The following is a 144,179-nucleotide window of genomic DNA, read 5'->3' on the forward strand; positions in this document are numbered from 1 at the left end:
AGAAATGGGAACACACATATAAGGCTTACATGATCCACTCCCCCGGTTGATGTAGGATGTTACATTTCGGCTTAAATATTCTATTAAAACTAAATTTGTGGCTCAATAATTGGTAAAACTCTTTCCAAATGCTTTATAAATATATTGTCCTAATGCGAACGAAAAATATTTTGTGAAGACTAAGGATATGCATTTCTCACAAAAAATGTGGTTGTTCACTGTTTTTCTTCGGTTTTGCAAATTCGTACACAAATCATCATTAAATATATTAGTTTTCATCTTTGCCTTAGTGTGATGTTTCTAAGATTAATGTAAGAGTTTTTGTTGATATTCTTGAGTATATACCCCGTTTAGGCAATGTTGGACCTCACTATTGTTTTTTTAATTATTTTTTGGGTTTGGGTTAAAATATTCTATTAGAAATACATTTGTGGCTCAATAATTGGTAGAAACACTTTCAGATGCCCTATAAAGATTTTCTTAATGCTCTTGAAAAATAGAAAATTTGCATTTTTCACACAAAAAACATGGGCTAACACTTACGATTTTTAGGCGATTTTGCAAATTCGTAAAAAAATATTATCAAATCTTAAGCCTTTTATAATTCTTGTTCTAAATGGATTGTTTGTTAGTCGTACAAGATTATAATTACATGAGAAACACACTGATGGGTGTATTTCCTGCAATATCTTCAAAGTGCGATTAAAATGAGCGATTGTCGACTTTTATAAAATAGTATGGCTATAGGTCTTTTAATATTGCAAGCTTTTATAACTCTTATACTAAAAATGTGTACACGTTTATAAATGGATTAACAGACTAATAGTTTGGGTATAAATGAAGACTAAATGAGGGACTTGATTCTCAACTTGCACACTACATGTCACGCCCCGAACCTGACATACGTCCAGGATCGACACATGACGTCACCAAATACCCGTATCTCAACCTACCCCGCCTCCAAGATATGTACATAGCATAATTCAAGATCCAAATCTCATAGAAATTTTTGTATATTTTATGGCTGTATCTAACCTCCTCGTTAGATTGCCTACGTACCCTCAATAGGGATCAAGCCATTCATAGTTCATTATTCCACTTCAATCGAACATTCAACACATAGACCACTATGTCTCCACATAATACCACAATTCAATCATGTAGCACCTCAAGGAACATTTAACAAAGTACAATAATAATTTTTAGTCATCTCGCCATTCATCCACTCATAAGCGTTCAAACACCATCCAATTATCACATCAATCAATAGAACTTGACAAGCATAAAATTCCTAGACTCAAGGTAACATAACAAACCCACATGAAAAAAAATCAAGATTTCCCTTCCATCCTTCATACACTATGACTCAACATGATATCTCAATTCACAACATACATCATATTTAAGAACCGACAACGCACAAAACCATCTTCTAGCCACATTAAGTAACTAATATGGTCAAAATAATAACAATCACTCTCATATCTTCTAAATTAATAAACTATGAAATTATAATTGAATCGTAGAAAATCTCGAAGGAATCCCACGGACGTACAACTGCTTTTATACTTCAATTCATAATATTCTCAAACCCATTATTCACAATATACTCAAACGAAGGCTAAAGTGACACAGTTAAATCAAACCTACTTCTCCGAAGAAAGGGATTTTGGACCATCACTCAACGAAATCCGAGTGGATACGATTCCGGATCATCACTCAACGGAATCGTGTAGTACAATGTATAACAACAACTAAATGAAACCCAAATCAAATACAATTCCGGAACATCACTCAATGAAATCGCGGAGTATAAAGGATTCTGGACCATCACTCAACGGAATCCGAGTGGATACGATTCCGGACCATCACTCAACGGAATCGCAGAAGGCCAGCAACCATACATACAATGGCTCAAAGAAATGAGACAAGTACAAGTTACTTAATTTACAAAAGCTCAACGAAGGAAATAAGGAACAAATACTAAATTTAGAATGAATCAACGAAGCAACAAATCCCCATCACCACGGGTTAACGGTCTACCACTAGTTCTCACATTTCATCACAACATGCCAATCAAACCAATCAAACCATATTTCAATATACGCATGTCAAATCTCATTTCATAAACTTAAATCAATGGCTAAGCATTAAAAATAACAATTCAATAGAAAACATATTTATAAAACCAAGTCATATCCACATAGGATAACAATTACGAAAATAGGGTAATCACCAATATCACATATATTAAAGTCACTCACATTTCTATACATCACAGTAATCCCTATGAATTACAACGTAGTCTCCTACACCATCAACTTCTCATGGCCACCAACTAATATATCACACAAGTATATAAGTTCTACAGAATATTTCAAATAGGATTCTAAGATCGCATAGCCATAAATTTATCATACTTAACCTTCACATAACTAGAAATAATTAAACATCCATATATCACCATTATCATCAATACACAAGCCAAATCATGTTTAATAAACATAAGTCTATGGCTAAATATATGAAAAATCACATTACAATAGAAATCATATTTATAAGTCCAAAGCACGTTGACAAATGATATTAATATAAGAAATTAAGGTAATAACCATATCACAATATTCAAGTCACTCTCCAACCAATATAGGTCCACTAGACTTCACTTAAGTCTCTCGTAGTACTAATTTTATTATTGGGAACGTTTCGAGACATGTTGACCAAAAGTCAACTCTCGATCAAAGGTAGGGTCCACAATTCTACACAATTCAGTCCAGAAGATCCACACATTGGATTTCGGATCCGTAACTGCCCAAAGTCCACATTATGCTCATACTAAATTCTCATTGCGATCCGACGGTCAGATCTTCACCAATTACTAGAATTAAGTGGCGGTCAACAATTTATTTTACCAACTTAGAAATCCAATTAGGAAAGATCTGTACGTTGGATTCCCGATCCGTAAGTTTCTATGATGCACAAATATTATGTTTTATCACGAAGTAAGGTTTGGTGACGATGCAACGATCAGATCATTCCTTCATAATTAGACCAAGTAAGGTATCGTAATGAAAGTAAGTCCAAACAATCAAATTACGTCATACGAATATCAATTATGAAGTCAAGGCATTTATTTGAACTTAAAAGGACATCTTCAACCCACTTGCCAGGCCGCCGCCACACTCGTCGCCCCGACTTGCCGGAAAAATTCAACTATTTTTAAAAATTATCAAAATTTACAGGCAAGTATATCTCAGTAAAGGGAGCAACTTTCATACATGTGACTAAGGCCAATTGGCCGGGAAGAGATCCAATTCCATTAAAACCCGTCGAAAACCCTATAAAGGGTATTCTTCTAATCACCACCAAATTGAACCCCAACGTCTCAACAATTGACTGGGCATGGTTCCTGGGTTCAAGGGAAGTATTTTGGTGATAAAAATTGCACCAAATCGTTTCAGGAATAGCGGATTCACCGCAATGGTGCCCTTGGCCCGACATGAACTTTCATCGTGAAATCACGACCAATGACACCAAACTTAGGTGGGAATGGAAGCTGGGATGACACCATGTTGATGTCAAGTGAAAACTGGGCAAAAATCGCCTAAAAAATGGTGGAAGTTGGCCGGAAATCCCTCCAGGTCGAAACTGGGTACACGGGTCGCCGAGGATGGGTACCCTGCACCTCTCTCCTTTCTTTCCTTTCTTTGCTTTTTCATTGGTCACCCTCACCTCTCTCCTCTTCTGATTCGTCCCCTCCCTCCTTATTCCTCATGTTCCTCCTTCTTCCCCCTCTCCCCCTCTTTTCTCCTGTTTCTCCCGCAACTCCCCCCTTCTTTTTTTTCCCTCCTTTTCTTTTTCTTGATTGGTTTCCTTTTTTTTTATTTTTTTTGAAGTAACTTCTAAAACTTCCGCAAAGTTCCTTTCTCGATCCAATTCACATATGGTCTTCGCTTAAGCACTTGTGAGGTCAAGCCCCATTAAAAACATTAAGAGTGACCCTCGAACGTCTACGGATATAACAATTATTTTCCAAAATTCAAACTTTGTAATTAGGTAATTAAAATCTAGAATTAATTTAAATTCACGAAAATACTATAAATCCCGCCCATACGAAATACATAGATTACAATAGTGAAATTCAGGAACGGGATTTCACACTACATAGGTGTGAAGTCTTTTGGTATAATTATAGACTTAATGTCTCGTTCATTAAGGTATTGGTCTGTAAAAGAACTAGATTTAGAGAACAAAAGTGCAATTAAATGAGAAATATATTATTCTTTCACAAAGCACATGACTTAATGTCTCGTTCATTAAGGTATTGTGCCTAACTAATATGTTTTCAGTTAATTTTTAGGTTTCAGCTTAAATAATCTAGAGTGATGATAGACCCACCCCATTATCCTAATTTCACCCATCATAAAAATTAAAAAAATCAAAATATTATTTCTCCACCCACCATTATTCCTAAAATAACTAATTTCTAATTTTTTAAACAATAATATTAATATTTAAAAATTAAAAAAAAACATCATGCTTCCTTAATTGCCTCTACCCTAAACGCACAAGAACCTCCTCCCACCCCCATCAAAAAGAAAAACCTTTGACACCTGCTTGGTGGCATCTCCTTTGGAAAGAGAGAGAAACTAAAGGGAAAGGAAGAGAAAAACACCGGGGGAGTTTTCCAATACAGAGGTAGATTTCTCCAAAGCGATTTATTCCAACTAGAATTGGGTATTCTTTGATTTTAAAATTTGGGTTCTCGTCGTTGTTCGTTTATGAGGAAAAGGAGGAGATGATGGAGGTGTGGTAGTACCAAAATTGAAAGGGAGAGTGGGGTGCTATTTGTTGCTGGGGAGGGTAATGGATAATTGGGGATTTGATAGTCGTCAGTCCATCGTGGATGATTTGGGAGGATGATGGATTTATTTTTACTTTTTTTAGTTTTAGGTTTTCTTTATTCTCTTTTAGTTTATTTAATTAAAGTTATAACAAATTTATAAATGTGGATTTAAAAGTCTTTTGCTAAAAGGATAATTATGTGATTAAAATTTTGATTAAAAGGTGGGTTGGAAAATAACACAAGGGGGTGGTTTTAGTAGCACTCATAATCTATTAGAAATGCATTTGTGGCTCTGTAATTGGCAGAGCAACTTTCAAATGCCTTATAAATATTTAATTAATGTTCAGTAAAATATTTTTTAAAAATAAAGAATTGCATTTTAGACAAATATATATATATATATATGTCACGATTTTTAGACGGTTTTGAAAATTTGTAAAAAAAATATAATTTTTTTAATACATCGATGTTTTTACACTAAGGGGAGGAGGAGTTCGGCTATGCCACACAAAGGGCAGCCTAATTTGGTATCAAATTCGCCATCCACGAGATTCAAACCTAAGACCTCTCACTTCCAAGTTGAGAGGAATACCACCAAATCGTAGTACTGAGTGACAAAAAATCATCATTAAATCTACTTGTTTTCACCTTCGCCTTTCCATGATGTTTTAAAACTAATGTAAGGCTTTACATTAATATTCTTGAGTACAAGTCCCAATTTATGCAATGTTTTGGGCTTTACTTGACATGTCCCAACCCCGATATCCCCACATACCAGGGTAGGCATGTGCTGGCCGACATCCGAGGGTGACGAAGCCATTTTAAACATGCATGCAAAAAAAGAATATGCAATTAGAACGAAAAATGCCATTGCAAGAACGTGTTCAGAGCATACAACTGTGAACACGGAAAATTCCTGAAACGAATGAGACAAGAATAACGTGCACAAACAAATATTTGTATTTTTGATGATTTTGGGTTACAATCTCTCTTAAATTTGATCCTCGGATTCAATCTCCGTAAGGTCTGTATTTATGGATGTGCGATTGATCCAAAGGGCCGTTGGGCTTGATCTAAGGATGAACGTTCTTCAAGGGCCGTGGAATTGATCTTGAAGGTGGATTTGAGCGGATCTTCAAAGGGGCTTTTGGGCTTGATCTTTGAAGAACAGTGATGAACGGATCTCCAAGGGCTTTTAGGCTTGATCTTGAAGAACGGTTGGACGTGTGGATTTGTTGATGTTGTTGATCTAAGGGGCCGTCGGGGCTTGATCTTAGAAGAACGATGAACGAAGAACGAAGAACACTTTCTTCAAGGGCCGTCGGGGCTTGATCTTGAAGGTGGATGATTGTTGATCCAAGGGGCCGTCGGGGCTTGATCTTGGAAGAATGATGAATGAAGAACGAAGAACGAAGAACACTTTCTTCAAGGGCCGTCGGGGCTTGATCTTGAAGGTGGATTTGATGAAGAACGAAAAGGGCTTTCTGGATTTGACGAAGAACGAAGAGGGCTTTCTTGATCCTTCGGGATTTGCTTGAGAGCTTCGGAGTTTCAGAGCTTCAGAGCTTCAAGGTGTAATATGAATTCCTCCCCCTAAATGAGTGAATTAGCCTTCTATTTATAGAAATTTCCAAGGCCTAATTTTGAATATAATATTCCAGATGAAATAAGTCGTTTATGCCAGGTGTTGACACGTGTCCTGTTTGATGACTTTTCCAATTTATTTCGATTTTTTGTTTAGACACACGCTACGTGTAAAATTTATGTAATACATGAGCGTTGAAACTTTGATTTATCGGTCAACATTTATTTACCGAAATTTCGATGTCTACAAATGCCCCCACTTCAAGGCGCGTCGTATACATGTGCTTGTCACGTGTAGGAGATGCGTTTTGAAGTCCCTTAATGTAGATGTCGATCCAAGGGCCGTCGAGGCTTGATCTTGAATTGGGCTGGAGATTTCTTCAAGGGCCGTTGAGGCTTGATCTTGAATTGGGTTGGAGATTTCTTCAAGGGTCGTCGAGGCTTGATCTTGAAGGTTGAAATTGGACCACAAGGAGCTTCATGTGGTAGATGATCTTTGGCTTTGGTAGTGGATGAATCGGCACGTATTTTGTTGCGCTTGTTGACTTTCCACAGCTTTGATCTTGAACTAGGTTGGAGGATTTTCTGGATTCCTCCAATTGTTGATTTTCCACAGCTTATTCTTGAACTGAATTTGATTTAAATATGGTGGACGCTTGATCTTGAATCGGATTTGTGATTTCCTCAAGGGCCGTCGAGGCTTGATCTTGAATTTGGCCGGAAACTTCTTCAAGGGCCGTTGAGGCTTGATTCTTGAAGGTTGACTCGAACACATGGCAAGCATGCACGAGGTGAAGGTGACGGCTTGTTGCTTTGTTCAATCTTTTTAATTCACACCTGAGCAGTTTGGTCAACGGTATGATCTTCAAGATTGATGGGTTCTTCTTCCAATTGGTGACTTGATCTTTAAGGATTTGATCCAAGGGTGGTGAAACGGCACATGCAGCCCACAACGCCTAGCAAGTCGACCCAAGAATTTGAGGGTCAAAACGAGTCCTCCACCCAGAGTGATTACAAATCTGATGATATGAGATACTTTTGATTTTGAAGAAGTAGCGGATGAATCGACACGTGCTTTGTTGTGCTTGTCTCCACATGCTTCAATGTATCATTTTCCCTTGTCTTATCTATTCTTCTGGAAAAATGTAGCATCTTCTCGAGTTCTTCAGCTCAGACTCCTTCTGCTGAGCTGACTGTGCAGGCTGCATTCTTCTCTGCTTGTTTCTTCAGGCAGATGTGGCAGCTTCTTGAGTTCTTCAGCTCGGACTCCTTCTGCTGAGCTGACTGTGAAGACTGCATTCTTCTCTGCTTGTTTCTTCTGCACGTTGTCTCCACATGCTGCAAGGTATCATTTTCACTTGCCTTATCTGTTCTCCAGGCAAATGTGGCATCCGAGTTTGAGTGGAGGTTCCGGCATATTGTTTTCTTTATCCTTGTCTTTGTAGGTAAGAACAAGGACAAAGAAAAGGATAGGGAGAACACATGATATGAGATACTCTTGCTTTCTACCCTGGTGATATGAGATACTTTTGCTTTGGTGTCATTTGTTTGCAGAGGTACCCCAAGGAATAAGAAACACTGAGTAACTCGAGAGGCTTCGTTGGGAAGGCATTCTCGGAGATGAAGAAAGGTTCTCGGAGATGAAGAAAGGTTATGTATGTCTGCCTTGCTATGGAGGGTGAAGGTGGACAGTTATAGGAAATTCTTTAGTACCTGTAGAGGTACTATTCTTTTACTCGTGTCGGCAACCAATGCGTGATTGATCAGTATGGCTTCACGTGCTTTCTTCTTTATCAGAAATCTTCGACAAATTGTCCGTAATTTCCGTCAAGCTGAGTGTGCATGTGACAGGTGTTGACGAGGCTGAAAAAGACTGGCGCCTCTTCGATATCTGGGATCGGCGCTTCGACAAATTGCCCGTGATTTCCGCAAAGCTGAGTTTGCGCGTGACAGGTGCTGACGAGGCTGAAAAAGACTAGCGCCTCTTCGATATCTGGGATTGGAGCTTTAACAAATTGCCTGTGATTTCCGCAAAGCTGAGTTTGCGTGTGACGGGTGCTAACGCGTCTGGAAAAGCAAGATGCTTCTCCGATTTCTGAGCTTGCCTCTTCGATTTTTGAATTGGCCTTTTCGAATTCTGAGCTCGCTTCTTCAATCTCTGAACTCCCGTCGAGTATTGATTTTTATAGAGGCACGCAGTTCGTTTCAAAGCACACTTGAATTTTTTGCTTGTAGAAAACTCCCTTCTTGCACTTCTAAGATCTTGATTTGTCCGACCTCTTCTTTCTTCAACACCTTTGAAAATGTCTGGACCCTCCGACCGTCGTTTTGACTTAAATCTTGGTGAAGAGGCAGTCCCGCCTTCTCCAGACAACATATGGCGCCCATCCTTCATATCCCCTACTGGTCCTCTTACCGTTGGGGATTCGGTGGTGAAGAATGATATGACTGCTGCGGTGGTGGCCCGAAACCTTGTCACTCCCAGAGATAACAGACTACTTTCCAAACGGTCTGATGAGTTGGCTGTTAAGGATTCTCTGGCTCTCAGTGTGCAGTGTGCAGGTTCTGTGTCTAATATGGCCCAACGCCTATTTGCTCGAACCCGTCAAGTTGAATCATTGGCAGCTGAGGTGATAAGTCTCAAACAGGAGATTAGAGGGCTCAAGCAAGAGAATAAACAGTTGCATAAGCTCGCACATAGCTATGCGACAAACATGAAGAGGAAGATTGACCAGATGCAGGAATCTGATGGTCAGATTTTACTTGATCATCGGAGGTTTGTGGGTTTGTTCCAGCAGCATTTGCCTTCGTCTTCTGGGGCTGTACCGCGTAATGAAGCTTCAAATGATCAACCTTCGGTGCCTTCTCCTTCTAGGGTTCCACCGAGTGATGATGCTCTGAATAATAACCCTCTGATGCCTCTCCGATCTGGGGCTCCGCCGAGTACTGAGGCGCCACCTGATCAATGAAGGTTTTTGTTTGTTTGCACTTTTCTTTTTTTTTTTTTTTTTTGGTATGTAAATGTTCCGTCTGTAATTTTTCCAGAGAAATCAATGAAATGGACTTTATTTCTCTCAATGCATTTGTTTGTTTTTTTTTCTTCATGTGGTGCAATCAGCAACATCCTTTATTTATTTATTTTTAATTTATATATATATATTTTTTAATTTTTTATTATTATTATTTTTTTCTTTTCAGATGGTGCAATCCGCACCATCCCTCCTTTTTTTATATTATTTTTTTATTATTATAATTTTTTTCTTTTCAATGGTCCAATCCGCACCATCCCCTTTTTATTTCTTTATTATTTTTTTATTTTATTTTATTTTATATATATATTTTTTATATTTTTTTTTATTTTCAGATGGTGCAATCCGCACCATCTCCTTTTTTTTTTTTATATATTATTTTTTTTTTATTTTTTTTTCTTTTGAGATGGTGCAATCCGCACCATCCCTTTTTTTTATATTATTTTTTTTAATTTTTTTTTCTTTTGAGATGGTGCAATCCGCACCATCCTCCCCTTTTTTTTAAATTTATTTATTATTTATTTATTTAATTTTTTTATATTTTTTTTCCTTTTTAGATGGTGCAATCCGCACCATCTTTTTTTTTTTTTTTTTAATCATCACCCTCTCTTCTTTTTTTCCTATAAATACCCCCATAGGTTGCCTGGCAATGGGCAGAAGATTGAGCAGAGGGAGAATGCAGACGGGTGACATCGTGGTGCAGTAACAGCAAGCTTTTAGGTATTTTTTAAGCTTTTTTTTTTTTTTTTTTTTTTGACCTCATATATATATATATATATATATATAATCTGTTTATGATGCTAGAATATATATACATTCCTTCAATCGTCCCATCACCATCATTGTGTACACATTATATATATTTGTATATGGAACTTGGTTGCTGTGTCTTATATATATATATATATATATATATATATATATATATATATGTGCACACACACCCATATACGCACACACATATAATACCATATAATGTGTCTATTTTTATACACAGTGTGTTTGTGCCCTCACTGATGGATTTCTTTGCTACTGTAACGTGTTTTGAAGGACCGTCTTGTAGCTACCCATTTTTGCCGTGCCTATTCAAGCTTTGTGGCTGACTTTTCCGTTGCAGTCATGGTGTTTCTTAAGTGCTTTAAAAACAACACCATCACCATTCTTGCGAAGGAAGGCGATCCACAAGATAGTGGAACGACATTGAAGCTTTATGTGCCACTGACTGGCCCTAAGGCACTTGTTCTTCCCATAAAAGACAACTTCATGCATATTAAGTCGTGGTCTTCTGAGGTATTTTGGGAGCTGGTAGACTCCGTTCGACCAACTTCAAAGAGGAAGGTGTGCAGATCGAGGATTCTTATCTTGAACTCTTCGCACCATGATCGTGCCAACCCTTTGGTTAAGTCTAAGCTTCTTGGTGATCGTATCCGTAGCGGAGCTATAGCTTGGAATAGCACCCTGTCGACAACTGGAGGACCCGTCTTCGTTGAGTTTTATTGGGAATGGCTTGAAGATGTCTTGAGCCGCTCCAAAGATGTACTTACCAACACAGGCCTTTGTCATGCTGTATACGCATCTTTGTTTAGTTATGATCGTCATCCTTCCGTCATTCGTGCATTCTTTGAGCATTGGTGTTCAGCGACCAACACGCTTCACACGGCTCAAGGGGAGATGTCGATTTCACTTAGGGATCTCCACAAGCTAGGGGGTCTGCCCATCCAGGGAAAATTTTATGACGAGGTTGTTCCTAGTGTGGAGGAGTTTTCTTGTCGCAACAGTCGAGGATTGCATGCTAGCTGCCGCTATTTGTTCTGGGCATACCATAAGCTTTTCCAAGAGGCCCCCGGTAAGTCAGGCGTGAAGATTTCTTCGTGGATCCGGTTTTGGTATTGGGATGCCGTGAAGTACAAGAGGCCTTCGAAAAAAAATGGTCGTAACAAAACAACCAGGCCTAAGGGAGATTCTGATCCGTCAGGCGTCATTGGTCTAGCTGGGCGCCGTACCCCTAACGAGTTAAGGACATTTGAGGATCTTGGCGTGGCGTTAGAGCACTTGGAAGAATCTTACTTAGCTGCATTCTTAGTTTGTTGGCTTTGTAAGTTTGTCTTCCCTAAAGACGATGTCAACTTGATTCGTCCTGGAGTCTTCAAAGTTGCTAGCAAGATGGCTACGGGCGAATCTTTTAGCCTTGCTATACCGGTCTTAGCCAATATTTACGACGGCTTAAGAGTTGTTTCGGACTTGGCAAGCACTGAAGATCGTGATGCGGTACTTCCTTACCATTATGTGTACGGTTGGTTGGGTGAGTACTTTGGTACTCATTTTTCTTCGTCAACTTTAGACAAGTCTGGGCCTTCCGTAGTCAAGCTAGGACCTTTGATGACGAAGTATTCTGGCGTGTTTTCTGCGAAGAGTCTCGACGATCAGCAGGCGCAAGCATTATTTAGAAGTTGTGAAGGATTGAAGATGGATCGCCTGGCGAGGTTTGGCACGGTGCGGCGAGACATCATAGATGATTCACATATCCACTTTTCAGACTTGTCTTACCTTATAAGTCTCCGCTCAGGGTATGTTTCTTTGCGGCAAGAAGACCGATGTATTATTCAGCCGTACAGTCCTCATCGCTTTAGTAGGCAATTTGGTTTTGTCCAAAATATACCAGGCACGTTGAGGGATAAAGCTCGATCAGAATCCTTGCAAGCCGTGTATATGCATTGGGAGTCGTGTACCCGTGCATGTACAAATGCTTCTATCACCCTGCCGACCAAGGACGAGTTCAAGAGTAATCCAGTAACCCGTGTTTACGTACGTTGGTGGTCAAAGGTATATTATGAGAATTTAGGGACGGCAAGTGGTACCAATTCTTCCCATTCACATCATGATGCGTTAAAAGAGGGTTGTTCTGTGGTTCCTACACAGTTGGTACCTTTTGATTGTGCGAGTGTCACTCCTTTGCGAGATAGACCTGTAGCTTTAGCTCCTCAACGCCCATGCTTGTCTCCTCGACATTCGGATGCTTCTGAAGAGGCAGGAGATGAAGGTGACACGCACGAAGATGGATTTATTTTGCAGCAGCGTTAACAAGTTTCAAACAAGCGACCACTTGAGGATGCTCAGGCTGACAGTGATGTCAATTTTTGTCATAAGAAGAAAGAAGTGTTTAGACCTCCTCAATTCGATGACCGTAGGCCATTTGAGAGAGATGTATGTACTTTATTTTCTCTCATGATTTCTTCTGCTTTTATGATTTTGGCTTTTGTTTCTAACATCTTTCTTTGTTGTCTTTAGGTTGGGCCTTCCCGTCATTTTGATTTGGCAACTGCAAATGTTTATTCCTATACGGAGATGCTATTTATAGGCGGCCTACCTACAGATAGAGAGATCGGGGATCCGCCTGGTGTAGAGCTTGTTCCAAATCCGTCGAACTTCCCGAGTTTGCCATGTGTAGGTGGAGGTATGCAAGAACCTATCATGTGTCCAACACCTTTGCCAGCTAGCTTTGAGATCTCTTTAAAAGGGCCGAACCTTAGCGGTACTAAGTGACTCATCCGTCGTATCAGTCTTGGTGCGGCAATGGAGATCAAGGGCCATATTGAAGCGAGGATTTCTAAGTGTCCACTGGAAGACCTTACGTTGCTCAATGAGGATTTGTTGAAGTTTGTTTCTGCGATTGACAACCTTAACGTTGATTCCTCATCCTTGAAGATCAAGATTGCCGGACTTATGGCTGCCTCGACTGAGTATTCTTCCTTGCGTGCTATTTCTTTGGAGAAGTTGAGTCCAGATGATAGAGCTCATCAACTAGCAACGATAAACTCGTCACTGGCTCAAGTCCGGTCTTTTCAGGAAGCTGTTTCAGGAAATTATCAAGTCACGGAGACTTCTTTAACTTCTGTCCAGGGGCGTCTAGATGCATTGGTGCGAGAGCGGGAGCAGTTGGTAATCGAAGCATCGCAACTTGAAAGTGTTCTTGCGGAGCAGGGAACTGCACTTTCTCAGTACCAATAGGAGATTTCGTGCCTAGAACGAGAGAAAGGCATGGCTATGGAGTTGCCCATCTTGTCTCCCATCGAGGTAGAGACTTTGAAGACTTTGGAAGGCTCGCTTGAAGAGCGCATTCGTAGTTTTAAGGACATAGTTTTCAAGTAGTACCTTATGTTTTTTTTTTTATTATTATTTTTTTAATAATAAGGCTTTGGAGCCGACTCCTTCTTCTAGAGAAATAAAGCACTTATGTTCTTGAATTTGCTCTTCAATCTTCAAAGTTTTGTATATATATATATTTTTTAGATGGTGTGACTGTACTTGAAGTTTTGATGCTTCAAGTTGCCTACGTACCCTTTGTTGAGGAGGGATCAAGTCATAACGTAGTTCAAATGAGTGATGAATTGAACAGTGATTTTGATGATGATTTTACCGTACACAGTTTATGCTCTTGCGGGCCAGGAGCTTTGGTTCATGCAGTTTAGGCTCGTGCGAACAAAGAGCATGAGTTGTCACCTTTAAGGGGTAGTAGCGCTTCAAGAATCTTCCATTGATAGGGCCGATCTTTAAGCCGTCTTCCGCCATGATTAAGTAGGCGCCATTGGTGTAGACTTCTTGTATTACGTATGGTCCATCCCATTTTGACGTGAACTTGCTCTTTGTCTTGTGAGTTGTGATGATAGGCCTACGCAATGAAAGGACGAGATCTCCCATTTGAAAAGAACGAGGGAAAACTTTCTTGTTGAAGGCCTTGGAGAGTCGTGCTTGATAACACTCCAAGTGTTGTTGGGCTTTGAGTCTTTTCTCATCCAGGGCTTCCAGCTCTTGAAGGCGCAACTTTGCATTCTCTTCGTCAGTCAAGCCTTCTTGTAGAGCCATCCTTAGCGAGGGGATTTGACTTTCGAGGGGTAGAACAGATTCCACGCCATATACGAGAGAATAAGGTGTAGCTTGGGTAGGCGTTCTATATGTCGTCCTGTATGCCCAAAGTGCTTCGCCTATTCTTTCATGCCAGTCTTTCTTTGTTCTGCCGATTACCTTCTTCAGGAGGTTGCACAATGTCTTGTTAAATGCTTCTGCAAGACCGTTGGCCGGAGCATGATACATGGAGGATTTGTGCTGCTTGAACTTGTATTTCTCGCAGAGCTCGTCCACGAGTCGGTTGGAGAACTGTTTTCCGTTGTCAGTGACAATGTAGCGAGGCACGCCATATCGGTGGATGATATGTTCCTTGATGAAACGGACGACAGTTTCCTTCTTGACTTCCTTCAGGGGTTTGGCTTCAGCCCACTTGGAGAAGTAATCTGTTGCAGCCAGGATGTAAGCTTCTCCTGCAGATGACTTTGGCGCAATTGGTCCTACTACGTCTAATCCCCATGCATCAAATGGCCATGAAGTAGCTGTAGGGTGTAATGGTTCAGGCGGTTGATGTATGAAGTTGGCGTGAAATTGGCAGGCTTGGCACCTTTTGGTGTGTTCTAGGCAGTCCTTTACCATGCTTGGCCAGTAGTAACCCATTCTTTTGAGCTGGAAATGAAGCTTCGGTCCGGACTGATGCGCTCCACATATTCCTGAGTGTGCTTCTTCCATGGCTTGATTAGCTTCATCCTCGCCTAAGCATCTCAGAAGTAATCCTTCAAAAGATCGCCGGTAGAGTGTCCCTTTGTAATAAAGGAAGCGATGCGCTCGTCGACGTACTTCAGAACGGTATTTTGGATCATTTGGGAGTATTCCATGCTCCAAGTAGTTGATCAGCGGCTGTCTCCATTCTTCAACGTTGACCGGAAGTATAGAAATAACATTTGTATCACTTAGTACCATTTCAGTGACAGGCGGGATTACCCATCTTTGGCAAACTGGCACATTTGTGGCTTCGTCTTCTCCTAACGTTATGCTCGAGGCTAGGTTGGCGAGAGCATCTGCCATTTGATTCTCTTTTCTTGGCACGTGTTCTAGTGTTACGGCCTCAAATCTTTGTAGCAATTGAGTTGCCAGCCGGAAGTATGGGACGAGATCATCTTTCCTAACCTTATATTCAGTCAAGAGTTGATTGATTATGAGCTTGGAGTCGCCATATATCTCAAGGGCTATGATTTCCATGTTGATTGCCATTTGGAGCCCGATGATCAGTGCTTGGTACTCAGCGACGTTGTTGGAGCATAATTCGCTTAGTTGGAATGAATAAAGTAGTATTTGCCTTTGTGGCGACATGAATACTACTCCTGCCCCCGCTCCGTCTGCTCGTGCAGATCCGTCGAAGAACATCGTCCATGTCGGAAATATGTCGATGTAGAACACCTCTTCGTCAGGCAAGTCGTCTGAGATTTTCCAATCGGCTGGGATTGAATGGTCGGCAAGGAAGTCTGCTAGTGCTTGTCCCTTGATGGCTTTAGCTGGGACATAGATGATCTCGTATTGATTGAGAAGCAATGCCCATTTAGCTAGTCGTCCTGTCAAAACTGGCTTGGACATGACATATTTGACCGGGTCAGCTTTAGCAACCAAGTGGATGGTGTAAGCATGCATGTAATGTCTGAGCTTTTGGATGGCAAACATCAAGGCAAGGCACATTTTTTCTATTGGGGAGTAGTTCAACTCAGCGCCGGTGAGCGTTCGACTGAGGTAGTAGAGCACTCCTTCTTTCTGGGATTCGTTTTCCTATGCCAAGAGTGCTCCAACTGAACTTTCCTGAGCAGCGATGTACAATATGAGCGGTTTCCCTGGTACAGGTGCCCCCAAGACAGGTGGACTTGATAAATACTTCTTTATGCTTTCAAAAGCATTGTTGCATGCTTTGTCCCATACGAATGGAACATCTTTCTTCATGAGTCGACTGAACGGTTGACAACGCCCTGCAAGGTTGGAGATGAAGCGTCTGATGAAGGCTAGCCGTCCTTGTAGACTTTTCAACTCGTGCAGGTTTCTTGGCTCGGGCATGCTTTGAATGGCCTTGATCTTTGATTGGTCCACTTCAATGCCACGATGCTTGACAATGAAGCCGAGGAACTTTCCAGATGTGACGCCAAATGCACATTTTAACGGGTTCATCTTGAGGTTGTATTTTCGCAACCTTTCGAACATTACTCGCAAATCCTTCAAGTGATCTGGTCTTTTCTTTGTCTTGACCACCACATCGTCTACATAGCATTCTACATTCTTGTGTAGCATGTCATTGAAGATCTTCTACATTGCACGTTGATATGTAGCTCCAGCATTCTTCAGGCCAAAGGGCATCACCTTGTAGCAGTAGATACATTTTGGAGTGCGGAAGGCTGTTAGTTCCTCATCTTCAAGAGCCATACGAATTTGATTGTATCCAGAAGAGCAGTCCGTGAATGATAGTGCCTCATGGCCAGTGGTCACGTCCACCATGATTTCAATGATTGGCAATGGGAAGTCATCCTTTGGGCAAGCATCATTGAGGTCTCGGAAGTCTACGCAAACACGTATTTGTCCAGATTTCTTAAAAACTATGACGATGTTAGAGATCCACTTAGGGTATTGCACCTCTCGAATGAAGCCTGCTTCGATCAACTTGTCAATCTCAGCCTCGATTTGTGGGATGAGCTCGGATCGATAGCGTCTTTGAGTTTGCTTTATTGGTCGCGTTCCAGGCTTGACTGCAAGATGATGCACAGCAATGATAGGGTCGAGGCCGGGCATTTCCTTGTAGGTCCAAGCAAAGACGTCCTTGTACTCTAATAGCAGCTGGTAATACTTCTCTATCTCGTCTGCACTTAGTAATGCACTTACGAAGATAGGCTTTGGTTCCTCACTTGTGCCTAAGTTGAGTTCTTTGAGATCATCAACTGTGGCTTGCCCTCCATCTTCGAGTTGTGACGGTGCTGCAATGACATCTTCCTCGAGGATTTCATCTTCTTCACCTTCTTGGATTGTGATGTGGAAGACGTCTTGGGCCTCTTCTTCGGTGTTGACCTCTCGAGCTTGTTGTCATGAAGATTGTCCAGTGTGGATGATGGTGCGTCTTTTCACTTTCAGTGATCCAACTGTGTTAACCTCTAAAATTGCTTGGCGCTTCATTCTTGAAGGAATGGAACTTCGAACGTCATCCTTTTCTACCAGACGATCGATCTTTTCTACTTCTAGTGTTGTCTTTCTTCTTTTGGAAGGCTCTTTGGCTTCTCCAAGTCTTTCCATAACTGACTGTCGTGGAGGAAAGCTAGTCGTATCGCTTTGCTTCTTAGGTTTCGATAACCTTTTGAAAACAGAGCTTCGAGATACTGATGTGTTAAGCTTTTTGAATACGGAAGTTCTGTTTTGACCGCCAATGAGTTTAGGTGCCGAAACTCTGGTCCTTGAACGGTTCATTCTATCAAATACTGACGCCTGAGGGGCAGTACGAGGCTCCTCTTTATCTTGTATAATGCTCACGCTGATGTGTTGAGCGCTAGCATTTTTTGCCTTGCTGGAGATCTTCACCGGTGCATTTGGTGTGAAGCCAAGTCCAGCTTTGTTGTTGTTGACCCCGTAACCATGCTCCTCCAACTTCTTCTGAGTTTTAGTAAGATCACGTTCGTTGTCTTTGATGGTGTTCAAATCCTTCTTTCCCAAATTTGCAGAGGAGGTGAAGTTGTACCCAGCTTTCGACATGAGTTTGTAGGCGTTTGGATCAAAACCTTCTTCGGTCCTCTTAGTTGGGAGAAAGCTTGGTTCTACCCCCTTTGGCAGGCCTTTTATGAAGCCTTGTGATGGCCTTGCAACCTTAATGTCGCTTAGCTGTGTCAGAAGGCAAAACTGCATTTGTTTTGAGCCACTTTACATTATCCATGTGCCGCTATGTATCGGCTTTGCTTGCTGCAGTTTCTAACGGGGATTGACCATTCTTTCTTCTCGACGTTGGGATGTATCGGAAAACGGGTATGTTTGGTCCATTTGAAGGCGTCCTATTCCCTCTGGTTGTTGCAGGTTTAGCAAGCTCATCGTCGTTTTTGTTTGAAGATGGCATAGCTTCTTCTTCTTGCTTCTTGGGCACGGCTTGCCACTCCTGTTTTTTAGGTGTTGCTTTGCCCATGGATTTGATCTCTTTTGGAAGAGTTTCGGGCACCATGTCTTCATCCATGTAGAACTTGGCGTCTGCGAAATGTGATTCGGCTTCGGTGAATGGCTTGGTGTCGCCATAGATCACCTTTACTCCTTCTCGGTAAAATTTTAAGCATTGGTGAAGGGTGGACGGTACTACTCCATTTGCATGGATCCAAGGCCTTCCTAAGAGCAAACTGTAGGAAGTTCTTGCATCAATCACGTGGAATATTGTGCTTGACTTAAGTTCACCAATGGTCATCTCTACTCGGATCATGCCCATCGCTCTTTGTCCTCCTTGATTAAAACCTTGGATTAGTAGACGGCTTAGGGATAGTTCATCCACCTTGATGCCGATTATGGTCATTGTTGACTTTGGCATGATATTTATGGCTGATCCGCCATCCACAAGCATACGGCTGACTTTGTGCTCCCTTACGTAACCAGAGATGAAGAGAGGTCGGTTGTGAGGCTTGGATCCTAGCAGCAAGTTTTCGTCGGTGAAGTGGATTACGTCCTCGGCGGCACAGCATGTGGCACATTCATGTGGTTGAAGCTTCAAGCTTTCGTTCTTGCTTTCTTGTACTTCATGGTCGTCGGAACTTGCCAAGATCGCTGCCAGTTCTTTTCGCATCTTTTTTGGCAACCGGAGCGCTCCCTCGATGCTAAAGTGTGTTGGCAGACCTTTTTCAGTTGTAGGAGTCTTTTCCCCCTCATTGGTGATAGCTTTGCCTTTTGGGGGTTCTTCCATTTCTACTTCGACCATGTGACATGCAGTGATAGTGCATTGTTGGAAGAAGTCCTCCGGGAAGTATTCGTCCAAGGAGACAGGAATCGTGGCTCTTGTTCCATAGGTTCCCCAGCATATGTTGACTTAGCAGCTCTTATACTTCTTTTAGGCTTCCTATTGTTGCGACGACGATGCTTTCTCGCTTGCTCCCCTTTTGGCTTTATAGCTTGTGGTCTTGGCTTCCTCGTCTTCTTATAGGTCACCAATGTCCACCCTTCTTCATCATCGATAGGTGCATCCTGGTCGTTTGCCCCCAATGATGGTTGTGCAGAAGGTGCCGTGTAGATTGTGCATTGATAGGAATGGTCGGGTATTTCTTGAAGAGGCACAAGATCAAAGGACCCGAACACGATCGTAGTGGTATGCGTTGCGGCTGTGTCTTCTAGGTCGAGCTCAATCCACCCTTGCTGTGCCAACTTCATGATGAGTTCTTTTAGGATGAAACATTTGCCCACATGATGACCCACGATACGATGGTACTTGCAGTACTTGGGATCGTTGGTACGATTTATCTCTTCAGGGCGTTTGCATTCAGGCAACTCAATCACCTTCTTCTCCAGCAAGTCGTCCAGCATTGCATCCATGTCGGAGTCCGGAAAAGGGTATACCTTCTGCTCCAGTTCCCTTAAAGTGTTTTTGTACCTATCTTGGGTGTGAGAAGGCTCACTTCTTTTTATCTCCTTTGCTTTGTTATTGAAGGAGATTTTGACGGGTGCGGACGAGGTCTTGATAGGGATGGTTTTGGTGGTAAAAGCTTCCTTGGCGGGCTTTTTCCCATGATTGTCTGCTCTTGAAGTAAATACCTTATCCCTTTTGAAATCGGTGATTGGCTCCTTCTTTCCATGGTGGGCGATGCTCAGTTCCATGTCGTGAGCACGGGTGGCTAATTCTTCAAAAGTCCGTGGCTTGATACCTTGAAGGATGTATTGTAAACCCCATTGCATGCCCTGGATGCACATCTCGATTGAAGAAATCTCGGAGAGTCTGTCCTTACAGTCGAGGCTTAGATTATGCCATTGGCTGATGTAGTCCATGACTGGTTCTTCCCTCCATTGTTTCGTGCTCGTCAGCTCCAGCATGCTCACAGTGCGGCGGGTACTGTAGAAGCGGTTGAGGAATTCCCTTTCCAACTGTTCCCAGCTGTTGATGGACTCGGGCTCCAGGTCTGTGTACCACTCAAAGGCGTTTCCTTTTAATGAGCGCACAAACTGCTTGGCGAGGTAATCTCATTCCGTCCCTGCATTGTTGCAGGTTTCGATGAAATGTGCGACATGTTGCTTTGGGTTTCCATTTCCGTCAAATTGCATAAACTTCGGCGGTTGATAGCCCTTCGGCATCCTTAAGGCGTCGATCTTCCTGGAGTAAGGCTTCGAGTACAACGTGGAGGCATGAGAGCTTCCTTTATACTGTGCCTTAATGGTGTTAGTGATCATCTCTTGTAGCTGCTGGATAGAAAGAGATCCCATGAGTGCCGCTGCTTGGTCTGGCTCCGGCTTCACATCTATTTTCTTCACCGGGGGCTTGTCTTCTTCGTCGTCTTCCTTCTTCAGATGATCAATCTTCGGGTTGGGTTTCTCGCCATCCTGCGCTCGGTTGACGAGTGCTGCAATTTGTAAGTCTTTTTCTTCCACAGTTCGGGTGAACCTTGCAATTGCTTCATTCATCTGAGTCAGCTGCTCATCAATTGAAGTTACTCCGGCAGCCATAACTTGCATGGATGTGCTGTCGCTTGAGTCAGCATCGGAAAACAAAGACTCGGAGTACTTCTTCGGGCTTTCCTCCCTTGGTTCCCTTAGCGAGGCTAGGGTGATCACAGGTTCGTACCTCGGGTACTCTTGCTCCTTTGGCAAGATTGATGTAGGGGTGGAAGATGAGGCAACAAGAGCTCTTGCCTTGCTTCGAGTTACGATGCCTGAAATGGCACCGCCTGCGGCAATGATGCTCTTGTTCTTCGTGTTGGTTGTGGGAACAGCTTGAGCCTTCCTTGATGCCATTGATTTTGGAAGTGTGCTCGAATTTCTTGAACGGAAAAAGAGATGAGAGGTAGAGATGGTCCCACTGGGGGTGCCAATTTGTGAACACGGAAAATTCATGAAACGAAAGAGACAAGAACAACGTGCACAAACAAATATTTGTATTTTTGATGATTTTGGGTTACAATCTCTCTTAAATTTGATCCTCTGATTCAATCTCCGTAAGGTGTGTATTTGTGGATGTGCGATTGATCCAAATGGCCATTGGGCTTGATCTAAGGATGAACGTTCTTCAAGGGCCGTGGACTTGATCTTGAAGGTGGATTTGAGCGGATCTTCAAAGGGGCTTTTGGGCTTGATCTTTGAAGAACAGTGATGAACGGATCTCCAAGGGCTTTTGGACTTGATCTTGAAGAACGGTTGGACGTGTGGATTTGTTGATGTTGTTGATCCAAGGGGCCGTCGGGGCTTGATCTTAGAAGAACGATGAACGAAGAACGAAGAACAATTTCTTCAAGGGCCGTCGGGGCTTGATCTTGAAGGTGGATGATTGTTGATCCAAGGGCCGTCGGGGCTTGATCTTGGAAGAATGATGAACGAAGAACGAAGAACGAAGAACACTTTCTTCAAGGGCCGTCGGGGCTTGATCTTGAAGGTGGATTTGATGAAGAACGAAAAGGGCTTTCTGGATTTGACGAAAAACGAAGAGGGCTTTCTTGATCCTTCGGGATTTGCTTGAGAGCTTCGGAGTTTCAGAGCTTCAGAGCTTCAAGGTGTAATATGAATTCCTCCCCCCAAATGAGTGAATTAGCCTTCTATTTATAGAAATTTCCAAGGCCTAATTTTGAATATAATATTCCAGATGAAATAAGTCGTTTCTGCCAGGTGTTGACACGTGTCCTGTTGGATGACTTTTCCAATTTATTTCGATTTTTTGTTTAGACACACGCTACGTGTAAAATTTATGTAATACATGAGCGTTGAAACTTTGATTTATCGGTCAACATTTATTTACCGAAATTTCGATGTCTACAACAACTACTAAGAATAATATGGAAGAATTACTAAGAAAAGATATGAACAAGGAAATGATACCAATACCTAAAAGACTTGCGAATACATATGCCAAAATGCCCTGACACCGGGATCATGTGCCTCGATCCTAACTCTTGAGGGGGCGTAAAACAAAAAAGCTGAGTGGACCAAAGTTTATAATAATAATACTAATAGTAGGAAAAAAATTTATTTTTGAATATAATAACCCCCTGTTTTGAAAACACATATATAATACTACGTAGTAGGTTTTATAAAATCCCTAGCATGCCATGTAAAACATTCGTAAAACATGTATGTAAAACCAATGTTGTGAAATGGTAATAACACCCGAAGGAAAATCCGTAAATCTCATTAGTGAGGTACTCAACTAGGGATATCATACTCGCCCAAAGGCAATACTTATCCATCACCCAAAGGTGAAGCTAAATAACCTGTTCATCACCCGAAGGTGAAGTTGTATAACTTGTCCATCACCCGAAGGTGAAGTTGCATAAAATAGCAAACATCCACACCGACACTAGCCGTGGCTAGTGAAGTTGTTCGACACTGCTTTCGGTAGTGAAGCTAGGGGTATATAATATATCATATCAAACTCCTTCATCCTCTGTGTCCTATGGCCATAGACATCTATACTTGTGCTGTGCGAATGTACCGTATAATAACCACTAGGTAAATCGTGGTGTGCCAAAAACATATCTTCAAAACTCGTATCAAAATCCGAAGCTTGCTAGGTCAAACCTCATCTCATAAATCCAAGATAAATCGTATTCAAGAAATCCATAAAATAATTCATGCTCGTAAAACCGTAATATAAATCATGTTCGAAAATCATAGAAATCCATATATGCAAATCCAATAATTCAATACCTTTAATCAAACGTAATTTTGATAAATCAAACTATTTCGTAAACCATAATTATAAAAGTCTATAAAGCATATTATAAATCATATTCAAATCATGAAATATGGAATGCATGCTAGGCTAATATTTTATAAAATCAAGTAAGTTAAGATGGGGTCCACTCACTGATTTTTTTGCTCGAGAACCGCTCGAACTAGCAAGGATGACGTCGCTTCCTGCCAACGAGCCTAAACACAATTAGGGACCAATTAGTAAAACTATACTAAAACGTTAGAATTTAAAATGGACAGCGAATTTGGATCCGGCACGTCGAAAAACCTAAGGAGGGACCTCGGGTTTTCCCCACACATCGCCGTACTAGCGGCCATGAGGCGACGGCTCGGAAGGCCACGCGCTGCCGTATGAGCCACTACACGTGGCAGTCAGCCGCCTTGACTCGTCGAAAAATTCAACAATTCTAAAAAATCCCAAATTTTACAGGAATGAAGATCTCAATGAAAGGAACAACTTTCATACCTGAGTCGAGGTCCAATTCGATCAGGAAACACCTCAAATCGCCCTCGATCCTGCCAGAACCCTAGAAATGGGTTCAAGGTGAGTGGTTTGATGGTGGTGGTGGTCGACCTAGCTTTCACGATCGGTGGATCTCTACCGTGGCACCCCTGGAACCTATGGGTTCCATTCTTCAAGAATTGAAAGTTAAATCTAGTGAAATTTGGTTGGAAATGGAAGAAGAGAAGATGATGGTTAGTTTGCAGGTGGTGGCGAGGTTTGGGTAGCCGGAAACACGTCAGAAAGGTCACGCTACAGATCGGGTCCGTGGGAAGGAACCGACTAAAGGGTGATCCGGTGCTCCTCCACTCTCTCATTTCCCCTCATTTCTCTCCTCTCTGATTGGTCACTCTCTCTCTCTCTCTCTTTCTCTTCTTTCTCATTGGGCATCCACCCTTATTTCTCTTTTCTTTCCTCCGTCAATCTCTCTCTTTTATATTCTTTCTTTTCCATCACAACCATACACATGGCACAGATTGATGGCTCCAACAAAATCTAGAGCCTTCCAAATTTATGGCCAATTGACCATTTTGCCCTCGACTTGGTTCGTTAATAACTCTTTCGTTATAACTTCAATTTACGTTCCGTTTGCGCCCATGTGTTCGTAGCGATGAGTACTATGAGTATAAGCCAAGAAAACAGATCTTACATGACACAACAAAGCGGTCAACAAAAGTCAACGTATTTGTCTCGAAGGGTATTTTCATAATTTCACATTTTAAAATACTTCATTACGATCAGGTTTGCACCAAATATTCCGTTAGCTAAAAATACTTCATACCATTTCCTATAGTCTATTTCCAAGTCTTCCTAACTTTTCCTCCACCCATTTTGCCTTGAGCCTTCCTTTCATAGTCGTCTCTTCTACCATAGCATTTTCAGATATTCGACTCATGTACCCAAACCACCTTAACCTATTTTCTTTTATCTTATCTTCAATGGAGACCACTCTTACTTTACCTCGAATGTCTTCGTTGTTAATCCAATCGTTTTGACATCCAGACCCCAATAACACAAGGTACGAGGCCAAGATATCATGGCCGTCACTAAATTGACCATATGGCCCCATTCAGGGATGACTTGACAAGCCAACTTAATAACAAAGTCATAGTAAGATAATTACGATGTGAGTGAATTTGAATCAAAGCATTCATTAATAATAAATCAAAAGTTGCTACAAAGTTTCGTACTCATCCTCCCCACTTGGGAACATATATCCAGGGTTTAGATCCCATTATTATCACATCACATCAGAGCAGCTAGAAGTTTCATACAACAGTAAACACATAAAAGTGTAGTGCTATGCATAATCAAGAGTGCGATCATGCAAATATTACTGACAAAATAAATATGTAGTAGAGGAATCATCACCCAAAATCCAAGGGATGAAACCTCACTGCCAAGCCCACTTGCCACCATCGAGGTTCTCCTGATTCTCGCTATGTCCTGAGGGGTTGATAAACAAAGCATGAGTGGATCAAGTTTTATCTCGTAAAAAATCAATCAAATAACCTCCGTTTTGAAATCACCTATTGTAGAATTATCAAAGAGATGGGCTTAGGGCCCACATTCAACAATATCGATATAGCCCGAACTTGGTAATTACTACCCGCACAATCTGTCAGGTGTGAGGTTTTATCACAAAAGGTCTCGGTGTTAGATGAAGTGGGGATATGATATTTAAACTTTTCTGTACTTATAGATATCGCTGCTGTGGGATATTTCAACACCTATACATACATACATACATACATACATACATACATACATATATATATATATATATATATATTAAAAATTACATACAGAATAATAGTACCATAACAGTGGTCACAATCAATTCATCTCGCACATCATATCATGGAAAGTAAGTCATTCATAAAATCAAAGTAATAGAATATGATTTTATCAATATCGTAGATGGTTCTTATAATCATGTATACGCACGTCGGTGCAACTTCGATTCCAATTATCTATCTCTTTTAACAACTAAATATATTTATTTCATAAATGCTATAATTTGTATATATAAAAAAATGATTTGATCATATTAATTCTGCACAGTCCCCTCAAGTTGGACAGTAAATGCCATAAATCAGGCTTTTTAATCAAAATGGAGGAATTTTAACTAAAAATTTATTATTCCTAATTTCCTAAAGCCCTTGGGAAGATATCTGCCAATTGTACCCGAGAAGAAATGTAGGAAGGAGGAATTTATAAAGGCAAGGGATACCTGCTCTTCACTGCAAAAAAACGACACTTAAAGGACAATTTTCCCGAGTTTTTCACCGCCGTTTTTACCGTTTGCTGCATAAAAAAAAAAAATACTCTCCCCTTGCAAGCTCCGTCGTCAATTCCCTTTGCGAACTTTGAGTCCCTCTGAAAAAATGATTAACTTTGTGTTTGGTTATATCTAACGATCCCTAATTCCAAATTTATGGTTTAGATATATAAAAAAGATATCTCGGGTACTTCGTTGCTATCCATTAAGCTCCCCAATTTCAAGCAAAGCAAAAAATTCTAATTGAGTTGAGTTTTGAACATGCAGATTAGTTAGACAACTGAATTACCAATCTTTATTATTATTGCAACAAACACACGGATTACACTAAAAGCTAGTGAATCATACACTTGCAGATGACTTATCCAAACACAAAGATAAGACATGAGTTTATTATTATTGCTATAAACACACGGATTACAGCGAAATTCAAAAACTAAAAACAAGGAAAAAAGTAGTGATGAAAACCAATGCCACTTTCGCGGGGAACACGATTGCATTCGCACATGCAACAAGCCTTTTAAACCCATAGGTGACCCAAATGGGACGAGTGAAGTCTCGTGAGGGTTTCCAGAGACGTTTCCCACAAACATCATGCATACTGATCATCAACATCTGACTTGGGAGACTGAGTAGATATCCACCCCTCCAGCATCAGGTGTTTTTTGGTTGAGGCGTAATTCGAATCTGTTTTCAATGAATGGCCTGGTTAAGAGGTCGCTTTGCAAGTGACGTAATCGGCAACGCGTGATTAGGTTGTTGCTGTCAGGTGGTCCGACATGCTCGACCTTGAATAATGTGCAAGCCCAATTGTCTTTGGTTTCGTTTCGGTCAGCAGCTGCGGCCAGGACCAATAGCCTGTTTTGGTCCACCCTTCTCAAGTAGTTGCCGTTGTAGGAGCATTTGATATGCACGTAATTCTTGTCAGCATAGTCCTCATTATTTGGCTTCTCGGTGGTGAACTTTATGAACCTACTATTTTCATTGTCCTCAGAAAACTGGACAATCTCATGAAGGTCACTTTCTGAATCAAGTTGATAGCGCAAATACTTGTTGTTGATATCTGCTTTCAGCAGAAAAGGGCTTGGTAGTACAGGTGGAGCCATATCGTATAGTGTAGTTGGGATTGGGATGGTCTCTCTTTTTTGTTGTCTGTTGATGATCTAATTTGCTTGCTGTGAATGTGATGCTTAGTTCAAACCTGCTATCCTATTTATAAGAAAATAAGAACAAGCTAGTTCAAGTTATGGTCTTTAATTAATATTAATTCCGACAAATCAGTTTCCCATCTCTTTCATTGATATGAACATGGCTGATCTCATTGGTATGGCGCAATATTATTTGTTAAATTTGCTGTTCGGGTTGATTTCTTTGTGTAACTCTTCTGCCAATTCTGCAACTTGTAGACTTAATTCCCATTACAAAATTAAAAAAAAATAAAATCCAAAACTAATGTAAGATAAATAAAGACTTTTTATATCATAAAATAAGACTTTCTAACTTGTTTACAAGACTATAGTGACAAGATCAAACACATTGATGGGTGAGCATTTTCCATCAACATCTGTTCTGTGCGTTTAAACTGAGCGTGGAGTCTTTTTTAGCAATTAAAAGTTTTATATCATGTAATTGACTTGGTTTGATAAGACCTACATCTAGATGACTTGGTTCTGAAGACTAATGTAAAACCTTATGTTGATATTTCTTGAGGGTGAAACATCATTTGAGAATCGTTTTGGGTCTCATTACAATTTTTTTCATTTATTTTTTAAGTTTCGGCTTAAATATTCTACAAAATACATTTGTGGATTTAATAACAGGTAAAACCACTTTCAAATACTTGTGAAGTTTTTCTTGACGTCACGGAAATTTTTTTACGAAATTGAAACACATTTGCATTTTTCACAAAAAATGGGGTTTGTCAGTTTTGTAAATTTGTATAAAAATCTTCATTAAGTCCATTTGTTTTCACATTCACCTTACCATGAGGCACTTAAATTAAATTTATAACTTTCCATCGATACTTGAGTATAGACCCTTGTTAAGGCAAAGAATTGGACTTCACAACAATTGTTTTATTTTTTTTATTTTTTAGGTTTTGGCTGAAATATTCTATTAAAACTAAATTTGTGGCTCAATAATTGGTCAAACTCCTTCCAAATGCTTTATAAATATATTGACCTAATGCTAACGAAAAATATTTTGTGAAGATTAAGGATTTGGATTTCTCACAAAAAATGTGGTTGCTCGCTATTTTTCCTTAGTTTTGCAAATTTGTACACAAATCATCATTCAATCTATTAGTTTTCATCTTTGCCTCAGTGTGATAGTGTGATGTTTCTAAAATTAATGTAAGAGTTTTTGTTCATAGTCTTGAGTATATACTCCGTTTAGGCAATGTTGGACCTCACCACTGTTTTTTTTTATATTATTTTTTGGGTTTGGATTAAAGTATTCTATTAGAAATACATTTATGGCTCAATAATTGGTAGACCACTTTCAGATGCCCTATAAAGATTTTCTTAATGCTCTTGAAAAATAGAAAATTTGTATTTTTCACACACAAAAACATGGGCTAACACTAACGATTTTTAGGTGATTTTGCAAATTCGTACAAAAATATTTGATACGACCAATATTGCATACATTTTAACGCCCTTTAGTTTCGATTCTTGTTATGTTTTTGGGTGAATTTAGTTTGTTTCACTTAGTTTTATGTTTTTCTTAGATTTGAAGAGTGAAGATGAAGAAAGAAGAAAAATGAGTACTTTTGCGATTAAAATGAGTTGGCATGCTGGAAGCAGAAGCTATTTGTGCAGATCAGTCAACTTTACGGATTAAACTGTACTTCCTCAGAAGGAACCAGCTGTTGAGCCTTATACCATTGGAAAGATATGGATGTTAGCTTTCAGAGGAATTCTACGGACTGTGATTTCGAGTTTTCTAGACGATGTTATGAAGGTTTTCATACAAGACGTCGGTCAGCCGAGTCCATGCGGAAATTGCAAAGTCTGTTGGGTTTTTCGAGTCATAATTCAGTCGAAGTCCAAAGCCCAAGATAGAACGTGCTGAGCTGACTTTAATCCTATTTCGAATGGGTTTGAAGTAATTATTTGGGAAGTTTACTTGCCACATCATTCAGTTATGCAATACAAAGGATATCACAAGACCTAATTATGTTAGGACTTGTCTACCATATAAAGGGGGTTTTTGGGAACGTGCTTTAGGGGGGTCGCAAGAAGGAGCAAAAAGAAGAGCAGCAGCCGCTTTCCATCTTTCCTAAGTTTTTCATGTTCTTAATATTTTTAATTATGTTTTCTTATTTTATGAGTAACTAAACTCTTTTTCTAGGGTTAGGATGATGCCCTAGCATGGATGCATATGGTTTTTAATGTTATTCATTGGATTTCTAGATTCTTTCAGATGAATGTTTAATCACTGTTTGAATTGTTACTCTTTGTATGAGTTCTTTGATTGATCACCTTAGGACTTTGCATCTAGTAAGATTGGAAGATGAATTTGAGGCTGAACTAGCAATATAATTCAATTAGCTTCTTGTGGTTAACTGTGGTAAATTACATTATTGCTTGACAAAGAATAATGGTTTGCTTGGTTCCCTTCTTTTCTAGACTGTAAAGAGTCCTACTTGTTAAATTTATACCTTAACCAGGATCGACTGCATGTTAGGATATACGACCTCTACCTGAACTAGGAGAGAATCATTCACTTAAGGAAAACTATGGTCTAATGTGCCTGACAAGGACTTAGATATGGGAATTATCATCTAAACAATCGAAAGATCCATTGAATGCATTGCAACCTAAACTAGATTGCTTGTGGTTGATTCCGAATCCCTAGATTTTCATCACTTGCCTTACAACACAACGTTTTTTTTTCTTTAATTTCAGTTTTTACTTAAGGTTCTGTTTTTGTTCGTTTATAAAATCATCACAACAAATTCTTCACATCCTTGATTGATTTATTAATTAAGATCGAGTCTAGTTCGTTGTTTGGGGTTGTGTGTCATTAATATTATTAGATTTGGTTTGGTTTATCAAATTGGAGATTTAATTAGAATCCTCGTGAGAACGATACTTGGACTTGCAACACGCTATATTACGACTATCTTGTGCGCTTGCAAGTTTTACACCAATAGTATCAAATCTTAAGCCTTTATAATTCTTGTTCTAAATGGACTGTCTGTCAATCGTACAAGATTATAATCACATGATAAACACACTGATGAGTGTGTAATTTCCTGCAATATCTTCAAAGTGCGATTAAAATGAGCGACTGTCGACTTTCATAAAGTAGTGTGGGTATCGGTCTTTTAATATTGCAAGCTTTTATAACTCTTGTGCTCACAATTTGTACAAGTATATAAATGGATTAACAGACTAACAGTTTGGGTATAAATGAAGACTAAATGAGGGACTTGATTGTCAACTTGCACAGTACATAGGTGTGAAGTCTTTAGTTATAATTATAGACTTAATGTCTAGTTCATTAAGGTATTGGTCTCTAAAAGAACTGGATGTAGAGAACGAAAGTGCAATCAAATGAGAAATATATTAGTCTTTCAAAAGCACATGGCTGCAGATGTGGAGTCGTCTTTTATTTATTTATTTATTTGAACAAACAATTGTATCTACACTAAGGGGTAGAAGAGTGGGCTAAATCTTAGAATGGGCTTACAACAATAATGTGGTTCAACTCCACCTTTGACGATAATTGAATCTAAAACTTTTCACTTACAAATGAAGAGATATACCACCAGACCGTAGTACTAAGTAACATGACAGCATACGGCTAGAGGCGTGGAGTCTTTGTTAGCAATTAAAAGTTTTGTAACAAGTAATTGACTTGGTGTCATAAGGCCTACATCTAGATGACTCGGTTTTTAAAACTAATGTAAGAGTTTCTGTTGATATTTCTTGAGGGTGAAACACCGTTTGAGAAACGTTTTGGGCCTCATTACATTTTTTCACTTATTTTTTAGGTTTCGGCTTAAATATTCTACTATAAATACATATGTGGCTCAACTATTGGTAAAACCACTTCCAAATGTCTTGTAAAGATTTTCTTAATGTCACGAAAATATTTTACGAGAGTTAACACTCATTGTATTTTATTGGTTTTGCAAATTCTTATGAAATCATCATTTAGTCCATTTGTTTTCACATTCGCCTTATTGTGAGGTACTTAAAATTAATGAATAACTTTCCCACATTAAGGCAAGGATTTGGGCCTCACTACAATGTTTTTTTTTTCATTTACAATTTTTAGGTTTCGAGTTAAATATACCATTAAAACTAAATCTGTGGCTCAATAAATTGTAGAAACTTTTCCAAATGCATTACAAATATTCTCTTAATGCTAACAGAAAATATTTTGGGAAGATAAAAGATCTGCATTTCTCACAAAAACGTGATTGCTCACTGTTTTTAGTCGGTTTTGCAAATTCATATAAAAATCTTCATTAAATCTATTAGTTTTCACCTTTGCCTCACAATGATGTTTCTAAAATTAGTGTAAGACTTTTTTATGATACTCTTGAATATAGACCCCGTTTAGGCAATGTTCGGCCTCACTGCTATTTTTTTACTTATTTTTTGGGTTTTGGTTTTAATATTCTATTAGAAATAATTTGTGACTCAAAAATTAGTAGAACCAGTTTGAGATGCCCTATAAAGATTTTTTTAATGCGCACAAAAAAATAGAAAATTTGCAAACATAAAAAACATTGGTCATGATTTTAGGCGATTTTGCAAATTCGTACAAGAATCATTATTAAATATATTTTTTTCAACCTTATCCTCACCAGGATGCTTTTAAAATTAGTGTAATAATTTCGGTTAATATTTCTTGAGATGAAACCCCATTTTAGCAATTTTTTATGCCCAACTAATATGTTTTCAGTTAATTTTAGGTTTCAACTTAAATAATTTATTAGAAATGCATTTGTGGCTCTATAATTGGTAGAACAACTTTAAAATGTCTTATAAATATTTAATTAATGTTCAGTAAAATATTTTGGGAAAATATAAAATTGCATTTTAGACAAAAAAAAAAAAGCCACGATTTTTATACGGTTTTGAAAATTTGAACATCGATATTTTTACATTAAGGGGAGGGTGAGTTTGGCTAAGCCACACAAATGGCAACCCAATTTGGTATCAAATTCGCCATCCACGAGATTCGAACCTAAGACCTCCCACTTTCAAGTGGAGAGGAATACCACCAAACCGTAGTACTGAGTGGCAAAAAATCATCATTAAATCCACTTGTTTTCACCTTCACCTTTCCATGATGTTTTAAAACTAATGTAAGGCTTTACGTTAATATTCTTGAGTACAAGCCCCAATTTATGCAATGTTTTGGGCCTTACTACAACAGCAACACACAACAACAACCAAGCCTTATGCCATTAAGTGGGGTCTAATGTACACCACAATGATCGTGTTTGCACCAAATCTTTCGCCAGCTAGAAATACTTCATATAATTTCCTAGTCTTTTTCCAAGTCTTCCTAACTTTTCCTCCACCCCTTTTGCCGTGAGCCTCTATCTCATAGTCGCCTATTCTACCATAGCATTTGTAGATATTCGGTTCATGTACCCAAACCATCTCAACCAATTTTCTTTCATCTTATCTTCAATGGAGACCCCTCCCACTTTACCTGTCAAGCCCCGATCCCGAAATTCGTCCAGGATTGACGTGTGACGTCACCCATTACATGTATTTATAACATACCCCGCCTCCGAGATATGTACAAGGCACAACTCACAGTCCAACTGCGTAATAATTTTTCGTACACTTTATGGCTGCATCTAACCTCCACGTTAGACTGCCTACATACCTTAAACAAGGATCAAGCCATTCATAGTTCGTCTTTCACTACACTTAAACAATCATCACGTAAATCACTATGTCTCAACATAATACCACAATTCAGATATGCAACATCTCAAGGAACATTCGACAAAGCACAATAATATTCTCTAGTCATCTTGCCATTCACACACACATATGCTTCCAAACACCATTCAATAATCACAACAATCAACAACACATACAATACATCGAAATGCAGGGTTAGAGCCATATAGTTTGGCTGAAGCCTACATCTCTGAAGCTGAAATCAAATCCAAGTAACAAACAAGTCAAATGATGCAATTTCGGACCACTTAACGAAATCCATCAACATCGGGTTCAGAACCACTCTACGAAATCGCATAGTAGAAGGGATTTTGAAACTCTCAACGAAATAATAGTGGATACGATCCCGGACCATCATTTAATGGAATCATGGATTATAAGGGATTTCAGACCATCACTTAATGGAATTGAAGTGGATATGATTCTGAGCCATCATACAATGGAATTGCGGATTAGAAGGGATTTCGAACCATCACTCAACGGAATCCAAGTGGATACGATTCCAGACCATCACTCAAAGGAATCACGGGTTAGAAGGGATTCTGGACCATCACTCAATGGAACCCCAGTGGAAACCCAGTTCCGGATTACTTAATGGAACCGAGTGGAAGTCCAAGGAATATAGCAATGGCTTGAAGAAACAGTACAAGAACCAAGTACTCAATTTGGAAGGGCTGAACAAAACAAAGGTGAAATAAGGAAACAAGATGGGAAACAAGTTCGGTGTCGATCCAACGGTCGGATCGTCAATTCATATAATAACCAAGTGGCGGCCGACTAGGCGGTCAACTATGACACTATATTAAAATATCGAGATTTCACTAAAGGATGTCATCTACGGAATCTTCACTAACGGATGTCATCTACGGAATCAGTGTATCAAATTTAGCCTAGGATGGTCAGGTGGGGTCTCGGCCCATGCGTCGATGCACGTGGTGGCTAGCCGCGCCCGACCCGTCGAAAAATTCAACTATTTCAAAAAAAATACCAAATATTATAGGCAGGTAGATCTCAATGAGGGGAGTAATTTTCATAACTGAGCTGAAGTCCAATTCGGATGGAAAGTGCTCGGAATTTCCCTTGATCCACCGAAACACTAGAATTTAGGTGTCCTCGATTCCTCCTCCACTGCTTAGGATTTTTTCCTAAGGTTGTGGGGAGCCTTATGGTGGTGGTGGTTGACGGAGTTACCTTTAGATTTGATAGATCGCCACCACGAACCTTGTCACACCCATTGTGCGGGTTTAACAATTTTAAGGCCAAATTCCATTTATTTTAGGGTGGAATGGGTAGAGGGGAGGCCATGGAGTGTTTCCCCAGGAGGTTGTTTGACGTGGTTCGCCCAAAAAACTGACGAAAAATTGTTAGAAATGGCTACCCGAACTGGGTTGGGTCACGCAGGAAAATGGGTCAAAGAGGGGATCCGATTCCCCCATTCTCTCCTCCCTCCTTTCCCCTTCTTGCTCTCTTCCCCCATTGGTCACTCCCCCTCCTTTTCTCTCCTGCAACCTTAACTTCCTCTCGCTCTTGCTGTCATTTGGCAGCTTCTAATTTTTTTTATTTTTTTCAGAAACTTCTAACGTCTCCTTTCTCGTCCCGATTGACGAACAGCCTTCGCCTATGCGCTCGTGGGGTCGAGCTCAATTAGAAAACATTAAGTGTGACCTCCAAAGGTCTACGGATTTTAAATGATTATTTTCAAAAATTCAAACTTTGTAATTAAGTAATTAAAATATAAAATTAATTTAAATTCACGAAAATACTATAAAATCCTGCGAATACGAAATACGTAAATTACAATAGTGAAATCCAGGAGGGGAATTTCACATTACCTCGGATGCCCTCGTTGTTAATCCAATTATTATCACATCACATTAGAGCTATCATGCCCCAATCCCGACATACGTCCAAGATCGATACGTGACGTCCCTAAATGCCCGTAACTCAACATACCCCGCCTTTTGGATATGTACAAAATATAATTCAAGATCCAAATGCATAATAATTTTGCGTATACTTTATGGCTGCATCTAACATCTTCGTTAGACTGCCTACGTACCCTCAATAGGAATCAAGCCATTCGTAGTTCCACAATCGTCAACTCTAATCTTTTCATAAAATACTTCTAACATAAAATTATAAGGCACCATATTACACATCAACCTTACGTCAACAACAATTATCATCTTTCATACACGCATGTAATGTAACCCATTCTCACACAGATACTTTCCAATTCATCCATCATATAGATCACTCTGTTTCACATAATACCGCAAATCATAGTATGTAACATATCAAAGAACCAACAAAGCACAATGTTATTCTCAAGTCACATTAATCAATTACTCTAATCATAATAATCTCAATCATACCCAACATTATTCCACAATCACATCAATTAATTAATCATGAATCAAAGATACATGATCTTATCATTTAATTGTTTAATCAATGAATGCAGTAACATATCATTTCACAAATTTAACCAAGGAACTCTATCAACTCCGAATGAGTCACCCATACATCCAACGGTTCGTCTGGAACAAATCACAACAACTCATAATCATAATCTCATACAACACCATGAAAAGTAAGGCTAGAGCGACACAGTTCAGCCGAAGCCTACATCTCTAAAGCTATCTCGATCCAAACTCAATAAAACCCAAGGTGAACATGATCCCAGACCATCCCTCAACAGAATCACAAAGTAGGAGGGATTCCGAACCAGCTCTTAACGGAATCCAAGTGGATATGATTCCGGACTATCACTCAACGAAATCGCGGAGCACACTGCATAACCACCACTAAGTGAAACCCAAGTTAGATATGATTCTGGAACATCACTCAACGGAATCGTGGAGTAGAAGGGATTCCAGACCATCACTCAATGGAATTGGGGAGTAGAAGGGATTCCAGACCATCACTCAACGGAATCCAAACCAGGATACAATTCAGGATCATCACTCAACGGAATCGCGAAGTAGAATGTGTAACACCAATCAATAAAACAAGACATGGATCAAGTTACTCAAGGTACAAAGACTGAACTGAATAAGGATGAATAATGACATGTGGGTTGAAACATGTTTCGAAGGCAACCAACCCCATAACAATGGTTAATGGTCCACTACTAGCCCTCGCATTTCATCACCTCAATCCAATCATACAATACAAACCATATTTCCAATGCACAAGTCAAATCATACTTAATGAAAATAGATCAATGACCAAAAATAAAATAACACTTCAATAGAATTCACATTTAATTAACATGGGTCTATGGCATATATATATAACATGAGCCAAAGAAATCAATTTTCTCCAGCTTATGTAACAGCCCATTTCCAATTCATATAACAAATCCCAAAATACTTCCAGGTAGTCTAAAAGTCATGTATACAATATCCAAAACTAGCATGACTCAAAATTAACAAGAATTGACCTTTTAAACCAAACCCCTGATCAAGAAATTTGATCTACACACCCAATCCGAAATACCCAACTCTAATTCATGTTTAGACTAGTTCATTGAATGATAGAAACCCTAAATAGAATTAAGAACTCCAATATATCATGGCAGTTTCAATTCAACTTAAGAAAGTTAAATTCGAAAATCAAGATAATGAAGTAACAAGGAATTTACCCTTTAAATCTCTGAATCCTTCCTTCACAATCACGTTCTCTATCTCCCCTCTCTCCGATTTTTGCCTGAAGAAAGAAGGATTTTCTTCCAACAGCTATGGAAGAGCCACCTCCTCTCTGTTTCTTTTTCTTTCCTCTCACAGCCAGGAAGAATGTGGAAGAACGTTCTTTTCCCCCTTCTCTTTCGCAACTCCCTTTTTCCTTCTCTCCTCCCTGTTTCTTTTCCTTCTTCCCCCCGTTGGTCCCTCATTTTCCTCCTCTGTTTCTTTTTTTTGTTTTTTTCTTTTCCCTCTTTTTCTTGCCACTCTCGTGGCTTTCCTTTTTCTTGTCTCCTTCAGCCACTGCCGTGGCTTTTTCTTCTCATTTTTTTTTTGCAACAACTTCAAACGTCCGTAACTATACCGTTATAATCCGAACTCGCAAACGGCTTTCGCCTATGCGTTCGTGATCTCGATATCTATTCAACAATATAAATTGTGACCTCGAATGGTCTACGGATTTTAAATAATTAATTTCCCGAAAAATAATATAAAATCTCTATAATACCAATACGTAGATTATAATAATGAAATCTAGGAACGGGATTTCACAAGAGCAGCTAGAAGTTTCATACAACATAAAACACATAAAAGTGTAGTGCTATGCATAATCAAGAGTGCGATCATGCAAATATTATTGACAAAATAAATATGCAGTAGAGGAATCATCACCCAAAATCCAAAAGATGGAACTCATGCCTATTTCATTCAAAGCATGCTATTGATTTGCATAACACATATTCAAGATGAAGTTGTGTAGTGACCACCACCAAAGCTAAATTGCCGTGTATCCTACTTCATTATATGTTTAAGTTTAACCCCGTTGAGCCTTGTGTAGCCTATGTTCTTTGTTAACCCACACTGTCCTCACCTAGCCTAGATTTGAACCATCCATACCCTTGTTCTTGAAGCATAGTAAAGCATGACTCAAAATGAATTCCTTTTTATTAATGTTTTGCAGAAAACAAGTGTGGGGGAAGTGATTCTTGTTGTGTGTGTGTGCCAAAATCCTTAATAAGGCACAGGTAGGAAAGAAAAAGAAAAAGAAAAATTTGTGGAAAATAGAATGAAAAGAAGAAAAGTTGTGAAAAAGAGCTTTAAAGTGTTGTTTGTTGAAGAAATGGTCCAAAAACATTGAATTCGACCCTAAGTGTTGCATGAATCTTCCCTTTGTATTTAAAAGTTGATTCTGCATTCTAAAGTGAATTCCAAGTGTCGATTTCATTACTTTGCTTACTATCGCTTTAAGAACGTTTGTTACCCCTATCCTTTCTTTGTTAGCCATTACCCCCAAACCCTGTTACAACCCTTGACTTCAATCTTGAGTGCTGTGCGTTTCAATTTGTGGAGTTTGAAATTGGTATGAGCATATGGTGTCACTGGTTCTCGCATCTAAGTAGTAGCATCTCATTCATGAGATCATATTTAAACATGCTTATTAACTCCAGAAAATTGCTTTCTTGTTGTAACATACGTGAGTACTAGTCTTTCATGTTTACATCAATCTTCTCACATATAACTAGTGTAGGGTGTGAAGTCAGAAAATGTGTGTGAAAATAGAGAGTATCTTGCAAGGAATTGAGCAAATTCTCTAAGGCATGTTACTACATTCAAAACATTGTTTTAAGTGGTTAATTGTGAACTAGTAAGTAGTGACTGTGATTAAGTATGTGCTCAAGTGTGAAGATAACTAAAATCTGTGGGAATAATGATTTTTAACATGTCATGTGCGTTGGAAATCCCTGAGGCAAACATTGGAAGGTTTAGGTTGTGTTTTGTTTTCTTTATTTTGCTCGAGGACTAGCAAAAGCTAAGTGTGGGGGAATTTGATAGGAGCATATTTATGCGACTTAGTTAACATGTTTCTTGCACTTACTTAGTTAGTTATTGCTTATAAGAGTGTTTTACACCATTTTCGTATGTTTGTAGGTCCTAATAACAAAGTTGGCAAGAAAAGTGCATTTTGGTGCATTTTGGAGCAATTTTGGGCTGAAATGGATTGCATGCACTTGGAGACATGAGGATGGACGTTTTGGGAAGATTAGAATTCAGCATATGTGTGTGCAAGTGTGTGACCTACAACTAATAAACATCATAGTTGCCATGTGATGGAGACAACATCATACAAGGCACATGCAAAGAAACACACACGACATGGAGAGAAAGTGTAGTGGTTTGTGGCTGAATTGTTGAAGCAAGTGTGTGCAAATGTAAAGGGGATCTAAACATGGACAGCACACGGCATGTGCAAAGGAGAAACAAAGATGACAACACACACATGCAAAGAAGGAAGAATGCACGGCAAGAGAGGGATAGATCACATGGAAAGACATGGCACATGTAAGAAAGGAGATACTTTCAGCCATAAGAACAAGGAAACACACACACATAGGCAAAGGAAAGGCACGACATGGGCAGAAAATACACCACTACATTCACTCATTACCACAACACTCACCCTTGTCCCCTTCATTATTTCTGTTTTTATGCACCATTACATTTAATCATTGCACTCAAGTGGTGCACATCCCTTGTCCCCTTCACCCATCAAATTTCATTCACTTTCACCTCCATTACATGCACTCATTGATGCACCACTCCTCCACTTTCCTTGCCCATGCCGTGCATCATGAATTCACCTGCACCTATGACTCATTTTTGCACCATTCCACCTCCCTTTCCTTTATCTACCATGTGCACAATCATTCATGTTCCCCACTTGCATTCATAGCTACAACACCACTCCATTTCACCCCCCATGCTTTGCATCATTACTTCACTTTCACCTTTGAATCATTGCTCACACCACCATCCATCCCTCCATGCCGTGCACTTCCTTTATAAAAGGAAGTGTGTGTGGCAGCCATTACATTCAATTTTTGCTTGATAATTCATCCCCAATCCAATACAACTTTCATCCAAACACATCTATTCATCTTCACATCCATTCCTCCATACAACCAAATCTTCAAACACTCACCAACACCTTGTGCCGTAGCAAAAGAAGGGAAAGAAAGTGCTTGGACGTGCATGCTGTCCAACTTGGATCATTGGAGCGTTTAGGTGTTTTCTTTCTTTTGTTTTCAATGTCTAAATTGTTTTATCTTTGCTTTGTAAGTATGAGGAACTAAACCCCCCTTAGCAAGGGGGGGGGGGATTCGAAACCATGTTCATACTTGCAATATGATTTGATTACCTTCAGTTGTGATTTCATAAGTTGTGAATTCAATTTGTTTAACTGCTTGATTGATAACTTATTCGTGTATGTTTATTAAGAGTGCACACTTAGTTTGCATACATGAATATGATGCTAGAGTATAAAGGAGTTTCATCTAATAGTTACAAATTTATATTCACAAGTAGTGGAGGTCGCTTATAAACGATCGTGTTAAATGAATTATTGGCAGGAGTTTCATGCTCATCATAGCAACGAATGCCTCGTCAATACTTATAGTTTTCATGATGCTTAATGATCTTTGATTGTATTTTTATTGTGTTGTTCACGTAAAGGACTTTTGAAGAGTGCTTGAATTGTTGTATGCGTTTTCCCTTCCAATTCAATAACTTAAGGAGAACTTGAAGGTTAATTTAAGCGGACTTAATTAACATGGGGTGTTCAGTTTCATGATTGAACGAAAGAACAACTGAAAAATTGGTTTATGTGCAAGTATGTCATGTGTGGAGAAGTACCCTCTAGCTAGCCCATCATCCATAGTTTAACCCATCACCCATCAATTCACCTAAATTTGTCTAAGAATCTGTTTAAATTGTTCTTGCTTTGTTTTCCTTATTTTCGTCCAAAACCAAAATCCCCTTTATTTTATTAAGTCATATTAGTTAGTACTTGTTTTAGATTGTGTTTTTAAGTGTTTTAAGTCAAGATAAAATCAATTTTCGTCCAAACTTTGTGTTAGTGGCAGAAACTGCCTTAGAGTTGTTTTTAGGCAGTTTTGAGTCTCTATAATCTATTTTGAGTCTTGTGACTTTGTTTTGAGTCTTGTAAGTTTAATTTCATGCTTTTAAGTTTGTTTTCACATATTTAAGTTAGTTTCAAGTGTTTTAGCAATCCCTCCTAATCCCCGGCCTAGAACGATCCCTACTTACATTCTTTACTACAATTGACAACAAGAGGGTTTAATTTGTGTGTTAAGTTATTTTCGCATCACGTATCCAACGCACTCTTGTTTTATACCACGAATGCATAAAACAGTGCAAATACCCTCCAAATGGTGTAATTTTAATGCCAAATGACCTTTTGAGAACTCATTCTTAATGTCTTCTTAACGTATTATATGTGTTTATTTGCTAAAGTTCCAAAGCGTATCCAACGTACGCTCATTTTATACCACGAATGCTTAAAACAGTCCAAATACACTCCACATAGTGTACTTTTGACACCAAAGAAGCATTTTATCTTTTGAGAACTCATTCTTAACGTCTTCTTAACGAATTTTATGTGTTTATTTTCTTAAGTTCCAAAGCGTATCCGACGTACACTTGTTTTATACCAAGATTGCTTAAAACAGTGCAAATACGCTCCAAATAGTGTACTTTTAACACCAAATAAGCATTTGATCTTATGAGAACACATTCATAACGTCTTATTAGCATATTATATGCGTTTATTTGCTTAAATTCCAAAGAGTATCCAACGCACGATTGTTTTATACCACGAATGCTTAAAACAGTGTAAATACACTCCAAATAGTGTACTTTTGACGCCAAATAAGCATTTGATCTTCTGAGTACACATTCGTAACGTCTTATTAACATATTATATGTGTTTATTTGCTTAAGTTCCAAAGCGTATCCAACGCACGCTTGTTTTAAACCACGAATGCTTAAAACAGTGCAAATACACTCCAAATTGAGTAATTTAACACCAAATAAGCATTTGACCTTTTGACATCTCATTTTTAATGTCTTATTAACGTATTATATGTGTTTATTTGCTTAAGTTCCAAAGCGTATCCAACGTACGCCCGTTTTTCCACTACAACTGATTCGTGCACTTGCGAGTAAATTTGGTTTGAATTAATCTATTTATTAGGTTAGTTTAAATTCACATCAAGTTTTTGGTGTTGTTGCCGGGGATTGTTTTTTCCAATTTAAACTTTAATTGTTGCTTATCATAGTTTGTTTATAATTTTATTTGTTAATAATTTTTTTTTCTATCCTTTCTTCCATGTGTTCTTCCTTCTTAAGTTTTGTTTGGTTTTTTTAGGTACTGCTTAGTTTTGTTCTATTATGGTAGATGCAAGGAGATCGATCACTCAATCTAGCACTTATTCTTATTGATCACGAACTTGAGCAGACGCTACAAAACCAGCAACGGAAACATTTATCTCAAGGAGAGGTGCTCAAACACCAATTTCTGAAAAAGAATCAGAGATGGCTGAGCAAGATTAGGAAACTGTGCTCGTTAGAAGGCCGATGAAGGATTCTTTTGACCCTCAGGATTTGGATCAGCCCTCGTGCATTGCATTCCAACTAAATATTGATGGAACTTGTATGTTATCTCCTTAGTTGCTCAATATGCTTCCTCACTTCAATGGAGAATCTCTAAAAGAAGATCCTTATGCACACATTTAAGAGTTCTTCGACATATGTAAAATGCAGCACATTAGGGGACTTAGTGCCGATGAGATTAAATTGCTTTTATTCCCTTTTTCTTTAAAAAGAGATGCCAAAAAGTGGTTGCATTCATTACCTGCCAATTCCATCACTGCTTGGGGACAATTGGCTAAAAAGCTCATGAAAAAGGTCCACATCAATATTCCACTACTTGAGGCTATCAGGCAAATCCCTTCCTATGCCAAATTTCTCACGGGTCTTTTTTCACATAAGCGCAAGTTGAATGGCAAAGAAAAGGTTTTTCTTACCAAAAAGTTGAGTGATATCTATCTATGGAAAAATCCATCAAAGCTTTAGGACTCTGGAATTCCTACACTATCTTGTGTCATTGGGAGTCATAAATTCGAAGAAGTATTGGTTGATCATGGAGCAAGCGTGAATTTAATGCCATATTCAGTTTATGTGGAATTGGGTCTTGGGGAACTGAAACGAAGCCCAATTACATTGGAATTTGCCGATGGATCTGTAAAGAAGTCATGTGGTGCTAGTGAAGATATGTTGATGCAAATTGACAAATTTTATTATTTGATGGACTTTATTGTTCTTGATACAAGGCCTGTGCGTTATTCATCTACTGAAATTCTGATTATTCTTGGACGTCCCATTCTAGCTACTGCAAAGGCTAATATTCAAAGTGACACTGGAGTTTTAACTTTGTATTTTGGGGATATGAAGGCTAAATTCAACTTGTATCCTGCTCATGGCCTTCAATCTGGTGCCGATCACGTTGAAAGTATTCATCCTGCAGTTCGTGCGTACAAGAACGACTAGAACAAAGCAGTGTCTGGCTGAAGACAGTAAACTTAGCGCTATTGGGAGGCAACCCAATTTCTTTTCCTTAGTTTTCTTTCTTTAAGTTTTATTTTTTGTTAGTTTTTCCATTAGATTGCTTCGCTGCTGCTGCTTATTTGCTCGTTGGTGTTTGTTCTGTTTGCAGGTTTGGCTCTCTATTCCAATTTGAGAAAGGAAATTCGAACAAAGTGGTGTACTGCAGCATGTTTGCTTGCAGTTTGGATGAGATTAAGATGGTTATTGTTGCCATCCCCAAATTTTTCCACAACAGCAAGCATGCTCTGAGACCATATCATTTGTGCACCATTCATATCCACTGGATGATTTGCTAAAAAGAGCTACATTTACAAACAAGGAAGTTCCCTGACTTTTTTCTTTTTCTTTTGTTTTCTTTGTTTTATACTCCTATTCCATACCGCTTTATGTCCTAATTACATGTTCGATTCCATATTTTTTAACATTGAGGACAATTTTGGGTTCAAGTTTAGGGGTAGGATATTTTAGTTTGGTGTTTTTAAAAGTTGAAAAGAAAAAACAAATAACAAAAAAAAAATTAAAAAAAAAAACCTAAAAATATTTCTTTGTATGTTTCTTTCTCTTTTCCCTTTTCCTTTGAGTCGCTTTCCAAATTTCCATGACGAAATTGAGTTAATAACTTGTATAACTTGAATCAGAAAAGTGTGGTAACATATGGGGTTTTAGCTTTATTCACTTTATAACATGATTCTAGCATGATGTGTTTGATGCACAATAACCTTTGGTAGATATTATGTAAATTTTACTAAGTTGAGCATGCTTAACTTGAATAAAACCCGCACCCATGTGAGCTTTTGTGCCTAAATGTAGTGTATGCATTTTTCATACACTTTTGTTCTTTTCATGTGTGCAATCTTATATGTGATGCATCTCTAGAACTTGCTTTGAGACCTTTTGGAGACTTCGTGTCATGTATTGCTTCAACTTGGAGATGATAGTAGGCATTAGGTTGAAGACCAATAGGCGGTGGAGATATCTTCGGAAAGAATTTCAAATTGACTGGAATTCCTATTTTTTGGAAGACTTGGGCGCAGATAAAAGCAGAGAGGGTAGCAGCGGAAGAGGGGGATTTTTCTGCTGGCGTGAAGTAGAGAGGGCAGCAGCGGCAGGGAGGATTTGATTTGGTTCTTCTTCTTTAGTTTTATTTTATGCAAAATTTCCTTCTTAGAATTACTATGAATTCTTCGTTCATGGGGTTCTAAAGGGCTTGGTAGTACAGGTGGAGCCATATCGTAGTGTAGTTGGGATTGGGATGCTCTCTCTTTTTTATTCTCTCTTGATGATCTAATTTGTTTGCTGTGAATGTGATGCTTAGTTCAAACCTGCTATCCTATTTGTAAGAAATTAAGCACAAGCTAGCTCAAGTTATGGTCTTTAATTAATATTAACTTCGACAAATGAGTTTCCCATCTCTTTCATTGATATGAACACGGCTGATCTCATTGGTGTGGCGCAATATTTGTTAAATTAGCTGATCGGTTTGATTTCTTTGTATAACTCTTCTGCCAATTCTGCAACTTGTAGATGTAATTCACATTACAAAATAAAAAAAATAAAATCCAAAGCTCATATAAGATAAATAAGGACTTTTTATATCATAAAATAAGACTTTCTAACTTGTACATGACTATAATTACAAAATCGAACACATTGATGGGTGCGCATTTTCCATCAACGTCTCTTCTGTGCGTGTAAGCTGAGCGTGGAGTCTTTTTTTAGCAATTAAAAGTTTTGTATCATTTGATTGACTTGGTTTGATAAGACCTATATCTAGATGACTCGGTTCTGAAGACTAACGTAAAACTTTATGTTGATATTTCTTGAGGGTGAAACATAGGGCTGGTTCGGTATGGGATACCGAACCAAAAATGGCATATCAAATCCCGAACCGAAAATTTTCGGGACGTAAATCTCATGACCGATCCCGAACCGAAATTTCGGGATTCCCAAATTTCGGGATTCCCGAAATATTTTCGGTATTTCGGAATTTCCCGAAACCGAACATCATCAGAATCCAAATCGTCTTAGATTAATATTGAAATCATCCGAACCTGCATTAAAAATCCAAATTGAAATCAGAGACATAGTGATAGTGAATCAGTGAAAGATTTATGGTCGAGAAAGAGGCAGAGTGAAGAGAGGGACCTCCTCCTGACCCGAGCCCCCAATTCGAAACCCTAAGCCCCAATTCAAAACCCTAACCTCAATTCGAAATCCCACACACACAGAGAATCACTGGAGAGAACCGGAGGTGGGGATGAAGCCATGAGGTGTGGTGGTGGCCGGAGTGGAGATAGTTCGTCGGAGTCAGATTGCTAGACGGTGGGTGGCTGCTAAGCTTCAAATCCGAGAAAGAGAGGGAGAGTCTGAGACTGAGTGAAGTGAAGGCAGATGAGAGGCGAAATGAAATGAGAGAGAATGAGTAGGGATGTTTGGCTTGGTTTTGGATTGGGTGGAAGGAAAGGTTAGGTGATTTCTGGGTTGTATAGAGAGAGAGAGAGAGAGAGAGAGAGAGAGAGAGAGAGAGAGAGAATACGAGAGAGATGAGACAGAAAAAATGAGAGGGATAAAGGATTAGGTAGAGAGATAACTGATGAGACAGAAAATAGGGAAGAGAGAGAGACGGCTCTGTCTTCAGAAAGCAAAGCCTTGCGTGACCCATCCCTTCCCATGTGCTTGAAGCAACATTTGTCAGCACCACACCACACACACACTGACACATATACATATACACACACACCGACACATATACATATATACACACACACACACTGACGCATATACATACACACACACATTCCAACACACACACACTGACGCACACAGACACATATATATATATAATATACCTAATATAATATTGCCAACACACACACAGACACATATATATAATATACCTATAATATACCTAATATAATATTGCCAACACACACACACAGACACATGCACACACACATATATATATATAATATACCTAATATAATATTAATAAAGTTCGGTTCGGGATCGGGAATACCGAAAATTTCAAATTGTAATACCGATCCCATACCGAACAATTCGGGATCGGTTCGGTTTCGGTACTAAAATTTTCGGGATTTTTGGTTCGGTATTTTTTCGGTTTGGTTTCGGTATGGTTTCGGTATGGTTCGGGATTTTTGGTATTTTTTTCCAGCCCTAGTGAAACATTGTTTGAGAAACGTTTTGGGCCTCATTACAATTTTTTTCACATATTTTTTAAGTTTCGGTTTAAATATTCTACTATAAATACATTTGTGGCTTTAATAACTGGTAAAACCACTTTCAAATATCTTGTTAAGTTTTTCTTAACGTCATGGATTTTTTTTTACGAAAATGAAACATTTGCATTTTTCACAAAAAAAAATGTGGTTTGTCAATTTTGTAAATTTGTATAAAAATCTTCATTAAGTCCATTTGTTTTCACATTCACCTTACAATGAGGCACTTAAAATTAATTTATAACTTTCCATCGATACTTGAGTATAGACCCTTGTTAAGGCAAAGAGTTGGGCTTCACTACAATTTTTTTTCATTTATTTTTTAGGTTTCGTGTCACATCTTGCCCTGGCCCCCACCACATCCCAAGCACGACTCTACCGTAGCACGATATTGGTCGTTTTGGGTCCCGACCATGCCCTCATGGTTTGTTTCTAGGAACTCACACGAGAACTTCCCATGGGTCACCCATCATGGGATTGCTCTCGCGCGAACTCGCTTAACTTCGGAGTTCCAATGGAACCCGAAGCTAGTGAGCTCTCAAAAGGCTTCGTACTAGGTAGAGTTGGGAATATACATATAAGGCTTACATGATCCACTCCCCCGGACACTGGCGAAGCTACGTGAGGGCGAGGAGTGGCGCCCGCCCCTCCCCTCGCCGGAAAAAGGCCTAGGAGCGCTGGTTCGGCCCCTCTGCTTTCGTCAGAATTTATGGTGGAGGAGATTAACAGAGGTCCGGAAGAAAGTCGAAGAAGGGATTACGGTGGGGACGACGAAGGAGAGGGTGGGAGTGGGATCGACGGGGAAGGAGATGCGGTTGCGATGGACGGAGGAGAGGTTGATGGAGGAGGTGTGGGGGTGAGATTGACGACAAGCAGTTGGGGGTGTCGGGTCTGGGAGAAAAGCAAGGAAGAAGATGGGTGTTTGGATGTGGGTTGAAGATAAAGTTGGGTGTTTGGTGAACAAGATAACAAGTGTTTGGGAAGAGTTTTAAAGGACAGGTGTTTTAAAGGTGGGTGCTTGGTTAACAAGATAACAAGTATTTGTGGTTTTATTTTTGGGAGTTTTAACAAAAAAAAAAACTCCTGTTACTGTTTACTTTTAACTAAAAATCACATTTATACATTTCCCTGGTATTATTCACTATATCTTTAAAAATGGCTTTTCATTAAAAATGAAGTTTTTTTGGACATTTCTTTAGTTTTCCTTTTATTTTTTAGTCTTGTATGTATTTTTATTTTGTCTTTTAAGAATCCCATCACATTTATCTTAAACTCTCACATTCTTTATAAATATTGTATTACTTTTAAAAACAATGTAAATATTGTTTAATGCTTATTTTACGATAATTTAAATCTATCTAGGCTCCCGCCTAGATATCGTCTAGGCACCTAGCTGCTAGGTCTCAGTCCGCTGTTTGATTAGGACCTAACATTTTTTAGGATCTAATCCTAGCCAATTTAAGTTTCTTACATTGGCTTAGATATTATTGCTTACAACCGCTTGGGTGGATAAACTATTTTCTGCTATGAATATTGAGTCAAAACTTTGTACTATCTAATGTGAAAGTAACTGCTTCGATTGAACCTTACACTCTTTTGAATTTCGCCCCTTCCCTCTGAAAATCCTGGCTTCGCCACTGCCCCCGGACGATGTGGAATGTTACATTTCGGCTTAAATATTCTATTAAAACTAAATTTGTGGCTCAATAATTGGTAAAACTCTTTCCAAATGCTTTATAAATATATTGTCCTAATGCTAACGAAAAATATTTTGTGAAGACTAAGGATTTGCATTTCTCACAAAAAATGTGGTTGCTCACTGTTTTTCTTCGGTTTTGCAAATTCGTACGCAAATCATCATTAAATCTATTAGTTTTCATCTTTGCCTCAGTGTGATGTTTCTAAGATTAATATAAGAGTTTTGGTTGATATTCTTGAGTATATACCCCGTTTAGGCAATGTTGGACCTCAATACTGTCTTTTTAATTATTTTTTGGGTTTGGGTTAAAATATTCTATTAGAAATACATTTGTAGCTCAATAATTGGTAGAAACACTTTCAGATGCCCTATAAAGATTTTCTTAATGCCCTTGAAAAATTCAAAATTTGCATTTGTCACACAAAAAAACGTGGGCTAACACTCACGATTTTTAGACGATTTTGCAAATTCGTAAAAAAATATTATCAAATCTTAAACCTTTTATAATTCTTGTTCTAAATGGATTGTCTGTCAGTCGTACAAGATTATAATTACATGATAAACACACTAATGGGTGTGTAATTTCCTGCAATATCTTCAAAGTGCGATTAAAATGAGCGATTGTCGACTTTCATAAAATAGTAAGGCTATAGGTCTTTTAATATTGCAAGCTTTTATAACTCTTATACTAAAAATGTGTACAAGTTTATAAGTGGATTAACAGACTAATAGTTTGGTATAAATGAAGACTAAATGAGGGACTTGATTCTCAACTTGCACACTACATGTCACGCCCCGATCCCGACATACGTCCAGGATCGACACATGACGTTACCAAATACCCATATCTCAACCTACCCCGCCTCCTAGATATGTATATAGCATAATTCAAGATCCAAATCTCATAGAAATTTTTGTATATTTTATGGCTACATCTAACCTCCTCGTTAGACTGCCTACGTACCCTCAATAGGGATCAAGTCATTCGTAGTTCATTATTCCACTTCAATCGAACATTCAACACATAGACCACTATGTCTCAACATAATACTACAATTCAATCATTTAGCACGTCAAGGAACATTTAACAAAGTACAATAATAATTTTTAGTCATCTCGTCATTCATCCACTCATAAGCGTTCAAACACCATCCAATTATCACATCAATCAATAGAACTTGACAAGCATAAAATTCCTGGACTCAAGGTAACATAACAAACCCACATGAAAAAATCAAGATTTCCCTTCCATCCTTCATATAAATCACTATGACTCAACATGATATCTCAATTCACAACATAAATCATATTTAAGAACCGACAACGCACAAAACCATCCTCTAGCCACATTAATTAACTAATATGGTCAAAATAATAACATTCATTCTCATATCTTCTAAATTCATAAACTATGAAATTATAATTGAATCGTAGAAAATCTCGATGGAATCCCACAGACGTACAACCGCTTTTATACTTCAATTCATAATATTCTCAAACCCATTATTCGGAATAAACTCAAATGAAGGCTAAAGTGACACAATTAAATCAAACCTACTTCTCCGAAGAAAGGGATTCCGGACCATCACTCAACAGAATCCAAGTGGATACGATTCTGGACCATCACTCAACGGAATTGTGTAGTACAATGTATAACAACAACTAAATGAAACCCAAATCAAATACGATTCCGGAACATCACTCAACGAAATCGCGGCGTATAAAGGATTCCGGACCATCATGTAGACATCGAAATTTCGGTAAATAAATATTGACCGATAAATCAAAGTTTCAACGCTCATGTATTACATAAATTTTACACGTAGCGTGTGTCTAAACAAAAAATCGAGAATCATCGGAAAAGTCATCAAACAGGACACGTGTCAACACCTGGCAGAAACGACTTATTTCATCTGGAATATTATATTCAAAATTAGGCCTTGGAAAATTATATAAATAGAAGCCAATTTCATTCATTTCATTGGACCAATTGATATTACACCTTGAAGCTCTGAAGCTTTGAAGCTCCAAAGCTCTCAAGCTTTGAAGCTCCAAAGCTCTCAAGCATCCAGGTTCCCGAAGAATCAAGAAAGCCTTCTTCGTTCATCGTTCTTCCAAGATCAAGCCCCGACGGCCCTTGGATCAACAATCATCCACCTTCAAGATCAAGCCCCGACTGCCCCTTTGAAGAACTTCCACCTTCAAGATCAAGCCCCAAAGGCCCTTGAAGAACTTCCACCAATTCAAGATCAAGCCCCGACGGCCCTTGAAGAAAGTGTTCATCGTTCATCATCCGTTCATCCCAAAAAATAAAGAAAGCCTTCTTCGTTCTTCGTTCTTCGTTCATCGTTCTTCCAAGATCAAGCCCCGACGACCCTTGGATCAACAATCATCCACCTTCAAGATCAACCCCAACGGCCCCTTTGAAGAACTTCCACCAATTTAAGATCAAGCCCCAAAGGCCCTTGAAGAACTTCCACCAATTCAAGATCAAACCCCAAAAGCCCTTGAAGATCCGTTCATCACTGTTCTTCAAAGATCAAGCCCAAAAGCCCCTTAAAGATCCGTTCATCACCGTTATTCAAGATCAAGCCTCAACGGCCCTTGAAGAAACACTCATCCTCAAGATCAAGCCCCAACGGCTCCTTGAAGATCCGCTCAAATCCACCTTCAAGATCAAGCCCACGGCCCTTGAAGAACGTTCATCCTTAGATCGAATCAGATGATCAAATTTAAGAGAGATTGTAACCCAAAATCATCAAATACAAATATTATTTTGTGCACATTGTTCTTGTTTCTTTCCTTTCAAGAAATTTTCATGTTCACACATCACTCAACGGAATCCGACTGGATACGATTCCGAACCATCACTCAACGGAATTGCGGAAGGCCAACAACCATATATACAATGGCTCAAAGAAATGAGACAAGTACAAATTACTTAATTTACAAAAGCTCAACCAAGGAAATAAGGCACAAATACTAAATTTAGAACGAATCAACGAAGCAGAAGATGAAATCATAACGAAGCAACAAATCCCCATCACCACGGGTTAACAGTCTACCACTAGTTCTCACATTTCATCACAACATGCCAATCAAACCAATCAAACCATATTTCAATATACGCATGTCAAATCTCATTTCATAAACTTAAATCAATGGCTAAGCATTAAAAATAACAATTCAATAGAAAACATATTTATAAAACCAAGTCATATCCACATAGGATAACAATTAGGAAAATAGGGTAATCACCAATATCACATATATTAAAGTCCCTCACATTTCTATACATCACACTAATCCCTATGAATTACAACGTAGTCTCCTATACCATCAACTTATCATGGCCACCAACTAATATATCACACAAGCATATAAGTTCTACAGAATATTTCAAATAGGATTCTAAGATCGCATAGCCATAAATTTATCATACTTAACCTTCACATTACTAGAAATAATTAAACATCCATATATCACCATTATCATCAATACACAAGCCAAATCATGTTTAATAAACATAAGTCTATGGCTAAATATATGAAAAATCACATTACAATAGAAATCATATTTATAAGTCCAACGCACGTTTACAAATGATATTGATATAAGAAATTAAGGTAATAACCATATCACAATATTCAAGTCACTCTCCAACCAATATAGGTCCACTAGACTTCACTTAAGTCTCCCGTAGTACTAATTTCAGTATTGGGAACGTTTCGAGACATGTTGACCAAAAGTCAACTCTCGGTCAAAGGTAGGGTCCACAATTCTACACAATTCAGTCCGGAAGATCCACACAATGGATTTCGGATCCGTAACTTCCCAAAGTCCACATTATGCTTCTAGAATAACATACTAAATTCCCATCGCAATCCGACGGTCAGATCTTCACCAATTACTAGAATTAAGTGGCGGTCAACAATTTATTTTACCAACTTAGAAATCCAATTAGGGAAGATCCGTATGTCGGATTCCCGATCCGTAAGTTTCTATGATGCACAAATAGACCAAGTAAGGTATCGTAATGAAACTAAGTCCAAACAATCAAATTACGTCATACGGATATCAATTATGAAATCAAGGAATTTATTTGAACTTAAAAGGACGTCTTCAACCCACTTGCCAGGCCGCCGCCCCGACTTGCCGGAAAAATTCAACTATTTTTAAAAATTACCAAAATTTACAGGCAAGTATATCTCAGTGAGGGGAGCAACTTTCATACCTGTGAATAAGGCCAATTTGTCCAAGAAGAGCTCCAATTTCGTTAAAACCCGTCGGAAACCCTATAAAGGGTGTTCTTCAAATCACCACCAAATCGAACCCAAGGTCTCAACAATTGACTGGGCATGGTTCCTAGGTTCAAGGGAAGTATTTTGGTGATAAAAATTGCACCAAATTGTTTCAGGAATAGCGGATTCACCACAGTGGTCCCCATGGCCCGACATGAACTTTCATCATGAAATCACGACCAATGACCACCAAACTTAGGTGGGAATGGAAGCTAGGATGACACCATGTTGATGTCAAGTGAAAACTGTGCAAAAATCGCCTGAAAAATGGTGGAAGTTGGCCGGAAATCCCTACGGGTCGCCGAGGATGGGTGCCCTGCACCTCTCTCATTTCTTTCCTTTCTTTGCTTTTTCATTGGTCACCCTCACCTCTCTCCTCTTCTGATTCGTCCCCCTCCCTCCTTGTTCCTCCTGTTCCTCCTTCTTCCCCCTCTCCCCCTCTTTTCTCCTGTCGCTCTTGCAACTCCCCTTTCTTTTTTTTCCCTCATTTTCTTTTTCCTGATTGGTTTCCTTTTTTTTTTTGAAGAAACTTCTAAAACTTCCGTAAAGTTCCTTTCTCAATCCGATTCACATATGGCCTTCGCTTAAGCGCTTGTGAGGTCAAGCCCAATTAAAAACATTAAGGGTGACCCTCGAAGGTCTACAGATATAACAATTATTTTCCAAAAATTCAAACTTTGTAATTAGGTAATTAAAATCTAGAATTAATTTAAATTCATGAAAATACTAAATCCCGCCCATACGAAATACGTGGATTACAATAGTGAAATGCAGGAACGGGATTTCACACTGCATAGGTGTGAAATCTTTTGGTATAATTATAGACTTAATGTCTCGTTCATTAAGGTATTGATCTGTAAAAGAACTAGATTTAGAGAACGAAAGTGCAATTAAATGAGAAATATATTATTCTATCACAAAGCACATGACTTAATGTCTCGTTCACTAAGGTATTGTGCCTAACTAATGTGTTTGCAGTTAATTTTTAAGATTCAGCTTAAATAATCTAGAGTGATGATAGACCCACCCCATTATCCTAATTTCACCCATCATAAAAATTAAAAAAATTAAAATATTATTTCTCCGCCCACCATTATTCCTAAAATAACTAATGTCTAATTTTTTAAACAATAATATTAATATTTAAAAATAAAAAAAAACAAAAAAAAACTTCATGCTTCCTTAATTGCCACTACCCTGAACGCACCAGAACCTCCTCCCACTCCCATCAAAAACAAAAACCTTTGACACCTTCTTGCCGGCATCTCCTTTGGAAAGAGAGAGAAACTAAAGGGAAAGGAAGAGAGAAACACTGGGGGAGTTTTCCAATACAGAGGCAGATTGCTCCAAAGCGATTTATTCCAACTAGAATTGGGTATTCTATGATTTTAAAATCTGGGTTCTCGTCGTTGTTCTTTTATGAGGAAAAGGAGGAGATGATGGAGGTGTGGTAGTACCATAATTGAAAGGGAGAGTGGGGTGCTATTTGTTCCTGGGGAGGGTAATGGATGATTGGGGATTTGATGGTCGTCGGTACATCGTGGATGATTTAGGAGGATGATGTAGGAGGATGATGGATTTATTTTTACTTTTTTTAGTTTTAGGTTTTCTTTATTCTCTTTTAGTTTATTTAATTAAAGTTATAAAAAAATTTAAATGTGGATTTAAAAGTCTTTTGCTAAAAGGATAATTATGTGATTAACATTTTGATTACAAGGTGGGTGGGAAAATAAGACAAGGGGGTGGTTTTAGTAGCACTCATAATCTATTAGAAATGCATTTGTGGCTCTGTAATTGGTAGAGCAACTTTCAAATGCCTTATAAATATTTAATTAATGTTCAATAAAATATTTTGTGAAAATAAAGAATTGCATTTTAGACACATATATATATGTCATGATTTTTAAACGGTTTTGAAAATTTGTAAAAAAAATATCATTTTTTTAAATACATCGATGTTTTTACACTAAGGGGAGGACGAGTTCGGCTATGCCACACAAAGGGCAGCCTAATTTGGTATCAAATTCGCCATCCACGAGATTCAAACCTAAGACCTCTCACTTCCCAGTTGAGAGGAATACCACCAAACCGTAGTACTGAGTGGCAAAAAATCATCATTAAATCCACTTGTTTTCACCTTCGCCTTTCCATGATGTTTTAAAACTAATGTAAGGCTTTACATTAATATTCTTGAGTAAAAGCCCCAATTTATGCAATGTTTTGGGCTTTACTTGACACGTCCCAACCCCGATATCCCCACATACCAGGGTAGGCATGTGCTGGCCGACATCCGAGGGTGACGAAGCCATTTTAAACATGCATGCAAAAACAAGAATATGCAATTAGAACGAAAAATGTCATTGCAAGAACGTGTTCAGAGCATACAACTACTAAGAATAATATGGAAGAATTACTAAGAAAAGATATGAACAAGGAAATGAGACCTATACTGAGAAGACTTGAGGATACCTATGCCAAAATGCCCTGACGCCGAGATCATGTGCCTCGATCCTAACTCCTGAGGGGGGCGCAAACAAAAAAGGTGAGTGGACCAAAGTTTATAATAATAATACTAATAGTAGGAAAACATTTTATTTTTGAATATAATAACCCTCTATTTTGAAAACATATATATAATACCACGTAGTAGGTTTTATAAAAACCCTAGCATGCCATGTAAAACATTCGTAAAACATGTATGTTAAACCAGTGCTGTGAAATGGTAATAACACCCGAAGGCAAATCTGTAAATCTCATTAGTGAGGTACGCAACTAGGGATATCATACTCGCCCGAAGGCAATACTTGTCTATCACCCAAAGGTGAAGCTAAATAACTTGTCCATCATCCAAAGGGATTTCAGACCATCATTTAATGGAATCCAAGTGGATACGATTCCAGACCATCACTCGTCAGAATTGCAGATTAAAAGGAATTTTGAACCATCACTCAACGGAATCCAAGTGGATATGATTCTAGACCATCGCTCAATGGAATCGCGGGTTAGAAAGGATTTCGGGCCATCACTCAATGGAACCCTAATGGAAACCCAGTTTCGGATTATTCAACGGAATCGAGCGGAAGTCCAAGGAATATAGCAACGACTTGAAGAGACAATACAAGAACTAAGTACTTAATTTAGAAGGGCTAAACAAAATGAAAGTGAAATAAGGAAACAAGATGGGAAACAAGTTCTGTGTCGATTCAATGGTCGGATCGTCAATTCATATAATAACCAAGTGGCGGTCGACTAGACGGTCAACTATGAAACTATATTAAAATATTGGGATTTCATTAAATGGATGTCATAGATGGAATCGGGTATCAAAATTAGCCTAGAATGGTCAGGTGGGGTCTCGATCCATGCGCCGATGCACGTGGTGGCTGATCGCGCTAGACATGCCGAAAAATTCAGCTATTTCAAAAAAATTAGAAAATTTTACAGGCATGTAGATCTCAATAAGCAGAGTAATTTTCATACATGAGTTGAAGTCCAATTCAGATGGAAAGTGCTCTGAATTTCCCTCGATCAACCGAAACCCTAGAATTTGGGTGTCCTCGATTCGACCTCCATAGTAGCTCCAACGCCTCCTCCACGGCTTGGGATTTGTTCCTAAGGTTGAGGGGAGCCTTATGGTGGTGGTGGTTAATGGAGTTACCTTCGAATTTGATAGATCGCCACCGTGAACCCCGTTGCACCCACCGTGAGGGTTTCACAATTTGAAGGCGAAAATCCATTTATTTTTGGGTGGAATGGGTAGAGGGGGGCCAACGAGTGTTTCCCCAGGAGGTTGTTTGATGTGGTTCGCCGAAAAAACCGACGGAAAACCATAAGAAATGGCTACCTGAACTGGGTCGGGTCACTCACGAAAATGGGTCAAAGGGGGGATCTGATTCCCTCATTCTCTCCTCACTCCTTTCCCCTTCTTGCTCTCCTCCCCCTCATTTTCTGAAACTTCTAACATCCATAACGTCTCCTTTCTCGTCCCAATTCATGAACGGCCTTCACCTATCCGCTCGTGGGGTTGACCTCAATTAGAAAACTTTAAGAGTGATCCAAAAGTCTATGGATTTTAAATGATTATTTTCAAAAATTAAAACTTTGTAATTAAGTAATTAAAATATAAAATTAATTTAAATTCGCGAAAATACTATAAAATCCTGCGAATACAAAATATCTAAATTACAATAGTGAAATTCAGGAACGGAATTTCACATTACCTCGGATGTTCTCGTTGTTAATCCAATCATTTTGACACCCCAACCCCAATAACACAAGTTACGAGGTCGAGATATCTTGGCCGTCACTAAATTGACCATATGGCCCCTTTCAGGGATGACTTCAGAAGCCAACTTAATAACGAAGCCATAGTAAGATAATTACGATGTGCGTGAATTTGAATCAAAACATTCATTAATAATAAATCAAAAGTTGCTACAAATTTTCCTAATCAACCTTCCCTCTTGGGAACATATATTTAGGGTTTAGATCCCATTATTACATCATATCAGAGCAGCTAGAAGTTTCATACAACAATAAACACATAAAAGTGTAGTGCTATGCATAATCAAGAGTGTGATCATGCAAATATTACTGACAAAATAAATATGCAGTAGAGGAATCATCACCCAAAATCCAAAGGATGATACCTCACTGCCAAGCCCACTTACCACCACTGAGGTTCTCATGATTCTTGCTATGTCCTAAGGGGTCAATGAACAAAGTATGAGTGGATCAAGTTCTATCTCATCAAAATCAATCGAATAACCTCCATTTTAAAATCACCTGTTGTAGAATTATCAAAAAGACGGACTTAGGGCCCATATCCAACAATATTGATATAGTCCCAACTTGGTAATTACTACCCGCACAATCCGTCAAGTGTGAGGTTTTATTACAAAAGGCCTCGGTGTTAGATAGAGTGAAGATAGGATATTTAAACTCTTCTCTACTTAGAGATATGGTTGATGTGGGATATTTCAATACCTATATATATATATATAGTAAAAACTACATACATAATAATACTACCATAATAGTTGTCACAATCAATTCATCTCGCACGTCATATCAAAGAAAGTAAGTCATTCATAAAATCAAAGTAATAGAATATGATTTTATCAATATCGTAGATGATTCTTATAATCATGTATATGCACGTTGGTGCGACTTCGATTCCAATGATCTCTTTGTTTAACAACTAAATATATTTATTTCATAAACGCTATAATTTGTATATATAAAAAAATGATTTGATCATATTAATTCTGCATAGTCCCCTCAAGTTGGATAGTAAATGTCATAATTAAGGCTTTTTAGTCAAAATGGAGTCATTGAGATTTGCCTAACTCATCACCTTGGTCATTGAGATTCAAAATCAATAGAAGTGGTCCATGAGATAATCCACCATCAATAATTTTGGTCATTCGGTGAAAAATTGTGTTAAATAAGAATTAAAATGATAAAATTACCCTCAACGTAATAAACAATAGGCCAACATGATTTGAGAAAAATTGAGGGTATTTTTAAAATTTTATCCTTATTTTATGGAGATTTTTCACAGAATGACGAAAATGATTGATTATGGACAAACTCAGGGACCAATTCTATCAATTTCAAATCTCAAGGACCAAAGCAAGGAGTTATGTAAATCTCAATAACCATTTTAACTAAAAAATTATTATTCCTAAATTCCTAAAGCCCTTGGGAAGATATCTGCCAATTGTACCCGAGAAGAAATGCAGGAAGGAGAAATTTATAAAGAAAATGGATACCTGCTCTTCGCTGCAAAAAACGACACTTAAAGGACAGTTTTCCCGAGTTTTTAACCGCCGTTTTTACCGTTTGCTGCAAAAACCAAATACTCTCCCCTTGCGAGCTCCGTCGTCAATTCCCTTCGCAAACTTTGAGTCCCTCTGAAAAAATGATTAGCTGAAATTTGAATTTTTCAAACTTTGTGTTTGGTTATATCTAACGATCCCTAATTCCAAATTTATGGTTTAGATATATAAAAAAGATATCTCGGGTACTTCATTGCTATCCATTAAGCTCCCCACTTTCAAGCAAAGCAAAAAATTCTAATTGAGTTGAGTTTTGAACATGCAGATTAGTTAGACAACTGAATTACTAATCTTTATTATTACTGCAACAAACACACAGATTACACTAAAAGCTAGTGAATCATACACTTGCAGATGACTTATCCAAACACAAAGATAAGACATGAGTTTATTATTATTGCTACAAACACACGGATTACAGCGAAATTCAAAAACTAAAAACAAGGAAAAAAGTAGTGATGAAAACCAATGCCACTTTCGCGGGGAACACGATTGCATTCGCACATGCAACAAGCCTTTTAAACCCATAGGTGACCCAAATGGGACGAGTGAAGTCTCGTGAGGGTTTCCAGAGACGTTACCCACAAACATCATGCATACTGATAATCAACATCTGACTTGAAAGACTGAGTAGATATCCACCCCTCCAGCATCAGGTGTTTTTTGGTTGAGGCGTAATTCGAATCTGTTTTCAATGAACGGCCTGGTTAAGAGGTCGCTTTGCAAGTGACGTAATCGGCAGCGTGTGATTAGGTTGTTGCTGTCAGGTGGTCCGACAGGCTCGACCTTGAACAATGTGCAAGCCCAATTGTCTTTGGTTTCATTTCGGTCAGCAGCTGCGGCCAGGACCAATAGCCTGTTTTGGTCCACCCTTCTCAAGTAGTTGCCGTTGTAGGAGCATTTGATATGCACATAATTCTTGTCGGCGTAGTCCTCATTGTTTGGCTTCTCGGTGGTGAACTTTATGAACCTGCTGTTTTCATTGTCCTCGGAAAACTGGACAATCTCATTAAGGTCGCTTTCTGCATCAAGTTGATAGCGCAAATACTTGTTGTTGATATCTGCTTTCAGCAGAAAAGGGCTTGGTAGTACAGGTGGAGCCATATCGTATAGTGTAGTTGGGATTGGGATGGTCTCTCTCTCTGTTGATGATCTAATTTGCTTGCTGTGAATGTGATACTTAGTTCAAACCTGCTATCCTATTTATAAGAAATTAAGCACAAGCTAGCTCAAGTTATGGTCTTTAATTAATATTAATTTCGACAAATCAGTTTCCCATCTCTTTCATTGATATCAACATGGCTGATCTCATTGGTGTGGCGCAATATTTGTTAAATTAGCCTTTCGGGTTGATTTCTTTGTATAACTCTTCTGCCAATTCTGCAACTTGTAGACTTAATTCCCATTACAAAATTAAAAAAAAAAAAATCCAAAACTAATGTAAGATAAATAAAGACTTTTTACATCATAAAATAAGACTTTCTAACTTGTATACAAGACTATAGTGACAAGATCAAACACATTGATGGGTGCGCATTTTCCATCAACATCTGTTCTGTGCGTTTAAACTGAGCGTGGAGTCTTTTTTAGCAATTAAAAGTTGGGAACTTTAACGAAAAGCACCTGATACTGTTCACTTTAACCAAAAACCACATTTTTACACTAAAAAGTCAATCCTGGTACTATTCACTTTACCCTTTATTTTGTCCTTATCATTAAAACTCAAAGTTTTCAAGCCCTTTTCATTAGTTTTCCTTTAAAAGTTTTGTATCATGTAATTGTCTTGGTTTGATAAGACCTACATCTAGATGAGTTGCTTCTGAAGACTAATGTAAAACTTTATGTTGATATTTCTTGAGGGTGAAACATCATTTGAGAAACGTTTTGGGCCTCATTACAGACCTACTATTTTTTTTTCCTTTAATTTTCTTGCTTTGAATGTGATGCTCAGTTCAGACCTACTATCCTATTTCTAAGAAATTAAGCACAAGCTATCTCAAGTTATGGTCTTTAATTAATATTAATTTCCTCAATCAGTTTCCCATATCTTTCATTGATAGGAACATGGCTGATGTCATTGGTGTGACGCAAGATTTGTTAAAATAGCTGATCGGATTGATTTTTTCTTTGTATACCATTCAAACTAAATGTGTGGCTCAATAATTGGTAGAAACATTTCCAAATGCTTTATAAATGTTCTCTTAATGCTAACGGAGAATATTTTGGGAAGACAAAATATTTGCATTTCTCACGAAAATGTGGGTGCTCATTAATTTTAGTGGGTTTTGCAATTTTGTATAAAATCATCATTAAATATAGTAGTTTTCACCTTTGCCTCATCGCTATATTTCTAAAAGTAATGTAAGACTTTCAGCCTTTGTTCATTAGTGAGGATCTTATCAAGATAGAGCAGCCATAAGAAGAAACTCTTAACTTTGGAGGAATATGAAGTTTCCAAATGAGATTCCATCGCCAATTAGAAAAAGCACTAGGCCTAATGGCCCAAAAATAAGCAGATTTAACTGAAAAATTACCATCACTTATTCCACTTCAGATACACTTGGCAGTCAAAGCATCAAAACTAATTGGAATGCTAAGAATTTGTTCAACCACCTCTTTAGTTTAACAAGTAATAGTGGATCCAAACCATTATTGTAACAATAATTAGCTACAGTAGCCTTAAGCATATTGTCGGTGTCACACCCCGATCCCGACATACGTCCAGGATCGACACATGATGTCACCTCCAGGATCGACACATGATGTCACCAAATACCCATATCTCTAACTTACCCCGCCTCCGGGATATGACAAAGTGATGAGTCAATATTTTACCATATATTTAACCCTAATCTTAGTATTAATTTGTTGGTTATTTTGGATGAATTTTGATACTTTGTTATATATTTCTAATGTAGGATATTCGACTTTCTCTGGAGAAAAAAGTAACCAAACAGATGAATTTTGGAGTGATTCCAATTGGAGGATGTTCGTGAGTCTTTCAAGATGATTGTATCAAAATTTCAGATTTTGCTACCAAGTTGTTTGACCATGGCGATGAAATTAAGGCCCAGCGCGCAGCTTTCCCAGATTGACGTTTCTGGACGTTTTGGGTACTTTGAAGGTTGCGATGTCATATTTTGAGGAAGATTCCTTCTAAGGATTTGTATGGGACCTCTCCAGCTTTCAAAAGAGACATTTTGGGACCAAATCGGAGTTGATTTGATTGGTCAAAAGTCTGATTTGTTGAGAACTCTGAATTCTAGTTCAAATAGGACACCTTTTATTTTTTTGTTTTATTATTTTATTATGTTTCCTAGTTTTATTCTAAGACCTTTTAGGGTTTTATTTTGTATTAGTATAAATAAGATATTTAGCCATTAGGGCAAAAGTGGAAGAGAGAATAGGAGGAGCACGCACACAGTACTTTGGAGGATTCAAGTTTATTTTCAAGGTGTTTTCTATCCATGTTCTTAATAATATTTTGTTTTATGGTTGTTAGTAACTAGTTTCGTTTGCTAGGGTGAGGCCACAAGCCTTAGTAAGAATATGTAGTTTCTTTTCAATTTGCTTATGATATATATTATGCATGCAAGTTTTGAATTATTAATTACTGTAATTTAAACTATCTAATTGTCTTCATGATTGGCCACCATTTGGATATTTAGAAAAGTAATTTGATGCAATTTTGGTGAAGGGCTGTCCCTGGAATTGGTGCTGGCTTCTTGTGGTTAATATGTGTAACTTCTTAGGATAGACGACACGTCTTAAGGGTTATATGGTTTTTCAAAAGGATTTCACAAAACTTAATGAGTCTTGCATGTTCACATTCGATCTGGACACCACATATGGGTTGTATATTAGATATATGTTCTATGTTCGAGGTTCCTAGTAGGGCATACTTTAGGAAAACCAAACCTTCAAAATATGCATGTGTAATTCATAAGTAATTGGAAGAACTACGTAGGATTGTTAAGGTGACGGCGAAACCTTAGTGCTTAAATTTATTTTCAAAAACTATTTTCTTTGGTTTTCTTTACTTTGCCAATTTATATAATTGTTTTCAGTTAAATTCGTTTTTAATATTTTAGGTCATAAAATCAACCTCTTCTAAACTTTATTTTCAAATAATTAACTAAGATTTGGTTTTAACATAAATTATTCATTCAATCCCTGTGGAAAACGACCTTACTTGAGCTGCTATACTACGACAACCTTGTACTCTTGCAAGTATTTTTAAGTGTTTTTATCCCTACTTTTGCAAGTGGTAAAATCCCTATCACAAGGCACAACTCGAGAATTGAATCGCACAGTAATTTTTCGTATAATTTATGACTGCATCTAACCTCCTCGTTAAACTGCCTACGTACCCTAAACAGAGATCAAGCTATTCGTAGTTCACCTCACTCAAACATTCACCGCATATCTCACTACGTCTCATCATAATACCACAATTCAAGCATGTATCACCTCAAGGAACATTCTACGAAGCACAATAATATTCTCTAGTCATCTTGCCATTCACCCACACATATGCATTCCAACACTATCCAATAATCACACCATTCAATAACACATACAATACACCAAAATGCAGGGCTAGAGTGACACAGTTCGACCGAAGCCTACATCTCTGAAGCTGAAATCGAAGCCAAGGAACCAACATGTCAAATGATGCAATTTCAGACCACTCAACGAAATCCATTAACATCAGGTCCCGGACCACTCAACGGAACCAAAACACCAAGTGGGATTCCGGACCACTTAGCAGAATCTATACCAAGATATGATTCCGAACCACTCAACGGAATCGCAGAGTAGAAGGGATTCTGGACCTCTCAACGGAATCCGAGTGGATATGATTCCGGACCACTCAACAGAATCGCGAAGTACAATGCATATCCAACCACTCAATGAAATCTAAGCTGGATACGATTACAGTCATACCTTCCGTCAATTGTTGGTCAATTTGTTGCAATGACATTGAAACTTTTTAAAGACGAGGTATTGTTAATGACCTAATAATTGAGGTAGTTTTAGGTAATTTACCCTATTTGTTTACTTATTTTTTGGGTTTTTCTATTAGAAATACATTTGTGGGTCAATAATTGGTAAAAACACTTTGAGATGCCCTATAAAGATTTGCTTAATGCTCACGAAAAAAATTTCATTTTCACACAAAAAACGTGGGTTAACACTCAATATTTTTAGGCCATTTTGCAATTTCGTACAGAAATCATTATTAAGTCTGTTTGTTTTAACTTTCGCCTCACCACAATGTTTTTAAAATTAATGTAATGCTTTTCGTTGATATTTCTTGAGAGTGAAACCCCATTTTAGCAACATTTTATGCCTCACATATATGTTTTCAGTTGGTAGAACTACTTCCAGATTCCTTATAAATATTCCATTAATGTTAAAATTTTGTATTTTACCCTAAAAAGGTGTCACGATTTTAAAACTTATTTGTTTTCAACTTCGCCTCTCTATGATGTTTCAAAACTAAGTTACTTAATTATAATTATCTAGTTGTGAAATTGATATTTTGGCAAAAAATTAGGGGAAAGATTTTAGGTTTGCCCAACGAATATAGAAGTGATGGCTGACGAATCGTTATATGTGGGTCTGACAACTTGCACCTAATTCGTCAAGCAAAGCTGAAAAAATTATTTTTTTCCCTTATGTTTTTAATTTAATTTCAAATGGTAAATCATCGAATTTGATGATCAGGACAATTAAGTGTGTGGTTTTACTCTAAATTACTGTTTTTCAAAACAATTATGAAAACCAAAGGTCCTATATATAGCCTTTAAATCTTGATTTTTCATTTCTAACATGCGAAGGATTTCTCATTACCAAATCTTGAAATGTTTGTTTTGGATGATTTTTGGTATATGTGGTCTGGAGTATATACAAACAAGTTTGATAGTTGGATCGTGGAAACTAGTTTCGTAGATTGCAAATGCCGTCAAAACAATAGATTCAACAAACATTTAGAGTTTATTTTGTACTTGCATTAAGTAGAACGTAAGCTTTTGAGGTATCCAGTAGTGTAAATATTTCGAAGTTGATGATCGGGTTTGTTCCTTATATTCTTCTAGGATTGAGGAATTTAGTTTAAAAAATTCATCAAAATCGGAGCTAAATGAATGTTAAATTGTGATTTCCATTTCTAACCGTCGATGATTTCGTTTCATTACCTAATCTTCGAACGTTTACTTTTGATGAATTTTGGCATCTCTATGTCATGTCACATCAGAACTTATTTTTTGGTTTAAAAATATTGTTGCTATTTGATAGACACATATTTATTACAATTGTTACCCTATTATTTATATTTGTTAGTGCCTCATTGAAACTATTTTTATTAAATTACTTTAGTTTTTGTAATTTATAAGGATTAAGATGCTTATTGATAAAAGTGGAATTCAACAAGTTTTTGACACATCTTATATGTTTTAGTCTTCCTAATTACATTGGCTTCATCCATTTAATTAAAAGCAGATAGGGTAGTAGTGGCAGGGAGGATTTGATTTGGTTATTCTTCTCTAGTTTTATTTTATGCAAAATTTCCTTCTTAGAATTACTATGAATTCTTCGTTCATGGGGTTCAAAATTCTTAGCTAAGGCTAAGAGGAAGCCATAATTATGATTATTCTAGTTATTTGATTGTTCAATTTGTGAATTCCATATTGATGATTAGTTTTCATTCACTAGTTGGCTTGCAATTTTGATATTGGGTTCTTTGTGCTTTTGACCATAGCCTAGGATTTTGATATTGAAATTATTTGCATATGAATTTATTTATGACCATTAATTGGATTCTATTGATGCTTCATGAATGAGAATCATGAACTTATATTTTGATCCGACCGTAGACGAATATTGGTTTGTGTGGCTTCCTAGAAAATTAGCTATTTGTTTGACGTGACCAAGTTGATAAGTGGTTAATTTATTTCTCACCATACTTAATTGGATTTCTACATGTTTGTGTATACCGGACCAAGGATATATGTAGACTACAGAAATAGTTGAGTTTAAGCCGGACCACAGTAAAATTCACATCTCTTTGGGAAATTATTGGCATGTGTACCTGACCACAGACATATGCACAGAAGTTGTTTTCATTAATTTGATAATTCAGGAGTTGACAATTTGATACTAGGGTATGACAGTTAGTGGTAGAATCAAAGCCTTAGTGTTTTCTTACATTTGTTCTCAATCATATTTCTATTTAAGCATTGTTAATTTTAACTATTCTTTGATAAAAATCCAATCTTTATTTCAATTTGTTAAGTAATAGTTATAGGATTAAATTGTAAAATCAACTCCGGTGGATTTGATCTCGTATTTACATATTTCCACTACAACTGATTCAAGCACTTAGGTGTAAATTTGGTTTGAATTAATCTATTTATTAGGTTAGTTTAAATTCACATCAAGTTTTTGGCGCCGTTGCTGGGGATTGTTTTTTCCAATTTAAACTTTAATTGTTGCTTATCATAGTTCGTTTAAAATTTTATTTGTTAGTAATTTTTTTTTCTATCCTTTTTTCCTTGTGTTCTTCTTTCTTATGTTTTGTTTGGTTTTTTTAGGTACTGCTTAGTTTTGTTCTATTACGGTAGATGCAAAGACATTGATCACTCAATCTAGCACTTATTCCTATTGATCACGAACTTGAGCAGACTTTACAAAACCAGCAACGGAAACATTTATCTCAATGAGAGGTGCTCAAAACTCCACAAATTTTTGAAAAAGAATCAGAGATGGCTGAGCAAGATCAAGAAATTGTGCTGGTTTGAAGGTCGATGAAGGATTCTTTTGATCCTTAGGATTTGGATCAGCCCTCGTGCATTGCATTCCAACCTAATATTGACAGAACTTGTATGTTATCTCCTCAGTTGCTCAATATGCTTCCCCACTTCAATGGAGAATCTCTAAAAGAAGATCCTTATGCACACATTCAAGAGTTCTTCAACATATGTAAAACGCAGCACATTAAGGGACTTAGTGCCGATGAGATTAAATTGCTTTTATTCCCTTTTTCTTTAAAATGAGATGCCAAAAAGTGATTGCGTTCATTACCTGCAAATTCCATCACTGCTTGGGGACAATTGGCTAAAAAGCTCATAAAGAAGGTTTTCCCTGCACACAAGAAAAAACAATTGAAAAGAGAGATTCAATCCTTCGTTCAAAGAGATGGCGACTCATTCCATGTGGTGTGGGATCAATTTAATAAGTTGCTTGTCAATTGTCCTAATCATAATCTGCCCGGATGAACAGGTACAAGCATTTTATGAGGGATTAAATGATTCGAATAAAGCCATTGTGGATTCCGCTTGTAATGGTATGTTAATGAAGATGAGTGACGAGGAAACGATAGAAATGTGTGAGGAACTTGTAGAGAACTCGCAACAATTTAATACAAAGGGACGTCAGGCTAAAAGAGGTGCATATGCAGTAAATGCTAATGATGGTATGCAAGTTGAGATGGCTGCCATGAACAGAAATATTGCAGCACTAATCAAGACCTTATCGCCTCAAAGTTCTCAACAAGCTCTCAAGTTTGATGTATGTGCAATCTGTTCAGAAAATGATCATGCTACAAATACTTGTCCGATAACTTCTTTTTCAATAAAGAGCAAGTCAATTTTGTTGGACAAGGAGGATATTCTTCGAAGCACAATCCATACTCAAATACATATAATTCGGGATGGCAGGGTCACCCTAATTTCAGTTATGCAAATCAGCGAAATGTATTGAATCCTTCACAAGGGAACACACAACTTCAAGGGATTGCTCCAGGATTCTCTGAACTTAAGAAAACGTCTTTGGAGGATAGCATAGCTGTACTTGCACAAAGTCAGCTTGCGTTTCAATAAAGTACCCAAGCTTTCCAGCAACAAACACAAGCTGCTATTCAAACTACTCAAGCTTCGCTTTAGAAATTGGAAATTCAAGTGGGACAGCTTGCTAGTGCAGTAAATGAAAGACAGAAACGCGAATTTCCAAGTCAACCCATAGCTAATCCGAAAGGTGCATATGAGATTAGCTCTAGTTACCCGTCGCATGAGCAAGTCAAGTCTATCACCATACTCAAGAGTGGCACACAAGTAGATAATAAAGTTCAAATGGCGAATGGGGACCGAGAGACCAACCTGAAAAAGAATGAAGCGGGTGCATGTAAAGGGTAAAAATGCTCAAGTAAACAGTTCAAAGTCCCTTAATTTATCAAAGTTTGATCCCTTTGCAGCTTATAAGGACAAGCCTCCTTTTCCTCAAGCTTTGATCAGGCCAAAGAAGGATAATCATTTCAGTGAGATCATGGAATTGTTCAAAAAGGTCCATATCAATATTCCACTACTTGAGGCTATCAGGCAAATCCCTTCTGTTGGTATATGGTCCAGCCCATGATCAATGTTCTAGATTATTCTAGTAAGCAAGAGAGATGGCTGGAGCATGCTAGACAATTCTAGCATGTTATTAAGTTGATGGAAGAAGCTAGAGAGTACTAGCTTCCTTGGTTGCAAATGGAAAGATCTAGAAGCCACACTTTTGTGGCTAGTCTAGATCTTTCTATGCTAGAGGTTTGAAGAATACACTAGAAACTAGTAGAATGCCAAACCCTCACCTATAAATATGGGTGTGATGTTGTAGTGAACCAACAAATCAAGAGAAAGAGTGAGTAGCAAAGGATCAAGTCCAAAGCTAGAGTTCCACTCCAAGAGTGAGAGTGAGAGTGTTCCACTACACATTGTGTGAGTGAAGTTTAGAGTGATAGAAAGTGTGTGTTATACTTTCTTGTATCCATCAAGCCTTGTCTTTGGCTTGGTAAGACTACTCTTGTTGTATTCATCTTTTTTCATATAGTGAAGATTCCTTGTTTGGTGGACGTAGGCATAAATTGCCGAACCACATAAATTCTTGGCGTCCATTTTCTACTTTACCTTGTGCATTCTCTATCTTGTAGTACCGACATTCCTAATAAGTGGTATCAGAGCCCGGTTGGCTCGTACTACGAGATGGAAGGAAGTGGCACTATGATCAAACTCACCAACTCCAATTGGGTAACATGGAAGCCAAGGATGGAGGACATTCTCTATTGCAAGGATTTGCATGAGCCAATTGAAGGAGATGCCGCTAAGCCCGAGAGCATGTCCGATGCCGAGTGGAAGAAGATGAATCGCAAGGCTATTGGCACAATTAGACAATGGGTGGATGATAGTGTTTTTCACCATGTGTCTAATGAAACCAATGCTCGCGAGTTTTGGACGAAGCTTGAGTCCTTGTTCAAGAAGAAGACCCCAGCCAAGAAAGCCTTCTTGATCAAAGAGCTCATCAATGTGAAGTACAAGGATGGTTTAAGTGTAGCAGAACACTTGAACAATTTCCAGAATATCATCAACCAGTTGGCTACTATGAAAATGACGATCGAGGACGAGCTACAAGCGCTCTTGTTACTTGGATCCTTGCCAGACAGTTGGGAGACCTTTGTGGTGAGTATAAGTAACTCTGCTTCTAATGGTGTTCTTACTCTTGATAATGTTAAAAATAGCATGCTCAATGAAGAAACAAGGAGAAAGACTTCTGGCACAGATAGCAGCCAAGTATTTGTCACAGAGAACCGCGGAAGAAGCAAGAGTAGAGGGCCTAGAGGTCATGGCAGGAGTCCTAGCCGATCCAAGTCAAGGTTCAGGGGTGCATGCCACCATTGTGGCAAAGAAGGCCATATGAAGAAAAATTGTCGAGTTTGGAAGAGAGAGCAAAGGGAAGGAAACAATCAGAAGAAAGATGATACTGGCAATACCACTGCTGTCATATGTGGTGATGTACCAGAAATATTGTCTGTTAGTGAATGTCTGCATATGGGCAACTCTGACAGAGACATTGAATGGATCTTTGACAATGGAGCTTCCTTCCATGCTACGTCCAAACGGGAGTTCTTCAGTACATACAAAGAAGGTGACTTTGGCATAGTGAAGATGGGGAATGAAAGCTATTCCAAAATTCTTGGAATTGGTGATATCTGCTTAAGAACTAATCTCGGCTGCCAATTGATGTTGAAAGATGTGAGACATATTCCTGATATACGTCTCAATCTGATATCCATCGGTACCCTTGATCGACAAGGATATTATCACCATATTGGCGAAGGAAAATTGAAGCTTACTAAAGGCTTAATGGTGGTAGCAAGAGCACGACTTTGTTGTACGTTGTACCGGTCAAATGCCAAGGTTTTGAAAGGTGAGTTGAATGCTGTGGAAGACTCATCTCTAGACTTGTGGCATAAGAGGCTAGGCCACATGAGCGAGAAAGGCCTACAAGTTTTGGCAAAGAAGTCTCATATTCCCTTTGCCAAAGGTACGTCGTTAAACTCTTGTGAGCATTGTTTATTCGGAAAACAAAGAAGAGTTAGTTTTTCTGTTCCATCTACAAAGAAAGGAAACTTGTTAGATCTTGTTTATTCAGATGTGTGTGGTCCCATGGAAGTCGAGTCACTTGGAAGAAATAAATATTTTGTTACTTATATTGATGATGCTTCACGAAGGGTGTGGGTGTATTTGTTGAAATCCAAAGACCAGGTGTTTCAGACATTCCAGGAGTTCCATGCCATGGTGGAGAGGGAAACTGGGAAACCTCTCAAGTGCCTTCGTAGCGACAACGGCGGCGAGTACACATCTCACCAGTTTAGAGAGTATTGTGTAAAACATGGCATACGTCATGAGAAGACAGTTCCTGGAACTCCACAACATAACGGTGTTGCTGAAAGAATGAACCGAACCATCATGGAGAAAGTCAGGTGTATGTTGAGGACTGCAAAGTTATCTAAGCAGTTCTGGGGTGAAGCTGTAAGGACAGCCTGCTATTTGATCAACCGATCTCCATCAGTACCATTAGGTCTTGATGTTCCAGAGAGAGTATGGACTGGTAATGATGTGTCTTACTCTCATCTGAAGGTGTTTGGTTGCAAAGCTTTTGTGCATGTGCCCAAAGAGCAGAGATCGAAGTTAGACTACAAAGCTACACCGTGCATCTTTCTTGGTTATGGCGGTGAAGATTTTGGTTACAGATTATGGGACCCATACCAGAAGAAGTTTATCCGAAGTAGAGACGTGGTCTTTTATGAAGATCAAACAATTGGGGATTCGGATAAAGAGGCACAACCAGATGGCGCAGTCAGAGGAGTTGATCCATTAGCTTCAGATGAAGAAAGTCACGATGACATCCCTGAAGCAACTGCCAATGAAGTGCCTGCAGAATCAGATAATGCTGATCAAGAGGAGCCTGATCAAGATGTGCCAGACCATGAGATTGCTGATCAGGGGGAGCCTAGTCAAGAAGAGCAGATTCAAGGAGAATCCAATCAGGGGGAGCCTCTAGCCCCGCAAGAGAATGAATATCAGGTCAGAAGATCCAGCAGAAGTCGAAGACCGTCTACCAAGTATTCTTCATCAGAGTATATCATGTTGACTAATTATGGAGAGCCCGAAACTTATGAGGAGGCCAGAGCTCATAACGACAGTGATAAATGGATGAAGGCAATGGAGTCAGAGATGGATTCCTTATTAAAGAATAATACCTATGAGCTGGTGGAGCTTCCAAAGGGCAGGAAAGCATTGAAAAACAAGTGGGTGTTCAAATTGAAAAGAGACGACAACATGACAAGGTACAAGGCTCGTTTGGTTGTCAAAGGTTTTGGTCAAAAGAAAGGAGTTGACTTTGATGAGATTTTCTCACCGGTGGTGAAGATGACTTCCATTCGAGTTATCCTTGGTATGGCAGCAAGCATGGATCTTGAGCTCGAGCAGTTAGATGTTAAAACTGCATTTCTCCACGGCAATTTAGAAGAGGAGATATACATGGAGCAACCCAAAGGCTTTGAAGTCAAAGGTAAAGAAAATTTGGTGTGCAAGCTCAAGAAAAGTTTATATGGTCTTAAGCAGGCTCCGAGACAGTGGAATAAGAAGTTCAACTCATTCATGGTGAGTAATGGGTACAAGAGAACTCATGCTGACTCTTGTGTCTATATCAAACAATTTTCTGGAGGTACATTCATCATCTTATTGCTTTATGTTGATGACATGTTGATTGTCGGACAAGATGCTTCTATGATTAAAAAGCTCAAAGAAGAGTTATCTAAGTCCTTTGACATGAAGGACTTAGGGCCAGCCAAGCAGATTTTGGGCATGGAGATAATTCGTGACAGAAAATCCAAGAAGTTGTGGCTGTCACAAGAAAAATATGTTGAACGGGTGCTTGAAAGGTTCAACATGAAAGCAGCCAAATCGGTAAGCTCACCTTTAGCCAATCATATCAAGTTGAGCAAAGAGTCGTGTCCAAAAACATATGAAGAAAAGGAGAAAATGGCAGTTGTTCCCTACTCTTCAGCAGTAGGAAGTATCATGTATGCAATGGTGTGCACACGGCCAGATATTGCTCATGCAGTAGGTGTGGTGAGCAGGTTTCTCTCTAATCCAGGGAAAGACCATTGGGAAGCTGTTAAGTGGATTCTCAGATATTTGAAGGGGACTTCTAAGATGTGCTTGTGCTTTGGCGGTTCCAAACCAATCTTGGAAGGATTTACAGATGCTGACATGGGAGGTGACCTGGATGGCAGAAAATCTACGTCTGGGTACTTGTTTACTTTTGCAGGGGGAGCCGTGTCTTGGCAATCCAAGTTGCAAAAGTGTGTTGCTTTGTCTACAACCGAGGCTGAATACATAGCCGCTACAGAAGCATGCAAGGAGTTGTTGTGGCTGAAGCGGTTTCTCCAAGAGTTGGGTTTTAAGCAAAGTGATTATGGCGTTTATTGTGATAGTCAGAGTGCTCTGGATTTGAGCAAGAACACTGCATACCATTCACGCACCAAGCACATTGATATTCGTTATCACTGGATTAGAGATGCTATTGAGAACAAGATGCTACAGCTGAAGAAGATTCATACCGATAATAATTCTTCAGACATGTTGACAAAGGTGGTCACAAAATCAAAGTTGGAATTCTGCATTAAGGCTGCTGGGATGGACTCCAGGTAACTTGGAGTCATGATCGGAATTCCTCCCTCATGGACTGGAGGGGGAGATTGTTGGTATATGGTCCAGCCCATGATCAATGTTCTAGATTATTCTAGTAAGCAAGAGAGATGGCTGGAGCATGCTAGACAATTCTAGCATGTTATTAAGTTGATGGAAGAAGCTAGAGAGTACTAGCTTCCTTGGTTGCAAATGGAAAGATCTAGAAGCCACACTTTTGTGGCTAGTCTAGATCTTTCTATGCTAGAGGTTTGAAGAATACACTAGAAACTAGTAGAATGCCAAACCCTCACCTATAAATATGGGTGTGATGTTGTAGTGAACCAACAAATCAAGAGAAAGAGTGAGTAGCAAAGGATCAAGTCCAAAGCTAGAGTTCCACTCCAAGAGTGAGAGTGAGAGTGTTCCACTACACATTGTGTGAGTGAAGTTTAGAGTGATAGAAAGTGTGTGTTATACTTTCTTGTATCCATCAAGCCTTGTCTTTGGCTTGGTAAGACTACTCTTGTTGTATTCATCTTTTTTCATATAGTGAAGATTCCTTGTTTGGTGGACGTAGGCATAAATTGCCGAACCACATAAATTCTTGGCGTCCATTTTCTACTTTACCTTGTGCATTCTCTATCTTGTAGTACCGACATTCCTAACACCTTCCTATGCCAAATTTCTCATGGGTCTTTGTTCACATAAGCACAAGTTGAATGGCAAAGAAAAGGTTTTTCTTACCAAGAAGTTGAGTGATATCTATCTATGGAAAAATCCATCAAAGCTTTAGGACCCTGGAATTCTTACACTAGCTTGTGTCATTGGGAGTCATAAATTCGAAGAAGTATTGGTTGATCATGGAGCAAGCGTGAATTTAATGCCATATTCAGTTTATGTGGAATTGGGTCTTGGGGAACTGAAACGAAGCCCAATTACATTGGAATTTGCCGATGGATCTGTAAAGAAGTCATGTGGTGCTAGTGAAGATATGTTGATGCAAATTGACAAATTTTATTATCTGATGGACCTTATTGTTCTTGATACAAGGCCTATGCGTTATTCATCTACTGAAATTCTGATTATTCTTGGATGTCCCTTTCTAGCTACTGCAAAGGCTAATATTCAATGTGACACTGGAGTTTTAACTTTGTGTTTTGGGGATATGAAGGCTAAATTCGACCTGTATCCTGCTCATGGCCTTCAATCTGGTGTTGATCATGTTGAAAGTATTCATCCTGTAGTTCGTGCGTACAAGAACAACTAGAGCAAAGTAGTGTCTGGCTGAAGACAGTAAACTTAGTGCTATTGGGAGGCAACCCAATTTCTTTTTCTTCGTTTTCTTTCTTTAAGTTTTACTTTTTGTTAGTTTTTCCATTAGATTGCTTCGCTGCTGCTGCTTATTTGCTCGTTGATGTTTGTTCTGTTTGTAGGTCTGGCTCTCTATTCCAATTTGACAAAGGAAATTCGAACAAAGTGGTGTACTGCAGCATGTTTGCTTGCGATTTGGATGAGATTAAGTTGGTCATTGTTGTCATCCCCAAATTTTTCCACAACAGCAAGCATGCTCTGAGACCATATCATTCATGCACCATTCACATCCATTTGATGATTTGCTAAAAAGAGCTGCATTTACAAACAGGGAATTTCCCTGACTTTTCTCTTTTTCTTTTGTTTTCTTTGTTTTATACTCTTATTCCATATCGCTTTGTGTCCTAATTACATGTTCAATTCCATATTTTTTAACATTGAGGACAATGTTGGATTCAAGTTTGAGGGTAGGATATTTTAGTTTGGTGTTTTTAAAAGTTGAAAAGAAAAAAAAATAACAAAAAAAAAATTAAAAAAAAACCTAAAAATATGTCTTTGTATGTTTCTTTCTCCTTTCCTTTGAGTCGCTTTCCAAATTTCCATGACGAAATTGAGTTGATAACTTGTATAACTTGAATGAGAAAAGTGTGGTAACATATGGGGTTTTAGCTTTATTCGCTTTATAACATGATTCTAGCATGATATGTTTGATGCACAATAACCTTTGGTTGATATTATGTAAATTTTATTAAGTTGAGCATGCTTAACTTGAATAAAACCCGCATCCATGTGAGCTTTTGTGCCTAAATGTAGTGTGTGCATTTTTCATACACTTTTGTTCTTTTCATGTGTGCAATCTTATATGTTATGCATCTCCAGAACTTGCTTTGAGACCTTTTCGAGACTTCGTGTCATGTATTGCTTCAACTTGGAGAAGATAGTAGGCATTAGGACTTTAACATCATTGCCATATATGCCAGTGTCCTATACGTTACTCCTAGTTAGCCCCCTTGAGCCTTTAATGGAGCCTTTTCTTTGTGAGCCAAACTCCCTACCATTCCTAACCCCTATTTATATATCCTACCCTTAATTGTTCTGAGAAAATGATAGAGTGATTGTTTCGCTGGAGCTTAATTTGTTTGCATAAAAGGGATGTATGGACGAAGGTGGTTGATTATCAAGGCTAGAAATTTGCGCTTTAATGTTATTCACTAAGAGTTGAAAGCTGGAAGTGGTGTCATTAAAAAAAAAAAAACAAAAAAAGAGGAATCAATGAAGAGGATGTGAGATTTTGTCCTGTACTTGCATAAGGGTAATGAAAGCAGCTCAAATGTGTTGGTGATGTCAAGTGCTTATTTTCATATGAATATGGGGTATGAGAGAACAACATGTGATGTTGTCTTTGCTCTGGTGATTTACAGAATTTGTATTGTGCATGAGAGAATATCTTATACAAAAGAAGGAAAAGTAGACTGAAGATGCTACGCTTGTTGATGCTATTTTTTAGAGTGATTAGTGTTTTGTGCTTATGGTAATAAAAAACACTCTAATATTTTCTCATAATGTTTGTATTCCCAATCCTTTCATTTGTTTAGCCATTCACCGTAAGCCTCCATTACAACCTTCGATAAAGACCTACTTGATCCAAGGAGAGTAATTTTTGAATTGTGGAGATCAGATTGATCTGCAAGCTTATGGTAGAGCATTCATGTAATGATCTTTTGAGTGTATACACTTAACCTTAAACACCTTGAGTTGAGTGCTAATTGAGCGTATATCTTGTGAGTTTAGGGTTGAAGTTGTGCGAATTGAGCGTATACTTGCATTTGTGTTGTATCAACTTTTGGCTATTTTTACTCGAGCATGTTATGTCTCTAGAATGTGTTATTTTGTGACTATGGTTTGAGCCTTATGTGTTGTTATACTTTATTATTATTGGTATGCCTGTGTGTAGACTCCCTAAGTTGTTTGGAAAGATCAATTTTTTTAATTGTGTCTTTTTGTTTTGCTGGAGGACTAGCAAAAGATAAGGTTGGGGGTATTTGATAGACACGTATTTATTACAATTGTTACCCTATTATATTTATATTTGTTAGTGCCTCATTCAAACTATTTTTATTAAATTACTTTAATTTTTGTAATTTATAAGGATTAAGATGCTTATTGATAAAAGTGGAATTTTACAAGTTTTTGATACATCTTATATGTTTTAGTCTTCCTAATTACATTGGCTTCATCCATTTAATTAAATGTTATTTTATTCTTATGTTGAAGACCAATAGGCGGTGGAGATATCTTAGGAAAGAACTTCAAATTGACTGGAATTCCTATTTTTAGGAAGACTTGGTCGCAGATAAAAGCAGAGCGGGTAGCAGCGGAAGAGGGGGATTTTTCTGCTGGCGTGAAGTAGAGAGGGCAGCAGCGGCAGGGAGGATTTGATTTGGTTCTTCTTCTCTAGTTTTATTTTATGCAAAATTTCCTTCTTAGAATTACTATGAATTCTTCGTTCATGGGGTTCTAAAGGGCTTGGTAGTACAGGTGGAGTTGGGATTGGGATGCTCTTTCTTTTTTATTCTCTCTTGATGATCTAATTTGCTTGCTGTGAATGTGATGCTTAGTTCAAACCTGCTATCCTATTTGTAAGAAATTAAGCACAAGCTAGCTCAAGTTATGGTCTTTAATTAATGTTAAGTTCGACAAATCAGTTTCCCATCTCTTTCATTGATATGAACACGGCTGATCTCATTGCTGTGACGCAATATTTGTTAAATTAGCTGATCGGTTTGATTTCTTTGTATAACTCTTCTGCCAATTCTGCAACTTGTAGATGTAATTCCCATTACAAAATAAAAAAAATAAAATCCAAAACTCATATAAGATAAATAAAGACTTTTTATATCATAAAATAAGACTTTCTAACTTGTACATGACTATAGTTACAAAATCGAACACATTGATGGGTGCGCATTTTCCATCAACATCTCTTCTATGCGTGTAAACTGAGCGTGAAGTCTTTTTTTAGCAATTAAAAGTTTTGTATCATTTGATTGATTTGGTTTGATAAGACCTACATCTAGATGACTTGGTTCTGAAGACTAATGTAAAACTTTATGTTGATATTTCTTGAGGGTGAAACATTGTTTGAGAAACATTTTGGGCCTCATTACAATTTTTTTCATTTATTTTTTAAGTTTCGGTTTAAATATTCTACAATAAATACATTTGTGGCTTTAATAACTGGTAAAACCACTTTCAAATATCTTGTTAAGTTTTTCTTAACGTCATGGAATTTTTTTTTACGAAAATGAAACATTTGCATTTTTCACAAAAAAAATGTGGTTTGTCAATTTTGTAAATTTGTATAAAAATCTTCATTAAGTCCATTTGTTTTCACATTCACCTTACCATGAGGCACTTAGAATTAATTTATAACTTTCCATCGATACTTGAGTATAGACCCTGGTTAAGGCAAAGAGTTGGGCTTCACTACAATTTTTTTTCATTTATTTTTTAGGTTTTGTGTCACATTTTGGCCTGGGCCCCCACCACATCCCAAGCACGACTCAACCGTAACACGATATTGTCCGCTTTGGGTCCCGACCATGCCCTCGCGGTTTTGTCTTTGCCGCAGTGTGATGTTTCTAAGATTAATGTAAGAGTTTTTGTTGATATTCTTGAGTATATACCCCGTTTAGGCAATGTTGGACCTCACTATTGTTTTTTTAATTATTTTTTGGGTTTGGGTTAAAATATTCTATTAGAAATACATTTGTGGCTCAATAATTGGTAGAAACACTTTCAGATGCCCTATAATGATTTTCTTAATGCTCTTGAAAAATAGAAAATTTGCATTTTTCACACAAAAAACGTGGGCTAACACTCATTATTTTTAGGCGATTTTGCAAATTCGTAAAAAAATATTATCAAATCTTAAGCCTTTTATAATTCTTGTTCTAAATGGATTGTTAGTCGTATAAGATTATAATTACATGATAAACACACTGATGGGTGTGTAATTTCCTGCAATATCTTCAAAGTGCGATTAAAATGAGCGATTGTCGACTTTCATAAAATAGTATGGCTATAGGTCTTTTAATATTGCAAGCTTTTATAACTCTTATACTAAAAATGTATACAAGTTTATAAATGGATTAACAGACTAATAGTTTGGGTATAAATGAAGACTAAATGAGGGACTTGATTCTCAACTTGCACACTACATGTCACGCCCCAAACCCGACATACGTCCAGGATCGACACATGACGTCATCAAATACCCGTATCTCAACCTACCCCGCCTCCGAGATATGTGCATAGCATAATTCAAGATCCAAATCTCATAGAAATTTTTGTATATTTTATGGCTGTATCTAACCTCCTCGTTAGATTGCCTACGTACCCTCAATAGGGATCAAGCCATTCATAGTTCATTATTCCACTTCAATCGAACATTCAACACATAGACCCCTAGGTCTCAACATAATACCACAATTCAATCTTGTAGCACCTCAAGGAACATTTAACAAAGTACAATAATAATTTTTAGTCATCTCGTCATTCATCCACTCATAAGCGTTCAAACACCATCCAATTATCACATCAATCAATTGAACTTGACAAGCATAAAATTCCTAGACTCAAGGTAACATAACAAACCCACATGAAAAAAATCAAGATTTCCCTTCCATCCTTCATATAAATCACTATGACTCAACATGATATCTCAATTCACAACATACATCATATTTCAGAACCGACAACGCACAAAACCATCTTCTAGCCACATTAATTAACTAATATGGTCAAAATAATAACAATCATTCTCATATCTTCTAAATTCATAAACTATGAAATTATAATTGAATCGTAGAAAATCTCGAAGGAATCCCACGGACGTACAACCGCTTTTATACTTCAATTCATAATATTCTCAAACCCATTATTCACAATATGCTCAAACGAAGGCTAAAGTGACACAGTTAAATCAAACCTACTTCTCCGAAGAAAGGGATTTTGGACCATCACTCAACGGAATCCGAGTGGATACGATTCCGGATCATCACTCAACGGAATCGTGTAGTACAATGTATAACAACAACTAAATGAAACCCAAATCAGATACAATTCCGGAACATCACTCAACGAAATCACGGAGTATAAAGGATTCCAGACCATCACTCAACGGAATCCGAGTGGATACGATTCCGGACCATCACTCAACAGAATCGCAGAAGGCCAGCAACCATATATACAATGGCTCAAAGAAATGAGACAAGTACAAGTTACTTAATTTACAAAAGCTCAACCAAGGAAATAAGGCACAAATACTAAATTTAGAACGAATCAACGAAGCAGAAGATGAAATCATAACGAAGCAACAAATCCCCATCACCACGGGTTAACAATCTACCATTAGTTCTCACATTTCATCACAACATGCCAATCAAATCAATCAAACCATATTTCAATATACGCATGTCAAATCTCATTTCATAAACTTAAATCAATGGCTAAGCATTAAAAATAACAATTCAATGGAAAACATATTTATAAAACCAAGTCATATCGACATAGGATAACAATTACGAAAATAGGGTAATCACCAATATCACATATTTTAAAGTCACTCATATTTCTATACATCACACTAATCCCTATGAATTACAACGTAGTCTCCTACACCATCAACTTCTCATGGCCACCAACTAATATATCACACAAGCATATAAGTTCTACAGAATATTTCAAATAGGATTCTAAGATCGCATAGCCATAAATTTATCATACTTAACCTTCACATTACTAGAAATAATTAAACATCCATATATCACCATTATCATCAATACACAAGCCAAATCATGTTTAATAAACATAAGTCTATGGCTAAATATATGAAAAATCACATTACAATAGAAATCATATTTATAAGTCCAAAGCACGTTTACAAATGATATTAATATAAGAAATTAAGGTAATAACCATATCACAATATTCAAGTCACTCTCCAACCAATATAGGTCCACTAGACTTCACTTAAGTCTCCCGTAGTACTAATTTTATTATTGGGAACGTTTCGAGACATGTTGACCAAAAGTCAACTCTCGGTCAAAGGTAGGGTCCACAATTCTACACAATTCAGTCTAGAAGATCCACTCATTGGATTTCGGATCCGTAACTTCCCAAAGCCCACATTATGCTCATACTAAATTCCCATCGCGATCCGGTGGTCAGATCTTCAAACAATTACTAGAATTAAGTGGCGGTCAACAATTTATTTTACCAACATAGAAATCCAATTAGGGAAGATCTATACGTCGAATTCCCGATCCGCAAGTTTCTATGATGCACAAATATTATGTTCTATCACGAAGTAAGGTTTGGTGACGATCCAACGGTTAGATCATTCATTCATAATTAGACCAAGTAAGGTATCGTAATGAAACTAAGTCCAAACAATCAAATTACGTCATACGGATATCAATTATGAAGTCAAGGCATTTATTTTAACTTAAAAGGACATCTTCAACCCACTTGCCAGGCTGCCGCCACACCTGCCGCCCCGACTTACCAGAAAAATTCAACTATTTTTAAAAATTATCAAAATTTACAGGCAGGTATATCTCAGTGAGGGGAGCAACTTTCATACCTGTGACTAAGGCCAATTTGGCCAGGAAGAGATCCAATTCCATTAAAACCCGTCGGAAACCCTATAAAGGGTGTTCTTCTAATCACCACCAAATCGAACCCCAACGTCTCAACAATTGACTGGGCATGGTTCTTGGGTTCAAGGGAAGTATTTTGGTGATAAAAATTGCACCAAATCGTTTCAGGAATAGTGGATTCACCGTAGTGGTGCCTTCGGCTCAACATGAACTTTCATCGTGAAATCACGACCAATGACCACCAAACTTAGGTGGGAATGGAAGCTGGGATGACATCATGTTGATGTCAAGTGAAAACTGGGCAAAAATCGCCTGAAAAATGGTGGAACTTGGCCAGAAATCCCTCCAGGTCGAAACTGGGTACACAGGTCACGGGGGATGGGTGCCCTGCACCTCTCTCCTTTCTTTCTTTTCTTTGCTTTTTCATTGGTCACCCTCACCTCTCTCCTCTTCTGATTCGTCTCCTCCCTCCTTGTTCCTCATGTTCCTCCTTCTTCCCCCTCTCCCCCTCTTTTCTCCTGTCTCTCCCGCAACTCCCCCTTCTTTTTTTCCCTCCTTTTCTTTTTCCTGATTGGTTTCCTTTTTTTTTTTTGAAGTAACTTCTAAAACTTCCGTGAAGTTCCTTTCTCGATCCGATTCACGTATGGCCTTCGCTTAAGCGCTTGTGAGGTCAAGCCCCATTAAAAACATTAAGAGTGACCCTCGAAGTTCTACGGATATAACAATTATTTTCCAAAATTCAAACTTTGTAATTAGGTAATTAAAATCTAGAATTAATTTAAATTCATGAAAATACTATAAATCCCGCCCATACGAAATACGTAGATTACAATAGTGAAATTCAGGAACGGTATTTCACACTACATAGGTGTGAAGTCTTTTGGTATAATTATAGACTTAATGTCTCGTTCATTAAAGTATTGGTCTGTAAAAGAACTGGATTTAGAGAACAAAAGTGCAATTAAATGAGAAATATATTATTCTTTCACAAAGCACATGACTTAATGTCTCGTTCATTAAGGTATTGTGCCTAACTAATATGTTTTCAGTTAATTTTTAGGTTTCAGCTTAAATAATCTAGAGTGATGATAGACCCACCCCATTATTCTATTTTTACCCATCATAAAAATTAAAAAAATTAAAATATTATTTCTCCACCCACCATTATTCCTAAAATAACTAATTTCTAATTTTTTAAACAATAATATTAATATTTAAAAATAAAAAAATAAAAAAAAAACTTCATGCTTCCTTAATTGCCACCACCCTAAACACACCAGAACCTCCTCCCACCCCCATCAAAAAGAAAAACCTTTGACACTTGCTTGGCGGCATCTCCTTTGGAAAGAGAGAGAAACTAAAGGGAAAGGAAGAGAGAAACACAGGGGGAGTTTTCCAATACAGAGGTAGATTGCTCCAAAGCGATTTATTCCAACTAGAATTGGGTATTCTTTGATTTTAAAATCTGGGTTCTCGTCGTTGTTCATTTATGAGGAAAAGGAGGAGATGATGGAGGTGTGGTAGTACCATAATTGAAAGGGAGAGTGGGGTGCTATTTGTTGCTAGGGAGGGTAATGGATGATTGGGGATTTGATAGTCGTCAGTCCATCGTGGATGATTTGGGAGGATGATGGATTTATTTTTACTTTTTTTAGTTTTAGGTTTTCTTTATTCTCTTTTAGTTTATTTAATTAAAGTTATAACAAATTTATAAATGTGGATCTAAAAGTCTTTTGCTAAAAGGATAATTGTGTGATTAAAATTTTGATTAAAAGGTGGGTTGGAAAATAACACAAGGGGGTGGTTTTAGTAGCACTCATAATCTATTAGAAATGCATTTGTGGCTCTGTAATTGGTAGAGTAACTTTCAAATGCCTTATAAATATTTAATTAATGTTCAGTAAAATATTTTTTGAAAATAATGAATTGCATTTTAGACATATATATATATATATATATGTCACGATTTTTAGATGGTTTTGAAAATTTGTAAAAAAAATATCATTTTTTTAATACATCGATGTTTTTACACTAAGGGGAGGAGGAGTTCAGCTATGCCACACAAAGGGCAGCCTAATTTGGTATCAAATTCCCCATCCACGAGATTCAAACCTAAGACCTCTCACTTCCAAGTCGAGAGGAATACCACCAAACCGTAGTACTGAGTGGCAAAAAATCATCATTAAATCTACTTGTTTTCACCTTCACCTTTCCCTGATGTTTTAAAACTAATGTAAGGCTTTACATTAATATTCTTGAGTACAAGCCCCAATTTATGCAATGTTTTGGGCTTTACTTGACACGTCCCAACCCCGATATCCCCACATACCAAGGTAGGCATGTGTTGGCCGACATCCGAGGGTGACGAAGCCATTTTAAACATGCATGCAAAAAAAAGAATATGCAATTAGAATGAAAAATGCCATTGCAAGAACGTGTTCAGAGCATACAACTACTAAGAATAATATGGAAGAATTACTAAGAAAAGATATGAACAAGGAAATGATACCAATACTGAGAAGACTTGCGGATACCTATGCCAAAATGCCCTAACGCCGGGATCATGTGCCTCGATCCTAAATAATAATACTAATAGTAGGAAAAAAATTTATTTTTGAATATAATAACCCCCTGTTTTGAAAACACATATATAATACTACGTAGTAGGTTTTATAAAATCCCTAGCATGCCATGTAAAACATTCGTAAAACATGTATGTAAAACCAATGCTGTGAAATGGTAATAACACCCGAAGGCAAATTCGTAAATCTCATTAGTGAGGTACTCAACTAGGGATATCATACTCGCCCGAAGGCAATACTTGTCCATCACCCAAAGGTGAAGCTAAATAACCTGTCCATCACCTGAAGGTGAAGTTGTACAACCTGTCTATCACCCGAAGGTGAAGTTGCATAAAATAGCAAACATCCACACTGACACTAGCCGTGGCTAGTGAAGTTGTTCAACACTGCTTTCAGCAGTGAAGCTAGGGGTATATAATATATCATATCTCACTCCTTCATCCTCTGTGTCCTATGGCCATAGACATCTATACTCGTGCTGTGCGAATGTGTCGTATAATAACCACTAGGTAAATCTTGGTGTGCCAAAAACATATCTCCAAAACTCGTATCAAAATTCGAAGCTTGCTAGGTCAAACCTTATCTTATAAATCCAAGATAAATCGTACTCATGAAATCCATAAAATAATTCATGCTCGTAAAACCGTAATATAAATCATGTTCGAAAATCATAGAAATCCATATATGCAAATCCAATAATTCAATACCTTTAATCAAACGTAATTTCGATAAATCAACTATTTCGTAAACCATAATTATAAAAGTCTATAAAGCATATTATAAATCATATTCAAATCATGAAATATGGAATGCATGCTAGGCTAATATTTTATAAAAACAAGTAAGTTAAGAAGGGGTCCACTCACTGATTTTATTGCCCAAGAACCGCTTGAACTAGCAAGGATGACGTCGCTTCCCGCCAACAAGCCTAAACACAATTAGGGACCAATTAGTAAAACTATACTAAAACGTTAGAATTTAAAATGGACGGCGAATTTGGATCCGGCACGTTGAAAAACCTAAGGAGGGACCTCTGGTTTTCCCCACACATCGCCGTACGAGCGGCCATGAGGCGCCGGCCCGGAAGGCCACGCACCGCCGCATGAGCCATCACACATGGCAGTTGGCCGCCTTGACTCGCCGAAAAATTCAACAATTCTAAAAATTTCCAAATTTTATACCTGAGTCGAGGTCCAATTCGACCAGGAAACACCTCAAATCGCCCTCGATCCCGCCGGAACCCTAGAAATGGATGCTTTCCAATTTGTCCTGAAATCAAACCCGACACCCCCAAACTTGTTTAGGCTTTGTGCCTGGGTTCAAGGTGAGTGGTTTGATGGTGGTGGTGGCGAGGTTTGTGTAACCAGAAAACTAGTGGAAACACGTCAGAAAGGTCACGCTACGGGTCGGGTCGGCGGGAATGAACCGACTGAGGGGTGATCCGGTGCTCCTCCACTCTCTCATTTCCCCTCCTTTCTCTCCTCTCTGATTGGTCACTCTCTCTCTCTCTCGTTTTCTCTTCTTTCTCATTGGGCATCTACCCTCATTTCTCTCATTTCTCTTTTCTCTCCTCCGTGAATCTCTCTCTTTCATATTCTTTCTTTTCCATCACAACCACACACATGGCACAGATTGATGGCTCCAACAAAATCTGGAGCCTTCCAAATTTATGGTCAATTGACCATTTTGCCCTCGACTTGGTTCGTTAATAACTCCTTCGTTATAACTTCAATTTACGTTCCGTTTGCGCCCATGTGTTCGTAGCGATGAGTACTACGAGCATAAGCCAAGAAAATAGATCTTACATGACACGAAAAAGCGGTCAACAAAAGTCAACGTATTTGCCTTGAAGGGTATTTTCGTAATTTCACATTTTAAAATACTTCATTACGATCAGGTTTGCACCAAATATTCCGTTAGCTAAAAATACTTCATATCATTTCCTATAGTCTATTTCCAAGTCTTCCTAACTTTTCCTCAACCCCTTTTGACCTGAGTCTCCCTTTCACAGTCGTCTCTTCTACCATAGCATTTTTAGATATTCGGTTCATGTACCCAAACCACCTTAACCTATTTTCTTTTATCTTATCTTCAATGGAGACCACTCTTACTTTACCTCGGATGTCCTCGTTGTTAATCCAATCGCTTTGACACCCAGACCCCAATAACACAAGTTACGAGGCCGAGATATCATGGCCGTCACTAAATTGACCATATGGCCCCATTCAGGGATGACTTGACAAGCCAACTTAATAACGAAGTCATAGTAAGATAATTACGATGTGAGTGAATTTGAATCAAAACATTCATAAATAATAAATCAAAAGTTGCTACAAAGTTTTGTAATCATCCTCCCTACTTAGGAACATATATTTAGGGTTTAGATCCCATTATTATCACAACACATCAGAGCAGCTAGAAGTTTCATACAACAGTAAACACATAAAAGTGTAGTGCTATGCATAATCAAGAGTGTGATCATGCAAATATTACTGACAAAATAAATATGCAGTAGAGGAATCATCACCCAAAATCCAAGGGATGAAACCTCATTGCCAAGCCCACTTGCCACCATCGAAGTTCTCCTGATTCTCGCTATGTCCTGAGGGGTTGATAAACAAAGTATGAGTGGATCAAGTTTTATCTCATCAAAAATCAATCAAAGAGATGGGCCCACATTCAACAATATCGATATAGCCCCAACTTGGTAATTACTACCCACACAGTCTGTCAGGTGTGAGGTTTTATCACAAAGGGTCTCGGTGTTAGATGGAGTGGGGATATGATATTTAAACTTTTCTGTACTTATAGATATAGCTGATGTGGGATATTTCAATACCTATATATACATATACATATATATATATATATATATATATATATATATATATATATATATATATATATATATATATATTAAAAACTACATATATAATAATAGTACCATAATAGTGGTCACAATCAATTCATCTCGCACATCATATCATGGAAAGTAAGTCATTCATAAAATCAAAGTAATAGAATATGACTTTATCAATATCGTAGATGGTTCGTATAATCATGTATACGCACGTCGGTGCAACTTCGATTCCAATTATCTATCTCTTTTAACAACTAAATATATTTATTTCATAAATGCTATAATTTGTATATATAAAAAAATGATTTGATCATATTAATTCTGCACAGTCCCCTCAAGTTGGACAGTAAATGCCATAAATCAGGCTTTTTAGTCAAAATGGAGGAATTTTAACTAAAAAATTATTATTCCTAATTTCCTAAAGCCCTTGGGAAGATATCTGCCAATTGTACCCGAGAAGAAATGCAGGAAGGAGAAATTTATAAAGACAAGGGATACCTGCTCTTCGCTGCAAAAAAACGACACTTAAAAGGACAATTTTCCCGAGTTTTTCACCGCCGTTTTTACCGTTTAAAAGGTCGTACCCAATGCACAAGGCTCCAGCTTTACGCAGGGTCTGGGAGAGGTGAATGTCGGCTAGCCTTACCCCTATTTATGGAGAGGCTGCTCCCAAGTATCGAACCCGAGACCTACCGCTCATGGCCGTTTTTACCGTTTGTTGCGAAAAAAAAAACTCTCCCCTTGCGAGCTCCGTTGTCAATTCCCCTCGCGAACTTTGAGTCCCTCTGAAAAAATGATTAACTGAAATTTGAATATTTCAAACTTTGTGTTTGGTTATATCTAACGATCCCTAATTCCAAATTTATGGTTTAGATATATAAAAAAGATATCTCAGGTACTTCGTTGCTATCCATTAAGCTCCCCAATTTCAAGTAAAGCAAAAAATTCTAATTGAGTTGAGTTTTGAACATGCAGATTAGTTAGACAACTGAATTACCAATCTTTATTATTATTGCAACAAACACACAGATTACACTAAAAGCTAGTGAATCATACACTTGCAGATGACTTATCCAAACACAAAGATAAGACATGAGTTTATTATTATTGCTATAAACACACAGATTACAGTGAAATTCAAAAACTAAAAACAAGGAAAAAAGTAGTGATGAAAACCAATGCCACTTTCGCGGGGAACACGATTGCATTCGCACATGCAACAAGCCTTTTAAACCCATAGGTGACCCAAATGGGACGAGTGAAGTCTCGTGAGGGTTTCCAGAGACGTTACCCACAAACATCATGCATACTGATCATCAACATCTGACTTGGGAGACTGAGTAGATATCCACCCCTCCAGCATCAGGTGTTTTTTGGTTGAGGCGTAATTCGAATCTGTTTTCAATGAACGGCCTGGTTAAGAGGTCGCTTTGTAAGTGACGTAATCGGCAGCGCGTGATTAGGTTGTTGCTGTCAGGTGGTCCGACATGCTCGACCTTGAATAATGTGCAAGCCCAATTGTCTTTGGTTTCGTTTCGGTCAGCAGCTGCGGCAAGGACCAATAGCCTGTTTTGGTCCACCCTTCTCAAGTAGTTGCCGTTGTAGGAGCATTTGATATGCACGTAATTCTTGTCGGCGTAGTCCTCATTGTTTGGCTTCTCGGTGGTGAACTTTATGAACCTGCTATTTTCATTGTCCTCAGAAAACTGGACAATCTCATGAAGGTCACTTTCTGAATCAAGTTGATAGCGCAAATACTTGTTGTTGATATCTGCTTTCAGCAGAAAAGGGCTTGGTAGTACTGGTGGAGCCATATCGTATAGTGTAGTTGGGATTGGGATGGCCTCTCTTTTTTGTTCTCTGTTGATGATCTAATTTGCTTGCTGTGAATGTGATGCTTAGTTCAAACCTGCTATCCTATTTATAAGAAAATAAGAACAAGCTAGCTCAAGTTATGGTCTTTTATTAATATTAATTACGACAAATCAGTTTCCCATCTCTTTCATTGATATGAACATGGCTGATCTCATTGGTATGGCGCAATATTATTTGTTAAATTTGCTGTGCGGGTTGATTTCTTTGTGTAACTCTTCTGCCAATTCTGCAACTTGTAGACGTAATTCCCATTACAAAATAAAAAATAAAAAATAAATCCAGAACTCATGTAAGATAAATAAAGACTTCTTATATCATAAAATAAGACTTTCTAACTTGTTTACAAGACTATAGTGACAAGATCAAACACATTGATGGGTGAGCATTTTCCTTCAACATCTGTTCTGTGCGTTTAAATTGAGCGTGGAGTCTTTTTTAGCAATTAAAAGTTTTGTATCATGTAATTGACTTGGTTTGATAAGACCTACATCTAGATGACTTGGTTCTGAAGACTAATGTAAAACCTTATGTTGATATTTTTTGAGGGTGAAACATCATTTGAGAAACGTTTTGGGCCTCATTACAATTTTTTTCATTTATTTTTTAAGTTTCGGCTTAAATATTCTACAAAATACATTTTTGGATTTAATAACAGGTAAAACCACTTTCAAATATCTTGTTAAGTTTTTCTTAACGTCACAGAATTTTTTTTACGAAATTGAAACATTTGCATTTTTCACAAAAAATGTGTTTTCTCAGTTTTGTAAATTTGTATAAAAATCTTCATTAAGTCCATTTCTTTTCACATTCACCTTACCATGAGGCACTTAAAATTAATTTATAACTTTCCATCGATACTTGAGTATAGACCCTTGTTAAGGCAAAGAATTGGACTTCACTACAATTTTTTTATTTTTTATTTTTTTTAGGTTTTGGCTGAAATATTCTATTAAAACTAAATTTGTGGCTCAATAATTGGTCAAACTCCTTCCAAACGCTTTATAACTTTATAAATATATTGACCTAATGCTAACGAAAAATATTTTGTGAAGATTAAGGATTGGGATTTCTCACAAAAAATGTGGTTGCTCACTATTTTTCCTTAGTTTTGCAAATTTGTGCACAAATCATCAGTCAATCTATTAGTTTTCATCTTTGCCTCAGTGTGATGTTTCTAAAATTAATGTAAGAGTTTTTGTTCATAGTCTTGAGTATATACCCCGTTTAGGCAATGTTGGATCGCACCACTGTTTTTTTTATATTATTTTTTGGGTTTGGATTAACGTATTCTATTAGAAATACATTTATGGCTCAATAATTTGTAGACCACTTTCAGATGCCCTATAAAGATTTTCTTAATGCTCTTGAAAAATAGAAAATTTGTATTTTTCACACACAAAAACATGGGCTAACACTAACGATTTTTAGGTGATTTTGCAAATTCGTACAAAAATATTATCAAATCTTAAGCCTTTATAATTCTTGTTCTAAATGGACTGTCTGTCAATCGTACAAGATTATAATCACATGATAAACACACTGATGGGTGTGTAATTTCCTACAATATCTTCAAAGTGCGATTAAAATGAGCGATTGTCGACTTTCATAAAGTAGTATGGGTATCGGTCTTTTGTTATTGCAAACTTTTATAACTCTTGTACTAACAATTTGTACAAGTATATAAATGGATTAACAGACTAACAGTTTGGATATAAATGAAGACTAAATGAGGGACTTGATTCTCAACTTGCACAGTACACAGGTATGAAGTCTTTTGTTATAATTATAGACTTAATGTCTAGTTCATTAAGGTATTGGTCTCTAAAAGAACTGGATTTAGAGAACGAAAGTGCAATCAAATGAGAAATATATTAGTCTTTCAAAAACACATGGCTGCAGATGTGTAGTCGTCTTTTATTTATTTATTTATTTGAACAAACAATTGTATCTACACTAAGGGATAGAAGAGTGGGCTAAACCTTAGAATGGGCTTACAACAATAATGTGGTTCAACTTCACCTTTGACGATAATTGAATCTAAAACCATTCACTTAGAAATAAAGAGGTATACCACCACACCGTAGTATTAAGTAACATGACAGCATACAGCTATAGGTGTGGAGTCTTTGTTAGCAATTAAAAGTTTTGTAACAAGTAATTGACTTGGTGTCATAAGGCCTACATCTAGATGACTCGGTTTTAAAAACTAATGTAAGAGTTTCTGTTGATATTTCTTGAGGGTGAAACACCGTTTGAGAAACGTTTTGGGCCTCATTACATTTTTTCACTTATTTTTTAGGTTTCGGCTTAAATATTCTACTATAAATACATATGTGGCTCAACTATTGGTAAACCCACTTCCAAATGTCTTGTAAAGATTTTCTTAATGTCACGATAAATATTTTACGAGAGTTAACACTCATTGTATTTTATTGGTTTTGCAAATTCTTATGAAAATCATCATTTAGTCCATTTGTTTTCACATTCGCCTTACTGTGAGGTACTTAAAATTAATGAATAACTTTCCCACATTAAGGCAAGGATTTGGGCCTCACTACAATATTTTTTTTTTTTCATTTAGAATTTTTAGGTTTCGAGTTAAATATACCATTAAAACTAAATCTGTGGCTCAATAAATTGTAGAAACTTGTCCAAATGCATTACAAATATAAAACTTTCGAAATGCATTACAAATATTCTCTTAATGCTAACAGAAAATATTTTGGGAAGATAAAAGATCTGCATTTCTCAATAAAATGTGGTTGCTCACTGTTTTTAGTCGGTTTTGCAAATTCATATAAAATCTTTATTAAATCTATTTGCTTTCACCTTCGCCTCACAATGATGTTTCTAAAATTAATGTAAGACTTTTTTATGATACTCTTGAATATAGACCCCGTTTAGGCAATGTTCGGCCTCACTGCTATTTTTTTACTTATTTTTTGGGTTTTGGTTTAAATATTCTATTATAAATACATTTGTGACTCAAAAATTAGTAGAACCACTTTGAGATGCCCTATAAAGATTTTCTTAATTCGCACAAAAAAAATAGAAAATTTGCAAACATAAAAGACGTTGGTCATGATTTTAGGCGATTTTGCAAATTCGTACAAGAATCATTATTAAATATATTTTTTTCAACCTTATCCTCACCAGAAGGCTTTTAAAATTACTGTAATAATTTCGGTTAATATTTCTTGAGATGAAACCCCATTTTAGCAATGTTTTATGCCCAACTAATATGTTTTCAGTTAATTTTAGGTTTCAACTTAAATAATCTATTAGAAATGCATTTGTGGCTCTATAATTGGTAGAACAACTTTAAAATGTCTTATAAATATTTAATTAATGTTCAGTAAAATATTTTGGGAAAATATAAAATTGCATTTTAGACAAAAAAAAAAAAGCCACGATTTTTATACGGTTTTGAAAATTTGAACATTGATATTTTTACATTAAGGGGAGGGTGAGTTTGGCTAAGCCACACAAATGGCAACCTAATTTGGTATCAAATTCGCCATCCACGAGATTCAAACCTAAGACCTCCTATTTCCAAGTGGAGAGGAATACCACCAGATCGTAGTACTGAGTGGCAAAAAATCATCAATAAATCTACTTGTTTCACCTTCACCTTTCCTTGATGTTTTAAAACTAATGTAAGGCTTTACGTTAATATTCTTGAGTTCAAGGCCGAATTTATGCAATGTTTTGGGCCTTACTACAACAGCAACACACAACAACAACCAAGCCTTGTGCCATTAAGTGGGGTCTACTGTACACCACAATGATCGTGTTTGCACCAAATCTTTCGCTAGCTAGAAATACTGCATATAATTTGCTAGTCTGTTTCCAAGTCTTCCTAACTTTTCCTCCACCCCTTTTGCCTTGAGCCTCTATCTCATAGTCGCCTATTCTACCATAGCATTTGTAGATATTTGGTTCATGTACCCAAACCATCTCAACCAATTTTCTTTCATCTTATCTTCAATGGAGACCCCTCCCACTTTACCTGTCATGCTCCGATCCCGACATTCTTCCAGGATTGACATGTGACGTCACCCATAACATGTATATATAACATACCCCGCCTCCCAGATATGTACAAGGCACAACTCATAGTCCAACTGCGTAGTAGTTTTTCGTACACTTTATGGCTGCATCTAACCTCCTCGTTAGACTGCCTACGTACCTTAAACAGGGATCAAGCCATTCATAGTTCGTCTTTCACTACACTCAAACAATCATCACGAGGAACATTCGACAAAGCACAATAATATTCTCTAGTCATCTTGCCATTCATATACACATATGCTTCCAAACACCATTCAATAATCACAACAATCAACAACACATACAATAAATAGAAATGCAGGGTTAGAGCCACATAGTTTGGCCGAGGCCTACATCTCTGAAGCTGAAATCAAATCCAGGTAACAAACAAGTCAAATGATGCAATTTCGGACCACTCAACGAAATCCATTAACATCGGGTTCAGAACCACTCTGCGAAATCGCAGAGTATAAGGGATTCTGAACCTCTCAACGACATAATAGTGGATACGATCCTGAACCATCATTTAATGGAATCGTGGATTAGAAGGGATTTCAGACCATCACTTAATGGAATTGAAATGGATATGATTCCGAACCATCATACAATGGAATTACGGATTAGAAGGGATTCCGAACCATCACTCAACGGAATCCAAGTGGATACGATTCCAGACCATCACTCAAAGGAATCATGGGTTAGAAGGGATTCTGGACCATCACTCAATGGAACCCCAGCGGAAACCCAGTTCCGGATTACTCAATGGAACTGAGCGGAAGTCCAAGGAATATAGCAATGGCTTGAAGAAACAATACAAGAACCAATTACTCAATTTGGAAGGGCTGAACAAAACAAAAGTGAAATAAGGAAACAAGATGGGAAACAAGTTCGGTGTCGATCCAACGGTCAAATCGTCAATTCATATAATAACCAAGTGGCGGCCGACTAGGCGGTCAACTATGACACTATATTAAAATATCAAGATTTCACTAATGGATGTCATATACGGAATCAGGGTATCAAATTTAGCCTAGGATGGTCAGGTGGGGTCTCGGCCCACACGCCGATGCACGTGGTGGCCAGCCGCGCCCGACCCGCCGAAAAATTCAACTATTTCAAAAAAAAATACTAAATATTATAGGCATGTAGATCTCAATGAGGGAAGTAATTTTCATAACTGAGCTAAAGTCCAATTCCGATGGAAAGTGCTCGGAATTTCCCTCGATCCACCGAAACACTAGAATTTGGGTGTCCTCGATTCGACCTCCATAGTAGCTTCGATGCCTCCTCCACTGCTTAGGATTTGTTCCTAAGGTTGTGGGGAGCCTTATGGTGGTGGTGCTTGACGAAGTTACCTTCGGATAGGATAGATCGCCACCACGAACCTTGTCGCACCCATTGTGCGGGTTTAACAATTTTAAGGTCAAATTCCATTTATTTTGGGGTGGAATGGATAGAGGGGAGGCCATGGAGTGTTTCCCCAGGAGGTTGTTTGACCTGGTTCGCCCAAAAAACTGATGAAAAGCCGTTAGAAATGGCTACCTGAACTGGGTTGGGTCACGCAGGAAAATGGGTCAAAGAGGGGATCTGATTCCCCCATTCTTTCCTCCCTCCTTTCCCCTTCTTGCTCTCTTCCCCCATTGGTCACTCCCCCTCCTTTTCTTTCCTGCAACCTCAACTTCCTCTCTCTTGCTGTCATCTGGCAGCTTCTAATTTTTTTATTTTTTTCAGAAACTTCTAACGTTTCCTTTCTCGTCCCGATTCACGAACAGCCTTCACCTATGCGCTCGTGGGGTCGAGCTCAATTAGAAAACATTAAGCGTGACCTCCAAAGGTCTACAGATTTTAAATGATTATTTTCAAAAATTCAAACTTTGTAATTAATAATTAAAATATAAAATTAATTTAAATTCACGAAAATACTATAAAATCCTGCGAATACAAAATACGTAAATTACAATAGTGAAATCTAATAGCGGAATTTCACATTACCTTGGATGTCCTCGTTGTTAATCCAATCATTTTGACACCCCGACCCCAATAACACAAGTTACGAGGTCGAGATATCTTGGCCGTCACTAAATTGACCATATGGCCCCATTGAGGGATGACTTCACAAGCCAAATTAATAACGAAGCCATAGTAAGATGAGTGCGAGTAAGATGAGTGCGATATTAGTGAATTTGAATTCAACACATTCATTAATAATAAATCGAGGTTGCTGCAAAATTTCCTAATCAATCTCCCTACTTGGGAAAATATATTCAGGGTTTAGATCCCATTATTATCACATCATCAGAGCTGTCACGCCCCGATCCCGACATACGTCCAAGATCAATACGTGACGTCCCTAAATGCCCGTAACTCAACATACCCCGCCTTTTGGATATGTACAAATTATAATTCAAGATCCAGATGCATAATAATTTTACGTATACTTTATGGCTGCATCTAACATCTTCGTTAGACTACCTACGTACTCTCAATAGAAATCAAGCCATTCGTAGTTCCACTATCGTCAACTCTAATCTTTCCATAAAATACTTCTAACAAAAAATCATAAGCACCATATTACACATCAACCTTACGTCAACAACAATTATCATCTTTCATACACGCATGTAATGTAACCCATTCTCACACAGATACTTTCCAATTCATCCATCATATAGATCACTCTGTTTCACATAATACCGCAAATCATAGTATGTAACATATCAAATAACCAACAAAGCACAATGTTATTCTCAAGTCACATTAATCAATTACTCTAATCATAATAATCTCAATCATACCCAACGTCATTCCACAATCACTTCAATTAATTAATCATGAATCAAAGATACATGATCTTAGCATTTAATTGTTTAATCAATGAATACAGTAACATATCATTTCACAAATTTAACCAAGGAACTCTATCAACTCCGAAAGAGTTACCCATACATCCAACGGATCATTTGGAACAAATCACAACAGCTCATAATCATAATCTCATACAACACCATGAAAAGTAAGGCTAGAGCGACATAGTTCAGCCGAAGCCTACATCTCTAAAGCTATCTCGATCCAAACTCAATAAAACCCAAGGTGAACACAATCCCGAACCATCTCTCAACAGAATCACGAAGTATGAAGGATTCCGAACCAGCTCTTAACGAAATCCAAGTGGATACGATTTCGGACTATCACTCAACGAAATCGCGGAGCACACTGCATAACCACCACTAAGTGAAACCCAAGTTAGATATGATTCTGGAACATCACTTAATGGAATTGTGGAGTAGAAGGGATTCCAGACCATCACTCAACGAAATCGGGGAGTACAAGGGATTCCGGACCATCACTCAACGAAATCCAAACCAGGATACAATTCAAGATCACCACTCAACGGAATCGCGGAGTAGAATGTGTAACACCAATCAATAAAACAAGACATGGATCAAGTTACTCAATGTACAAAGACTCAACGGAATGAGGATGAATAATGGCACGTGGGTTGAAACATGTTTCGAAGGCAACCAACCCCAAAACAATGGTTAATGGTCCACTTTTAGCCCTCACATTTCATCACCTCAATCCAATCATACAATACAAACCATATTTCCAATGCACAAGTCAAATCATACATAATGAAAAGAGATCAATGACCAAAAATAAAATAACACTTCAATAGAATTCACATTTAATTAACATGGGTCTATGGCATATATATATATATATATAACATGAGCCAAAGAAATCATTTTTCTGCAGCTTACGTAACAGCCCATTTCCAATTCATATAACAAATCTCAAAATACTTCCAGGTAGCCTAGAAGCATGTATACAACATCCAAAACTAACATGACTCAAAATTAACAAGAAATTGACCTTTTGAACCAAACCCTTGATCAAGAAATTTGATCTACACACCCAATCTGAAATACCCAACTCTAATTCATGTTTAGACTAGTTCATTGAATGATAGAAACCCTAAATAGAATTAAGAACTCCAATATATCATGGCAGTTTCAATTCAACTTAAGAAAGTTAAATTTGAAAATCAAGATAATGAAGTAACAAGGAATTTTACCCTTTAAATGTCTGAATCCTTCCTTCACAATCACGTTCTCTATCTCCTCTCTCTCCGATTTTTGCTTGAAGAAAGAAGGATTTTCTTCCAACAGCAATGGAAGAGCCACCTCCTCTCTGTTTCTTTTTCTTTCCTCGCAAAGCCAGGAAGAATGTGGAAGAACGTTCTTTTCCCCCTTTTCTTTCGCAACTCCCTTTTTCCTTCTCTCCTCCCTCCCTGTTTCTTTTCCTTCTTCCCCCCGTTGGTCCCTCATTTTCCTCCTCTGTTTCTTTTTTTTTTCCCCTCTTTTTCTCGCCATTCTCGTGGCTTTCCTATTTCTTGTCTCCTTCAGCCACTCCCGTGGCTTTTTCTTCTCATTTTTTTTTTTGCAACAACTTCAAACGTCCGTAACTATACTGTTATAATCCGAACTCGCAAACGGCTTTCGCCTATGCGTTCATGATCTCGATATCTATTCAACAATATAAATTGTGACCTCGAATGGTCTACGGATTTTAAATAATTAATTTCCCGAAAAATAATATAAAATCTCTATAATACCAATACGTAGATTATAATAATGAAATCCAGGAACGGGATTTCACAAGAGCAGCTAGAAGTTTCAAGAAAACACATAAAAATGTAGTGCTATGCATAATCAAGAGTGCGATCATGCAAAAATTACTGACAAAATAAATATGCAATAGAGGAATCATTACCCAAAATCCAAAAAATGATACCTCACTGCCAAGTCCACTTGCCATCACTGAGGTTCTCCTGATTCTCGCTATGTCCTAAGGGGTTGATAAACAAAGTATGAGTGGATCAAGTTCTATCTCGTCAAAATCAATCGAATAACCTCCATTTTGAAATATGCTATTGTAAAATTATCAAAGATACGGGCTTAGGGCCCACATCCAACAATATCGATATAGTCCCAACTTGGTAATTACTACCCTTACAATCCGTCAGGTGTGAGGTTTTATCACAAAAAGCCTTGGTGTTAGATGGGGTGAGGATAGGATATTTAAACTCCTCTGTACTTAGAGATATAGTTGATGTGAGATATTTTAACACCTATATATATTTATATAGTAAAAACTACATACATAATAATACTACCATAATAGTGGTCACAATCAATTCATCTCGCACGTCATATCAAAGAAAGTAAGTCATTCATAAAATCAAAGTAATAGAATATGATTTTATCAATATCGTAGATGATTCTTATAATCAAGTATACACACGTTGGTGCGACTTCGATTCCAATGATCTCTCCCTTTTAACAACTAACTATATTTATTTCATAAACGCTATAATTTGTATTTATGAAAAAATGATTTAATCATATTAATTCTGCATAGTCCCGTCAAGTTGGATAGTAAATGTCATAAATAAGGCTTTTTAGTCAAAATGAAGTCCTTGAGATTTGCCTAACTCATCACCTTGGTCCTTGAGATTCAAAATCAATAGAAGTGGTCCTTGAGATAGTCCACCACCAATCATTATGGTCCTTCGGTGAAAAATTGTGTTAAATAAGAATGAAAATGATAAAATTACCCTCAATGTAATAAACAATAGGCCAACATGATTTGACAAAATTTGAGGGTATTTTTGTCATTTTATCCTTATTTTATGGAGTTTTTTCACGGAATAACGAAAATGATTGATTGTGGACAAACTCAAGGATTAATTCTATCGATTTCAAATCTCAGGGACCAAAACGAGGAGTTATGCAAATCTCAAGAACCATTTTAACTAAAAAATTATTATTCCTAATATCCTAAGAGTGTTGCTACTCCCACCCCGATGTCTTATTTCTCCACCCACTCTAAATTAAATATTTTGTTTACAAATTTATCCTCTTGCAAAATGGCTTTGAAGGACCTAAACAAAAAAGGATTTTGACAAAGTAAGACCCAAAAAAATTCAATTTGAATATATATAAAAAAAAAGTTTAGAAAAAAAATTCAATTTGCTTGCTGTGAATGTGATGCTTAGTTCAAACCTGCTATCCTATTTATAAGAAATTAAGCACAAGCTATCTCAAGTTATGGACTTTAATTAATATTAATTTCGACATATCAGTTTCCCATCCCTTTCACTGATATGAACATGGCTGATCTCATTGGTGTGGCGCAATATTTGTTAAATTAGCCGTTCGGGTTGATTTCTTTGTATAACTCTTCTGCCAATTCTGCAACTTGTAGACTTAATTCCCATTACAAAATTTTAAAAAAAAAAAATCCAAAATTAATGTAAGATAAATAAAGACTTTTTATATCATAAAATAAGACTTTCTAACTTGTATACAAGACTATAGTGACAAGATCAAACACATTGATGGGTGCGTATTTTCCATCAACATCTGTTTTGTGCGTTTAAATTGAGCGTGGAGTCTTTTTTAGCATTTAAAAGTTTTTTATCATGTAATTGACTTGGTTTGATAAGACCTACATCTAGATGACTTGGATCTGAAGACTAATGTAAAACCTGCTATCCTATTTATAAGAAATTAAGCACAAGCTAGCTCAAGTTATGGTCTTTAATTAATATTACTTTCGACAAATTAGCTTCCCATCCTTTCATTGATATGAACTTGGCTGATCTCATTGGTGTGGCGAAATATTTGTTAAATTAGCTGATCGGGTTGATTTCTTTGTATAACTGTTCTGCCAATTCTGCAACTTGTAGATGTAATTCCCATTACAAAATAAAAAAAATAAAATCCAAAACTCATATACGATAAATAAAGACTTTTTATATCTTAAAATAAGACTTTCTAACTTGTATACAAGACTATAGTGACAGGATCGAACACATTATGGGTGCGCATTTTCCATCAACATCTGTTCTGTGCGTGTAAACTGAGCGTGGGGTCTTTTTTAGCAATTAAAAGTTTTGTATCATGCAATTGACTTGGTTTGATAAGACCTACATATAGATGACTTGGTTCTGAAGACTAATGTAAAACCTTTTGTTGATATTTCTTGAGGGTGAAACATTGTTTGAGAAACGTTTTGGCCCTCATTACAATTTTTTTCATTTATTTTTTAAGTTTCGGCTTAAATATTCCGCTATAAATACATTTGTGGATTTAATAACAGGTAAAACCACTTCCAAATATCTTGTGAAGTTTTTCTTAATGTCACCGAAATTGTTTAAGGAAAATGAAACATTTGCATTTTTTCACAAAAATTGTGGTTTCTCAGTTTTGTAAATTTGTATAAAATTCTTCATTAAGTCCATTGGTTTTCACATTCGCCTTACCATTGGGCTTCACTACAATTTTATTATTTTATTTATTTTTTAGGTTGTGGCAGAAATATTCTATTAAAATTAAATTTGTGGCTCAATAATTGGTAAAACTCTTTCCAAATGCTTTATAAATATATTGTCCTAATGCTAACGAAAAATATTTTGTGAAGATTAAGGATTTGGATTTCTCACAAAAAATGTGGTTGCTCACTATTTTTCTTTAGTTTTGCAAATTCGTACATAAATAATCATTGAATATATTAGTTTCTTGATATTCTTGAGTATATACCCCGTTTAGGCAATGTTGGACCTCACTATTGTTTGTTTTTATTATTTTTTGGGTATGGGTTTAAGTATTCATTAGAAATACATTTGTGGCTCAATAATTGGCAGACCACTTTTAGATGCCCTATAAAGATTTTCTTAATGCTCTAGAAAAATAGAAAATTTGCATTTTTCACATAGAAAAATGTGGGCTAACAATCACGATTTTTAGGCGATTTTGCAAATTCGTACAAAAATATTATCAAATCTTAAGCCTTTATAACTCTTGTTCTAAATGAACTGTTTGTCAATTGTACAAGATTATAATTACATGATAAACACACTGATGGGTGTGTAATTTCCTGCAATATCTTCAAAGTGCGATTAAAATGAGCGAATGTCGACTTTCATAAAGTAGTATGGGTATAGGTCTTTTAATAGTGCAAGCTTTTATAACTCTTGTACTAACCATTTGTACATGTTTATAAATGGATTAACAGACTAACAGTTTGGGTATAAATGAAGACTAAATGAGGGACTTGATTCTCAACTTGCACAGTACATAGGTGTGAAGTCTTTTGGTATAATTATAGACTTAATGTCTAGTTCATTAAGGTATTGGTCTCTAAAAGAACTGGATTTAGAGAACGAAAGTGCAATCAAATGAGAAATATATTAGTCTTTCACAAAGCACATGGCAGCAGATGTGGAGTCGTTTTTATTTATTTATTTATTTAAACAAACGATTGTATCTACACTAAGGGGTAGAAGAGTGGGCTAAATCTTAGAATGGGCTTACAATAATAAAGTGGTTTAACTTCACCTTTGCCGATAATCGAATCTAAAACATTTCACTTACAAATGAAGAGGTATACCACTAGACCGTAGTACTAAGTAGCATGCCAGCATACGGCTATAGGCGTGGAGTCTTTGTTAGCAATTAAAAGTTTTGTAACAAGTAATTGACTTGGTGTCATAAGGCCTACATCTAGATGACTCGGTTTTTAAAACTAATGTAAGAGTTTCTGTTGATATTTCTTGAGGGTGAAACACCGTCTGAGAAACATTTTGGGCCTCATTACAATTTTTTTTTCACTTATTTTTTAGGTTTCGGCTTAAATATTCTACTATAAATACATATGTGGCTCAACAATTGGTAAAACCACTTCCAAATGTCTTGTAAAGATTTTTTTAATGTCACGAAAAATATTTTATGAGAGTTAACACTCATTGTATTTTGTTGGTTTTGCAAATTCTGATGAAAATCATCATTTAGTCCATTTGTTTTCACATTCGCCATACTGTAAGGTACTTAAAATTAATGAATAACTTTTCCACGTTAAGGCAAAGATTTGCGCCTCACTACAAATTTTTTTTTCATTTAGAATTTTTAGGTTTCGAGTTAAATATACCATTAAAACTAAATTTGTGGCTCAATAAATTGTAGAAACCTTTCCAAATGCATTACAAATATTCTCTTAATGCTAACTGAAAATATTTTGGGTGTTGCAGTCCTATTAGATTAGGAATACGATTGTGTAAATCCTAGTATATCTTGGAATATCTCTTATATACCTATTAGGAGTAGATTACCTATTAAATGTTGTAATCCTAAAGGGTAAGGAATTAACCTTCTTACTATTATAAATAAAGGCACAATGAGGTGAAATAACACACACCCATAATTACACATCTCTCTCTTCTTCTTCTCTATTGCCGTACCTTTCTCTCTCTCTATGGCCTCCATAATTGTTCAGCAAATTATACCTACAACACGTTATCAGCACGCTTTTGACGCTGCTCTAAAGAGAGTTTATTCTTAAATCAGGAGAGTATTGCGTTTTAATCATTCTTTTTGTGATTAATTTATTATTTTATTGAATTGATCTACATGCTATTGATTCATCTTTCTTTGTTGAACGTGATACAATGCATTAGAGATGCAATTCCAGCTTTCCAAGAATGAACTTCTACAAATTCAAAGGCTTTTATTGTTTTCTGCCAATCAGATAAGCTTAAAATGAAGGAAGATATTTGAAATGACCTTGAAGCATGAAAACATTCCCCATGACGCATGAACCCCCTATGTTTATATTTTGCTTCCGATCTATATATTGTATATGTTCATATATTTGTCAATATATATATATATGTATATATATATATTTGTTACATGCTTATGCAATTAAATTGCTATGTGGAATTGTGAGTCAAAGCATATAAATAAATTAGAAGCATATTAGGGTTTTTCAAACCCTACATATCGAAAAAAATTCTTTAGGAAAAACACTAAGCCAATGTACCAAGCCAGCAGCTTGTCAGCGTCACCAATGACTTCAATCTGACATCTATCTAACATTAGCAGCCTCTGTTTGTGCTTGAGAACCAAGCCTGGACCTGGGTTTCCTTCTGATGGCCTATAACTCTTGGCCCACCAACTAGCATGCTTATACTTGCGGGGCTAGTTCTGCATCGAAGCTAAAGCCTAAACGTGTTGGGCTTCATCGTGAAACCCCAACAGCGCAAAGCTACAGGGCTCTTTCTAACACAGCTCGTGTCCCAAAAATTACAAGCCTGTAGCTTGCTTTGCAAGATGGGCTGCACATCTGCTTTTCCTCTGCCCACTATCAACCAAAATGTGTTGCTTTCTCTCAGCCTGCTGCCACATGCACCTATGACCCAAGCTAAAAAAGCCTGTAATTTTTGCAGGACCGTGTATTGTAGCCAACCAAAGTGTGTTGGGCTGCATTCGTTTTTCGACCCAATGCTAATTTTTGGCATTCTAAATAATTTTAACCCGAATGTTATAATTATTTTTGCTTCTACAATTGACCCCGAATGGTCTTGATATATTGAATTAATTAAAAGTGACATGCAGTCCATTAATCTGATAATTAATCCAAAATTATTGGACTAAATCCCACTTTTGGACATTAACGATTCAATAATTTATTTCTTTTCTTTGAACCGTTGACTCACTTTCGTAGTCCCGAAGCACTCACACTTGAGTTCCCGAAAAAACTCAAATCCACTACACGTAGTTGTATATTGCATTTTGTGTTTCTTGCAGGAACCTCTCTTTTATGAACTAAATGTTCATAAACTTAATTGAACCTGTACTTTCAAAATTAGTGCCTTTGAAACCCGAAGTTTTCATAAAACAATACACCCATGAAAACTTGATCTTTTTCATGAAAACTATGTCTTAGAACTCGAATGTTCTCACTTTGATGCTTATGGATGATTATTTCCCATAGTAACAATCACACTTGTTCCCTCCAATTCAGTGGATTGTCGAACCGTCACAAGTTTGATTTTCCTGATTTGGACGTTTCTAATAAAAACCACTTTATGTGAGGTATAAGACGTGAATCTTCACTTGACTATCAAGAAGCTGAGAAACCATTAAAGCCAACAATGGCATGGAAGAGCTGAATAAGCCTCCACCATGATCTTCATTCGAAGACTTATGCTCAAAGCATTACAAATGGAAATACCTCCCGATCAAGGATTCCATTGCTTTTTGGCTCGTTTCTACGGACTGTCTAATCATGAAAGACATTGCCTAAAGCACACCATGACTACGTCCATGAATGAGTACAATTCTGAAGTTTATAAATCTGATTGAATTTTGACTGGAGAATACTTTTCTCATCCTTTCTTGTTTCTAACTCGCCTATGAAGTAGCAGTGTAAATAGCGGAAGTTTACCAAATTCTCGGATTTGATTACTACCACAAATGTGAGAGAAATGTATGGACCCAATTCGGCTGGAGTCTACCGAATAGCTCAACCCAGTTCGATCAAAGCCTACCGAATGGTGATCCACTGCTTCGGCAGGGATACACCGAATGGCATATTCTCTCACAATCCAATTTCGAGTTTGTTTTTACAACATATGGTAGAATCAGGGCTGGCCAAGGTGTGGCATCATGCCCGAAGCATGATCCTTGGTACCTAAGACCTAAAACTTCAAGAACAAGGGAAAATATTCCTGAACCTTAACCCTGCAGAATCTATTTCAGTCTCGATGGAATAGACCATTGGTTATGCACATGTTCGTGCCCCTACCAATGTTGTTAAGGAGTACCATTCTAGTAGTCAATACGTGAGACTAATTTTGCTCCACCAAACACCATTGGAAGAGCAGAATTTTGACATGGATAGCCTTGTTGGCTGAATCCCCTTAGTAAACCATTGAATTTGCGAACATTTTTCCATGTTCTTGGATTCATGTTTAGTGTATGTTTTGCTTATGGATAATCTTATTGATGTTGTCCTCGAATATGAGTTAATTGAATCATGTTTCTTAATACATGTGACCGATTCAATTAAACATGTGATTGGTAGGAATGTGGGAAAGTTAGTTGTCTGGATGAATACGTACTACGCACACTAACCATTCAGGTCTATCCAACTTGATTAAGAGCATTTGGCACACTCCTTGTTGTATGAATGGTACTGAATCACCATTTAGGGGACCTTAAATTCTCCCTGACGTTTAGTTTTTAAGCATATTCAAGTTGACAATGATCATAAATGAAACCACTGAAGCAATAAGAGTGAAATATCTTTGCAACACCTCCAAACATGAGCTTTAAGCTTTGATTTGGGGCCAATAAGTAGTCTCCCAATTGGGAACACACCACATGTGGACGGCTTAGAGCTGGGTGATTGAGCAGTTTAATTGTTTTGGCACGACCTTTTAGGACACTTAGGTCGAACAATGATGCTACGACGCATCTCCTTATCTGAAGTAAGGATCTTATGCCTACAAGCACACTTTGCGAAGCCTACTCATTAGGGAAATTGATGTTTTTTATATTATTCCTTGCAAAGATACGAAATCACCCTTTTTCATAAGTGGATTCAAGGGAATATATGTGGACTAATCCAACCAAAATGAAGACCATATAAATACTTATGATTTTGGTTGATGAATCGACAAACTGGTCACATGTTTGTCCATAAACATTGCTGCTAAACCTCTTGGCCGATTAAGGGCTCACCACCCTACTTATTATCCCTTAAGGTTTGAGAGACTGGATAATGCCGAAGAGTTTATATCAATGGTTTTCGATAAAGTATTGCATGTCGTTTTGGGTTTATAATTGAATATTGAATTCCCATGTTCATCCCAAATAGCCTCGCCTAGCGATCATAAAGCGCAATTTGAATGATTGCCCGAATTTTGGTACACATACCAAGTCTTTAGTTTCTGCCTAGGGCTATGTAATCTTGTACGCAATTATTTTGGTCTGCCTTGAGGCCCATTGCCACCCAACCTATATGACGTTATAGTTGGTTACTGGGTACGAACCTGACTATTTTCGTATTAACGCATTTGGGTATGCATTCTCTGTGCTAAGTTGCGCCGCCGTAACATACCACCATATGTCGTCAAAGAAGGATGTGTATCTTTTGTCGATCATGATTCTCCTACACACTAGCTCTCTTCGAGCCCTTGCACACGATCTCTTTACCGCTCATTTACGGGTTGTCACTTTAATGAGACAATCTTCCCACCATTAGGGGGAGATAAGAACGTCAACGTTCCTGGAAAACAACACGAATTTACGTGGACGTTACCCACTATGTCTCATCTCGATCCCCATACCACACAAGTGTGATAAGCAAGTGCGATGAATTCTAGCTTTCAGAATGTTACTCCAGACGTATTCTCCTGATCTAACTAAAGTGACATACCAGCTGTAAACATGTCTGCAAGGATAGACATACTTAACGGACGTCGAGTCAACATCCCTGGAAGGTGTACCGCCCTTGTTGGACGGTTTGGATGCCCATGTTGGATGGTCCAGTACATCGGCAGATAGCCAATCAATCTGTCTTGGCCTGGAGCACAATAGATCACTCGGTTCGTAGGATTCACTTCCCTGGAAGAGGAAGACAAGGCACAACAATGAATCTAAACTCGATCATTATCTTAAATAATTTCCATCTCATGAGATTAATTCAGATTTCTCCCGAGACTTAAAGTTCTTGGTCCAGTATACTAGTTGGGATGAGCTAAATGGAATTGAAATGAGATTATCATCGATGATGCTTTCACTTATATGGTAGCTACAGACATAAATGAAAAGCGACAATATCAAACTGTGTTCCGTTGATTAAATGTAGAACTGAGCGGACAACTAAAGTTACAATCCAAGTCAAATTCCTTACCAAAGTGTGTATTGGACATGTCGTTCCTACACTGCCCAAGGTAATCCTGTTGTGTTATAAGTGGGAAAGGAAGCGTTATGAGATGAATGAAATAGTGCAATATGATGCACGCCTTACGACGCAAGGTTTCTCTCAAACATCATGTGATTAATAACAGCATTATGAAATGTGGTTAGTGTTTTCTCCATGGGGATATAGATACAAAGAATTACGTGTAAGTTCTTGAAGAATTACATGGACTGTTTCAAATGGTTCCAAAACCACAAAACACCCTCTTAACTCGTTTTGAGGCGTTCACTTATGGATTGAAAAATCTGACGGATGTGGTATACCCGTCTAAATGATTATTTGATTAGTCAGGGATGAATTATGCCCTTGCGTGTTAAACTATGAAGCCTTTTTCCAAATTGTTAGAGTTACAGTTTATGTCGTTGACATGAATCTCACTAAGACTCCGAAAGAGCTTGAGAAAACTGCTTTGCACCTAAAGATGGAATTTGAGATGAAGGATCTTGGAAAAACTCGTTATACCTTAACCCAAAGTTGAAGCATTGTTCTGACGGTATTTTTGGTCTACTGGTCAAACTACACTTCGAATGTGTTACCTTTGAGTATACCTATGATCGTCCATAAGTTATATGAAAATGAAACCCTTGAAAAGGTTATGGAATTAGAAATTCCATATCTAAGTTCAACGTTGTGCTTCGTTGTACTTAGCTCATTGTATTTAGACATGACATCTCATTCGTTGTTGATCTTGGTAAAGATGCAGCATCGTGCCTACACGCAACCACTGAATTGGTATTAAAGACATACCCTGAAGGTACCACATGGGCAAATCCCATTGCATCTTAGCCGATCTAACCCCTCTGATCCTTGAAATGATGTTTGCTTTGTTTGTTATGCTGACGCATGTTACTTATCAAACTCACTCAAGGCAAAATCCCCAAATGGTTATGTCTTTACCGTTAGGGATATCGCAATATCTTGGAGGTCCATGATATGACCTTAGTTGTGAAATCTTCGAATCGTTCCAAGACTCACCTTACTTCACTGTGTCACAAGTGAGACATGGTTAGGAGTTCTTGTTGAGCATATTCGAAGTACTTGCTATGTTTTCATCCATCGTTGAGTCCTAACGACGATCCATGAAGATTATGCCGCATGTATCAACCCGACCAAGCCATGATACATCAACGAAGTCAACACCAAGACATATTGCGTCCACATCTACATCAGCAAAGCGTCAGGAGATTGAAATCGTGCAAGCCGATCCCAGACAACTTGTCGACCTCTACACGACGTCACTGCCGAAGTCAACCTTCCAGAAGCTTGTCCAAGGAATTGGTATACCTAACTATTCATATGCAATGCTTGTAGTTCTCATTTGGAAGTTATGTCAAACTCCAAGGGAGTATCCAAAAGTATACTCAATCTTAATGTACTCTTTTTCCCTACGATTAAGAGCATTTTTCCCACTGGGTTTTTGCTACCTAACTAGGTTTTAACGAGGCACCCATCTGGGCTGATCATACCCTTGAGAGCTCTTCTACTTGCTTCCAAATGACGTATAGTTTTAACTTAATGCAACTTCTCACTTTTCTCCTTAGTCTGTGGGTTTTTCTCCCACCTTGGGTTTTACCATAGTGAGGTTTTGTGAGTTTTACTTGTTATGCATTCTTCAGTTGTTTTGAGACTCGCATTCGCTCATTGTGCCGACGACTTCATCAATTGTACTTGCTTCATCATTGATGACCTATTGCACCATTTACTTGAGTATTTACACACTCAAGGGAGAGTGTTGCAATCCTATTATATCTTGGAATATCTCTTATATTCCTATTAGGAGTAGATTGCCTATTAAATGTTGTAATCCTAAAGGGTAAGGAATTAACCTTCCTACTACTATAAATAAAGGCACATCTCTCTCTTCTTCTTCTCTATTGTCGCACCTTTTTTCTGTCTCTATGGCCTCCATAATTGTTCAGTAAATTATACCTACAACATTGGGAAGATAAAAGATCTGCATTTCTCACAAAAACGTGGTTGCTCACTGTTTTTAGTCAGTTTTGCAAATTCATATAAAAATCTTCATTAAATCTATTAGTTTTCACCTTTGCCTCACAATGATGTTTCTAAAAGTAATGTAAGACTTTTTGTTGATATTCAAGAATATAGACCTTGTTTAGGCAATGTTCGGCCTCACTGCTATTTTTTTACTTACTTTTTGGGTTTTGGTTTAAATATTCGATTAGAAATACATTAGTGACTCAAAAATTAGTAGAACCACTTTCAGATGCCCTATAAAGATTTTCTTAATGCTCACAAAAAAAAATAGAAAATTTGCAAACACAAAAAACGTGGGTCATGATTTTAGGTGATTTTGCAAATTCATACAAGAATCATTATTAAATATTTTTGTTTCAACCTTATCCTCACCATGATGCTTTTAAAATTAGTGCAATAATTTCGGTTAATATTTCTTGAGAGTGAAACCCCATTTCAGCAATGTTTTATGCACAACTAATATGTTTTCAGTTAATTTTTGGGTTTCAGCTTAAATAATATATGAGAAATGCATTTGTGGCTCTATAATTGGTAGAACAACTTTCAAATGCCTTATAAATATTTAATTAATGTTCAGTAGAATATTTTTTGAAAATAAAAAATTGCATTTTAGACAAGAAAAAAAGTCACGATTTTTAGACGGTTTTGAAAAGTTGTATAATTTTTTTAATACATCTATATTTTTACGCTAAGGGGAGGGGGAGTTTGGCTAAGCCACACAAATGGCAGTCTAATTCGGTATCAAATTCGCCATCCACGAGATGTGAACCTAGGACCTCCCACTTCCAAGTGGAGAGGAATACCACAAGATCGTAGTACTGAGTGGCAAAAAATCATCAATAAATCTAATTGTTTTCACCTTCGCCTTTCCATGATGTTTTAAAACTAATGTAAGGCTTTACATTAATATTCTTGAGTACAAGCCCCAATTTATGCAATGTTTTAGGCCTTACTACGACAGCAACACACAACAACAACCAAGCCTTATGCCATTAAGTGGGGTCTACTATACACCACTATGATCGGGTTTGCACCAAAACTTTCGTTAGCTACAAATACTTCATATCATTTCCTAGTTTTTTTTCCAAGTCTTCCTAACTTTTCCGCCACCCCTTTTGCCTTGAGCCTCTATCTCATAGTCGCCTATTCTACCATAGCATTTGTAGATACTCGGTTCATGTACCCAAACCATCTTAACCAATTTTCTTTCATCTTATCTTCAATGGAGACCACTTCTACTTTACTTGTCATGCCCCGATCCCGACATTCGTCAAGGATCGGCGCGTGACATCACCCATTACATGTATATATAACATACCCCGCCTCCGAGATATGTACAAAGCACAACTCACAGTCCAACTGCATAGTAATTTTTCGTACGCTTTATGGCTACATCTAACCTCCTCGTTAGACTGCCTACGTACCTTAAACAGGAATCAAGCTATTCGTAGTTCGTCTTTCACTACACTCAAACAATCATCACGTAAATCACTATGTCGCAACATAATACCACAATTCAGGTATGCAACATCTCAAGGAATATTCGACGAAGCACAATAATATTCTCTAGTCATCTTGCCATTCACACACACATATGTTTCCAAACACCATTCAATAATCACAGCAATCAATAGCATACACAATACATCGAAATGCAGGGTTAGAGCCACATAGTTTGGTCGAAGCCTACATCTCTAAAGCTGAAATCAAATCCAAGTAACAAACAAGTCAAATGATGCGATTTCGGATCACTCAATGAACTCGCATAGTAGAAGGGATTCCAAACCTCTCAATGGAATTCGAGTGGATACGATCCCGGACCATCACTTAACAGAATCGTTGATTAGAAGGGATTTTAGACCATCATTTAATGGAATCCAAGTGGATACGATTCCAGACCATCACTTGACAGAATTGCAAATTAAAAGGAATTCCGAACCATCACTCAACGGAATCCAAGTGGATATGATTCCAGGCCATCGCTTAATGGAATCGCAGGTTAGAAAGGATTCCGGGCCATCACTCAATGGAACCCTAGCGGAAACCCAGTTTCGGATTATTCAACGGAATCGAGCGAAAGTCCAAGGAATATAACAACGGCTTGAAGAACAATACAAGAACTAAGTACTTAATATAGAAGGGTTGAACGAAATGAAAGTGAAATAAGGAAACAAGATGGGAAACAAGTTTTGTGTCGATCCAACAGTCGGATCATCAATTCATATAATAACCAAGTGGCGGCCGACTAGACGGTCAACTATAAAACTATATTAAAATATTGGGATTTCATTAAACGGATGTCATAGATGGAATCAGGGTATCAAAATTAGCCTAGGATGGTCAGGTGGGGTCTCGTCCCACCCGCCGATGCACGCGGTGGCCAATCGCGCTCGACATGCCGAAAAATTCAACTGTTTCAAAAAAATTACCAAATTTTACAGGCATGTATATCTCAATGAGCGGAGTAATTTTCATACATGAGTTGAAGTCCAATTCAGATTGAAAGTGCTCTGAATTTCCCTCGATCCATCGAAACCCTAGAATTTGGGTGTCCTCGATTCGACCTCCATAGTAGCTCCAATGCCTCCTCCACAGCTTGGGATTTGTTCCTAAGGTTGAGGGGAGCCTTATGATGGTGGTGGTTAACAAAGTTACCTTCGAATTTGATAGATCGCCACTACGAACCCTGTTGCACCCACCATGCGGGTTTCACAATTTCAAGGCCAAAATCCATTTATTTTGGGGTGGAATGGGTAGAGGGGGGGCCAACGAGTGTTTCCCTAGGAGGTTGTTTAACGTGGTTCGCCGAAAAAACCGACGGAAAACCATTAGAAATGGCTACCCGAACTGGGTCGGGTCACACACGAAAATGGGGGATCTGATTCCCTCATTCTCTCCTCACTCCTTTCCCCTTCTTGATCTCCTCCCCCATTGGTCACTCCCCCCTCCTTTTCAGAAACTTCTAACGTCCATAACGTCTCCTTTCTCGTCCCAATTCATGAACAGCCTTCGCCTATCCGCTCGTGGGGTCGACCTCAATTAGAAAACATTAAGAGTGATCCAAAAGTCTACGGATTTTAAAGGATTATTTTCAAAAATTAAAACTTTGTAATTAAGTAATTAAAATATAAAATTAATTTAAATTCGCAAAAATACTATAAAATCCTGCGAATACAAAATACGTAAATTACAATAGTGAAATTCCAAATGTCACATTACCTCGGATGTCCTCGTTGTTAATCCAATCATTTTGACACCCCAACCCCAATAACACAAGTTACGAGGTCGAGATATCTTGGCCGTCACTAAATTGACCATATGGCCCCATTGAGGGATGACTTCACAAGCCAACTTAATAACGAAGCCATAGTAAGATAATTACGATGTGAGTGAATTTGAATCAAAACATTCATTAAAAATAAATCAAAAGTTGCTACAAATTTTCCTAATCAACCTTCCCACTTGGGAACATATATTTAGGGTTTAGATCCCATTATTACATCACATCAGAGCAGCTAGAAGTTTTATACAACAGTAAATACATAAAAGTGTAGTGCTATGCATAATCAAGAGTGTGATCATGCAAATATTACTGACAAAATAAATATACAGTAGAGGAATCATCACCTAAAATCCAAAGGATGATACCTCATTGCCAAGCCCACTTGCCACCACTGAGGTTCTCAATTCTTGCTATGTCCTGAGGAGTCAATAAACAAAGTATGAGTGGATCAAGTTCTATCTCATCAAAATAAATCGAATAACCTCCGTTTTGAAATCACCTATTGTAGAATTATCAAAAAGACGGGCTTAGGGCCCACATCCAACAATATTGATATAGTCCCAACTTGGTAATTACTACCCGCACAATCCGTCAGGTGTGAGGTTTTATTACAAAATGCCTCTCGGTGTTAGATAGAGTGAAGATAGGATATTTAAACTCTTCTGTACTTAGAGATATGGTTGATGTGGGATATTTCAATACCTATATATATATATATATATATAGTAAAAACTACATACATAATAATACTACCATAATAGTTGTCACAATCAATTCATCTCGCACGTCATATCAAAGAAAGTAAGTCATTCATAAAATCAAAGTAATAGAATATGATTTTATCAATATCGTAGATGATTCTTATAATCATGTATACGCACGTTGGTGCGACTTCGATTCCAATGATCTCTCTACTAAATATATTTATTTCATAAACGCTATAATTTGTATATATAATAAATGATTTGATCATATTAATTCTGCATAGTCCCCTCAAGTTGGATAGTAAATGTCATAATTAAGGCTTTTTAGTCAAAATGGAGTCCTTGAGATTTGCCTAACTCATCACCTTGGTCCCTGAGATTCAAAATCAATAGAAGTGATCCATGAGATAGTCCACCATCAATCATTTTGGTCCTTCAGTGAAAAATTGTGTTAAATAAGAATTAAAATGACAAAATTACCCTCAATGTAATAAACAATAGGCCAACATGATTTGACAAAAATTGAGGGTATTTTTAATATTTTATCCTTATTTTATGGAGATTTTTCACTGAATGATGAAAATGATTGATTGTGGACAAACTCAAGTACCAATTCTATCAATTTCAAATCTCAAGGACCAAAGCAAGGAGTTATGCAAATCTCAATAACCATTTTAACTAAAAAATTATTATTCCTAATTTCCTAAAGCCCTTGGGAAGGTATCTGCCAATTGTACCCGAGAAGAAGTGCAGCAAGGAAAAATTTATAAAGACAATGGATACATGCCACTTCGCTGCAAAAAACGATACTTAAAGGACAATTTTCCCGAGTTTTTCACCGCCGTTTTTACCGTTTGCTGCAAAAAACAAATACTCTCCCCTTGCGAGCTCCGTCGTCAATTCCCTTCACGAACTTTGAGTCCCTCTGAAAAAATGATTACCTGAAATTTGAATTTTTCAAACTTTGTGTCTGGTTATATCTAACGATCCCTAATTCTAAATTTATGGTTTAGATATATAAAAAAGATATCTCGGGTACTTCATTGCTATCCATTAAGCTCCCCACTTTCAAGCAAAGCAAAAAATTCTAATTGAGTTGAGTTTTGAACATGCTGATTAGTTAGACAACTGAATTACTAATCTTTATTATTATTGCAACAAACACACGGATTACACTAAAAGCTAGTGAATCATACACTTGCAGATGACTTATCCAAACACAAAGATAAGACATGATTTTATTATTATTGCTATAAACACACGGATTACAGCGAAATTCAAAAACTAAAAACAAGGAAAAAAGTAGTGATGAAAACCAATGCCACTTCCGGGAACACGATTGCATTCGCACATGCAACAAGCCTTTTAAACCCATAGGTGACCCAAATGGGACGAGTGAAGTCTCGTGAGGGTTTCCAGAGACGTTACCCACAAACATCATGCATACGGATCATCAACATCTGACTTGGGAGACTGAGTAGATATCCACCCCTCCAGCATCAGGTTGTTTTTGGTTGAGGCGTAATTCGAATCTGTTTTCAATGAACGGCCTGGTTATGAGATCGCTTTGCAAGTGACGTAATCGGCAGCGCGTGATTAGGTTGTTGCTGTCAGGTGGTCCGACAGGCTCGACCTTGAACAATGTGCAAGCCCAATTGTCTTTGGTTTCATTTCGGTCAGCAGCTGCGGCCAGGACCAATAGCCTGTTTTGGTCCACCCTTCTCAAGTAGTTGCCATTGTAGGAGCATTTGATATGCACGTAATTCTTGTCGGCGTAGTCCTCATTGTTTGGCTTCTCGGTGGTGAACTTTATGAACCTGCTGTTTTCATTGTCCTCGGAAAACTGGACAATCTCATTAAGGTCGCTTTCTGCATCAAGTTGATAGCGCAAATACTTGTTGTTGATATCTGCTTTCAGCAGAAAAGGGCTTGGTAGTACAGGTGGAGCCATATCGTATAGTGTAGTTGGGATTGGGATGCTCTCTCTTTTTTATTCTCTGTTGATGATCTAATTTGCTTGCTGTGAATGTGATGCTTAGTTTAAACCTGCTATCCTATTTATAAGAAATTAAGCACAAGCTAGCTCAAGTTATGGTCTTTAATTAATATTAATTTCGACAAATCAGTTTCCCATCTCTTTCATTGATATGAACATGGCTGATCTCATTGATGTGGCGCAATATTTGTTAAATTAGCCGTTCGGGTTGATTTCTTTGTACAACTCATCTGCCAATTCTACAACTTGTAGACCTAATTCCCAGTACAAAATTAAAAAAAAATTAAAATCCAAAACTAATATAAGATAAATAAAGACTTTTTATATCATAAAATAAGACTTTCTAACTTGTATACAAGACAATAGTGACAAGATCAAACACATTGATGGGTGCGCATTTTCCATCAACATCTGTTCTGTGTGTTTAAACTGACCGTGGAGTCTTTTTAGCAATTAAAAGTTTTGTATCATGTAATTGTCTTGGTTTGATAAGACCTACATCTAGATGAGATGCTTCTGAAGACTAATGTAAAACTTTATGTTGATATTTCTTGAGGGTGAAACATCGTTTGAGAAACGTGTTGGGCCTCATTACAATTTTTTCATTTAGTTTTTAACTTTTGGTTTAAATATTCTACTATGAATAAATTTGTGGCTTTAATAACTAGTAAAACCACTTTCAAATATCTTAGTATCGGCTTTCAGAACAAAGGGGTTTGGTAGTACAGGTGGAGCCATATTGTATAGTGTAGCTGGGATTGGGATGATCTCTCTCTCTTTTTTGTTTTTTTTTTCCCTTTAATTTGCTTGCTTTGAATGTGATGCTCAGTTCAAACCTACTATCCTATTTCTAAGAAATTAAGCACAAGCTATCTCAAGTTATGGACTTTAATTAATATTAATTTCCTCAATCAGTTTCCCATATCTTTCATTGATACGAACATGGCTGATCTCATTGGTGTGACGCAAGATTTGTTAAAATAGCGATCGGATTGATTTTTCTTTGTATAACTCTTCTGCCAATTCTGAACTTGTACATATAATTCCCATTATAAAATAAATAAATAAAATTCAAAACTCATATAAAATAAATAGAGACTTTTTATAGCATATAAAATAAGACTTTGTAACTTGTACATAGTTATTGATAACATTCATCTAAGAACTAACAGATGAATGTATGCAAGCAATATTGAAGAAATACAGAGAGAAAGATCGAAAGGAATAGAGAGAGAAATAGAGAAAGAAATGAGTGAAAGCTTTGTTATTTCATAAGAACAAAAGATCATCACAAAAGAACCCTGATTCCTTCTTATATAGTCTGCCCATGTAGCTTATCAGCTAAGCCACCTGTGTAACTAATTCTTAACAAACTAACTAACTCCAATAGCTGATATGGCACTTATGATGATGTGTCAATCACTATATATCTTCAACATCCCCCCGCAATCTCAACTGGGATTTTCTAGCTTGAGATTGTAAAAATGTTAGACAAATGAAGGACTGTGAAGACCTTTGGTAAGAACATCGGCAGTTTGCTCCTCAGTTGGGATATACAACACCTCCAAATCGCCTTCATGCACCCGTTCTCGTACAAAATGGTAGTATGTATTAAGGTGTTTAATTCTTGAATGAAACACCATATTAGCACTGATCGGATCATATTTATATATATTTTTACTTCGAATTCACTCGTCTTTTCTTAGTTAGTTCCTTATATTTTTGAGCTATTTACGTTATTTTTGTGTTTATAGGATTTGTTATGCAAAGAAAATAAAAATAGAACAAATGAAATTTTATGTAATAAATTCGTCAAAACTGTCTGTGTAGATCATCTTTTAAATAAAATTAATAAAAATAATAATAATGGTAAGTCATGATGATGTTTGAAACATCATCATGATTCATGTTTTGTAGAAGAAGAAAGGAACGGCAAAGAAGGAGAAAATAAAGAATAAAAGGAGGGAGAGCGTCGGTGGGAAAAGAAAAAGGAATAAAAAGCTGCCTTTACCAACAGAGAGAGTGGGGAGGGCAGAAAGAAAAACACGGCATAAAGAATAAGAATAAGAGGAAGTGAACAGCAGTGCGAAGAAGAAAGGAAGAATAAGAAAATAAAGATAAGAGGCAGAGCGGAAGAGAGAGGAGGGGGGAGATAAGTCAGAGGGACGCGGAACGAAGAGAGGAAAGCAGCAAAGCTGCCAGCGGAAAGAAAAGGTTGCCCTTGCAGCCTTGAAAAAAAAAGCAAAAAATAAAGGAGAGGTCAGGAGGGGAGAGAGGTTAGAGTGCGAAAACAGAGAGAGAGAAGGCGGGAGCAGCGCAGCAGAGCACAGCAGCAGGTGCAGGGAAGTCAGGAGCTAGGCAGATCTTCTTTTCTTGGTTTTATCTTCTCAAACCCATGTTTTACTTTTGGTTTAATTTGATAATAATGTGTAACTAAATTTATTTTGGCTAGAGGTTAATTCAAAGCCATGAATATATTTGTAATATGAATTGATTACCTTCAGTTGTGATTTCTGAGTTGTGATTTAATTTGCTTAACTGCTTGATTGATAACTTATTTTTGTATGTCGATTAAGAATGCATACTTAATTTACATGCATGAATTTGATGCTAGAATATAAGTGAATTTCACCTAATCGTTATGAACTTATATTCACAAGTAGTGAAGGTTGTTATCCACAATCGTGTTAAGTGAATTCTAGGCTGGATTAACATGCGTATTCCATAGTTATGAATGCCTAGTCAATGTTTATGATTTCCGTTGAACTTAATGATCTTTGTTGAATGTCTCTATCATGCGTATTCCATAGTTAGGGACTTTGATGAGGAATAATTTGGTTGTAATGCGTATTCCATTCAATCCAATGAATCTAGGGAAATCTAAGAGTTAATTTAAGCGGACCTAATTAACTTGGAACATTGTCATTCACAATTTATTGAAAGAACAACTGAAAATCAATTTAGGTTGCATATGTGTCATGTGTGGAGAAGAACCCTCTAGCTAGTCCGTCACCTATCCTTTCACCTTAATTTCATGCTTTTGTCAACTCTGTAATTTATTTAAGTTTAATTTACTTCTCGTCAAAACCAAACCCCCCCATTATTAAATTATATTATTTAGTTAATTTTCATTGTTGTTAGTCATTTAATTCAATTTCCGTCCATTTCAGTTTCTAGTGTCTAATTTGATTGTTTTCATTATTTTGAGTCATTCTAAGTGTGTTTCGAGTTATTAGAGTTTTTAGCCTAGTTTTGTGTCCTTGAGTCTTGTTTAATATTTTTAAATTAATTTAGAATAGATTAGCAATCCCTCCTAATCCCCGGCCTAGAACGATACCCTACTTACATCTATAATACAATTGTCAAAAAGAGGGTTTAATTGGTGTGTCAAGTAATTTTCACATCAAGCACTTAAGGCAATAGCAGACATATTGTCACAGTGAATCGTTGGTGGAGCATCCAAAAATACACTCAAATCCTTCAATATATTTCGAATCCAAGCTATATCTACGGCAGTATGTGCTAAGGCTTTATATTCAGCCTCAGTAGAACTCCTGGATATCGAGTTTTGTTTCTTCGATTGCCAAGAAATTGGATTACTACCCAAGTACACGACATAACCAGTGATAGACCGACGAGTATTCAAGTCTGTAGCCCAATAAGAATCAGAAAATGCAGTAAGCTTTGAAACTGTGTTTGCAGAAAAAGCAATACCAATGTTCATGGTTTCTTGAAGATAACGAATGATTCATTTAACAACGCCAAAATGAACATCAGTTGGTGAGGACATCAACTGACATACTGTGTTTACAGCAAAGGCAATATCAGGCCTAGTAAAGGTCATATATTGTAAAGATCCCACAATACTTATGTAAGGTTGGATCTGTCAATAATTGTCCCTCAGAGTGTAACATTTGATGATGAGGTTTACAAGGAGTGGTTGCTGGTTTACATGATTCCATACCTGCTTTATGGACGAGATCTTTGATATACTTAGACTGATTAACAAAAACACTGCCATTTGCTTTATATTGAACTTGTAAACCCAAAAAATATGTAAGTTGTCCCATATCCTTTAACTCGAATACCTCAGATAATTATTGAATCACTTTTTGGATCTTCAAAGGATTAGAACCAGTTAAGATGATATCATGAACATAAAGTAATAAGATAATGATATCAGAGTCATCCTTCTTGACAAACAAACTTGTATCAGAAGTTGATGCATGAAACTCCATAACTGTCAAATAACTTGTAAACTTTGAATTCCACACTCGTGGAGCCTGTTTCAAGCCATATGATGTATCAATAAATCCTTGTGGTTGCTGCATATAAACTTCTTTTTGTAAATCTCCGTGTAGAAAAGCGTTCTTGATATCTAATTGGCGAAGAGGCCAATGATTCATTGCAGCTAAAGAAAGAATAATCCTTATAGTAGTATGTCCGACAACAGGACTAAATGTGTCCAAGTAGTCAATACCATGTTCTTGGGAGAACCCTTGAGCTACAAGCCTTGCTTTATACCTGGAGACACTGCCATCAAAGTTTTTCTTCACTTTGTATTCCCATTTGTTTCCTACAATTGTTCTGTCTTCAGGTGCAGGAACCAATAGCCAAGTTCCTTGTGCTCGAAGTGAATCATATTTCTCCTGCATTGCCTTTTGCCACTGTGAAATAGTAGGAGCTTTCCGAAATGTCTTAGGTTCTGAAGCATCAGTGATCTCAGAAAGAAAGGAATAGCCACCCGTGAAAGGTTCTTCATCAGTGATTTGGAGACAACAAAGCTCAGGACATTGTGCTACTAAAGCAGCATAATTTTGTCCCTCAATTGTTCCACTCTTCAATCTAGGGACCATTGAGTGAGTCAATGGTGTAGTATGTAAAATGAGATCAAATAGAGATAAATCAGGAAGGATTACCTCAAGTTGTGACTCAGAGTGGACAAGCAACAAGGATTGTGTACCAGAGTGATGATGTGTAAGAGAGTGATGATGTGAAGAGCTTGGAGATGCATATAGAAGATTGGTTTCAGTCGAATTTGTATCTTGATCACTAGGTTGAATCACCTGTGTATTGTCCGAACTAGAAATATTCAATTAACCAACCACATTTATACTTTCACAATTTGCAGGAATACTGTGATGTGAACCAGTATCATTTGCTGATATATGTATAGAACTAGCTGCTTGTGAATCATGCTGTATTTATGTATGAGGCAGGACTCTTGCACTTGGAACTTGTAACTGAATCAAAACAGGTGTCTGAGAACACCTATATGTAGCTGTAGAATCCTTAGATGGCAAAACTTGTTTAAACGGATATACATCTTCATCATGTAGTACATGCCCTGACAGAATGAACTTTCTAGTCTTGATATCATAACAAATAACTCCTTTATATCCATGAGCAAAACCAAGAAATACACATTGAGCTGACTGTAGCTCCAATTTATTCTTATTGAATGATCTTATCAAGATAGAGCAGCCATAAGAAACTCTTAACTTTGGAGGAATATGAAGTTTCCAAATAAGATTCCATCGCCGGAAAAGCACAAGGCCTAATGGCCCAAAAATAAGCAGATTTAACTGAAAAATTACCATCATTTATTCCACTTCAGATACACTTGGCAGTCAAAGCATCAAAACTAATTGGAATGCTAAGAATTTGTTCAACCACCTCTTTAGTAAAACAAGTAATAGTGGATCCAAACCATTATTGTAACAATAGTTAGCTACAGTAGCCTTATATGTATTGTCGGCGTTACCACACAATCCCGATATACGTCCAGGATCGACATGTGATCTCATCAAATACTCATATCTCTAACTTACCCCACCTCCGGAATATGGCAAAGTGATGAGTCAATATTTACCATATATTTTACCCTAATCTTAGTATTAATTTATTAGTTATTTTGGTAGAATTTTGATACTTTGTTATATATTTCTAATATAGGACATTCGACTTCATCTGGAGAAAAAAGTAACCAAACGGATGATTTTTGGAGTGATTCCAATTGGAGGATGTTTGTGAGTCTTCGAGATGATTATATCAAAATTCCAAATTTTTCTACCAAGTCGTTTGACCGTGGCAATGAAATTAAGGCCCTGCGCGCAGCTTTCTCAGATTGACATTTCGGGACATTTTGCGTATTTTGAAAGTCAAGATGTAATATTTTGAGGAAGATTTCTTCTGAGGATTTGTATGGGACGTCTCCATCTTTCAAAAGAGACATTTTGGGACCAAATCGGAGTTGATTTGGTTGGTCAGAAGTCTGATTTTCTGAGATCTCCGAATTCTAGTTCAAATAGGAAACCTTTTATTTTCTGTTTTATTATTTTATTATGTTTCATAGTTTTATTGTAAGACCTTTTAGGGTTTTATTTTGTATTAGTATAAATAAGATATTTAGCCATTAGGGGAAAAGGGGAGGAGAGAATAGGAGGAGAATGCACACAATACTTTGGAGGATTCAAGTTTATTTTCAAGGTGTTTTCTATCCATGTTCTTAATAATATTTTGTTTTATAGTTGATAGTAACTAGTTTCGTTTGCTAGATCGAGGCCATGACCCTTAGCAAGAATACGTAGTTTCTTTTCAATCTGCTTATGATATTATGCATGCAAGTTTTGAATTATTAATCATCGTGCTTTAAACTATCTAATTGTGTTGATGATTGGCCGCCATTAGGATATTTAGAAAAGTAATTTGATGCAATTTTGGCGGAGGGCTGTCCCTAGAATTGGTGCTGGCTTCTTGTGGTTAATATGTGTAACTTCTTAGGATGGATGACATGTCTTAAGGGTTATATGGTTTTTCAAAAGGATTTCACAAAACTTTATGAGTCTTGCATGTTAACTTTTGATCTGGACACCACAGACAGGTTGCATGTTAGATATAGGTTCTATGTTGGAGGTTCCAAGTAAGGCATACATTAGGAAAACCTAACCATCAAAATATGCATTTGTAATTCATAAGTAATTGGAAGAACTACGTAGGATTGTTAAGGTGATGGTGAAACCCTAGTGCTTAAATTTATTTTCAAAACTATTTTCTTTGGTTTTCTTTACTTTCCCAATTTATAGTGGATCCAAACCATTATTGTAACAATACTTAGCTACAGTAGCGTTAAGCATATTATCGGTGTCATGCCCCGATCCCGACATACGTCTAGGATCGACACGTGATGTCACCAAATACCCACATCTCTAACTTACCCTGCCTCTATGGCAAAGTGATGAGTCAATATTTTACCATATATTTTACCCTAATCTTAGTATTAATTTGTTGGTTATTTTGGAAGAATTTTTATACTTTGTTATATATTTCTAATGTAGGATATTCTACATCCTCGGGAGAAAAAAGTAACCAAACAGATGAATTTTGGAGTGATTCCAATTAGAGAATGTTCGTGAGTCTTTCAAGCTGATTGTATCATAATTCCAGATTTTACTATCAAGCTGTTTGACCGTGGCGATGAAATTAAGGCCCAGCACGCAACTTTCCCATATTGACGTTTCTGGACGTTTTGGGTATTTTGAAGGTCAAGATGTTATGTTTGGAAGAAGATTCCTTCTGATGATTTGTATGGGACGTCTCCAGCTTTCAAAAGAGACCTTTTGGGATGAAATTGAAGTTGATTTGTTTGGTCAAAAGTCTGATTGTCTGATAACTCCGAATTCTAGTTCAAATAGGAAACCTTTTATTTTCTGTTTTATTATTTTATTATGTTTCCTAGTTTTATTCTAAGACCTTTTAGGGTTTTATTTTGTATTAGTATAAATAAGATGTTTAGCCATTAGGGTAAAAGAGGAGGAGAGAATAAGAGGAGAACACACATAGTACTTTGGAGGATTCAAGTTTATTTTCAAGGTGTTTTCTATCCATGTTCTTAATAATATTTTGTATTATGGTTGTTAGTAACTAGTTTCGTTTGCTAGGGCGAGGCCACGAGCCTTAGTGAGAATATGTAGTTTCTTTTCAATTTGCTTATGATATATATTATGCATGCAAGTTTTGAATTATTAATCACTGTGCTTTAAACTATATAATTGTCTTGATGATTGGCCACCATTAGGATATTTAAAAAAGTAATTTGATGCAATTTTGGTGGTGGGCTGTCCCTGGAATTGGTGCTGGCTTCTTGTGGTTAATATGTGTAACTTCTTAGGATGGACGACACGTCTTAAGGGTTATATGGTTGTTCAAAAGGATTTCATAAAACTTAATGAGTCTTGCATGTTCACATTCGATCTGGACACCACAGACAGGTTGCATGTTAGATATACGTTCAATGTTGGAGGTTCCAAGTAGGGCATACTTTAGGAAAACCAAACCTTCAAAATATGCATGTGTAATTCATAAGTAATTGGAAGAACTACGTAGGATTGTTAAGGTAACGGTGAAACCCTAGTGCTTAAATTTATTTTCAAAAACTATTTTCTTTGGTTTTCTTTACTCTCCCAATTTATTTAATTGTTTTCAGTTAAATTCGTTTTTAATATTTTAGGTTATAAAACCAACCTCTTCTAGACTTTATTTTCAAATAATTAATTAAGATTTGGTTTTAACATAAATTATGGCTTTTTTTATTAGCACCCCACAAAATGTTGAATGCACCCCACATTAAAATTTAATATTAAATGACTTATTTACCCCACTATGCAATGACAATTTTGACCTTATTAGGTTTTAAAAAAATAAAATAAAAATATCTAAATACACCCCAAATCAATGTTTTAGAACCTTCACATGAGGTAAGACTATGTTTCATCGGTGGTTTGGTTAATTTCATATTGCTTTTTTTTTTTTCTTCCGTTGGTTATTCATTTTCTTCTTTGCAGGTTACAAATCCAGCCAGTGGTCCTCCTAGAGAAGGTTTGGTTATATCCCTTGAAATGAACAATGGAAAGCGACAAAATATTTTGGAGGTTAGACCAGAAAATGCATCGCAGGTTTGTTGGCATGTACCACTCTGCCTATTGATATTGAGTTGTATGGTTCTTAACAAATAATTGAGGTGTATGATTCTTAGTAAATAAATGAGGATTTGATAATATTTTTTGGTGTATTTAAATAGGATAGCATACAAGGCAATACCTCTATAGGGGACAGTGAGGTTGCAACAACGAGCGTCGTTGATTACACAAACGCATTTAAAACAGACGAGGTAACTATTTTTAGTATATTGAATGTGCATCTGTGAATTTCATGGAAACTCTTGCATTCTTTTATGCAACATAGTGCATTAGGTTCATAATAGGGACTAACATATGGGTTGGAATCTTAGCATGTCTACAAACATTTTGTTAGTGGCAAATGTCAATGATCTTGTATGTACAGGTGTTCAAAAGTAAAAATGATTTCCTTGATTGGACTCGCGCACAAGGAAAAAAGAATAATATGGTTATTGTCATTAAGAGGTCTGATGCGGGAAGGGTTGACCGAATGAGGAAGAGAGCTCGAATAACATTTGCTTGTGAGAGACATGGCGAGTATCGATCCATATTGAGGAAGTCTGATATTAATGACCAAAATTCTGATGCAAATAATAAGAAGAAGAAAGAACCCAGGAATACTGGTATTAAAAAATACGGATGTCCATTTATGTTGAAAGGAGTCAACGTTGGAGAAGGAGATGAATGGAAATTGGAGGTTGAGTGTGGGGTGCATAACCATACTTATTCACAGTATCTTGAAGGGCATTCTTTTGTCGGACGATTAACTAAAGAGCAAAATGAACTTTTAGTTGACATGTCTACAAGTTTAGTGAGACCCAAAGTTATTTTGAACACCATAAAGACAAAAGATCCACTTAATGTAACAACGATGAGGACAATATACAATGCAAGACACTATCATCGGACAAAAGAAAACGCAGGGAAATCAGAAATGCAACAGTTGTTATGTAAGTTGGCTGAGTACAACTATATTGAGCATCATCAAAGTATTGGTATTGATAATGTTGTTAGTGACTTGTTTTGGACTCAACCAATTAATGTCGATATCTTACATTGTTTCGCACATGTACTTATCATGGATTGCACGTACAAGACTAATAGGCATCGTTTTCCACTCCTGGAGATTGTAAGGGTAACTTCAACTAATATTACATTGTCGGTTGCATTTGCTTTCATTGACCATGAGAAGGAAGACAATTACACATGCGCATTGACAAGATTGAAGACTCTAATGAATGATGATTGTATTCCTGGTGTGATTGTCACTAGGGGTGGGTTCGGTTTAAATCGGTTCGGTTTTTTGCCAAAACCGAAACCAAACCAAAATTTCGGTTCGGTTCAATTTTTTTTCTGTTTTTTTCGGTTCGGTTTTTTCCGGTTCGGTTTCGGTTCGGTTTTGGTTTTTTGTTTTTATTTTTTTTCAAAGAATGAAAAACATTGAAATTTTAAATTTTAACATATCCAACACAATCATAACATAAACATTCTAACTAGAATCAAAGACAATGAAAATAAACATTTAAAGTTGAACTAAAATCATCAATCAAGTCTTTCAAAGTCCAAACTAACAACCTCACAACACAAAAATCACACAAAAATCGTACAAATGACTTAGAAAAGTTAAATTGTATGATGTTGTTCAAAGATCAGTGTTGTTTGCTTGTAACTGCATGTTGACAACTTGATTAGTAAAGGTAATACGTGGGTGGATTTATTTAGTGTGTGTTGGATTCTTTTCCATCACAAATTACCCAAGTAATCTACCCGAAATAAATGTTTATGGATTATGTTACATGTTATATGAGAGTAGATTTGGAAAAGAAAGCTGGCGTAGAAGTAGACAGTGCTATGGAGATGGATGTAGGTACTTCGGGAAGAGGTTTGGTTCCGGAACCTTATATGGGGGAGAAATAATAGGTTAGGGTTTAGAGTTTTTATAGGCCTTTTTTTAATATTTTGAGCTTAAAGTTTGGCAACACATTGGGTTAGCACATTTTAACTTACAAATTGGGTTTAGAAAATAATACCCAAAACAAATAATTAAATAAAAAATTTAATTTAATTAATTCGGTTCGGTTCGGTTCGGTTTGGTTCGGTTTCTAGATCACTAAAACTGAACCGAACCAAAAGAATTCGGTTCGGTTCGGTTTTTTCAATTCGGTTCGGTTTTTTTGTTCGGTTCGGTTTTTTCGGTTTCGGTTCGGTTTGGTTTTCGGTTTTTTTCGGTTTTCGGTTTTTTGAACCCACCCCTAATTGTCACTGATCGAGACTTAGCAAACTAAACTGAAATATATTGATTGCAAGGCAAGAGTACAATTGTAAAAACAAGGTTTACTTTTTAATGGAGGTTGTGTAGGAAAAATTACATTCAAATTCATTGCGGACCTCTTTTTTTTCTAAGACCAAATCAAAGAAAAAAATAATTGAATCAATGAATTACTATAGCAGCTCCATTTCTGACAATGGCAAGAGGTCTCTGTGCTAATCAAACTACCCGAAATTTATCCTAAAACTATACTCGAGCTCCACCTTATCTGCAATCTCAAATGCCTTCTCAATATCATTTCATGATAAACCTGCTATCCTATTTATAAGAAATTAAGCACAAGCTAGCTCAAGTTATGGTCTTTAATTAATATTAATTTCGACAAATCAGCTTCCCATCTCTTTCATTCATATGAACATGGCGCAATATTTGTTAAATTAGCTGTTCGGGTTGATTTCTTTGTATAACTCTTCTGCCAATTCTGCAACTTGTAGACGTAATTCCCATTTCAAAATTTTAAAAAATAAAATAAAATCCAAAACTAATGTAAGATAAATAAAGACTTTTTATATCATAAAATAAGACTTTCAAACTTGTATACAAGACTATAGTGACAAAATCAAACACATTGATGGGTGCGCATGTTCCTTCAACATCTGTTATGTGCGTTTAAACTGAGCGTCGAGTCTTTTTTAGCAATTAAAAGTTTTGTATCATGTAATTGTCTTGGTTTGATAAGACCTACATCTGGATAAGTTGCTTCTGAAGACTAATGTAAAACTTTATGTTGATAATTCTTGAGGGTGAAACATCGTTTGAGAAATGTTTTGGACCTCATTACAATTTTTTCATTTATTTTTTAACTTTTGGTTTAAATATTCTACTACAAATACATTTGTGGCTTCAATAACTACTAAAACCACTTTCAAATATCTTAGTATTGGCTTTCAGAACAAAGGGGTTTGGTAGTACAGGTTGAGCCATGTTGTATAGTGTAGCTGGGATTGGGACGATCTCTCTCTTTATTTATTTATTTTTTTCCTTTAATTTGCTTGCTTTGAATGTGATGCTCAGTTCAAACCTACTATCCTATTTCTAAGAAATTAAGCACAAGCTATCTCAAGTTATGGTCTTTAATTAATATTAATTTCCTCAATCAGTTTCCCATTTCTTTCATTGATACGAACATGGCTGATCTCATTGGTGTGACGCAAGATTTGTTAAAATAGCTGATCGGATTGATTTTTTCTTTGTACCCGAGAAGAAATGCAGGAAGGAGGAATTTATAAAGACAACGGATACCTGCTCTTCGCTGCAAAAAACGACACTTAAAAGGACAATTTTCCCGAGGTTTTCACCGCCGTTTTTACCGTTTGCTGCCAAAAACAAATACTCTCCCCTTGCGAGCTCCGTTGTCAATTCCCCTCGCGAACTTTGAGTCCCTCTGAAAAAATGATTAAGTGAAATTTGAATTTTTCAAACTTTGTGTTTGGTTATATCTAACAATCCCTAATTCCAAATTTATGGTTTAGATATATAAAAAAGATATCTCGGGTACTTCATTGCTATCCATTAAGCTCCCCACTTTCAAACAAAGCAGAAAATTCTAATTGAGTTGGGTTTTGAACATGCAGATTAGTTAGACAACTGAATTACCAATCCTTATTATTATTGCAACAAACACACGGATTACACTAAAAGCTAGTGAATCATACACTTGCAGATGACTTATCCAAACACAAAGATAAGACATGAGTTTATTATTATTGCTATAAACACACGGATTACAGCGAAATTCAAGAACTAAAAACAAGGAAAAAAGTAGTGATGAAAACCAATGCCACTTTCGCGGGGAACACGATTGCATTCGCACATGCAACAAGCCTTTTAAACCCATAGGTGACCCAAATGGGACGAGTGAAGTCTCGTGAGGGTTTCCAGAGACGTTACCCACAAACATCATGCATACTGATCATCAACATCTGACTTGGGAGACTGAGTAGATATCCACCCCTCCAGCATCAGGTTGTTTTTGGTTGAGGCGTAATTCGAATCTGTTTTCAATGAATGGCCTGGTTATGAGATCACTTTGCAAGTGACGTAATCGGCAGCGCGTGATTAGGTTGTTGCTGTCAGGTGGTCCGACAGGCTCGACCTTGAACAATGTGCAAGCCCAATTGTCTTTGGTTTCATTTCGGTCAGCAGCTGCGGCCAGGACCAACAGCCTGTTTTGGTCCACCCTTCTCAAGTAGTTACCATTGTAGGAGCATTTGATATGCACGTAATTCTTGTCAGCGTAGTCCTCATTGTTTGGCTTCTCGGTGGTGAACTTTATGAACCTGCTGTTTTCATTGTCCTCGGAAAACTGGACAATCTCATTAAGGTCGCTTTCTGCATCAAGTTGATAGCGCAAATACTTGTTGTTGATATCTGCTTTCAGCAAAAAAGGGCTTGGTAGTACAGGTGGAGCCATATCGTATAGTGTAGTTGGGATTGGGATGCTCTCTCTTTTTTATTCTCTGTTGATGATCTAATTTGCTTGCTGTGAATGTGATGCTTAGTTCAAACCTGCTATCCTATTTATAAGAAATTAAGCACAAGCTAGCTCAAGTTATGGTCTTTAATTAATATTAATTTCGACAAATCAGTTTCCCATCTCTTTCATTGATATGAACATGGCTGATCTCATTGGTGTGGCGCCATATTTGTTAAATTAGCCGTTCGGGTTGATTTCTTTTTATAACTCATCTGCCAATTCTACAACTTGTAGACTTACTTCCCATTACAAAATAAAAAATAAAATAAAATCCGAAACTAATGTAAGATAAATAAAGACTTTTTATGTCATAAAATAAGACTTTCTAACTTGTATACACGACTATAGTGACAAGATCAAACACATTGATGGGTGCGCATTTTCCATCAACATCTGTTTTGTGCGTTTAAACTGAGCGTGGAGTCTTTTTTAGCAATTAAAAGTTTTGTATCATGTAATTGTCTTGGTTTGATAAGACCTACATCTAGATGAGTTGCTTCTGAAGACTAATGTAAAACTTTATGTTGATATTTCTTGAGGGTGAAACATCGTTTGAGAAACGTTTTGGGCCTCATTACATTTTTTTCATTTATTTTTTAACTTTTGGTTTAAATATTCTACAATAAATACATTTGTGGCTTTAATAACTAGTAAAACCACTTTCAAATATCTTAGTATCGGCTTTCAGAACAAAGGGGTTTGCTAGTGCAGGTGGAGCCATGTTGTATAGTGTAGCTATCTCAAGTTATGGTCTTTAATTAATATTAATTTCCTCAATCAGTTTCCCATATCTTTCATTGATACGAACATGGCTGATCTCATTGGTGTGACGCAAGATTTTTTTAATGTAGCTGATCGGATTGATTTTTTCTTTGTATAACTCTTCTGCCAATTCTGAACTTGTACATATAATTCCCATTATAAAATAAACAAATAAAATCCAAAACTCATATAAAATAAATAGAGACTTTTTATAGCATATAAAATAAGACTTTGAAACTTGTACATAGTTACTGATAACATTCATCTAAGAATTAACAGATGAATGTATGCAAGCAATATCGAAGAAATACAGAGAGAAAGATCGAAAGGAATAGAGAGAGAAATACCCATATCTCTAACTTAACCCGCCTCCGGAATATACATCCAGGATATGGCAAAGTGATGTCATCAAATAAGCCTTATGCGTATTGTCGGTGTCACCACCCAATCCCGATATACGTCCAGGATCGACATGTGATGTCATCAAATACCCATATCTCTAACTTACCCCGCCTCCGGAATATGGCAAAGTGATGAGTCAATATTTTACCATATATTTTACCCTAGTCTTAGTACTAATTTATTGGTTATTTTGGTAGAATTTTGATACTTTGTTATATATTTCTAATATAGAACATTCGATTTCATCTGGACATAAAAGTAACCAATCGGATGAATTTTAGAGTGATTCCAATTCGAGGATGTTCGTGAGTCTTTCGAAATGATTATATCAAAATTCCAGATTTTTCTACCAAGCTGTTTGACCGTGGCGATGAAATTAAGGCCCAGCGCGCAGCCTTCTCAGATTGACATTTTTGGACGTTTTGGGTATTTTGACGGTCAAGATGTTACATTTTGAGTAAGAATTCTTCTGAGGATTTGTATGGGACGTCTCTAGCTTTCAAAAGAGACCTTTTGGGACCAAATCCGAGTTGATTTGGTTGGTCAGAAGTCTGATTTTCTGAGAACTCCGAATTCTAGTTCAAATAGGAAACCTTTTATTTTCTGTTTTATTATTTTATTATGTTTCATAGTTTTATTCTAAGACCTTTTAGGGTTCTATTTTGCATTAGTATAAATAAGATATTTAGCCATTAGGGGAAAAGAGGAGGAGAGAAAAGGAGGAGAATGCACACAGTACTTTGGAGGATTCAAGTTTATTTTCAAGGTGTTTTCTATCCATGTTCTTAATAATATTTTTTTTTATGGTTGTTAGTAACTAGTTTTGTTTACTAGGGCGAGGCCACGACCCTTAGCAAGAATATGTAGTTTCTTTTTAATCTGCTTATGATATTATGCATGCAAGTTTTGAATTATTAATCATTGTGCTTTAAACTATCTAATTGTGTTGATGATTGGCCGCCATTAGGACATTTAGAAAAGTAATTTGGTGCAATTTTGGCGGAATTCTGTCCCTGGAATTGGCGCTGGCTTCTTGTGGTTAATATGTGTAACTTCTTAGGATGGACGACATGTCTTAAGGGTTATATGGTTTTTCAAAAGGTTTCACAAAACTTTATGAGTCTTGCATGTTCACATTTGATCTGGACACCACAGATGGGTTGCATGTTAGATATAGGTTCTATGTTGGAGGTTCCAAGTAGGGCATACTTTAGGAAAACCTAACCATCAAAATATGCATGTGTAATTCATAAGTAATTGGAAGAACTACGTAGGATTGTTAAGGTGATGGTGAAACGCTAGTGCTTAAATTTATTTTCAAAACTATTTTCTTTGGTTTTCTTTACTTTCCCAATTTATAGTGGATCCAAACCATTATTGTAACAATACTTAGCTACAGTAGCCTTAAGCATATTATCGGTGTCACGCCCCGATCTCGACATACGTCCAGGATCGACACACGATGTCACCAAATAACCATATCTCCAACTTACTTTGCCTCTAGGATATGGCAAAGTGATGAGTCAATATTTTACCATATATTTTACCCTAATCTCAGTATTAATTTGTTGGTTATTTTGGAAGAATTTTGATACTTTGTTATATATTTCTAATGTAGGATATTCGACATCCTCGGGAGAAAAAAGTAACCAAACAGATGAATTTTGGAGTGATTCCAATTGGAGAATGTTCGTGAGTCTTTCAAGATGATTGTACCAAAATTCCAGATTTTACAATTAAGCTGTTTGACCATCGCGGTGAAATTAAGGCCCAGCACGTATCTTTCCCAGATTGACGTTTGTGGACGTTTTGGGTATTTTGATGGTCAAGATGTTATATTTGGAGAAAGATTCCTTCTGATGATTTGTATGGGACGTCTCCAGCTTTCAAAAGAGACCTTTTGGGACGAAATCGGAGTTGATTTGGTTGGTTAAAAGTCTGATTGTCTGATAACTCCGAATTCTAGTTCAAATAGGAAACCTTTTATTTTCTGTTTCATTATTTTATTATGTTTCCTAGTTTTATTCTAAGACCTTTTAGGGTTTTATTTTGTATTAGTATAAATAAGATGTTTAGCCATTAGGGTAAAAGAGGAGGAGAGAATAAGAGGAGAACACACATAGTACTTTGGAGGATTCAAGTTTATTTTCAAGGTGTTTTCTATCCATGTTCTTAATAATATTTTGTTTTATGCAGCATAGTGCATTAGGTTCATAATAGGGAATAACATATGGGTTGGAATCTTAGCATGTCTACAAACATTTTGTTAGTGGCAAATGGCAATGATCTTGTATGTACAGGTGTTCAAAAGTAAAAATGATTTCCATGATTGGACTCACGCACAAGGAAAAAAGAATAATATGGTTATTGTCATTAAGAGGTCTGATGCGGGAAGGGTTGACCGAAGGAGGAAGAGAGCTCGAATAACATTTGCTTGTGAGAGACATGGCGAGTATTGATCCATATGGAGGAAGTCTGATATTAATGACCAAAATTCTGATGCAAATAATAAGAAGAAGAAAGAACCCAGGAATACTGGTACTAAAAAATGCGGATGTCCATTTATGTTGCAAGGAGTCAACGTTGGAGAAGGAGATGAATGGAAATTGGAGGTTGAGTGTGGGGTGCATAACCATACTTATTCACAGTATCTTGAAGGGCATTCTTTTGTCGAACGATTAACTAAAGAGCAAAATGAACTTTTAGTTGACATGTCTACAAGTTTAGTGAGACCCAAAGTTATTTTGAACACCATAAAGAAAAAAGATCCACTTAATGTAACAACGATGAGGACAATATACAGTGCGAGACACTATCATCGGACAAAAGAAAAAGCAGGGAGATCAGAAATGCAACAGTTGTTATGTGAGTTGGCTGAGTACAACTATATTGAGCATCATCGAAGTATTGGTGTTGATAATGTTATTAGTGACTTGTTTTGGACTCACCCAATTAATGTCGATATCTTACACTGTTTCCCACATGTACTTATCATGGATTGCACTTACAAGACTAATAGGCATCGTTCTCCACTCCTGGAGATTGTAGGGGTAACTTCAACTAATATTACATTTTCGGTTGCATTTGCTTTCATTGACCAAGAGAAGGAAGACAATTACACATGGGCATTGACAAGATTGAAGACTCTAATGAATGATGATTGTATTCCTGGTGTGATTGTCACTGATCGAGACTTTAGCAAACTGAACTGAAATATATTGATTGCAAGGCGAGAGTACATTTGTAAACACAAGGTTTACTTTTTAATGGAGGTTGTGTAAGAAAATTACATTCAAATTCATTGCGGACCTCTTTTTTTTCTAAGACCAAATCAAGGAAAAAAATAATTGAATCAATGAATTACTACAGCAGCTCCATTTCTGACAATGGCAAGAGGTCTCTGTGCTAATCAAACTACCCGAAATTTATCCTAAAACTATAGTCGAGCTCCACCTTATCTGCAATCTCAAATGCCTTCTCAATTTGAGTCCCTCTGAAACCTACTATCCTATTTATAAGAAATTAAGCACAAGCTAGTTCAAGTTATGGTCTTTAATTAATATTAATTTCGACAAATCAGTTTCCCATCTCTTTCATTGATATGAACATGGCTGATCTCATTGGTGTGGCGCAATATTTGTTAAATTATAGCCGTTCGGGTTGATTTCTTTGTATAACTCATCTGCCAATTCTACAACTTGTAAACTTAATTCCCATTACAAAATTAAAAATAAAATAAAATCCGAAACCAATGTAAGATAAATAAAGACTTTTTATGTCATAAAATAAGACTTTCTAACTTGTATACAAGACTATAGTGACAAGATCAAACACATTGATGGGTGCGCATTTTCCATCAACATCTATTATGTGCATTTAAACTGAGCGTGGAGTCTTTTTTAGCAATTAAAAGTTTTGTATGATGTAAGTGTCTTGGTTTGATAAGACCTACTTCTAGATGAGTTGCTTCTGAAGACTAATGTAAAACTTTATGTTGATATTTCTTGAGGGTGAAACATCGTTTGAGAAACGTTTTGGGCCTCATTACAATTTTTTCATTTATTTTTTTAACTTTTGGTTTAAATATTCTACAATAAATACATTTGTGGCTTTAATAACTAGTAAAACCACTTTCAAATATCTTAATATCGGCTTTCAGAACAAAGGGGTTTGGTAGCAGGTGGAGCCATGTTGTATAGTGTAGCTGGGATTGGGATGATCTCTCTCTTTATTTATTTATTTATTTCCTTTAATTTGCTTGCTTTCAATGTGATGCTCAGTTCAAACCTACTATCCTATTTCTATGAAATTAAGCACAAGCTATCTCAAGTTATGGTCTTTAATTAATATTAATTTCCTCAATCAGTTTCCCATATCTTTCATTGATACGAACATGGCTGATCTCATTGGTGTGACGCAAGATTTTTTTAAAATAGCTGATCGGATTGATTTTTTCTTTGTATAACTCTTCTGCCAATTCTGAACTTGTACATATAATTCCCATTATAAAATAAATAAATAAAATCCAAAACTCATATAAAATAAATAGAGACTTTTTATAGCATATAAAATCAGACTTTGAAACTTGTACATAGTTACTGACAACATTCATCTAAGAATTAACAGATGAATGTATGCAAGCAATATCGAAGAAATACAGAGAGAAAGATCGAAAGGAATAGAGAGAGAAATAGAGAAAGAAATGAGTGAAAGCTTTGTTATTTCATAAGAACAAAAGATCATCACAAAAGAACCCTGATTCCTTCTTATATAGTCTGCACATGTAGCTTATCAGCTAAGCCACCTGTGTAACTAATTCTTAACAAACTAACTAACTCCAATAGCTGATATGGCACTTATGATGATGTGTCAATCACTATATATCTTCAACATCCCCCCGCAATCTCAACTGGGATTTTCCAGCTTGAGATTGTAAAAATGTTTGACAAATGAAAGACTGTGAAGACCTTTGGTAAGAACATCGGGAGTTTGCTCCTCAGTTGGGATATACAACACCTCCAAATCGCCTTGCTGCACTCGTTCTCAGTTTATATCAAGGTGTTTAATTCTGAAATGAAACACCAGATTGGCACTTAAGGCAATAGCAGACATATTCTTACAGTGAATCGTTGGTGGAGCATCCAAAAATACACCCAAATCCTTCAATATATTTCGAATTCAAGCTATATGTGCCGCAGTATGTGCTAAGGCTTTATATTCAGCCTCAGTAGAACTCCTGGATACCGAGTTTTCTTTCTTCGATTGCCAAGAAATTGGATTATTGCCTACGTACACGACATAACTAGTGATAGACCGACGAGTATTCAAGTATGCAGCCCAATCAGAATCAGAAAACGCAGTAAGCTTTGAAACTGTGTTTGCAGAAAAAGTAATACCAATGTTCATGGTTCCTTGAAGATAACGAATGATTCGTTTAACAATGCCAAAATGAACATCAGTTGGTGAGGACATAAACTGACATACTGTGTTTACAGCAAAGGCAATATCAGGCCTAGTAAAGGTTAGATATTGTAAAGATCCCACAATGCTTCTGTAGGAGGTTGGATCTGTCAATAATTGTCCCTTAGAGTGTAACATTTGATGATGAGGTTTACAAGGAGTGGTTGCTGGTTTACATGATTCCATACCTGCTTTATGGACGAGATCTTTGATACACTTAGACTGATTAACAAAAACACTGCCATCTGCTTTATATTGAACTTATAAACGCAAAAAATATGTAAGTTGTCCCATATCCTTTAACTCGAATACCTCAGATAATTATTGAATCACTTTTTGGATCTTCAAAGGATTATAACCAGTTAAGATGATATCATCAACATAAAGTAATAAGATGATGATATCAGAGCCATCCTTCTTGACAAACAAACTTGTATCAGAAGCTGATGCATGAAACTCCATAACTGTCAAATGACCATATACATAATAACTGTCAAATAACTATATACATAATAACTCCATAGAGTGAAGATAGGATATTTAAACTCTTCTGTACTTAGAGATATGGTTGATGTGGGATATTTCAATACCTATATATATATATATATATATATATATATATAGTAAAAACTACATACATAATAATACTACCATAATAGTTGTCACAATCAATTCATCTCGCACGTCATATCAAAGAAAGTAAGTCATTCATAAAATCAAAGTAATAGAATATGATTTTATCAATATCGTAGATGATTCTTATAATCATGTATATGCACGTTGGTGCGACTTAGATTCCAATGATCTCTCTACTAAATATATTTATTTCATAAACGCTATAATTTGTATACATAATAAATGATTTGATCATATTAATTCTGCATAGTCCCCTCAAGTTGGATAGTAAATGTCATAATTAAGGCTTTTTAGTCAAAATGGAGTCCTTGAGATTTGCCTAACTCATTACCTTGGTCCCTGAGATTCAAAATCAATAGAAGTGATCCATGAGATAGTCCACCATCAATCATTTTGGTCCTTCAGTGAAAAATTGTGTTAAATAAGAATTAAAATGACAAAATTACCCTCAATGTAATAAACAATAGGCCAACATGATTTGACAAAAATTGAGGGTATTTTTAATATTTTATCCTTATTTTATGGAGATTTTTCACTGAATGATGAAAATGATTGATTGTGAACAAACCCAAGTACCAATTCTATCAATTTCAAATCTCAAGGACCAAAGCAAGGAGTTATGCAAATCTCAATAACCATTTTAACTAAAAAATTATTATTCCTAATTTCCTAAAGCCCTTGGGAAGGTATCTGCCAATTGTACCCGAGAAGAAGTGCAGCAAGGAAAATTTTATAAAGACAATGGATACATGCCACTTCGCTGCAAAAAACGATACTTAAAGGACAATTTTCCCGAGTTTTTCACCGCCGTTTTTACCGTTTGCTGCAAAAAACAAATACTCTCCCCTTGCGAGCTCCGTCGTCAATTCCCTTCACGAACTTTGAGTCCCTCTGAAAAAATGATTACATGAAATTTGAATTTTTCAAACTTTGTGTCTGGTTATATCTAACGATCCCTAATTCTAAATTTATGGTTTAGATATATAAAAAAGATATCTCGGGTACTTCATTGCTATCCATTAAGCTCCCCACTTTCAAGCAAAGCAAAAAATTCTAATTGAGTTGAGTTTTGAACATGCTGATTAGTTAGACAACTGAATTACTAATCTTTATTATTATTGCAACAAACACACGGATTACACTAAAAGCTAGTGAATCATACACTTGCAGATGACTTATCCAAACACAAAGATAAGACATGATTTTATTATTATTGCTATAAACACACGAATTACAACGAAATTCAAAAACTAAAAACAAGGAAAAAAGTAGTGATGAAAACCAATGCCACTTCCGGGAACACGATTGCATTCGCACATGCAACAAGCCTTTTAAACCCATAGGTGACCCAAATGGGACGAGTGAAGTCTCGTGAGGGTTTCCAGAGACGTTACCCACAAACATCATGCATACGGATCATCAACATCTGACTTGGGAGACTGAGTAGATATCCACCCCTCCAGCATCAGGTTGTTTTTGGTTAAGGCGTAATTCGAATCTGTTTTCAATGAACGGCCTGGTTATGAGATCGCTTTGCAAGTGACGTAATCGGCAGCGCGTGATTAGGTTGTTGCTGTCAGGTGGTCCGACAGGCTCGACCTTGAACAATGTGCAAGCCCAATTGTCTTTGGTTTCATTTCGGTCAGCAGCTGCGGCCAGGACCAATAGCTTGTTTTGGTCCACCCTTCTCAAGTAGTTGCCATTGTAGGAGCATTTGATATGCACGTAATTCTTGTCGGCGTAGTCCTCATTGTTTGGCTTCTCGGTGGTGAACTTTATGAACCTGCTGTTTTCATTGTCCTCGGAAAACTGGACAATCTCATTAAGGTCGCTTTCTGCATCAAGTTGATAGCGCAAATACTTGTTGTTGATATCTGCTTTCAGCAGAAAAGGGCTTGGTAGTACAGGTGGAGCCATATCGTATAGTGTAGTTGGGATTGGGATGCTCTCTCTTTTTAATTCTCTGTTGATGATCTAATTTGCTTGCTGTGAATGTGATGCTTAGTTTAAACCTGCTATCCTATTTATAAGAAATTAAGCACAAGCTAGCTCAAGTTATGGTCTTTAATTAATATTAATTTCGACAAATCAGTTTCCCATCTCTTTCATTGATATGAACATGGCTGATCTCATTGGTGTGGCGCAATATTTGTTAAATTAGCCGTTCGGGTTGATTTCTTTGTACAACTCATCTGCCAATTCTACAACTTGTAGACCTAATTCCCAGTACAAAATTAAAAAAAAATTAAAATCCAAAACTAATATAAGATAAATAAAGACTTTTTATATCATAAAATAAGACTTTCTAACTTGTATACAAGACTATAGTGACAAGATCAAACACATTGATGGGTGCGCATTTTCCATCAACATCTGTTCTGTGTGTTTAAACTGACCGTGGAGTCTTTTTAGCAATTAAAAGTTTTGTATCATGTAATTGTCTTGGTTTGATAAGACCTACATCTAGATGAGTTGCTTCTGAAGACTAATGTAAAACTTTATGTTGATATTTCTTGAGGGTGAAACATCGTTTGAGAAACGTGTAGGGCCTCATTACAATGTTTTCATTTAGTTTTTAACTTTTGGTTTAAATATTCTACTATGAATAAATTTGTGGCTTTAATAACTAGTAAAACCACTTTCAAATATCTTAGTATCGGCTTTCAGAACAAAGGGGTTTGCTAGTACAGGTGGAGCCATGTTGTATAGTGTAGCTGGGATTGGGATGATCTCTCTCTCTTTTTTGTTTTTTGTTTTTCCTTTAATTTGCTTGCTTTGAATGTGATGCTCAGTTCAAACCTACTATCCTATTTCTAAGAAATTAAGCACAAGCTATCTCAAGTTATGGACTTTAATTAATATTAATTTCCTCAATCAGTTTCCCATATCTTTCATTGATACGAACATGGCTGATCTCATTGGTGTGACGCAAGATTTGTTAAAATAGCGATCGGATTGATTTTTCTTTGTATAACTCTTCTGCCAATTCTGAACTTGTACATATAATTCCCATTATAAAATAAATAAATAAAATTCAAAACTCATATAAAATAAATAGAGACTTTTTATAGCATATAAAATAAGACTTTGTAACTTGTACATAGTTACTGATAACATTCATCTAAGAACTAACAGATGAATGTATGCAAGCAATATTGAAGAAATACAGAGAGAAAGATCGAAAGGAATAGAGAGAGAAATAGAGAAAGAAATGAGTGAAAGCTTTGTTATTTCATAAGAACAAAAGATCATCACAAAAGAACCCTGATTCCTTCTTATATAGTCTGCACATGTAGCTTATCAGCTAAGCCACCTGTGTAACTAATTCTTAACAAACTAACTAACTCCAATAGCTGATATGGCACTTATGATGATGTGTCAATCACTATATATCTTCAACATCCCCCCGCAATCTCAACTGGGATTTTCTAGCTTGAGATTGTAAAAATGTTAGACAAATGAAGGACTGTGAAGACCTTTGGTAAGAACATCGGCAGTTTGCTCCTCAGTTGGGATATACAACACCTCCAAATCGCCTTCATGCACTCGTTCTCGTACAAAATGGTAGTATGTATTAAGGTGTTTAATTCTTGAATGAAACACCAGATTAGCACTTAAGGCAATAGCGGACATATTGTCACAGTGAATCGTTGGTGGAGCATCCAAAAATACACTCAAATCCTTCAATATATTTCGAATCCAAGCTATATCTGCGGCAGTATGTGCTAAGGCTTTATATTCAGCCTCAGTAGAACTCCTGGATACCGAGTTTTGTTTCTTCGATTGCCAAGAAATTGGATTACTACCCAAGTACACGACATAACCAGTGATAGACTGACGAGTATTCAAGTCTGTAGCCCAATAAGAATCAGAAAACGCAGTAAGCTTTGAAACTGTGTTTGCAGAAAAAGCAATACCAATGTTCATGGTTTCTTGAAGATAACGAATGATTCATTTAACAACGCCAAAATGAACATCAGTTGGTGAGGACATAAACTGACATACTGTGTTTACAGCAAAGGCAATATCAGGCCTAGTAAAGGTCAGATATTGTAAAGATCCCACAATACTTATGTAAAAGGTTGGATCTGTCAATAATTGTCCCTCAGAGTGTAACATTTGATAATGAGGTTTACAAGGTGTGGTTGCTGGTTTACATGATTCCATACCTGCTTTATGGACGAGATCTTTGATATACTTAGACTGATTAACAAAAACACTGCCATTTGCTTTATATTGAACTTGTAAACCCAAAAAATATGTAAGTTGTCCCATATCCTTTAACTCGAATACCTCAGATAATTATTGAATCACTTTTTGGATCTTCAAAGGATTAGAACCAGTTAAGATGATATCATGAACATAAAGTAATAAGATAATGATATCAGAGTCATCCTTCTTGACAAACAAACTTGTATCAGAAGTTGATGCATGAAACTCCATAACTGTCAAATAACTTGTAAACTTCGAATTCCACACTCGTGGAGCCTGTTTCAAGCCATATAATGACTTGACCAATTTGCAAACATGAGAAAGATATGATGTATCAATAAACCCTTATGGTTCCTGCATATAAACTTCTTTTTGTAAATCCCCGTGTAGAAAAGCGTTCTTGATATCTAATTGGCGAAGAGGCCAATGATTCATTGCAGCTAAAGAAAGAATAATCCTTACAGTAGTATGTCCGACAACAGGACTAAATGTGTCCAAGTAGTCAATACCATGTTCTTGGGAGAACCCTTGAGCTACAAGCCTTGCTTTATACCTGGAGACACTGCCATCAGAGTTTTTCTTCACTTTTTGTTCTGTCTTCAGGTGCAGGAACCAATAGCCAAGTTCCTTGTGCTCGAAGTGAATCATATTTCTCCTGCATTGCCTTTTGCCACTGTGAAATAGTAGGAGCTTTCCGAAATGTCTTAGGTTCTGAAGCATCAGTGATCTCAGAAAGAAAGGAATAGCCACCCGTGAAAGGTTCTTCATCAGTGATTTGGAGACAACAAAGCTCAGGACATTGTGCTACTAAAGCAGCATAATTTTGTCCCTCAATTGTTCCACTCTTCAATCTAGGGACCATTGAGTGAGTCAATGGTGTAGTATGTAAAATGAGATCAAATAGAGATAAATCAGGAAGGATTACCTTAAGTTGTGACTTAGAGTGGACAAGCAACAAGGATTGTGTACCAGAGTGATGATGTGTAGGAGAGTGATGATGTGAAGAGTTTGGAGATGCATATAGAAGATTGGTTTCAGTCGAATTTGTATCTTGATCACTAGGTTGAATCACTTGTGTATTGTCCGAACTAGAAACATTCAATTAACCAACCACATATATACTTTCACAATTTGCAGGAATACTGTGATGTGAACCAGTATCATTTGCTGATATATGTATAGAACTAGCTGCTTGTGAATCATGCTGTATTTATGTATGAGGCAGGACTCTTGCACTTGGAACTTGTAACTGAATCAAAACAGGTGTCTGAGAACACCTATATGTAGCTGTAGAATCCTTAGATGGCAAAACTTGTTTAAACGGATATACATCTTCATCATGTAGTACATGCCTTGACAGAATGAACTTTCTAGTCTTGATATCATAACAAATAACTCCTTTATATCCATGAGCAAAACCAAGAAATACACATTGAGCTGACCGTAGCTCCAATTTATTCTTATTGAATGATCTTATCAAGATAGAGCAGCCATAAGAAACTCTTAACTTTGGAGGAATATGAAGTTTCCAAATGAGATTCCATCGCCGGAAAAGCACAAGGCCTAATGGCCCAAAAGTAAGCAGATTTAACTGAAAAATTACCATCATTTATTCCACTTCAGATACACTTGGCAGTCAAAGCATCAAAACTAATTGGAATGCTAAGAATTTGTTCAACCACCTCTTTAGTAAAACAAGTAATAGTGGATCCAAACCATTATTGTAACAATAGTTAGCTACAGTAGCCTTATATGTATTGTCGGCGTTACCACACAATCCCGATATACGTCCAGGATCGACATGTGATCTCATCAAATACTCATATCTCTAACTTACCCCACCTCCGGAATATGGCAAAGTGATGAGTCAATATTTACCATATATTTTACCCTAATCTTAGTATTAATTTATTAATTATTTTGGTAGAATTTTGATACTTTGTTATATATTTCTAACATAGGACATTCGACTTCATCTGGAGAAAAAAGTAACCAAACGGATGATTTTTGGAGTGATTCCAATTGGAGGATGTTTGTGAGTCTTTCGAGATGATTATATCAAAATTCCAAATTTTTCTACCTAGCCGTTTGACCGTGGCAATGAAATTAAGGCCCTGCGCGCAGCTTTCTCAGATTGACATTTCAGGACATTTCGGGACATTTTTTCAATTCGGTTCGGTTTTTTTGTTCGGTTCGGTTTTTTCGGTTTCGGTTCGGTTTGGTTTTCGGTTTTTTTCGGTTTTCGGTTTTTTGAACCCACCCCTAATTGTCACTGATCGAGACTTAGCAAACTAAACTGAAATATATTGATTGCAAGGCAAGAGTACAATTGTAAAAACAAGGTTTACTTTTTAATGGAGGTTGTGTAGGAAAAATTACATTCAAATTCATTGCGGACCTCTTTTTTTTCTAAGACCAAATCAAAGAAAAAAATAATTGAATCAATGAATTACTATAGCAGCTCCATTTCTGACAATGGCAAGAGGTCTCTGTGCTAATCAAACTACCCGAAATTTATCCTAAAACTATACTCGAGCTCCACCTTATCTGCAATCTCAAATGCCTTCTCAATATCATTTCATGATAAACCTGCTATCCTATTTATAAGAAATTAAGCACAAGCTAGCTCAAGTTATGGTCTTTAATTAATATTAATTTCGACAAATCAGCTTCCCATCTCTTTCATTCATATGAACATGGCGCAATATTTGTTAAATTAGCTGTTCGGGTTGATTTCTTTGTATAACTCTTCTGCCAATTCTGCAACTTGTAGACGTAATTCCCATTTCAAAATTTTAAAAAATAAAATAAAATCCAAAACTAATGTAAGATAAATAAAGACTTTTTATATCATAAAATAAGACTTTCAAACTTGTATACAAGACTATAGTGACAAAATCAAACACATTGATGGGTGCGCATGTTCCTTCAACATCTGTTATGTGCGTTTAAACTGAGCGTCGAGTCTTTTTTAGCAATTAAAAGTTTTGTATCATGTAATTGTCTTGGTTTGATAAGACCTACATCTGGATAAGTTGCTTCTGAAGACTAATGTAAAACTTTATGTTGATAATTCTTGAGGGTGAAACATCGTTTGAGAAATGTTTTGGACCTCATTACAATTTTTTCATTTATTTTTTAACTTTTGGTTTAAATATTCTACTACAAATACATTTGTGGCTTCAATAACTACTAAAACCACTTTCAAATATCTTAGTATTGGCTTTCAGAACAAAGGGGTTTGGTAGTACAGGTTGAGCCATGTTGTATAGTGTAGCTGGGATTGGGACGATCTCTCTCTTTATTTATTTATTTTTTTCCTTTAATTTGCTTGCTTTGAATGTGATGCTCAGTTCAAACCTACTATCCTATTTCTAAGAAATTAAGCACAAGCTATCTCAAGTTATGGTCTTTAATTAATATTAATTTCCTCAATCAGTTTCCCATTTCTTTCATTGATACGAACATGGCTGATCTCATTGGTGTGACGCAAGATTTGTTAAAATAGCTGATCGGATTGATTTTTTCTTTGTACCCGAGAAGAAATGCAGGAAGGAGGAATTTATAAAGACAACGGATACCTGCTCTTCGCTGCAAAAAACGACACTTAAAAGGACAATTTTCCCGAGGTTTTCACCGCTGTTTTTACCGTTTGCTGCCAAAAACAAATACTCTCCCCTTGCGAGCTCCGTTGTCAATTCCCCTCGCGAACTTTGAGTCCCTCTGAAAAAATGATTAAGTGAAATTTGAATTTTTCAAACTTTGTGTTTGGTTATATCTAACAATCCCTAATTCCAAATTTATGGTTTAGATATATAAAAAAGATATCTCGGGTACTTCATTGCTATCCATTAAGCTCCCCACTTTCAAACAAAGCAGAAAATTCTAATTGAGTTGGGTTTTGAACATGCAGATTAGTTAGACAACTGAATTACCAATCCTTATTATTATTGCAACAAACACACGGATTACACTAAAAGCTAGTGAATCATACACTTGCAGATGACTTATCCAAACACAAAGATAAGACATGAGTTTATTGTTAAATTGTGGCCAAGTGGCCATCACCTTTTGTATTAAACAAATAAAAAGAAAAAAAAAAGGGAGACATCATGATGTTGTTTCTTACTTTGTGATAATGACAAATGATGATGTTGGAGAATTATTTTTTATTTGGCCCATGTGGGAAGTCACGGGGTGACTTGAAGGATTTATTTAGCAGCAATTGCTGCTTGTGTGGTTAAGAGAAGAAAACAGAGAGCAGAAGAAAAAGGAAAGAGAGCTGCCGAGAGCAAGAGAGTTGCAGAGAGCCCAAACAGAAAAAGAAGCTGCTGCTTCATTTGATTAGTAATCATCAACCAAAGTAGTTGTTGTTGTAATAGTTTTGAGCTATATGTATAGAGAAGAAATTATTCATTATATTTCTTTCTCTATTTGTTTCTTTGGTGTGTGAGAGTTATTGGGTGTATTGGGCTTTTGGGTTGTGAGATTGTCAACACTTTGTAAACTCCCATTTGGTTGATAGTGGATTATTGGGTGAGCTCCTACTGCTCCGAGGACGTACTCCAGTTACACTGACTGTTGAGGAACCTCGTTAAAATCTTGGTGTTCTTTTATATTTTGTTCTTGCATTTTCATTTGATAAAATTTCCTGTGGGTTAGCTTGAGTTGGTTCCAACGGGTTTGGTGCTATCCTAGCACAACAATTGGTATCAGAGCACTGGTTGCTCTTGGGTACTGTCTAGTTGCCAAAGATGTCAGACGGGCAAGATGAGAATCCTTTTGGAAGCACCTCCGGGTTTGCAAGAACTACGGTGCAAAATGCAAAGTTCGAAGTGGAAAAGTTTGATGGCACAAACAACTTCGGGATGTGGCAATGTGAGGTCAAAGATGTGTTGGCTCAACAAGATCTACTTGCCGCTTTGGGAGAGAAGCCGGAAGCTATGTCGAAGCCGGAATGGGAGAAATTAAATTTGTGGGCTTGCTCTTCAATTCGGTTGTGCCTTGCAAAAACTCAGAAGTATTTTGTGATGCGGGAGACATTGGCAAGTGTGTTGTGGCAAAAATTGGAAGACAAGTATATGACGAAGAGTGCAGAGAACCGGCTACACTTGAAGAAAAAACTCTACCGCTTCCAATACAAAGAAGGTACAAAAATGATTAGACACCTTGATGCTTTTAATAAGTTGATTGCCGACTTGTTAAATTTAGATGAGGATATTAAGGATGAAGATAAGGCCTTAATATTGTTGAATTCCTTGCCGGACTCTTATGAGCATTTTGTTACCACTATTATGCATGGTAAAAAAACTGTGAAATTTGAAGATGTGTCAAATGCCTTGATGAATTATGAAATGAGGCATAGAGATAAAAATCATGATAGTACCTCTGAAGCTTTATTTGTTAGAGGTAGATCATCGGAGAGGAGGTCATCTTCTAGCAGGAAAAAATCACAATCTCGACCTAGAGGAAACTCTAAAGGTAGAAAACCTTTGGAAAGGGATGAATGTGCCTTTTGTCGTAATAAGGGCCATTGGAAGAAAGATTGTCCTAAATTGAAGAACAAAGGCAAAGAAAGTTCTGAAGCTAATGTTGCTGAGGTTGAAACAGATTTTTCTGATTT

At 37.1% G+C, this 144,179-nt stretch overlaps 7 protein-coding genes and 2 long non-coding RNA genes across 9 annotated transcripts; 3 read left to right on the forward strand and 6 right to left on the reverse strand.

Moving 5' to 3' along the window:
- Positions 1 to 42,636: 42,636 nt before the first annotated feature.
- Positions 42,637 to 43,023, forward strand: LOC139188417 (uncharacterized). The gene has a single exon (XM_070805749.1). The coding sequence runs from the start codon at positions 42,637 to 42,639 to the stop codon at positions 43,021 to 43,023; it is 387 nt and encodes a 128-aa protein (XP_070661850.1).
- Positions 43,024 to 44,651: 1,628 nt separating this feature from the next.
- LOC114827243 (uncharacterized) lies at positions 44,652 to 45,760 on the reverse strand. Its single transcript, XR_003776453.2, has 2 exons — positions 45,226 to 45,760; positions 44,652 to 45,131 (listed from the first exon to the last, which is right to left on the reverse strand). It is a non-coding gene; the product is annotated as an uncharacterized lncRNA (long non-coding RNA).
- A 13,002-nt stretch (positions 45,761 to 58,762) lies between these two features.
- LOC103422041 (uncharacterized) lies at positions 58,763 to 59,260 on the reverse strand. The gene has a single exon (XM_008360078.1). It carries the CDS (start codon positions 59,258 to 59,260, stop codon positions 58,763 to 58,765), a length of 498 nt encoding a protein of 165 aa, XP_008358300.1.
- Positions 59,261 to 65,922: 6,662 nt separating this feature from the next.
- LOC139188418 (uncharacterized) lies at positions 65,923 to 73,438 on the forward strand. Its single transcript, XM_070805751.1, has 6 exons — positions 65,923 to 65,952; positions 66,440 to 66,727; positions 66,877 to 67,005; positions 67,102 to 67,339; positions 67,410 to 67,550; positions 73,065 to 73,438. Exons 1-6 carry the CDS (start codon positions 65,923 to 65,925, stop codon positions 73,436 to 73,438), a joined length of 1,200 nt encoding a protein of 399 aa, XP_070661852.1.
- A 13,464-nt stretch (positions 73,439 to 86,902) lies between these two features.
- LOC103444696 (uncharacterized) lies at positions 86,903 to 87,400 on the reverse strand. Its single transcript, XM_008383650.2, has one exon. The coding sequence runs from the start codon at positions 87,398 to 87,400 to the stop codon at positions 86,903 to 86,905; it is 498 nt and encodes a 165-aa protein (XP_008381872.2).
- A 6,927-nt stretch (positions 87,401 to 94,327) lies between these two features.
- LOC139188804 (uncharacterized) lies at positions 94,328 to 95,828 on the reverse strand. The gene is made up of 2 exons (XR_011572101.1): positions 95,587 to 95,828; positions 94,328 to 94,724 (listed from the first exon to the last, which is right to left on the reverse strand). It is a non-coding gene; the product is annotated as an uncharacterized lncRNA (long non-coding RNA).
- A 16,951-nt stretch (positions 95,829 to 112,779) lies between these two features.
- Positions 112,780 to 113,277, reverse strand: LOC139188419 (uncharacterized). Its single transcript, XM_070805752.1, has one exon. The coding sequence runs from the start codon at positions 113,275 to 113,277 to the stop codon at positions 112,780 to 112,782; it is 498 nt and encodes a 165-aa protein (XP_070661853.1).
- A 13,246-nt stretch (positions 113,278 to 126,523) lies between these two features.
- Positions 126,524 to 127,021, reverse strand: LOC103423377 (uncharacterized). The gene has a single exon (XM_008361446.2). It carries the CDS (start codon positions 127,019 to 127,021, stop codon positions 126,524 to 126,526), a length of 498 nt encoding a protein of 165 aa, XP_008359668.1.
- Positions 127,022 to 131,034: 4,013 nt separating this feature from the next.
- Positions 131,035 to 131,460, forward strand: LOC139188420 (uncharacterized). The gene has a single exon (XM_070805755.1). It carries the CDS (start codon positions 131,035 to 131,037, stop codon positions 131,458 to 131,460), a length of 426 nt encoding a protein of 141 aa, XP_070661856.1.
- The last annotated feature ends 12,719 nt before the right edge of the window (positions 131,461 to 144,179 follow it).

The sequence above is a fragment of the Malus domestica genome, chromosome 10 (assembly GCF_042453785.1).
Source record: "Malus domestica chromosome 10, GDT2T_hap1".
NCBI classification, from domain to species: domain Eukaryota; kingdom Viridiplantae; phylum Streptophyta; class Magnoliopsida; order Rosales; family Rosaceae; genus Malus; species Malus domestica.

Excerpts from the sequence above, each read along its gene's own strand:
- LOC103422041 (XM_008360078.1), bottom strand. The coding sequence starts at position 59,260 with ATGGCTCCACCTGTACTACCAAGCCCTTTTCTGCTGAAAGCAGATATC.
- LOC139188417 (XM_070805749.1), top strand. The coding sequence starts at position 42,637 with ATGCCATATTCAGTTTATGTGGAATTGGGTCTTGGGGAACTGAAACGA.
- LOC139188418 (XM_070805751.1), top strand. The coding sequence starts at position 65,923 with ATGGCTGAGCAAGATCAAGAAATTGTGCTG. Across the intron at positions 65,953-66,439 it reads AAGATCAAGAAATTGTGCTG|GTACAAGCATTTTATGAGGG; the intron begins GTTTGAAGGTCG and ends CCGGATGAACAG. Across the intron at positions 67,006-67,101 it reads CTTTGGAGGATAGCATAGCT|AAATTGGAAATTCAAGTGGG; the intron begins GTACTTGCACAA and ends GCTTCGCTTTAG.
- LOC139188419 (XM_070805752.1), bottom strand. The coding sequence starts at position 113,277 with ATGGCTCCACCTGTACTACCAAGCCCTTTTCTGCTGAAAGCAGATATC.
- LOC103444696 (XM_008383650.2), bottom strand. The coding sequence starts at position 87,400 with ATGGCTCCACCAGTACTACCAAGCCCTTTTCTGCTGAAAGCAGATATC.
- LOC103423377 (XM_008361446.2), bottom strand. The coding sequence starts at position 127,021 with ATGGCTCCACCTGTACTACCAAGCCCTTTTTTGCTGAAAGCAGATATC.
- LOC139188420 (XM_070805755.1), top strand. The coding sequence starts at position 131,035 with ATGAGGACAATATACAGTGCGAGACACTATCATCGGACAAAAGAAAAA.